Source organism: Phaenicophaeus curvirostris, chromosome 1 (assembly GCF_032191515.1).
Source record: "Phaenicophaeus curvirostris isolate KB17595 chromosome 1, BPBGC_Pcur_1.0, whole genome shotgun sequence".
NCBI classification, from domain to species: domain Eukaryota; kingdom Metazoa; phylum Chordata; class Aves; order Cuculiformes; family Cuculidae; genus Phaenicophaeus; species Phaenicophaeus curvirostris.
Genome location: NC_091392.1, coordinates 49,657,251 through 49,801,429, shown reverse-complemented (window position 1 = coordinate 49,801,429; position 144,179 = coordinate 49,657,251). Strand labels below are relative to the sequence as shown.

At 42.0% G+C, this 144,179-nt stretch overlaps 2 protein-coding genes across 4 annotated transcripts; both read left to right on the top strand.

Moving 5' to 3' along the window:
- Positions 1-33,197: 33,197 nt before the first annotated feature.
- Positions 33,198-64,141, top strand: NAP1L1 (nucleosome assembly protein 1 like 1). 2 transcript variants are annotated; one of them, XM_069857737.1, is made up of 15 exons: positions 33,198-33,324; positions 46,520-46,554; positions 47,432-47,520; positions 50,671-50,773; positions 53,401-53,542; positions 53,997-54,077; positions 54,331-54,456; positions 54,909-54,980; positions 55,596-55,735; positions 58,590-58,735; positions 58,821-58,840; positions 60,071-60,196; positions 61,162-61,194; positions 61,566-61,616; positions 63,409-64,141. In XM_069857737.1, the coding sequence occupies exons 2-15, from the start codon at positions 46,538-46,540 to the stop codon at positions 63,442-63,444; spliced, it is 1,182 nt and encodes a 393-aa protein (XP_069713838.1). In that variant the 5' UTR covers positions 33,198-33,324; positions 46,520-46,537; the 3' UTR covers positions 63,445-64,141. The 2 variants fall into 2 exon arrangements, with proteins under 2 accessions (XP_069713838.1, XP_069713830.1); XM_069857729.1 differs by having other exon boundaries at positions 33,200-33,324; positions 54,328-54,456.
- Positions 64,142-71,760: 7,619 nt separating this feature from the next.
- On the top strand, positions 71,761-143,851 carry PHLDA1 (pleckstrin homology like domain family A member 1). Of its 2 annotated transcripts, XR_011337510.1 has the most exons (3): positions 71,761-72,199; positions 73,067-74,437; positions 143,841-143,851. XR_011337510.1 is itself a non-coding variant. In XM_069857749.1 (2 exons), the coding sequence occupies exons 1-2, from the start codon at positions 71,766-71,768 to the stop codon at positions 73,068-73,070; spliced, it is 438 nt and encodes a 145-aa protein (XP_069713850.1). In that variant the 5' UTR covers positions 71,761-71,765; the 3' UTR covers positions 73,071-76,365. The 2 variants fall into 2 exon arrangements, 1 of the variants encoding a protein (XP_069713850.1); XM_069857749.1 differs by lacking the exon at positions 143,841-143,851 and having other exon boundaries at positions 73,067-76,365.
- Positions 143,852-144,179: the final 328 nt, after the last annotated feature.

The following is a 144,179-nucleotide window of genomic DNA, read 5'->3' as shown; positions in this document are numbered from 1 at the left end:
TTGCTCCTGTTTTGTTTTGTTTTTCTTTCTTCATGTCCCAATACCAGTATTTCTGGCACACAGCACCCCTCTGTGTGACTTGAAGTTACTGAAGATAATTTCTGCTTTCTGATTGGTTCCTCCCTTTTTGGGGTCGTGTTGTGGTTTGTGCGATGGTGTGCATGCATCTCAGTTATGGTCGCTGCCTTTGAGCTCTCTCTGTAGGTCTCTCCCTAGCACTATGGGCTCTATATCATCCTGCAGTGACAGCAGACAAGCTGTTTCTGACACTACAGCCAGGAGGATGCTTTTGGCTGGCAAATTCTGCTCAGAAAGCCGTGGGCTTATTCAGGGCTGCCCCCATGTCTGTGTGAGCATTTTGTCCCAGCCCCCATCACTACTGGTAAGACCTCCAGTACAGTTTCATGTTTCTTGGGTGCTTCAGCACTGATGTGGCTTTCATGAAGCGCCCCATCCTTCCTGCTAGGGTGGAGAGGGGAGTCAACAATTTATACAGGGAATGGTGTCCTTTTTAGAGTGTTCTTCCGTTTTCAGCTATTTCTGTGCACCTGCAACAGAGGTGAAGCTGCTGCAGCCTAATTTGCTAAAAATATTTCTGCCCTTCCAGACATCCCCTACCTGCAGGTGCTTGTCACAGAGATGCAAGAGTCCACATGTTGCATCTTGTTGGGAGGTGACTGGGTATTTAACAGCATTTCATTGTAAAAAATTATGAAATAATATCCAGAAGGGCACCAGAGGCAAAAATTGTTCATGCTGACTAGTGGCACTTACTTTGCCATCAGCCAGGTTCTCCTACATTTAAGAGATGTGGAACTAAAAATAAACACATTAACCTTCAAGTGCCTTGCAGCAATTGCCTGGGGAAAAAAGACAGAAGAAATGGGTAGAGTGTGAAACAATGATTAACACTGAACAGATGCTGAAAGAAAACCAGGGATGAAGAGGGAATAACAGAAAAAATCTTTTCCCAGGGGAATTCTGCTCTTTGCATGCCTAAACTCACTTACACCTCCTTGACAGGAGCTTGCAGAAGGACTGGTTTCTTTGCAGTCAAATGCAGAGAAAGAGCCCTTCTTTGCCTTTCAGATTCAGTAGTGTATACTTGCTTGCATTTTTGTTGCCATCCCAGGTGTCCCTGCCCTTAGCCTGACTACACACCTGGAACGTAAGGGAACAAGTGGCTCCTGTTGCATGGGGAAGGAGCAGTGGGACTGGGGAACCTGACTAATTCCTGAGGGCACAGAGGAAGCCTATGGGATGTCTGGAGACATAAGCCACAGTTCTGTGCTGAGCTTCCTGACAAAACCTGAAGAAATCAAACCTAGTTTGAAAGATGAGCACTTTTTACCATATAAAATATGGGAGAAATTTTTTTGGACCAGCTGTACTCCTCATGGAGCCAAGAAGGGCTATGAATCAAGCCACTGGAGTGATTCATTGCACCTGGGCTCTGACTCAGCCACCAGGCAGCTCCCTGTGCACCAGGTTTGGACCCTGCCCATCCTCATCCCAATAAGCCACTGGGGGTTCCTCCATCCTCCTCCATGCACACACACACACACAGACACATACGCAGACACACATGTGCTAATGGCATTACTGCTCAGCCCCCACTGTCTAACAGCAAGATGCTCTCCCTTTGGAAGCATGGTCCAAGCTGGAAAAGAAGCTGGGCACAACAGCTGCAGCCAACGACTGTGCAAACACGTAGAGATGTACCACCTTACCCTGATGCACAACACAGAGTAGGTGTGAGATGCAATTCTTAATCCCCCAATCCCTCTGTGCCACCTACAAACCAACAGTGCTAGTAATATCTAATGATCTCACCTCCAGATATTGAGACATAATCACAAAGGGCTCAAAAATGCCTACCTGGAAGATCCTACAGAGCTGTGTTGTTTTCTCCTGCACCCAGTACCCAAACTGCCTTGAAACACCAAGAGGAGGGACACTGTATATGAAGCCATACTACTTCATTCACCACAGCTGACGTCTGAAATGTGCTAATAAGAAACTGGCTTATCTAATTAAAAAATAACTCTTTGTAAAAGAATAATGATTAACTTTTTAAAAAAAAATAAAATGAAATTTTAATTACATCTGTGTAACTCAAGGCAATTTTAAAGTAGCTGGGGAGGTTTTGTTCACCGTTTTTTGAAATGTTCAGGATTCAGCATCTCACTCTTTTAAATGTATCTGGCTTCTAGTGGAAAATAATTAATGGCTACAACCATTTGATTAAAGGGTGCTCTGAAGGACTTACCTGCAGCCATTCCTGAAAGAAAAGCCTTGTAAGATCAAATTTCCTACAAATCCCACAGTGATTTCCAATCTTAACTGGTGTGCCTGTGATACAATAAAACAAATAGAAAAGCCTATAGTTACGCTTAGGATTTTAAAAGTGTAGCTAACTTTTCTAAATGGCTTCTCTCTTCAGAGAAGTGAGAAAGAAGCACCGCTAGGACCACTGCAGCTTTCCCAGAATTACATGAGCTTTGCTTTTCCACCAGCTGTGCCATCTGGGGGATATTTTTAAACCCTGTCAAGAAAATAAAGACCTTTTCTTTCTTGCAGCTTGATGTGTACTCCCAGAAAAACAAAGTCCATTTCAACTCTTGACATTTCTGCAGCTATATGCCCAGGTTACTCAAAGGCCATGTCTACATGGTATAGAGAGAGGGAAGAAAACAAACTGCCTTCCCAGGGCTCCATGGCTTTGCATTTCCTGTGCTCGGCAGCACCTAACAGTGCCTTCCCTCTTTGGTCTCTGAAATCAAATTCTTGAAGATTTTTGGCTCTGTTTTGACCTACTTTTGCTTGCTTTTCATTGCCTTTATTTCACTATGCATCTTTATTTACACTGACTTGAAACTGGAAGAGCAGCAAAGCATATACCCAGACCAGAATGCAGGAATCCGTGCATCTGTTTAAGAAAAGCTTTCTATTTCTTGTCATGTTGCTGGAAGTGATTATTTGCTAAGGATTAAAAGACTGCGTTCTCAAATGAGTGCAAACATTCATTTGTCGCGGCGTAATATCCCCTTCATTTAATACAGGTAAGGAAGACATTTTGTGGGGAGAAAACTGTCCAGTACTAGCAGTGTTTCTTGTCCTTTCTTTGAAGCAGGTGGTCTAGGCTGCTTTTAGACAGAGGATACTGCTCTGGAGGGAAATGAGTATTGTCAATCTTCTTTTTCTTGCTAATATTGGGTGGTTTATGTTCTGCCTTCTGATTTTTTCCATTTTATTTCAAAACAGATGTATGTAGGTAGATGCGGCATCCCAACAGGGCTTCCACTCTTTTCCACCCACTATTCACCTCAAATTTCAACCCATGAAAAAGCTGCATTTAGCAACATTTACTGGGTAGCACAGCAAGCAATAGCTGGCTGGAAATAACACTCAGGCAGGTGCTAGGGAAACAGAGCCTAAAATCAGTTCTCCTAAACAAATTCCTGGGCTCTCAGGACAGGGAGAAAGCAGATGTACTGCCTGCCAGTGGAAATGTTGCTGCAGGTGAGCTTGTGAACCCAGTCAAGGCACTGAAAACAACTATGACACAGTGTCAGAATAGAGTCTGTACACGACTGGTGAGGCTGCATCAGAGCAGTGTCATCAGCAGTACCAGCAGCAGTCAACATGGCAAACTGCATGAGGGCTCTGTTGTTTTCCACCCCACCCCACATTAATTATTTACATTTTTTCTGGGACTTCTACAGGTAATATTAAAAATATTTCTGCAGCGCATATTTGTTAAATTATGCATGGTGTTTACTTTCATTCTTCTGCAGTTCTGCCATCTTTCATGAATATGAAAAGAAGAAATCTAGAGAGCTGTATTTCTTTTGATGGCAAAATTTTCCAGAGTGATCAGCCTGGTTATACAGATCCATACTCATGTTACTGCTGCCATTTACTCCACTGGGTCTTCTTCAGCGAGTGGGGATTGCCCGCATGAGCATAAGACTGAAGCATCGCCTCCTCTGATGAGGAAGGACAGGAGGCCAGGTCCGCACAGCCCAGAGATTGCCATGTATGCCTGAACCGCCTCGAGACACCTCAAGGAACAGAATGGAGTCCAACAATATTAATATTGAAACCTCAAAATAATGGCAAGACTCAGATATAATAAATAATGGCTGTCTGCTAAGGACAGAGCTGGCATTTCAGCTGTGCTGAAGGAAGGGGCATGATCATGGTCAGAAATGAGAAATCGGTCATGCACACACTCTTCTATTTTCCAAGGCAAACTCCCTGTGGCTTTCTCTGGTACATCTCCAGACCCTGGTCCTCAATATACAAGCTTCACGTTCCCAAATGTGCTTGTTCTGGGGAATTTGGGAACATGAATCCCAATGCACAAACAGGTAACATCACCCCAGGAATGTATGCAGGCATCACACCTGCTTTGCAAATCAGGCATTTAATCACTTATAATATGAGAATGAAACAACAACTGAGTTTCCTGTAACTAGCGTAAACCCAAGACAATCAACATTAAAAAAAATCTTGGTTTTTCTCAGTTGTTGCCATACTGAAATGAAGAATGTGTGCGCTGGTTTGGGCTAAAGCAGAATACTTTTTCTCCGACTTTTCAGCCTGACATTATATCACCAAGGCAATGGGCCACTGGTGTGCAGAGGCCACTGCTCACGCCTCTTCCTATCGAAATTACGGCTACCCCAGAGCTGCTAGTGAAGGGGGTTCTGCTTGCTGGGAGATGTGGACAGGACAGGTGACCTAGCTTGGCCAGTGGAGTATTCCACGACATACACGCCATGCTCAGTATAAAAGCTTAGAGATCATAGGGTCAGGGCACCCCTCTCCTCTGTGATGGTCAACGTTCAGGGAGGATCTCACTCGTCTGTCTCCTGCTGAACCCATGCATGTGTACCTGAATCCAGCACCTACCTGATGATGAGTCTAGTGCAAGACCTTCCCTGTACCTGCCCCACAGCATCAGTGGTGATGTGCGGTTATCAGGGGAGTTTGAATTGGGTTTTGTATATTTGTCCATGTTTTCCTATTTTCGTATTACTATTATTATCTGCCTTTTATTAGTATTGCTTCATTAAAGCTGTTCTAGTGTTAGTTTCACACCTGCAAATCTCCGTCTCTTGTTTCCCTTTTCACTTTCCTGTGAGGGGAGACTGGGACTAAAACTGCCCAGTTTTAGCTGCTGACCTGACCAGGGGGTGAGCTAAACGGGGACATTGTGTCAGTCAAAATTAGATCCAAAATGTGCAACTAGGATTCTCACAGACACTCAGAGCCAGTTTACTTAATCTGCTCCAGGGCTAGAAATCCCTTAATTACCACATAATTTTTGAAAAATCCCAGATTTTCCAAAAACAAGTGCACACACTGGCACAATAATTAAAACTTTACTTCTTTTTTTTTTTTTTTCTGAAAGAAATTCAGCTCCCCACAGCTTCCAGTTAAAATACTTATTCTTAAGCAAGTAGGCATTTCAATTGGCATTTGCAGTTCAAAAATCCAAACGTAAATTCTACCTCCAAACCTGCTAAGGGATTCTGAACAAAAATATAACTAAGTAAATGATCCCTTCCCCAAAAGTAAATAGAATTTTTAAAATACTCGTGTGTATTGAATGTCAATAGTAATATGTGGAGAGGAATGTGTTTGCCTAGCAAAACTATCCTGTAGCCAGCTGGGCTGCGTTTCCACACCTGCACCTACTGACTGCCGGGTGGGACTCATGAGAGAAGATGTAGATGTCTAGCGATGGAGTGAAATAGGCACTTCCAGGACACGATACATCTTATCTCAGAGTAGCTGTCTAAAATAGATCAGAGAGATGGCAGCTTCTAAAATATCTACTCCTTTTCAACTCTACAACTAGTCTGGGTGGCAGGTTCTGATGCAGGGATCTGGCTGATGCAGGGGTTGTCCTTAGTGGCAGGTGGGACAGATCTCCGCTGAGTGGCTCTAATCCATTGCAGCAGCAGGTACCTGGGCCAGAAATTGGCCAAACTACATCCTGAAGGCAAGTTGGAGGTTTGCTCTGCTACTCCATTTTACGTTCATTCTCGATGTGTTGATAACCTGTAATATTTATGATATTAATAATTCCTAGTATCAAACTATTATGGTACCTTACGATAGCCACTGTCTCATATTTTCCTACCTCTGGAAATACCTCACCTGGGACCATTTGAAAGCATCACGCTGCCATGGTCACCCTGCATTTGACTTCTGTACCCAAGCATTCTTCCTCCTCTGTGGTTTCCAGCTGAGGAGCTCTGAGCTTAGGCTCTCGTTAGTTCCCTGGTACCTGGTCCTCCACTTTGCGCTGCTGAGTGTAATCTTATTCCTGCTACTTCAGTCCTCTGGGTCATCCACCCATCCATCTGCCCCTGGATCAACAAAACCTCACAAGTTTGTGTCAATAATAAATTTAATTGGCACCCTCACAGACTACTGTGCCAGGTTACTACTGAAGTCTTACACCAGAACAGATGTTTTCTTTAAATCAGACATAATAAAAAGGGTACCCAAGCTGCTGGATTCTTTTTGCCAAACCGTAGCTTAAGAGAATTCTACTCCCTAGTCAGTCACTGTCAAATTATGCCTCATCACACTAAAAAGATCATTTTATGAATTGTTCTTTTTAAAAAGCAAGTCCATACAAAAGAATTCAGGATTATGGAGGAGGATTACACTGGTTAATTTCCATATTTTTAATACATACTAATGCATCAAACAGGTATTTTCCTAAGGAAATTTTCCTGTATTGCAGTATGACAGAAAGATATTGTAGCCTAGATTACTAGTACTGTGCCAAACATCTCAGTATATTGAGATCATCGTTATTTACCATTCAGACTTCGTAGCAACACTGAATGCAAATATATTTACTACTATTCTTATAAATGGAGATTAAGGCTCTGCACATTCCAGCTGTGAACGTGCTGGGAGCAGAAACAGGGACTCCATCTGCTACTGTGTTTGTTCACTTGGCTGAAAAAATCGAATGCCAATTTAAAGGAATATTTTGTTAAAGAAAAGGGATTTTATTGCTTGAAAAAAAAAATCCAAGTTATTGGTCAGCTTCTTGTACTCTTCTAGTGCATTTAGAGCCACTGCTGGGCAGGATAATGACATCGATCTGTCTGTTTTCACTGCAATTTTTTCTTTGGCCAAGTGATTTAATTGCCAATGTCAGTTGTGTACTGTCGTGTTTCTGTCCAGGACGTCCCCTGCTATGCTGCACCCACCCTGTGGTGCCAGGCACTCGCTGTCAGCTGCTCTCAGCAGCAAAGGCAGCCCAGCAGAAACGCTGAGTGAGCAGGGGAGGTGGAAGTGCTGAGAGCATTGGGAACAAATACACATCCATCATCCTATTGGTCCAGCAGGGAGAGATAGGCTCGCAGTTTTCTAGTTTATGCTACTCTGCCCGTGGTGTTTAACTATCAGCAGCATCATGTTAAGGTATTTTTATAGAACTTTCTAGCCTGTCAGTGTTGTGTGCGTTTTAGTTCCTCTGTGGGGGTGACCGGAGGCTGTACTTTTAATGAGTTTCCCTGTGACCTCTGTCAGGAGCTGGTAGTTTCTTGCACTAGGGAAACCTTAGAGGAATCCAGAAGAGAAATTAGCTGCTAGCAAGAAAAAATTGGCATAAGAAAACGAGACTCAGCAAGGAAAGAGAACAAATATATGCTACTGGGGCCATTTCTTTTCTCCTTCCCAACAGCTCTGTGCCATGTTAACCCTTGCAGTCTCAGATGCATCACTTCTGATGCATAAGGGCATAAAGGAGCTCACAAGTAGATTCTTGTTTCTGTCTCTTCCAGTCTGAATATTTGCATGACAAAGCAAATGCTCAGTTCCGCAATTTGAGCTGTACCTGCGTACTTCCTAAAAGCAATTTAAGATCCAAATTTAAGAAACATCAAATGGGCTCTGCCAATCCCTAGGAGGCAATGATATTTGAGTGTGTAAAGGCAAGATAGTTGCTTCCTCATCAAACTGCAGGGATGGAATTAAAAGTTCTGGGTATTTGTCTTGACTAACAAAATCAAGAATTAAGCCTAATGTCTCCAGTCCCGACACTGGGGAAACTGATTAGTCTTGCAGCCACTGGGAAGGTAATGACGCACGAAGTTGTCACGCATTGGACTACTCGCTTTTCTCATTCTTTTCTGTGAATGTATGAGACTGATTAGGAGGAATGAAAATTATTGCTCACAGATTTGCCCTGTCCTTTGGAAAGCTGCACCTAGTTGCACCCTGTTCCCCTGTCACACCCACAGTTAGCAGTGTTGTGTGTGATTCAGAAGCTGCAAGTAAGGAACAATCTCCAGCCAACATACTTACACTGCTGCAAAGAAGATGCCTGGAAAGACTGACACAAATTCAGATATCAACAGCTCCCATAATCCTTTCTTGGCAGGAAGGATGGACAAATGACCTAAAAGGTGTTTTTGATCTGGAATATCTATGAACCTGAAAATGGTGCTGAATTGATTTCCTAAAATAGCACTTTCATCACCTGGCTATATTTCTTAAACTGATGCTTCAAACCCAGAGCATTTCTATGCTCACTCAACTTTGTTATTTGTCCCTATGAACTCCTTTGGAATTGCTAGCATTAAAAAAAAGCTCTGAAGGTGAATGATGACAGAGTTGGGGACCTGGGACACACTGATCGATCTCCATCTAATTTGAATAAAATATTATCTCAGATATATTCTGCATATTATTGTTCTGTAATACTGTTTCCACTGTGAGTATAACTACTGACTGATGGATGGCAAAGCAGATTACTGCAGGTTTTTGATAAACTTGAAGAAGGTATTTGTTTATCTAAATATAACTAGGGACTGTAATTTCACCACCCTTTGAGAAACAGCCTCCTGCACCCTTTTAACACTCTTTGCCTGTGCATGGAAATCTTCCTGTAACAGGCAGCAGGGAGGAACACCACGTCTCTTTCTATCCATATTTTCAGAGATGGGATACAGGGATCTTCCTTCCCTCCATGTTCTCTGGGGGCATATGACCATGTCCTTTTGGTACAGAGAAGAAATTAAGATTGTTTATTTTATTTCAGAGGGATGGAAACCCACAGAAGACAGTCTGGCTGATTTCCTTCAGTATTGGGCAGGAACACAGAGGTTTGGGGCATTACTGGGCACATCTACTGCAACCAGAGGAGCAAAGCACAGGTGTGATAGGCTAGTGCCAGGTTGGGCTGGCATCTCACCATGTGCAGTTCACATCTGGGAGTCTCCTGGGGAGGTGACTGTGCCAGTGAGTTGCCGGTGGCTTGCTCAGTGTTGTGCTGGGCATGGCTGTGAATTCCTAAGTCCTCATTGACCAGGATCAATAGGCGATCATGGCTTTCTGGGCCACGCTCTGTTGCATACCAGGGGCATGCTACTTGTCTTGCCTTGGTCCACTGGCAACGTGATATTTCCAACCTCCCAGAAATGCTACCTTGATAGTTTTTTGTGAGAACCAGCTATTAGAGCAATGCGAGCATTCGAACAAATCGCAAGACAAGATGATTTCTAGGCCTTGTTATGAAAAAGAAAAAGCCAGGAAAAGGGCAAAACCATGCTGCTGCTGGAGCAATGGGGCAACATGACAACTTCAGTGCAGTACCTTTCCAAAAATAAGACTAGAACTGGGGTGTTGGAGGACCAAGCTTTCCAGTCTTGGCCACCCATAATTGTCTCTTGACTCACAGTACTGCGCAAGCAGAAGCATGTGGTGTCCTCAGGTTTCATCTCCCAATCCATAGCCTTAAAGGCCAGACTCAGCTGCCTGTGGGATCTGTGATCAGCTGCAGATAGCAGGGCTCCATGCTGAGAGCAGCTTGGCAAGAAGGCTTGTGCTGTGACCACAGAAAGGGAAGCAGCCACATCACTAGAGTGAGGTTTGGGTAATTTTACTTGCTTAAGCACTTTTCAGCATTGATGATGGAATCACACACAGTTCATCTATGGAAAAAGGCATTTTATCTAACTATGCTTTTATGCAAACTAATCAATAAATTGTGTTAGAATCATAATGTTTCTAAATTCCTAAACGGGTAGCATCCCTGCAGTCTGATGTTAGTGGAGCCATTTAAGTGATTTGCAGCCTTGTACTCAGCCCAAAACACATCTGTCATCCTGTCTTTAATTTAGCCCTGCTTGGAGGATGAAACATTTTTTCAAAATTCATCACAGTTAGTGAAATGGAAGTAGCTACATTTCTATTCAGCCTCTTTTAATATTTTTCTTTGTGTTCTCCCCCCGCCCCCCTTCTGAGAACCTAACAACGACTAGGAAGATCTATTTCAAAAAGCATCTCTGGATTCTCCCATGCTTGTTTAGGACAGACCTGTGCTATTCTTTTCCCTTTACCCTCTTACAATCAGATGAGGAATGTGATTTCACTATGGTTTTCTAAAAATTTATGGTTTCACTTCAGCACTTCCAGCCTTACGCTGTAGATGCTTACATGTGAATGATTTCTACTGATCAGTTCTTTGGAACTGAGGGGGGAAAAAAAAGTCACTCTGCTTATTCAAGAAGGAAAACGACCATCTATTTGCAGTGGAGCATAGGATCCTTCTGATCTTACTTCTGGGAATGTTGCAAAATAGTAACAGGATAACCTTATCCATATGTCCACCGTTGTTACCAGCCTGGGTGGGGTTCTGCATATTCAGTAGGGCTTTGCAGCTAGAAGTGGGCACTGATTTTGCCAGATTAGGGGAGAAAAATATGCCTCCTCTCCTCCCATCTATCTGTCTTTACCTACTGTTTTCTAGGTAAGCTCTGCACGCAGTTGTGTGCTCAATTCTCTTTCCCTGTAAGACTTCCCTCCACCTGGTCTGACACTAACGCTGTGTCTCTGTCTCACTCCTCAAGCAGCTGCCTCCTGCAAGCTCCATCTCTGTATTTCTCTCAGGTGCAGCCTTAAAAAGTCTCAATGCCAATTCTTTTCAAGGTTGTCAAACCAGTCTGGAATACAACTAGAAACAGAACTTTATAGTGCTGTCCTCAAGGTCCTGCTTTTATTATTAGACTTAGGTTGCTGTTTGGCAACAATGCTTGAAGTTGAAATGTTAGCTCCACCTCAGCTTCGCTTTTACACAAACCAAGGGGAAATCTGCTGATCAAAACTACTGTGTACTTCAACTGGGCTAGGATTTCAGTTGGCTATCTCTTTGAAATACATCTTTCAGTACCGGATCCTTGCCTCACACACAGCTAGGAAGGTCAGACCTTGGGTAAGGTCACTGGCAGCTTCCAACCCACCTGTTCTATTGCGTTTCTTGTGGTTTGGGAATCATATTCTGATAGTGCACTGGAAAATAACCTTTGATCTTCAACCAGTATCCTGCAGCAACTCCTTGACCTAGAGTGTATCACTGGATTTTAGTGAGGATACTGTATGCAGGGCAATCCCACATCGAAGTATATAAATTCAAGTTTATATATTAAGGAATGCAGCATTTTTTGGAAGATGTCTCTAACAGGCTGCCACTGTAAATATACAGGAACACACTGCCAGCAGTGAAAGAAGACAGATGCCCATCCATGCCTGCCAGTACTTTTGTGGACTGCATGCAGCACACAGCCTCCCTCCACACCCGTGGGATTTCACTTCAGTTGTGCAGGGAGAGCTGCACTCTGTGTGCCAGGGTGAGCTGGCTGGATTTTGCTATGTTCCACTTAGCTCTGTACTGAGAAGGTTTGGAAAGATCTGGGTCAGGTTCAAAGGAAAAGCACTTTAGCAGGCAAAGCACTGTTTCGGGTGGGTTTTTTTTTTTTCAGAATGTGCTTGTGAAAATGAGGCATAATAGGCAGCCAGGAGAAGCTCTCACCCTGTTCTCAGCACAGCACACCAACCCTGCGAAGGAAAAAGCTCCTTCTTGTCCTGCAGCCCTGATAAACACAAGGTCTCTGATAAACACAAGGTCTCTGACCCACAGAATGCTACAAAAGAACTGAAGTGAGTGAGAGAAAGGGATGCAGAGTTCAAGTGGTTTTTTTTCCACGCTATCAATACTTTACGGGGTAGATCCAGGCATGTTACTGTCCATCTCTGAATTTTTTCCTGTTGGTAAAAATGAGGCTGGTGTTACAAAATTCCTCATCAGATCCTTTGAGTGGTCAGTAACGCTTCTGAACTGGCCAAGCATTGTGATTTTGAACCTTTTGTTGGCATGCCTGATTCCTGTGGCTCCTCTCTGCTTATGGCCTGTCCCCCTAGGTACTATTTCCTTTGTATGCAGGATAATCACAAGCTTATGCTACCCAGAGTCAGCAGCTTTCACAGATTATGCAGCTTCTGAGAGAATGTTGGCCTGCTTTATTTTGTCAATATGAAGCTAGAGGCTGTGTTTATCATCTGAGTTACTGCAACGTCCTCGGAGTTGTTCATAGGAAGACCTGTGTATCTCTCAGTTTTATACTCTTCCAGGCACAGATGCAAAGAGGGAAGTGCAAATTTCATGAAGAAAGGGCACAACACAAACTAAAACTTAGTTTGCTTGCTATAGAAGGTCTACACCTTAACCTTATAATAACACAACGAAAGAAATAATGAGCTTGGAGTGCTTTGTACTATGAAGCTGCATCAGAACAGGGTGCTTCAAAATATCCTGACTTCGCAGGTTAGGGCCAGCTCTTATTTTGCAGGTGAAGTCCAGCTCTTGGAAAGATAATCTGAGAAAGTGCTATGAGACTTGGCTGACTCATCTATGCATGGAATGAGTCAAAGAAAAAACACCTATTTATCCAGAAGGACAAATTATCCTCTCCCCACCTGCCTCCCCCCCTTCCCCCCCCAGGGGGAAATGCAGGGTAATTCTATTGGTAATACCAAAATTGTCTGCAGATTCACTGGTCTGAATGGGCTCAGCATCTTCCCATGTGTCAGTTGAGGGCCACAGCATTGAACAGATCAGTCAGCAGTGTAAGGAAGGTAAGAGTTCACTTGCCAGAAGATGATAATAGCAGGGAAAAGGAGGTAGTCAGAATTCGGGTCCATGGGAAACTGTTTCCACATGCAAATATTTCCATTAAAAGGCTTTTAGTTCCTAAATTGCATTTATTCCTGAGTAGCCCAGATTATCACCCTTTGCTTTTCATATTTTCTTGCTTGCCAGGTTATGTTAGTTCTCATAAAGATCTCACCTCTATAGCTTTCTGTGCCCACTATGCTGCTGCCCAAAATGGCAGTACTCTTGCCTGCTCCTCAAATGTCAAAATGTATTTTTTTCCTATGAGACAGAAGTAATTTCTGAAAAACATATATTTAAATACTTGGCTGAAATGAGCATTTCATCATATTGACCGAACCAGACTGCAATCTTCTATACCTACTTTTATCTTCATTTCTTGTGTATTGTATTTTTGTATGTAGCATCTCTAGACACAGCCCCAAAATATCAAAAGGAGACAGTAGTAATTAAAGACAGCTTTGTGACCATTACTTGCTCTTAATGTCAGTTAACATTTGATTTTAATGGAAATTCATTGGTAGAGGAGGAATCTTTTAGACTACCTTCTGAAGGATTGCTCTTTTATGTTCCAGCATTGTGCACAGCCAACTTTCAGAGTCCATCCAGCATTTAAAAGTTGGATTAAACAGTTAGGCAAGACAAACAGAATTCATATCACCCTATTTTTGGCCATCTGAAAAGCTATACCACTAACACCCTCCCTCTTCTCTCTCCCCACCCCCCCCACCCCCGCAGCCTATCTTCAGTGAAATATTTTGCAAATTGGACAAAATTTCACTTAAAAAACCTTCACAGAACATCCAAAAATAATTTGATGAGCTGCTGAACTATGATGTTTATAATCTTCTCTGTCTTAAATTTGTTTGCAGTGACTGCCATAGATTTATATCAGAAATTTGCTATCAGAACAAGTGCCTGAGACACGTCACGTGGGTTACACTGGCAACATCCTGCCAGCTGTGTAAATGTATTTCACATGATAAACTTCAGATGCATAACAGAATGAGATGTAGCTTTAACGCAGCAAGGATTATAGTAAGCTGCAATATAGATTCCATATACAGTAGGCTATGCAAAAAAAAATAAACAAACAAAAAGGACAGACTACTTCTAAACCAGAACTGGCTCTTTGTTTGCAGAAATGTTGGAACAGTGTCAAAATATTCCAGCCAGATACATGCAGGCTGATATTCCTGTGCCCCTCTGTGTGCTCCTCTCCAGGTTGCACATCAAGCGTTGCGTTTTTTTCATTCTCACCTAGAGATGCCCCAGGCTCAATTCCTGTACACGTGCAGAATAAGACACAATAGCACTGGGTTTTGATGGTTTTGTCCTTCTGAAAACCCAGCTGTTGGAGACAAAACAGAATCCCACCATTTTCATAGCTGCTCTGTGATGACATTAGGTGCCAGCCCTGCAGACTCTTGGGCATAGCAAAGGGGCTTAGTTAACTACTGCTGACCAAGCACACAGGAAGCAGTCTAGCCACCACAACATTGAACTTGTCACAGATTAATTTGTCCTGCTGAGAAGCATACATTATATATAATGCCAAGACATCGTGAAAATTAATGGCTCAGAATGCCTTCTTACTTTGGAAACCCACTGTCACGTTTCTGGCAACAAAATTCAGTCTCAGGATGGATATTCAGGCTGGATTATTACTTTCTTGCATTCCTCATTGGGACTGCTAGTCATTGATTTTGCAAAAGGAACTTTAATCTGAGATGCACTGCAGAAATGTCAGATTATGCAGCAACTCCCCTGCCAGAAGATATTCTTCTTCTCCACTATCTGTGGGAATAGTTTCAAGCCTCATAACTTGCTGTTGTTGACAATGTTGAGACAGACTGAGAAGATAATGTTCAAAAGCATGAGGTACCCTCTCACTCATGAACTTTCTCATCAAGTTGATGTACAGTAGTAGCGCAAAATGCAGCAGCCTGCAGATAAACAGAGTCTCTGATTTTCTAATGCTGTCAGTCTGGCACTTTTTCTGAGTTCTAAATTCTCCTGAAAATGTAAATGGGGGCGGTGAGGAAGAGAGCTAAACGCAAAGCTGGTATCTTTACTTCTCATCAAAACGCTAAAATTAAATCCTTTTTAGTAAGAACTTCCATTCAAGAGTAATTTCTACTATGACAGACAAGTATATTGTTGCTAACAGAATAATTTATCCTTTTTTTATCAGGAGAGAAAATAAGCTGGCAAAGAAATTCTAGGATAACATAAATCCATTTAATTAAAATATAGCATTCCATATAAGTTTGTGGATTTTTTTTCCTTGTGCTTGGGATGCTTCCAGATAAAGGCCTGGCAAGTTATAAATAAACAGATCAAGGTATTGCAAATATTGTTTTCCTCCTCAAGAGTGTATATAGAAATAGCACTCTAAAAGGGAACAGGGACAGAATGATCTCTGCTGCTGCAAGAACTGCCTGCTAAAAGCTGGAATTATGGGATTTTTATGCATCATCTCACATTGGTCATTGAATAAGTTAAATTAAACAAAAAGGCAAGATACAGTTTTCTTGCTTAAAATGATTAATAATTTATAGCAACAACATACAATGTGTGATCGTATACTAGCACAAGAAGAGGCACATGATGCCTGCACATGGTGAAAGGAGATGGCCCTTAGCAGGTTGCCTTCATTCTGCTGGTGCTTACACTGAGTCCAGAGCCTTGTCTAGATAAGGACTGCAGATCCAGGCTTGCATCTTCTTTGGAGTCCTTGGTTGATATGAAATGATGCACCTTCCTACTTGTCCCTGGCAGAGGAGAGAGGACTTTTCCCAATGTTCACAAGGGGTCAGACCTTTTCTAGGCCTACTGAGATGCCTCAGCCATTAAAATCTACATGAAGAAAAGGTGGAAGAAATGAAACTTCATTATTCCTGTTACAGAGAGAAGGAACAGAAGCTCAGAAGATGCAGAGCTCACAGAATTAAATCTCAACCTGTTGAGTCCCAGCCCTTTGCTGAAATATCTACCCAGTCTTTGTCTCTGGAAAAGCTCTGGAGGTTACTCTCGATTTTAGGACCTCACAACTAAACTCTGCCAAAACCTTTTGTGGAGCATCTGTGTATGTGAGCATGTGTATGTGAGCATGTGTGTGCCATTGAGCAGAGAGAAGAGATTATATATAGACAAGCACTGTTAGGCACTGAGCTCAGGGAGCTTGGTTTCCTATGTACTTCTTGTAACTGCAAGTGCGCACTGAGGGCTATCTCAAAAGCGGGCCACTGGGAAGCTCTCTCTTCTACCTGGAGCATTTTGTTACCTGATAAGAGAGGGAGCAGGCTCTTTCTGTGGTCTTGCCTATGTGCCCATGTGTCTGATTTACAGAGCTGGCAGGAACGGTGTTACTTTTCTGTTCTCCACTTCTCTCCTGATTTAGCTGAAATCCACCAGTGGCTTACAAGGATGAGTGGGAGGAATGGCACAGGCAAGAGACAGACTGGTAGGCAGGCAGACAGAAAGCGTGAGCTCACAATTAGGATTTCCTTCAGAGAAGATAAGACTGTCTGGATTATTTCCCTACCATTTGGATCCTGCAAATGAAGATTTTAAATAGTTCGTGAATATTGCATCTAAGGAAAGGCACAGCATATTTTCACATAGTCCATTTCCTCTTTCCTTAGCATCTCTCACCTAAAAATAGAAGTCCTAAATGGCACTAAGGAGGAAAAACCCTACCAAACAAGTTTGACTGCTAAAAATCCATCCTACCTGTACGCTCTCTCTGTTGAAAGTTCAGTACGATCTGAAATGCACATGAATCAAGGAAAAAAACATAGCTTCCTTCCTTCCTTTCTTCCTTCCTGCCTGCCTTCCTTCCTCCCTTCCTTCCTTCCTTCCACCCTTTCTTCCTCCCTTCCTTCCTTCCTCCCTTCCTTCCTCCCTCCCTCCCTTCCTCCCTCCCTCCCTCCCTCCCTTCCTTCCTTCCTCCCTTTCTTCCTCCCTTCCTTCCTTCCCATTAGAAACTATAAAGATGAAAGGGATTAAAGGCAAAAATGTTTAGTGCTTAGGTTTATTTGTTGCTTCTCCAAAGAATTATTACTAAACTAACTCATCTTGCTAAAGTTTTCTCTTATAAGGAAGGATTACTTGCACAAGCCACTTATAATGTGAATCCCAGCACGGGAAGTGATTTCCCATGTGGTTATACAGCTATAGATAAAGGAACACAAACAAAACCTGGAAGTTTCCCTGTACTTAATGTTCAGAAAACATAGATATGGCCAATCACAATACAGAGTTTGTTCAATTCTGTTGACTGAGAATAAAAGAGAACAGAAGAAACAGGAATGAACAGCAAAAGCAGTGTTCTGTGAGAGTTAAAAGAAAGGACCTGCTCAGTGTGATCATATCGTAACTTTACGAACTAACCATCCATCTTATTTCAGCTGCTCTGAATGCTTTTTTCTTACATAGTTGTGTTGCATATCCTTTTTCTTATGTTTCTTAAGCTCTCCTAAGCTGCCATGAGTTCAACAGTATTCTTAGAGGGATTCTGAGTACCTTATCCTTTCGATGAAAGGATGATCCTCTGAGCAGAAGTAGGTATCATGTTTCCTTCCTACCACCCTTGTTCCTTTCATCGGCTATTTAATTTAAATCTGAGTTATTTTAGCGATTAAGGAGCTTGGCTTTCTAAACTCTACTTAAATAATTAAATTAAAATCATGTTCTGAATAACATCTAAATTCAAAATGAGGGCAACTCCTCTTCTACTGCTCCCAAAAAGCAAGTTATTTTTTTGCCTTGAGCTAAATCCTTTCACTGTCTTCCTGATGTGTCTAAGAGGGGATTCACTCCAGAATGACCCTTATACTTCTCTGTGGCTTTGGACTGAGAGATTTTTTAGGCTACGAACACCCTTTCACAAAGAGTCATGTTGTACTGGGGAGCGGGGGTAGAGATTTGGCATGTGAGCATCCCCCACTGAGCATCTCTGCCACTAAGTTGAGAATGCAAATAAAACATTTTGACCCTGAGGATCCCTCCTGCATCAGGAAATACAAACACCTTGAGTGGCTCCCCTCTCCAAGAGTACTTTCTGCAGCAAAGCCTAGTGGCTAAAGGAACTTCATATACAATGGATTTCTATCCTAGCAACACTAGACCTAGTTTAATTTTTCTCATCAGCAGGTTAATGATGAGGGCCTCTGATCTGTAGCCAGTTGTAGTTTATAAGCAGCCTGAATTTAAGTTAATGGAGACAGGAGATGTATTTTAGCTTATCACAATGTTTTGACTAGCTGTAGTTCCACCTATGAATCACGGGATTCTCTTAGAGGGGCTATTATTGCATGGAGAGGTTTAGTCAGCAAGAGGAAACGGACCGTCCCCTTCCTCCTCTTTATTTGGAATCTGTGGAAACTATTCATTCTGATAGTTTTGGGGCAGCTGTAAAAACTAGGCAATTCTGTTTCTAGAAAAGTCTCACTTTTATTTGGTCAGGTCTAGTCCTACTTCATTCTGATACCTGCCTCCAAGTCACTGCACAAATATTTATTCTAAGTTTTCAATAGAAAACAGGAGACATCTTACCCAATGAATGGAATAGATAACTGTTGAACAGACTTCTGTCCCTTCTTTAGAGCTTAACCCAAGTTTTTATGGGTTATTTGTCCTAGCTCCTCACACTTCTGTTACTACTATTGTTGTTATTGAAGTGGTAGATGCCCCATCGCAGCAAACATTTAAGGTCAGGTTGGATGGTTTTGACTTCAGGGGGGTGGGCTAGATGACCTTTAAAGGTCCTTTCCAACCCAAATTATTCTATGACTCTAATGATAAATAAATTACAGCAGTAATAGTAATGGTAGAAATAGTAATAATAATTATAATTAATAGAAATTATGATGACATCTGACATCTTTCAGCCTAGAAAACTAGATTTCAAATTTCATTTTTTCTTTTCACTCATTTTCTATTCTGACTTTTCTTCTATTTTCTCCCCATTCATCAGTCTAATATTCCACTCACCTCCCTTTCCTAGCATTTTCTTGCCTCTCTCCACTTTAGTCTTGTAACTCACACTCTGGCCATTAAGTTTCTCTTCCTGATCTTTGCTACTCACACCAGAAAGAACAACTTTTTGGTTCCTCTGGAACCTACCAAGGACCACTGCTCATCTCACATGCAAAGGTGAGTGAAAACTCTGATGACAACAAAGCCTGAGTCAATATTTTCTTTGATCTATTGGTTTAGAGGGTACATTACCTTTTATCAGACCTTCCCAGATGGATGTATAAATTTCAATGTAACCATTAATTACATACTTATAATTCTTTGCTGCACAGAACCATTTCCCTATTAAAAGTGCAGAAAGAGCACTGACTTAGGCATGAGTATGGAAAAAGGAAAGGAAAGGCAAAAAATTCTTTAACTATGCTAAAATGCTCTAAAGTATTTCAATGCACATAGAATAACTATGTATTCTTCCTAGGTTTACCAGAGCTTGATGGCGCTTTGGGAAGAGGAAGTTTAACCAGGTGGGAAAGATATGTGGTAGGTTTAGGTTAAAGGATAGAACTGATGATCTTGAAAGTCTTTTCCAACCTGAACAATTCTGTGATTCTGTGGTTTTAAAGTATCTTAAAAAGAATAATTTGTTGCTTTCAGAATAAAATAGGCTTAATTCAATATTTAGTTGGGCTGATACTAGCTGAAAGTTCGTCTCTGAGGTTTCTTTCTCATCCGTCTGTGACTCCTACAAAATGTCTGAAGCACTCTTCAGACAAATATGACAAGCCTTATACCGCTTGCCTGTTATTTTGACAAGATTTGGGGTTGTTGTCTTTATCTGCTACTCTGTTTTATCTCCTATTGCAGAAAACCAAGAAATATCTTCCTTACCCCATGAATTTTTAAACACTCATGAAGATAGGATCTTTCTGTTTTCATTGTGTGAGATCAGTGTGGGCAAAATTGATCTTGAATCTTGGTCAGTCCTGAATGCTGTCTGTGGTAGGTGTGCCTCAGTTTCCTCTCTTTCGCTTTCTATGAATTACCAAGGAGAAAGAGGACTTGTTTATCTAATAACCTCAGGAAAAACTCTCCTCATGAATATTAGCTATAGGAAGGCCACATCAGTCAAAAAGACTTTCCCAACCGAAGTCAATTAAATACATATATTTCAAACAAAAGCAAAGATTTTTGAGAATTCACACATTCCAGTGAACAGCTGTTTCATTGGAAAATTCCTAGCCAGCTGTAGCATACAGAAAGGCAAGGTCATCATGACTCGGTGTTGTCATCTCCAGTTCCTTGGAGGATTAATATGGATCAGTAATAACTGCAGCAGCCAGAGCAATTAATAATTGAAAAGGTGGTAATGAGCACATTGATGAAGTCAGCAGTCAGAAATTTCTTGCCAGTAATATTTTTGTCTTTTTTTGATCCTTTTTGCATCATGTGTTGAGCAAAAATTGAGATTTGCTGCTTGAAGGGCCCGACCATCTTTTGATAAATGGAATTATATTTGATGATACTATGACTGCAAGTAGGTGCCTGGCCATTAAAATCCTGCCTAAGTTTCCTCAGTTTTCCTGCAAACTGTGGTCCTACTTTGAAGTTCCATGGTATTCATTACACTTAGGGACCTGGGAACAGCATTTGTACTCTCTGCATTACTTTACCCATGAACTATACAAGTCATCAAAGAGGAGTGATTACACATTCCCTGTACCTGACTTTCTTCCTCCTTCAGGGTTAGCAATCCTACTTGTTTAGGCCCTTCACAATGCTTGCAGAGCCTCTAGTAAGATCCACCTTGATCGCAGAAAAATCTTAACTCTCTAGGTCCATCTGCTATCTTCATTTTTGATGTAAAGTCAGCTTGACCTCTAATTCAGGAAGTCCTTGCTAGATGCTCAGTCTGATGCTCTTTATGGTCTTCCTCTGCTGAGGGCTGTGAGTTGGATGCTGTCTTAATGAAATGACTATGCTGCAGAGGGGACCTGCTGCCTCTCAGATTGAATCTGAAGGTAACAAAAAACCATGCACCAGAGCAGTCTGTTGTTGTTTAAGTGCAGGATAAGGCATGCTAGAGCAAAGGAAGAGCAAGAACAAGTAAGTACTCTTGTTTTCGCAGCTGTCTCATCCTTTCCCTTTAGAAAACTGTTCCAACACTACATTCTTCCTATCCAAAATACCTTTTAGGCTTTATGGGACATACCTTAAATTAGAGTTTGCCTTGTTGTTTATTTTTCAGTGCCGTAAATTTCATTTATGGCACCTGCAAAATACCACCTGTGTGTGAAAGGGATTATTCTGAATACAAAGCATAGATTAAATGCAAGGTCTAGAGCCCTGAAAGGTGTTCTAAAAGTATGTCATACTCATGAAGTTAATAAAGGGATACACAGCCTGCAAACCTAAAATTTTTCCCTGAAATTACAGTGGCCCTTAGCAGCAACCTGTTCACCTCAGGAACTTCTGAAGCGCATGAGGCTCCTGGGAAAATGAGGAGGAAGCAGAAAGAGAAGCAGGGTCAAGATGCAGTCCTCACGGCTGCAAGCAAAAGTTTCTGTTTCCAATAGGAAGAAACCAATTTGTCAAGATAAAAAATAGTACAGAACAATATACATCTCTTGGTAGACAGGAACATTGGAACAGAGTAGAAAGTGCTATCTCCTACCCATGAAGGCAAATGAATCCAAACAGCCAGTGTGGGAGAAAACTAGGAAGGACTCTAAGTGTGTGGTTGACGTTGTGCCATCACTTAGTGAGGTGCAGTGCATTCGTGCTCCAAGTGACCCATTTAATGGTTGTATCCTCCCAGCAAATATGACTAATTCAGATGAGGCAGATAAAATACACATGCTCCTACTAAAGAAGAAAATAACTTAAATTATACTGTTCCAGAGCTATAATCCCATTAAACAAAGGCTGCATACAGATGTGCCACTGACTGAGAAGCTGCACACTAACCGGATGAAAAATCAAAGCAAGGAGCAACTCTAGGTATCACTGAAAGTTGCTGAGCTGTCAGTTCAGGGTCTTTGCAGGAGTGTTTCTTCTAAGGACCAGAGCAAAGGGATGTAACTCCATCCTTAGCTGTTCCATTCGCTGCCTCCTGCTTACTCTGACCTCTGATAAAGCAAACAAAAAGCTCCCATTTAAAATTATTGGTCTCTTATACTTGTGCCACATGTGCATACCAATGTCAGTGAGAGCCCATTGCCTAAGTGAGAGAGTGCTAACCTAAGCTCCCAGGCTCCCAGAGGAGCCTTAATCCTGGAGGATTTTCAATCATCTTCAAATGGTTGTGAGGGACTTTCAATACATTCTTTTTCCCATAGATTCCCTGGAGTGTACAGACACCTATCCCAGCACTTCAGTCAGTCTCGACAGTATCCCTTCAAGACCAAAGCAACATGTGAACGTATTACAGTCTATGAGGCATTTTCATTATTTTCCTTGCTAAGTAATGCATGAAGATTAGGCTCACAATCACCTATCACTGCCTGTGCCTCAAATATTTTTCCCAGAACAGTCTGAAGGTCAAAAAAAACCCAAACAAAACCAGATAGTGAAAAGAGAGCTACTGAAGGTAAAGAATGTATTTATGCACGTAGACAATGCAAGCAGTTAATTAGCTGCAGCCAGACAATCAAAATTCAAGAGGCCACACATATTTTTATTTTCTGAGAAGCTGTTCTCTCATCTTAGTTATATCTAAAGTGATTTCTACTAGTGTTCCAAAGTTCAAGCAGAAAATATTTTTTATTTAATGATTTGTAAAATTTTACATCTTTCCCTACGGAACCTCCAAGTCCCTGCAGATACACTTAACTGTACCTGCCTCCTCAGCCACCACCTAGCAGATGTTTTCAGTTCATTGGTAGGAATATGAAAACAAATGTAGGTAACACTAATGATGTAGTCTGACCTCAAATAAGAATTATCAATCACAGTTATTGATTACAGGAGCTGAAGGCAAAAACTCTTTGGAGTCAGGTATGGTGACTGCACTGAGATTCAGTACAGCACCAGGGGAAACCACAGGGGACCAAGACTTGAGCTGGCTTCAGGCCACAAATGTCATGGAGCTCAAGATATACCAGAGGCTGAGTCTGGAGGGGCAACATGTCAGTATTGCCCATTTTGGCCCTGGACAAGGAGCCAGCAGGGCTGGGGTCAGACTGGTTATTTTGGAGCAGAAACGTGGTCAGAAGGAACAGAAGCATGGCTGAGTTCCTAAAGACTGAAAAGCATCCAGGTGACTGGCTACTGCTGTCTGCCTCTTGAGATGTGGGAGGGATAGCCGTACATTTAAATATGTTTGAAGTAAGCAGTAGCACACTCAATTTAATGAAGAAGGATTCCTCCACATCATTGAATGTCAAGATCATATATTTGCAAAGCAGTATTTCATCAGCTAGTATTCTATCATTTAAAAAAACCCTTGAGCTTTGAGCATGCTAGACATTCATAAATATTTGGAGCTCTGCTCACCTGTGAATTTATACACCATTTACAAACGACTTAATTATTGTATCATATATCACTCTGTAACAAGCAAGATATTTAAAATACCTCAGTGTTCTAATGCAGATATTAAAGTGTGAATATCTAATAGGAACAATATAAAATAAAGCTTTTACTGTTATGTATCACAATCAAATATAGTAGTTTATAGTAGTAAATGATTATATTAGTATTTTATAGTGCCTAATACATTTCACCACTTCCCTGAATTCCTCGTTATTTTATCCACTATTAATTATTCCTCTGGAGCTGAAAAAAAGCTATTCCAAAGTGATGTTTTTTTTTCATGAAGTTGTTTATGTAACAAATGCACATTTGGATTGCCAAGTCTGCTTTCTGACTTTTCCCTCTGCATAGTCTCACTGTTGGATCAGATTACCTCTTTACCTGTACCGCATTTCGTTTGGACAAATTCTCCATATTTAAATGCTGCTACCTAACCAGGTCTTTCTAGCTCACTGGAGATTTGCTCGCCCAAGGGGCACGTGCTTACTACAGGAGCTCTAGCCTACTCTCAAGACCTTTCAGGAATCTTGACTATCTTGTCCTTCAGGCATTTGCAATAATGCTGAAGGACTGTGGCTCCCTGGCACAGCAGATTCATGAGGAAAGGTGTCCTGAGGACAACGAACGACTACATCTGCCTCAAAACAGCAGAGCTGCACTAATGGCAAGGAGCAGCACAACTGATAAGACTTGCAGATCTGCCCATGCCTGGAGTTTTGCAGTCACCATCAAGTTCCAGCAAGTAATTCCAGAGTATCTGAGGAAGAAAAGACCCAGGCAGCCATACGGGCAGCCAGGAAAACTTGGGAGGAGATGTCACCCTTACAGCCCCAAAACCAAGACAAACAACCAGACCCTACGCATACTCTCTGACTTTTAGAGCTAGCTGCCACTATGGAAAACAGAAAGGAAAATGAGCATGAAACATACGACATAATTATACTGGGTGATTTAATTTCCAGATGTTCTGGGGCACCACCAGCTTTGAAAGATACAAGCTGCTCTGACTACTTCTCCTGCTTGGCTTCCTTTTCTTCACTTTAGGTGCTCAAAAAAAATATAGGTTGATGCACACACTTACATTTCAACTTATTGTCTAGGCCTTGTATTGCCTATAGACAGAAAGAGGTATTTCTAGGGCACAAGTCATCCCACTTCAAGCAGACAATTAAAACAGCCCAGGTGAATTACATTGTACAAGAGCTTATCTTTCTCTACTATTAAAGCAACCGAGGAAAGTTGGGATAGTGAAGCTATGAACACCTCAAGCTAGGTAGAAGTAATTCCACCTCTTCTTTTTAAAAGCTTTGGTTACTTCACATAGCAAATCATATAGCTTGCACCAAACTTCCTCTCCTTGCTCTTCTCCCACCTTTTGCGACTTTCCATTATTATTCTGCCAAGTTTCTGGTCTTCATCCTTTTTCAGCCAATGTATCAATACCACAGAGTTCTTTAGAATGGCAGGTCTATTTATTGCAGTGGAAGACAGAGAACAATGAAAAGTAAAAGCATCAAAATAAAGCAACAGCAAAAAAAGACAAGAAAAAAACTCCAAAGCAGTTTTAGCAGTACCCTCAGCTTTTAAATACTGTTATATTTCATAAGAAAACTGACTAAATTAGGCTACAGATATGGCCTGAAATGCATAGAAATTATAAGACTAAATGATACAGAAGCAGTCTGCTCTTCTGTAGAACACTAAAATGTTATATTTATAACCAGGACCCAGCATGGTTTTATGCAAAAAGAAGCCCTAATAAACAGCAAAGAACATAGCCAGCTTTTAGTTCGTAAAGTATGAAGGCTTTCTTTCCGCATGCAAAACTGTCATGCAAATCATGGAGAACAATTTTGATCTGCCTTCTACACGAACATCTTGGAATTAATTAGACAGACCACGTGAGTGCTGTGTATGTTAGACATGCTGTGCTCCTGTTCCAGAAGTTTTAAATTAATGGTATTACACTGCATTTTTTCATTATGAAAAATATAGCTGCAAATGTTTTCACAGCTTTTCAGTCTCACATCCCTGAACATCAAATGTCAACAAAACTTTTACGTAAATAACACAGAATCACACAATAGTTGAGGCTGGAAGGGACCTCTGGAGATCATGTAGTCCCAACTCTGCTCAAAGCAGGAACAGCTAAAGTTGGTTGCTGAGTGTCATGTCCAAATAGGATTTGAGTATCTCCAAGGACGGAGATTCCACAATACCTCTGGGTAACCTGTGCCAGTGTTTCATCAACCTCAGAGTGAAGAATTTTTTTCATATGTTTAAATGGAATTCCTTTATTTCAATTTGTTCCCATCCATCTCTTCCCAATAGTCGCTGATCCTCACAGGATCATAAAAACCAAATCCCTGTCACTAACACCAGACAAGCAACAAGATGGTGATCCAAATGATCCATCCACGCTTTGTCAAGCTACTCCCCCTCAACGACAGGATCAAGGACAAAATCATTTGGGCTTCCACACCCCCATCCAGAGTCATGCAGTCATGTCCTATACTCTGCAGGTCTCCCCTAGCAGCAGCATTGGTGTCCACTTGGAAGAGTAACAGGGGTCAACAGTCTGAGGGCTGGACAAGACACATCAGTCTCTCTGAAATATACCAAAACTGAGCCTCCAGCAAGCAGCAAACCTTTCTAGACAGCAGTTTAGGTCAGTAAATAAGAGCCTTCATGCCCAAGGATTGCAGCGAAACTGACATCCAGCATGATCTTCTGACAGAAATTTTGCTTTGTTTATTGCAGTAAACAGGATTTGAGCATCTCAGAATCTCATCAATACAAACTCTTCCAGATGCCCTCTGGGACAGAATGGGTGTCAGTTCCTGACACACTGTTCTAAGAAACTGTATCTGGGAACATGCAGGGGTAATGTGAGATAATGCATCTGTTGACCCAGACTTAAAGATCTTCAGCTGAATATCCTTCCCCTTCCTCTTTCCCCCTCCCAGCTCTAGCCTCAAGCCACAGGTATAGAGGAAGCAGTACAGGAGTAAAGAGAGAAAGTGATCATTAAAAAATAGTTTTAAATATGCACCTTTTGCTAAAAAAATACTTAATAAAGCTTGTTCATATCCCTATTTGGCATTCCTCAGACAACTTTGGCCATCCAGCTGATCAGTCTTTGAGAGCCAGCCACTTGAAAGTGCTCTGTTTTGAACTATAACTTTGAGACACTAAGTCATATAAAACTTTAATTTTTTTTTGCTGACTGAAGTTAGGTAGCTACAATTCTTTCCACCCACATTCTGCACTGCTATGTGATGCCAAGACACTTGCCTTAAGGCAAAAGTGCTGTCAATGTTGCTGAGAAAACCAAAGTTTTAGATAAACGTATTGAGAAAAGCAAGTACTCTGTATCCCTGTCTGCACTTACTGCAGGTTCACCGCCTTCTAAGAAATCAGGCTGCAACGAGGAAGGAACTAGCTCTCCTGTGCCAGGTCATACTCTGACTAGAGCTGTTGAAAACATTTTTTTTAAAGGGCAAGGTCAGATATTAAATTGATAATTGCCAATTCATTGAAAATAAAATTGCTCGTCTGAAAGGGTTAGTCTTGGCAGATGTTTCAACTCCAAAAGAGTATGGGACAAAAAGTTCCAGATTGTCAGAGTTCCACAATAAAATGCAAGACTTGAGCATTATCATGATTTTTAATTGCAAAATCAGAATTAACGAAGTAAAGACATAGTGAAGTTGTAAAAATGAAACCAAAGCAGTTGCAGATGATCTAAATGCAATGTTTGGATTTGCTCTATCTGTGATTTTCTGGGGGGAAAAGACGAGGGAGAAATTGCAGCCCATGAGAATGAGTCATTGTCTTCACTCTATTTGGGATGTTATGTTTTCACATGGCTCAGAACCATTTCCTGCCCAGTTCTGGGCCTGAATATATATCCCGTCCCTGCCAGGGTGCTACAGTGGGCATTTTTAGCCAGAGAGTTCTGGCAGTGGCTACAGTGCTACAGCGAAAAAACCCAAACCAAGTAAAACCAAACTCCAAATCATTGAACCTGTGAAGGTTCTATCCTGTGACATGACCAATAATACTAGAAACAAGGACTCCTCCGTACATGGTTTTACTGTCTTTTTAGATACATAAGGACCAACCACAGGCACTACAAGAGATACAGTTTCTTCTATTTAATGTGAGGTTTTTTTTCTTATGACTTAACTAATTTATATGCATTATAAAAAGATTTGTTCTAATGTAATAATTCAATATTTTATCAAATTCCACATACAGCTTCTTTAAAGTCTATTCTATAGCAATATTTCAGTTAGCACATTTGCTTTATTCCTGATAGAATCATTTCACAGTAAGCGCAATATTAAAATAAAAAACTTGCAGTGAGTTCCAGCCCCCAGTGATGACCCTAAAACCCACCAACTGCACTGTCCTTGAGACTTTAACTTCTGTACTACTTCTGAAGTACTTGTACATCCATTTCTTTATCAACTTCAATACACTTGCATGATTTACTTTTTCCCTCGATTATCACTCCACACTGTATCCCTGTTTTCTTCATTTCTCCCCTAAGCTGTTTTTGTTTTATTTTGTTTCGTTTTTTTTCCTCTTACTTCTGGCTTATACCTTCTGTATCTATAAAGTAAGACAAGAGTCACGATTTAGTCCCTGGAGAGTTAAAAATAATGTGAAATGAAAGATATTCAAGGTTTATTACGTCAAAAAGTATAATCACATTTCAGCATTTCACTTTTTCCAAACCATGTAATAGTTCTTTGTCTTTTATTACAGCAACTCAAAGGTTACATACACTATTTCATTAGTTTGCTGCTACCCCGGTCTGAAAATGTGTTCCCTGGGGGAAAATTTGCTCTCATTTCACAAAAGCAGAAGCAAGTACAAAAGAGTAATCTGTGAGAGGTGTTCATTCAGCTCTACATGGGCATTTGCATGATTTGCTATGTGACAGTTCAGCAGAACTTTCTATACTGTTTGTGGGACATTCTATATATCACTTGCTTCCTGAGATGATGTACTTTCCTCTGGAAAACAAGTAGTTCCTCAAGAAATAAACAATATGTGGAAGAACGAACAACAGCTTTGTGCTGTATCATTAATTGGCTAGACATATAATTTGGAATAGTCATTCAGTAAGAGTTGAAAGAATTGCTTTCTGCCGAAAGAAAGCAGTTTGGTCTTTTAAAAGGAATACTCTGGATTCACTGTTCTTATTGTGTCCTGGTAAACCACGTACTTCCATACAGGATTTCATTGCAGCTTGAGACTGCACCAAGAAAAAGGCATCTATTTGTGGCACTTGGGGAACCTTGGGCTTTTTATGCTGTAAACAGTTCGGTGAGGGTGTTCTCATTTTCAGTGACTGATGATAACTTCCATGGTGATTGTAACTGAGCCAGCTACCACAGACAGAAGCAGACAAGAAGCATTCATATCACCCCTCGCTGTAACTCGGCGCTCACATAAGGACCACTGCCAACAGATTTCAGGAAGGGGTAAGGCTTGGGCAATCAGTACTTTGGAAAACAGTCAGGGGTGAGCTGATCTGAAATCAGCTATGATCAGAAGAGAATGCATGGTCATATCTTTTCATACCTTGCAGGTCTGAAGTGCTGAGCAGGTCCCGAGTCCTGTAAAACTGAACCTTTGGTAGGTGCCAAGCATGCCTAGTACTATGAAGGGGTGTTTATATGTTCATGTAATCAGATCCAGGTTCGTACTAAAGGCCTTTTGCATTTTTCTGGTAGTACAAAGGGACTGGAAGCAGCTTAAATGTTCAATGAATCACCTGCCACAGAGGAGTTCTTGATCCAAAGTGAGCATACCAAGCTCCACGATCAACATATTTTCCTAAGCTAAAGCACTGTCTCTTTAGTTTAGCTGTAGCCTGAATGCAGCTCAAGCACACAGGATATGTGCTGTGCTTAGGAAGATTAAGCTGGGTTGTGAGTGTCAAACTCATTTGTTGCAACAGCCTGTTATAGAAATACTGGCTTAGCATTCCGCAACAGCTTCAGTGCTTAACCTTCTCCAGTGCCTTCCATGTACGCACCCAGGTCTGTGGTCCACCCCTAAGCGTCCTCATAGCCTCTGCCTGGAGATATCTCCCACCTGAGCCTCCCTCCACAGCCAAAGTGCAGGTCAGTGATGCAAGCTGTGGGGAGGAGGGGGAGGCCTCAAAAGTGAGCATAGCTGATAAGGCCTATGCACTCATGGGAGAGGTCAGATTCCCTGATATTTAATAGCTCCATGAGGAAGACACTCAACTAGCATGTGAGGGATGCAGTGAGCAGTGATTTGGAGCAGCAATGTGGAGCAGCGATTTGACCTCAAGTCACTGTCCCCAGCTTCTGTGCCATAGGGCAGTTCTCCTAGTGTCTCCTACCAAGGCTCTTCCAAACCATGGGAAACACATAGGAAGATGAAAATTCAGAGCAAAGAAAAATAATCAGGCCATTACAGCTTAAATACAGGTTTAATTTCAGGTCAAGTCTAACTTTCAAGTTTCTTGTTGTCATGACTGCACAAATGCTGGGATAAGTTGAACAGTTTTGAGAGTAAAACTATCAAAACTATAAAGTTTTCATTTGCATACAAGTCAGGTACTGCAAGAAATAGGCTTGCTCTTTCCTCTTACCATACACACGTGATAGCAGCTGCCATGTAGAAGCAGGAGTGATACCTGTATGTCCTCTACCTTGTCATTTCCAACATTGTTGTTGACAGAAACTGCTTCTTAGTGGAAAATGTTTCTAGAACAGTTGTTCTTCAAAACCTGCTAAAGATTCCTTGTACAAGGACTCAGTTTTTGTTTTGTCTCATAACAAAGGGTCGACCTACCTCACTAATGCAAAAACCCTTAAAAGACATCAGTGAAATTTGGATGAAAAGACATTTCCCTTCTGTCCAGATTTCCAGCTTAGACTTGTCCCCACTCTTCGGCCCCTGCTGTTGAACAGCTTACTTGCTACTCCACACTGCTGGCTTCTGTGCATCTCATTTCATCTGCACATTGCCCCTCTATAGGGGTCACTGGGTCTCACCTCAGGGTTTGGCACGTCACAAGGTGCCAGGCTGCAGGACAAGGCTAGCTGCTGCCTTGTGACTCACTTGTTTACAGAGGATTGCCACTTTAGCTGATTGAATAAAGGGAATGTCTGCAATAGCATGTAATTGGTGTTGCAATAAATACCAATCGATTGCTCATTTTTATCAACTGTCTTCCTTATTCCTCTGCTCTCTTCATAGTCCCAAGCACCAGCCATCTCAGACAAATAAGAAAAAAAAATAGCATCTCTTACAATTTTAAAATCTGAGGGCTGCAAGGGGGCTAAGGTACTTTCGTTTTAGGATCATGTAACATCGCCATCTCTGTTTCTCCCTAATTCTTATCGCTTGGACTATGTTGTGCAGCCTTTGCCTGGATCTTTCTTTTGTCTCCTTTCATTTTCACAGTTTCTAGTAATTTTAAATTGCATGTTATAAACCAGCCCGTATCCTGAAATTTAATGTGCTGGACAACAGGGCATCCTGAAGTTTCCTACATAAACCTCAGTCTTGTAGATAAGATTTCTTTACCACAAGGACATCTACTATTGGAGACTGAGATTTTACTGTCGTATACTGGAAAAATAAAAAAATATATGGCATGGTATTGTACAATGGAGAGTAGGATTTTGCTCGTTCTTAAGACAGAATGTGTTGCAGATACTAGGCAAATATGCCATTTTTGCTTTTGCTTTACGCTGTCATTTCCAGTATTTAAATAGCTGCATTTAGACTGCAGGCTACTTCGGATAAGTAAATGCAAGAATTTAGTAAAATGTAGAGAATATACTTTAAATATCTGGTTAGTGATATTACTACAGTAAACAGCTCTTACACCATCACACTGCGTGTCTGTCCATCCCACCTGCATCTAACAGTATTTGAAATCATTCCAGTCAAGAGAAGCAAAAACTCTCAAAGAAATTTAGTGCAGATCACAGATGTCTTCTCTAAGTATGTTCCATGCTATTTTTCAAGATCATGTGCCCCAGGAAGGAATTAGTTTTAGGAATGGCTTCACTTGGAGCTTGCAGTCAGTCATGAGAGACATTTATACGAAACCAGGCTGCTTTGGCCTCTGGCAGGCCAGTATGTCAAGTTAAAATGGGAAGGTTGAAGCTGTTGCTGCCTCTGGCTGTCCAACCCAGCCAAGGCAGGAACCATCGAAACTCTGATGAAACAGCACTTAAACCACCATGGTTTTCAGCCTGGTTTTTCAAGGTAAGGCGGTGCCGACTGTGTTTTTGTGGCATTTGTAGACTGTATGAACAGAGTTTACTTGTTTGAGTAACTTCTATTTTTCATACAATCATAGGGTAATTGGTTGGAAAAGACCTTTGAGATCATTAAGTCCAACTGTACCTGTCGACTACAGTTTAGTAGTGGACATATCCCTGAGCACCTCATGTACCATCCCTGGGCAGCCTGTTCCAGTGCCTGATAACTCTTTAGGAACCCTTTTGCTCAGGTGCCTTCAGAAGTCTCCCCAGTTCAAGCTTAAAGCAGCACGGAAGTGGCCGGGGCCACGCGACACCCTGACTCCCTGGCTTGCCCGCAGGGTGGATGAGGTGCTTTCTGTGTTGCCCTGGGGAGCACTGACTTGGGGAGGGGGTGGAGGGGAGGATGATTTAGGATGAGAGGACCTGAAATTGTGCCGGGGAGGTTCAGATTAGACATCTGAGGGAGGCGATTCTGTCCCTCTGCTCTGCTCTTGTGAGACCCTGCCTGGAGTATTGCGTCCAGTTCTGGAATCCTCAACGTAAGAAGGATATGGAGCTGTTGGAACAGGTCCAGAGGAAGGCTACAAGGATGACCAGAGGGATGGAGCTCCTCTGCTATCAGGACAGGCTGGGAGAGTTGGGGTTGTTCAGCCTGGAGAAGAAAAGGCTCTGAGGAGACCTTAGAGAAGCTTTCAGTACTGAAGGGGCTACAGGAAAGCTGGGGAGGGACTTTTTAGAAGGGCTTGGACTGATAGGACAAGGGGGAATGGATTTAAATTGCAGAGGGGAAGATTTAGACTAGACATTAGGAAGAATTTCTTCACAATGAGGGTGGTGAGGCACTCACAGGTTGCCCAGAGAAGCTGCAGCTGCCCCATCCCTGGAGATGTTCCAGGCCAGGTTGGATGGGGCTTTGAGCAGCCTGATCTGGTGGGAGGTATCCCCACCCGTGGCAGGGGGTTGGAACTGGACGATCCTTAAGGTCCCTTCCAACCTAAACCATTCTATGAGTCTATGACACTAGGAAAAATGTCTTCACTGCAAGGGTTCTCGGGCACTGGCGCAGGCTGCCCAGGGCAGTGTCTGAGTCGCCATCCCCGGAGGCATTTAAAACACGGGTGGATGAAGCGCTGGGGGATACGGTTTAACAGCGGACGGGTACGGTGGGGCTCGGCGGTCTCGAAGGTCTTTTCCAGCCCTGCGACTCGATGGATCTATCGCTGTACCAGCTCACAGAGAGGACACGGGTGGCGGGGGCGGCACTGTCCCCTGTCCCTGTCCCCGTCCCCGGGCTCGGGGCCGCCCTGCCCAACGGCAGAGGGAAGAGAGAGAGAGAGACAGAGCGCGCGAGCGCGCGCGCGCGTTGCCAGGCGACGCGAGGCGCGCGGCGGCGGGGCGGGAATTGGAGGGGGGGGGGCGGTTACGTGGTGACGTTAATTCTATATGAGCGCGAGCGGCGGGAGCGCGGGTCCTTTTTTTACCGCCAGCCGCGCGGCGCCTCCTCCGCCTCCTCCTTCTCCTCCTCCTGGCTCCTGAGTCACCGCCGGCCCCGCGCAGGTACCGGGCGGGGCTGGGTGTGCGGGGCCGGGGAAAGACGGGGAGCAGCGTTGGGGGGGGGGGGGTGGGTAGGGCGGGGGAGAGGGGCGAGGTGGGGTGGGGGGGGGCGCTTGGCCTTCCTCCCCCCGCGCCGCGCCTGGAGGCCGCGGGGCCGGCCCGGCCTAGCGCGGCCCCGCGGGTTGTTGCGGCCGCCGCTCGCCAGGGTCCCTCGGCGGGAGGCGCTGCCCGCCCCGCCGCTCGGGGGCTGCGTGCGCGGCAACACGTGGGGACGGGGGGAGGGCGGCGAGGCCCGAACGGCGCCCGGGGAGGCGCGTGTGAGGCGGCGGGAGGGGGCTGGGCGCGGGGCGGGGGACACGCACATGGCCCCGCCGGAGCTCCCGCGCCTTGTGCTCGGGGACCCGGGGAGTCGGCCAGGGAACGGCGGATTCCTGCCTTGGGAAAGAGTGTTTTCGGGTTTTTGGAGTTCGACGTGTCGGTTTTCTGGGTGCTTGCTAGCTGGTGTCGTCTCCGAGGAGGCCCTTACTTTCTGCCTGGTTGTAGAGGTGTCCCGTGTAAAGGATAGGCGGTGTCGGACAGAGGAGATAGATGGCTGTCACCGAGGAAGTAAGAAACCACTTGAAAGATCTAATAGCTACAGCTGGAAGCATTAGCTTGTGCTTAGCGTTCATATATATCTATCCGCATGCAAAATGTGCTCCGTCTACTCCATTTTGGATGCTTAGGGGACTTGCGTTGCCCATGCTTGGGCATCTTTCAGTATTTGTCACAAAACCTCCCCATTTGCTTGCAGAAGAAAACACAAATGTGTTTTCAGATGACTGCAGTATAGTACTGATACGACAGCATCTTCCACAGTTTGTCTAAGCACATTGCAGTTCTCTGCACATTCATTTGTGTTGGAAGCCCTGTGGAGGTAGATACATATAATGGCCTTAACTCCTTTGAGAGAGGTAAGAGAAATGAGTACTGGGTGTGCAAGGTATGACAAATACTCATACCCTCTACTGGGATTTTAACACGTGGATGTTAAATTAATCAGACAGGAGGCAGTACCTGATTATTTTAATTTCTGTCATGAAAAAATCTTGAGAGAAGAGCTAAGGCATAAAGCAGTGTACAGCTGTGGGTGCATTCTGACACCAGTGTTGGGGGCTAACTAGCTAGTGGTTAGGTAGTGGCTTGTTTTAACTGAACTGCTGTGCCCCTTTTACAATGGTGAATGCCTTAAAGAATGAGAATGGCACTGTACTTGAAGTGAAATACAATTTGGAATCTGCATACATTGAAATCTGAGTGACTTGGATGCCTCTGTACTAGACCAGGGTTTCAGGTACCTGAAATGTTGATGTAAGTGCTTAGAATAGGCCACTGATACTGGAACTACTGTTTGTGTGGCCCATGTATATATTTGCAATCTTCCTTCCCATCACTTTTTCTGTATTGTATGACAGGACTTGTGTATCATGCACACTGGTTTCTGAGGACAGAGGATTGTAGAATGAGGGTCTTGTGTACAAATGGTAGATAGGGTGTTTTTCAGAACCCCTGGTCCTTTTCTGGCATTCACCCAACTAGGAAGGGAGTGTTGGGACTGCTGGAAGTGCATAGGAGGAGAGCTGCACCTTTGCAGCCAGGCCAGTGTTACAGGAAGTGACAAAAGCGCTGGATCCGCTGTAGTGGGGTGTGGGTACAGTGCACTAATGCTCTTGCTATCCTTGTGCTTCAGCCGACCCCTACCTCACAAACTGGTTCTGAGAGCAGGCAGGGGACTTGTTATGGTTATCTACCTAGTGAGCACTGTGGAAATAGTTTCTTAGCTTCTTGTGTAACTGGCAGTGAACATGTGTGCACAAATGAAACTGAAAGCAAAGCATTGTGGGTATGTATGTTACAGGTTTTGTTAACAGAATTTTCACAATCCTGAGTGAGACTCATCTGAGGCAGTGTTTTTTTGCAGAATTCCACCTCTTCAAGGAAGCTTTGGCTTACTGTACTGTTAGTCACATTGGTATAAATATGTTTATTCACTTAGTTCTTAAAAGTTGAAATAGTTGTAACATGAGAATTTAAGTCGTTGTGGCAGAGATTCATTCCTTCAAGGAATAAAATAGCTTGAGGATTTGAATTTCAGTAGTGAAAAATCTCAGGGGTGATAAGACAAGCATCTTTGGTTTTTCAATTCTCAAATCCTTTGGTGGTAGCCACTTTGTTCCAGTAGAGCAGTGAGTGTAAAGAACACATCTATGGTATCTACACTTTTTTTTGTTAAAATGGTTGTAATCTCATTCATTTCAGATTCTTGTAACACAGCAGCAAATGTTGCTGCATCTCAGACTAAAGATCTGATTCTTCTTTCTTTGAGAGGCTTCAGGAATTGAACAGATGCAGAAAATGGAGATGCAGGTGTTCTTTAAATGCCTGTTCATTTTTCTGCATTTATATACACATTCAGTGGAACACCAGGCTCTGTGTTTTTCCATGAAGTGATAGTGATAGTTACACGGAAGACAGTACTTTGTAGACAGAAACAAGACTTTGTAATGCTGGTTGTATTTTACTAGAGCTGAGGAGTCTTCCGAGTTGGTTTCTGGTCTGGATGACTGCATTTCATCTAACTTCTAGTTAGGAAAGCAGCTAGTAAACAACAGAGTAGAACTGTATTGTACAAGTGCTGTGTAATCTGAGGAATGGTTGTGATGGTGGATTTAATGCTTATAGGTCTGTTTTCATTTGCAAATTAGTTTGAGTTCAGAAGTGATTATAATTAATTCCATCTAGCTGATCCTCGCTCAGTTCAGAGGTTAGTGCAGTTCCTCATCACCTAACTTTGTTCATTTGGAGAGTAGGTCTAGTGTCATTATGTATTTGTCTAGAAGACCAGACAATGCCTAGAAGGTGTCACAAAAGCTGTTTGGGGATTCATTTGATGACCTTATGAAAAATTAAACTGTTTAGAAACAATGCATGAGACTTTTGAGGACTTCCTATACTCAACAAGGATAATGCGAAGGGAAAAATGTTAATTAAGAAGATGGCCTCATGTATTTACTGATAACTTTGACCTTAAGTTTTCAGGAAGACTGCATGTCTTGCAGGTGAAAACTCCAGCTACATTCCAAAAAAGTAAAGATTTCACTAATTTAGTTTTGATACTTCATATTTCATAGTAAAATATAAATAATTGAAGATTTGAAGTAATTTATAGTCTCCTCAAAGATTAATCTTTTAATTTATTTACATGGTGCCAAAACATTACCTGCATGTCAGCTATGGTCAAAGGTTAGACTGGAGATCTTTCCTAGATGGCAACCTGTTTAGGTTTTAGTACTGGAGAATATAGGATGCATTTTGGGGGCTGAATGTGTGCTTAAAGGTACATCTGCACAGAAATGATTTACAGTGGTGATGTCCCAGTCTGAATTTTGTGGTACTGAGTAGGCAGTTGCACATTAGCTGTTTGACCTGGTAGAATTTAGAACAAAATACTACTAGTTTATCATTAGTAGCTTTTTGTGATGAAAAGGTGAAAGCAACTTTTTAGATATGAAAATTTCAGTTTCTGGATGTACCTGTAGCCGTGAAGGATTCAGTTGCTGATTTGTCATTTATTCTATAAGAAAACACCACCACCACTCAAACTAGAACCAAACCCTCACCCAGAATTTGAGAGATACTTGAATTATTATTAAGTGTTGGAAGCTTTTGTTATGAGATTTGATTAAGCACAGGTGCCTGAAAATGGAGTGGAGCAAACCCCCAGGCTTTGAAGACCCTGGTTAGAATCAGAAATGCTTGTCATAATTTCTGACCATCTGCAGTAACATTACTTCGATACACTACTTTATCTAGGTATTTTTGTGTCACTTCTCATTGTTCACTCTCCAAATACTATTAATCTTGGATTTAAACTGCTGTTCTTCAGGTGTTTGTGTTGCTAGGCCCTGAACTGATCTATTTCCTCTTTCAGGATGTTCAGTAGTGAATACTGTACTTTTACTAAGGATACTTAACTGAAGTGTAGAGTGATCATAATTTGCATTGTGTATTAGTCATCATGGATTCATTTTGGGCTTTGACTACTTTGGCATGTTGAAGAATAGAAGTCTTCAGTGGGCTGCAGGCAATTATGACTCTGTCTTTACGCAGCAATTTTTTAACCTTCTGAATTAGTTTGAATTGCTTCATTTAATGTAAGTTACACTAGATTTTAGTACTACTTATTTTGCCTCACTTGAATCACCCTTTTAAGCGGTTCTTAATTCTGTGTTACTCCAGTTGTGGAGATTACTCCTCTTGACTTCGAATAGTTAAATATGAGCTGGTATAAGAGCTTTATTCTGTTCCTTGAGTGTGCAAGGCAGCATCATCAGAAACCTGCTTGCTGTTTTTGAACTGGTGATGTCTTTATGACATGTTCTCTTGATTCTTCTATTACCTTCACTGTTAAGGACATATCAGGTGGTACTGCTGGTACTGGAAGTGTGATTGAGTGAAGTCCACAAGAAAACGCTTGTGAAGATCACTTTGTAAATAAGGCTCAAGTTCCTTGGCTCTCTACATATATTCACTTATGCTTTTTAAACTCTGCTCTTGTATTCCTTTGCAGGTGACTTACTGAAACCATAACTATGTGTTCTGTTGGGCCTTACTACCAATTGTAACATTTCCTCTCTAATAGCCACCAAAAATGTGTCAGATGGTTGGTGTGTTCTTTTTTTCAGTGAATGCTAGCTCTTGGTAGAAAAAACTAGACATTTTAAGGTCTTCGGTAATGACTTTGTTTCCATGGGGGAAACTGCTAACAAGGAGGTTGCTAAATGTATTTTAGGAATTTCAGGGACTTATTGGAGTAAATGAATTTACAATCTTGCATTCAGCAGATGCTCAAGCAGAAACTCACCCTTTTAAAACCTGTGCACATATTTTTCAATGTGTTTTTTACTCTCTTTTCAGATAAGGATGTTTAGCTGTTTTTAAGCAAAATTTGATTTAAAGTTTGACTGCTGCAATGTGTTCATCTTGCAGATACTGGCATAACTGGCAGTAGGGTTGTATTTGATTATGTGGCAATTTCAGTGAACTGGCACTCTCATTTGGATGATGTTATGGCATGCACGAGTCTAAACTGCACTCTGCTACCTTAAGTATTTTATTAAAATGCTCTTTCATGTTACTTTGATGCTTTTTAACAAACTGGCTACTTGTACGAAAATGAACTGTGTAGAGAAATACTCTGTCGGGAAGTATTAACTATATCTTTTTTAGAGATGAAAACTCTGATTCTGGGACATCAGAATGAGTGTTGTTTTCCTATTATCAGTGATGAGAAGGAGAAATGCAATAAGCTGTTATGGCTAATTTGTTTTTTTAAAAAAATCTTTGTTTAACTTTTTTAGGCTTGGATTTAAACTCCTGGATTACTTCTCTAATAATGAAGGATTGTCCTAAATAGAATTAGGTATGTTTTCTACTACAGAATCTTGGCACCCAGAACAAAGACTATATTGTGTGTTAATTACCTTATTTTTAGAACATGATCAGGGAGCTTGATTCAGTAGCAGAGACAAACATGCAGGTATAATTCAGTCCTGATTTTAAATTGTAATGTAAATTGTAGTCAGTTTCCATCTCCTTATGGAGATTGTGTTTTTTTTTTTTTTCTGCAAGAGTGAACAGGCACTACGTAAAATTCAATAAAAATTCTGCAAAAGTAGGAGTTCAGTACTTGTTGACTGAATTATCATTTCCTGATTTAAAAATGAAAGGGAAAGCTCTAAAAGGTGTTTCCACATGAATGAAAGCAAGCCCTGCAGCTGCTATTAGCTAAATTCATTATATGATCACTGTTTTCTTTTTTTCCCATCGTTTAATTGACATTCTCATACAAGTTCCAGAGTGCTTTAAAGCTGAAATGTGGAAAACATGTGTTCATGCCATGACATGTATTGTGCAGAGGCTTGCAAGCACTAGTGAAAAGTTTGCATTGACAAATGGCTGAAGTTGTTGCCTTTACCCCAGAAGCTATTAGGAAAAGTGAAAATTGTCACTTGGAAGGGAGAGAACAGTTTCATTTGTCTTGTGTTACTCAGTTTAATATTATCATGATTTAGTGTTTTGATTCTCTACAATCAAATTCTGAATTTTAACGCGTTATCCCAAGGTAAGATGCTGTAACATACTGTTTCACAGTTACTTTAAACTTGCCTAACCCTATTCATGAGTTAGTTTTGCTTGCCTGTGGTTGCTCTTTTGCTTGACCTTGCTGTTAGACAACTTCAAGTCTAACCTGAAGTACAAATGAAATGCCTGCTACTTATTTTGTTTAACTTTGCAGCTGTTCAGAATTGTTGATGAAAGGAAGGGGGTTATGCGTAGCTAAGGAGGAACCATGTTAAGGTTTTTACAGCAGCATTTGCTGATTATATTGGCTTTAGCTGACTGAAGGTCATTCAGCAGAGAAGCTTGGTGCTCCCTTCATGAAGAGGGCTTGTCTCCCTTGCGGTGGTGATCTGAGTGCTTCACATCTTGGCCAATTTAGCACTTGTACATAACTAAGTGTTCTGAGTATCTTTTGTGAAACACCATTACTCATCTGAATTTCTTGTCCTCTGCTTGGCCTAGAGGACCTTACTCAAGCTTCTGTGAAAGAGTCCCGTGTATCACCATGCCAGTTTGTATTTCTGCTGTGACTGTGCATGTCTTTTGAACGCAGTGGATGAGTTGGTGCTTGCACAATAAATTGCAACAAAACTAAAGGGTTTGAGTTACTGCAAGGATCCATGGGCAACTTCTTGTTACTGTATTGAGAAACCCAGGTTCCTTGCTTCTATTGACCACTAGCTCCTTAGTCTCTTTATTAGACCTTGGTAGCCTATTTTGCTACTGTCTTGTTTATTAGCTCATAGTCCTTTTTTCTGTGCTTGTATTTAGGCAGACAATCTTAATTATTTATTCTAGATTTGAAAATTTAAATTAATTTTGTCAATTTTTGCTCTCCTACATTAACAGTCTGAAATCTTGCTTCAGCAGAAGAACTTGGAGGTACTAATAAAAAGAAATTGTCTGGAGTGTTCAATGGCTGATAGTCTTTCATCAAATAGATGTGGTATCTTGATGTTCTAGCGTAGGGACTACCCTACCCACTTAAATGAGATTGGTTTTTGCTTTTTTTACCTTCAGCTTTCCCAACAAGGCATATTTTTACCATAATATGAATGATATAATCTGTTTGTAGCATGTTGCTTATCTACTAAAGGTGCAGTTCCCCCTTGCTTCGTGGCCAATTTCCAGGCTGATGATAATAGGTGTTTCATGAATTTGGTCACAGAAGTATAAAGGAACCAGTTGGTCTTCTGCTTGATTCCCTTTTGAAATGGCATTTTAAAAATCTGATACATTATTCAGTTGCTTCTTTTTGAAGAGGAGCTAAATGCTCTCCCAGGCACTACTGAGCTGTGTGATCCTTTCTTATGTAACTATTTTAGTACCTGGAGGTTGGTACTGTAGCTTCTACTAGCAGTTGTGAAGTGATTGATGTGGTTTTTTAGGTCTTGGTACCAAAAAAATTTCAAGTGTGTAACTCTGTGCTAGGTACTGTGCACTTTTTAAGCAGTTCACCCTGTTCTGACATTGAATGAAACTGCACTATGCACAACATCTGAGCTCTTTAAGGTTACAAACCTCTTCTAGTGGTTTAGGCGAACTATGTCAAACAATTATTTTGAACATCTAAGGTCAAAGAGTTGCTTTTAATGGATCCCTACACCACTATTTTAATTTTTGTTTTCTGTTTTGCTGTTGATTATGTATAGAAAAATGTCACAAGTTGCCCTGCTGGAATGCCGGCCAAAGAATACCAGTTTGAAGCAACTTTAAGTGCATATATTGCTGTCGAGTTTCCCAGTCTGTAGAGAATGTGGAACATGGCTAGTATGATGTCATTTATCTGGCACCTCTACTTTGTGCATGCATTGCAAATAGCTTACAGGATTTAATCCGGATTTTTTTTTTCTTTTATACAACTATCTATTCTCTAGCTGGACCTATGTTTTCTTCACTAACATCTGACTTAGTCCACTTAGTTTATTACCTTATGTTGCAGCACAGAAGGTTCATTTGTTTTAGGTATTTTCTGTCAATGTATCGCTTTCAATTTCCCAGGGCTTGCAAGAGGCAGAAGGAGGCTTATGCTGTCTTATGGACAGGCTGACTTATTTCCAGTGCTCTAAATTATTGACTACTGAGGAAATCAGTTTTTGGTAAAAAGGGTAGATTTCTTTTAAATATTTGAGTAAACAAGGCTTGGCTGTAGCTTGGGCCTAGTATCCTCAAAAAGCCCTTTTGTCCCTTGAACTACTTGAGAAATTTATTCTACTTGCTATTGCAAATGATTTGTGTGAGTAGTTCCTCTAGAGAAGGGGAAAGGATATTTCCTGAAAGGGAGGGAATGGGTACTATGCGTGGTATGGTATCCACAGAGATGAACAGTAGCGATCTGTTGGTGGCCTGCCAGCCTTAGGGCTTCTGCAAGAAAGCTAGTGTTTTGCTGGAGGAAATGTCTTGCATCCTCCGCGGACTCCTGATTCACCTCTCCCTGACCTGTCTTCCTGAGGCTGAGCGGATGTCACGGTAATCTAATACTGGTGTGCTTACTTGGGACACTTAAAGCTGACCTTCAGAAAGGAAAGGCTTCTCACCAGTGTGTGTGCCCTAGCTGTAACGTGGGTGGTGGTGTTGTGCAAACTTTTGACTGTTTTCTGTGTGGATAAAGGCAGACTTGGAAAGAAGAAAAACTGGGAAAGGCTGAATATTTACAGTTTGTGTTTCTGTCTTGAGCAAGTTACTTAGTGAAGAAACAACTCCTGAAAACTGAATGCTTACTGACGAAGTTAAGGATGAACACGTGGCAATATTATTCATTTCTACATGTATCAGACTACATTTCTGAAAAACATGGCAGATTAAAGAGGTAAAGTGTTTTTTAAACATCATGGAAACAGTGAATTTTCATACTGCTTTGCTAAGATTTAAGTTTTTAAGGGGGTTCTATCTTTTGTTAATTACGCAGGATTCACTCAAAACTGTGACTAAGCTTGTGCTGGATTAACAGTCTCCTAACCTTTTTCTTTTGAAGAACCAGTTCCTTATGATGGCAGGCAGCCTTGTGATTTGAGCTTAAGCTACCTGTACGAGAGGGGTTTTAAACTTTAGCTTTTAGAAAATGTGCTCAGTAGCTTGCTTCTGTGCTTTTGCTTCCTTTTTGTATCATGAACTTCTTATGCATTTCTTTAAAGCCCTGCAAAGATAAGATAACTATTTCTTTTCCTCTGTGTATTTTTACAGTGAGCAATAAAACATTTTAAGTAAAGCCTCTGGACACCTCTTTATTTGACCATAATGCAGTGCCACTGGCTGTAGCTGTTTAAGTAATGGGGAAATAAAATATTTTACAATTAAGGAGGTTATTTGCCTGCTGGCTTTTAAAGAAAGGAGGAGGCCACTCTTTATTGGTAATCAAAAGTGTTTTCTTGCTGTTTGTAGGACTAGATTCCAAGTAGTACCTCAGCCGAAAGCAGTTACCTAGACATGGAGCTGTAGTTGGGTTTCTTGTAAACCTACACTGATGACTGGTGAACTGGTGTCTCCCAAGGAGCACTTCAAGGAGCAGTACCAGTGAGTGCTTCTTGCTGCTCATGTGCCAAGGTGCAGCTACTGTTCACAATCCTAAATGCGTCTGTGAAACAAACTGGGATAGATGGTTATCTTTCTTGTGGAAAGCAGTGATGCAAATAATGTATCCAAAGGTTTAGTTTTGGGGGAGATACTGAAAAATAATGAAGTGATACATTTTAGTATTAACCGATTGCTGTACATGTTGTATCTGAAACTCTGTATACTAGGCTGGGACCTTGTATTAAGTGTTGTACAAAAATACTGGAGGCTCTTTGCTCTTAAGGAATGCTTTTCTCAGAGCTTTTCTACCTCTACAGTTTTTTACCAATCAAACTGTTTGCAGCGAAGCTCGTGATTAAGTTACAATAAACTAAACATGGTGCATCTGTAGTTGCATATATCCCTTCTAGTGTGTTGCCGAGAGTAGTCTAAATGTCTGCCAACGTGGTTCTCTTGGCACAGTGCCTTGTAGCTTCCTCATAGAAGAACTGTTGTCTACAGCTGGCAGATGACAGTGTCATGACAAACAGTAGTATCTCCTCAGTGTGCAGGACTCTTCCAACTGCAGATCTCCTGATACTGAGTTGTGTAAAAAGTGGAGGGAAGATTAAAAGATGAGACATGAAAGACTGATGCAAGGAGAATAGGAAAAATGGGATGTGGCAGATAGGAAGACACTGGAGGGAGGCTTTGAAGTTGACAGCTGCTTGATACAGCCTATTTTAATTTCCAAAAAGAACTTTGAAGAATGTTATTCAAAGTCTTTGGGAAAACTGGGACACAGTTGAAAAACATACAGAGCCTGCATGGATTGTTTAAAAACCAGGAGGCAGAGATGGGCAACTGCCCCTTGCAGTGATGAGAGGGAGGGAAGCCGATGCTGGCTTTCCACCAGTGTTCTGTAGTGAGATGAATGCCTTCAGCATGGTCATAAGAAAGCTTGGAAGGAGGGGTGAACGGTGAAAGGATGAAGATTGCTGATGACATGTAGTTGTTTAGAATGGTGAAAACAAGGAGCCTGCTGAGGAATTAAAGTACACAGAGACTGCTGGTGAAACCTCCTCTGCCATGCTGTTGCCCAGTGTAGAAAAGCGTGACTTAGTTTTATGATTGCTGAGCTCAATGGTGCAACTCAGAGACAGGATTTTAGCACTCTGGTGTTTGAGTGATAACATCAGCTTACCTGCACAGTTTCAGGGATGTTGACTAGTTTATGAAATAAAAATGTATTGTAACATTGTCAAATAACTGCACTTCCTGAGCTAACGTGGCTTTTTTTTTTCTGAATGTGTTTGGAAGCTAGGAGAGTTTCTGAGGGAGTTCTTGCCATGTTATTGCTTTCTTTTCCTAGGCATCTGCGTAATAGCTAGTGTTGGAAATGGAATACGTAGTTAGAGTTTTTGGACGTGACTTGGTCATAGCCCATCTTATATTCCCATTTAGAAAAAAAAACGTTTCAATGAACTGTAGAAGTCGACCTCTTTCAGCAAACCTGTATCTAAGATGTTTTGGCTGCTGTTTGATCTAGCCCACTGGCTTGGTGAAACCACAGGGTTTGTGTTGTCACTGGTCACACCTTTTCTGCCTCTAGTTTTATGGAAAGTGAAGCTGTGTTTGGGGAGAATGGAGAAGAGAAAATGTTGGTCTTTGTAAGAGTTAATAATGGTCTGTGAATGTGATCACTGTCTCAAGCGTGCATAAAAATGCTTGAAAAGCAGGAGAGCTGTGCATCTTGCATTCTTTTGCCCAGTGATATTTCCAGTCCGCTTTAAAAGGTCCTGCATGACGAACAAGTTAAGAGGAAACGTGTAAGCAAACTGTATATTTGGCATGGATAAAATCTTACAAATCAGAAGTAATGCTGCTTGTTATGTATGGAGACATCTAAATGTGAGTTGTAATTGTGGTATGTTTTAATTTTTTTATAGGTCTTCAGTCCATGCTATCTTTGATAATGTTACGTAGGTAGCTTGCATCCACGTATAAACCTGAAGTCTCAAGACTGGCAAACGTAATCTGAATTTCAAGGAACTTAAAATGAGTAAAAAATGTTACTGGAACTCCTTGATTTCATACTGAATTGTTGGATGTGTTTGGTTTACAGTAGTGCTGACATTCTACTTGTTAGTGAATACTGTGTTATTTTTGTGAAATAGATTGGCAAGTAGTTGGTTCTCTGTTTTTTCAGTAAACTAGGGAACTGAACCTTTTTGGTTATGTGCAGTGTCCTAAATACTTGTTTTGCACTGTAGTGGTGTGGTCCTAAGTAAAGACATCAGATGCTTCCTTCCCATGTAATTGTTGTGAAGGAGCTGTAATACCAGAAAACTATATTTTGATTATATATGCGTGGAATGTAGGTGTTACATTCTGAAGTCTAGATTTTACCATATCCTTCATATTGACTTCTAATGTCATGATCTTACTGAACTCTTGTGCTGTTGTACTCTTGTGTTAGACACTTTGGACAGATCAAATGCAACTTTCAGTTTTTCTAGAACACACACCTCCGCTGTAGACAAAAATTCTCATTGTGATGCATTTTAAGGAATTTAACTTCCTAAAGGAAACTTGATTTTGTTTAGCTTACTGAACAGCAGCTGAAATAGGGACTTGAAAGCAGTCTCCCATGCTTCCTGGGCCAATAGTGTTCTTGGTACTTGGTGTCTCTTGAACCACTGGACCTAAGATAGGAATAGTGGGACAGTGTTTTCTTATGCGTAGTATTGTCTCTGCCTTCAAGCTCCCTGAAGCATTGTTTTGGAGACTGGACTCTTAAGTATTGTTTTCCCGGTGGAAAACATTTTTCATCTTGCCGTACATTTGAGAACATGAGTGCTTCATGGTATGCGAGATTTGCAGTAGTGTCAACGTATAAGGCTTCTATTATTGCCTGGAATGTATTTATGATCATTCAGGACATTGAAGTTGGCCATATTTAAATGGCTTGGCCTGTGGCATTTTTTTAATGTTGCAATTTTCTGAGTATTCTGAGGAACTACTTGGATTTGCTTTGTAAAGCTGGAATTAAAAATCGATCGACAAAAACGTATCTTTAGTATTAATAGAAACTGATTTAGCTATAAGTATCCTTTGTCTGCTGTTACATGCTGGAGGTGAGTAAACAGTTATCAAAAAGGATTCTAGCACCCTTTTTGCTTCAGTTTTTCTCAGCTTATATTTCAGTTTTCTACTAAGACAGGATAGTCAATTTGTAGTATTAGTACAGCACTATGATACAAAGTGCAACATGATGTTTTGCTGCTACTTAAATGTATGTGAGTAGATCTGTTGGTTCTAAACCAGAACAGAGTTTTTCAGTATTTCTGTAAGCTTTGGAGTGAGAGCTCAAAAAATGCATGGGGGGAGATGACACTCTTTAGATTGTATTAAATATTTATCCTATTTGTTAAAGCTGGCATGGTTTGTGTTTCTTTCCTTTTAAGTATTATGGCACTTGCTGGTACACCTTGTAAGGAAGTCTAATGCTGCTGCTGTTACACATTTGTGTTTTTTCCTCTAGGGTTTGATATCCACGATAATGGCAGACATAGACAAGTAAGTAAAATCTATAGGTTTATGAGGCTCTGACCACATTGTATGCTGTACTTTAGATGACATAGAGTCTAGGTAGTGATCTTGGCACTGTGGCAAGGTGTGAGGCTTATAGAACCTGGGAGAAAATCTTGGGTTGCTTATGCCAGATGGGTTTGGGATCTTAATTGTAAGAAAATCTAAAACTGTGGCAATTCACTGGTCAACTTACTGTGTTAGCATTCGGGATGAGAAAAACAACAGTGCTGCTGTTTACTGTTGTTTCACTGTATATAGTTATTTCTGTACTTCAAGTGCTCATGTTTTGTGGCGTTTGAAGTATAGTTTAGGTGAACCTACCCTCAGTTTTCGAGGCCTGCACAGCTTAACAAAGAGGATATGTAGAGCAGAAGGAGTCTTTGTATTGATATCATAGAATGACCCAGTTGGGAAAGACCCCCAGGATCATTGAGTCCAACCATTCCTATCTGCCGCTAAACTATGTCCCTGAGCACCTTGTGTACCCATCTTTTAAATACCTCCAGGGATGGTGACTCAACCACCTCCCTGGGCAGCCTCTGCCAGTGCCTGATGACCCTTTCTGTGAAAGGAGACATAGGGGTAGGAGCTTAAGGAATTACTTTGTAAAAAAGGAATCTTCAAAATTCTGGAAAGCTGCTAGTTTAACAAACTGTTCTGAGATTGTCAGATGTGTGAAACTTGAACGTATGAAGACAAATCTGGCTTTGTTTGGCTATTAAGACTTGTAGTTTGTCACAGATCAGAACTGATGTCACAGTTTGTTCCTACCCTTATAATCTCTAATTTGAGCTCTTTAAGCTCATTATAGTATTTTATAAAATACTAACTTCTTGATCCTGTTATTGAATATTCCTAATAGCAAAGAACAATCTGAGCTTGACCAACAGGATATGGAAGATGTTGAAGAAGTAGAGGAAGAAGAAACTGGTGAAGATGCCAACAGCAAAGGTAACGTGCTTTTTTACCCTCAACAAAAAAATATGAGCATGTATTGGAATATTGGTTTTGTCTGTGCTGCACAGTTTTACTTATGCGTTGTAGTTAAAGTTTGGAGGCACAGATAGAATCTGAAGAGCACATAGCTAAAACAGAAATGCTAATTATCTCTGCTAGAAAATATTTTGGATTTTTGGTACTGCCATGTTGTATGATTGCTTGAACAGAATAACAATACTGAAGAAAAGTAGGTTAATTTTGCTCGAGGTGATGTTAGAGGCTTTGCTGTATCTATTGAAATAAGTGCTTTCAAAATGGATTGCAAAATTCTGGGGAACGCACTGGTCAGCTGAAGAATGGCTTACAATAATTAAATTGTAACTATTCAGGTTACAAATATTCAGGTCCCAATTATTCAGGTCCCAAATAAGCCTATCCATGAATAATATGTATTTTTAGTGATTAATCCCAGGTATTGTGGATGAGAATCTGAGGGGAAATTATAATATAAGAATTTTGGAGAGAAATTGGATTTTATAAATCAAAGATGTTTCACAGTGTTAAGCAGTTCTTTGGCATCTATAATTCTTGCTTGCCTAGTTTTATAGTATTTTTTTAATGCACAATTTTTCCTTAGGTTTTACTGGTTTCCTTTTCTCAATCTATACAATTCCATTTTTAAATGTCAAAGCTCCCTTAGTGGACACTAAAGCATTCCTGATTTTAGGAAAAAAGCTCTTTGAAGAAATAGCATCCTTGGATCCATGAACTTGCAAAAATTGCAGTTATGCGGTTGGATTTCAGTTTGAGGTCATGTGGCTGTTGGCATACCATGTGTATGATACGATCTTGAAAAAGAATATTAAAGATTTGATATTAAAGAATAACTGGCAACATACTCAAAGGACACAATTGGGTAGGTTTTCTAGTATAGGAAAGACGAGTGAATAGGAAGACAAGAGAAAACTATATTGTCAAGAGGAGTAGTGCCGACAAATGTGAGGTGGTACTGGTAAAGCTTTTACTGCTAAAATATAAACCCATTGCAATACTGTGAAAAGCAAAACTGCTTTTTTGGATGTTGCTTGAAACATAACTTTTCGGCATGTATTTTAGTGCTAGGATGTAGCAGTAGAAGAGAGTGTTCACATGTGGTTACTGTAGTGAAGGGCATAGAAATGGAAAATGGTGTGCCATTGCTTTGTGTATCAGGAAGGATTCAAAAGCTTCACTCTGATTTGAAGGTGTTATATTAGGTCTATGTAAAATTATTCTCTTATATGGAATGTAAAGTAGTAGTGTGCCTATCTGAAGATGTTGAGGACAGGGAAGAAGGCAAAATGGCATGATAAAAACTGTTGATAAATTCTTACTAAAAATATGAAATTCTGAAATTAATTTCTGCAGGTTGAGGCACAGATTTTGATCACAGAATCACAGAATAACCAGGTTGGAAGAGACCCACCGGATCATCGAGTCCAACCGTTCCCATCAAACACTAAACCATATCCCTCAGCACCTCATCCACCCGTGCCTTAAACACCTCCAGGGAAGGTGAATCAACCACCTCCCTGGGCAGCCTGTTCCAGTGCCCAATGACCCTTTCTGTAAAGAACTTTTTCCTAACGTCTAGCCTAAACCTCCCCTGGCGGAGCTTGAGGCCGTTCCCTCTTGTCCTGTCCCCTGTCACTTGGAAGAAGAGGCCAGCACCCTCCTCTCTACAACGTCCTTTCAGGTAGTTGTAGAGAGCAATGAGGTCACCCCTCAGCCTCCTCTTCTCCAGGCTAAACAACCCCAGCTCTCTCAGCCGCTCCTCATAAGGCCTGTTCTTCAGCCCCTTCACCAGCTTTGTTGCTCTTCTCTGGACTCTCTCCAGAGCCTCAACATCCTTCTTGTGGTGAGGGGCCCAGAACTGAACACAGGATTTGAGGAGCGGTCTCACCAGTGCCGAGTACAGAGGGAGAATAACCTCCCTGGACCTGCTGGTCACACCGTTTCTGATACAAGACAAGATGCCATTGGCCTTCTTGGCCACCTGGGCACACTGCTGGCTCATATTCAGTTGGCTGTCAACCAACACGTCCAGGTCCCTCTCCTCCAGGCAGCTTTCTAGACAGACTTCTCCCAGTCTGTAGCACTGCATAGGGTTGTTGTGCCCCAAGTGCAGGACCCGGCATTTGGTCTTGTTAAACCTCATGCCATTGGACTCTGCCCAGCGGTCCAGCCTGTTCAGATCAGTTTGCAGAGCCTCCCGACCCTCCAGCAGATCGACACTTCCACCCAGCTTAGTGTCGTCCGCAAACTTGCTAAGGGTGCACTCGATGCCTTCATCCAGATCATTGATGAAGACATTGAACAGGGCTGGACCCAGCACTGAGCCCTGGGGAACCCCACTTGTCACTGGCCTCCAGCTGGATTTCACACCATTTACCACCACTCTCTGGGCCCAGAAGTAAAAAGGTTGATGTTCATATGAATAATGAGAATGACTAGGCTAGGAATTTCAGTGTTTAAGTGTACTTCTACCTTGTAGTTTGGAACAGGTTTTCCATTTGGACAAAGTGCTTTCTGAAGATGTAGATGATGGACTTCAAGGACCTAGTACTGATATTCTTGTAGTCAATAATGTGTCGGACTACTCTAATGAGTAATCTATTCTCCTGCAGGAAGAATTAGGTAAACATAGGTTTATGTAAAATGGAACGAAAATCCCAATACCAGTTTTTATTCCTTTCTTAAAGTAAAAGCACAAATTCTTCTGCTTTGCCTTTCCTTCATGAATTCAAAATAAAAGTAGTCAAAGCAAAAACTAAAAATGCTTTTAGAGGCATGATGTAAAAACTTCTATTTTAATGAAAATGGTTGGACTCGATGATCTGGTGGGTCTCTTCCAACCTGGTTATTCTGTGATTCTGTGAAAAATACTCAGTTTGAGTAGTGGCCATTTAAATCCAGGGATTCTTCCTGTTTTCCAAATAGGATGGATTTCATTCATGATTCCAAAATGGAGAGGTGTTTGAAATACTGCTTTGCCTATGTTTCTTTCTAGAAGTGTATGTATAGTAAATGTACTACTGTTTTGTAGTATTTAAGCAACTTTTATTTCAAGATAAGTCCAAAAGATGCACTTCACACTTAACGTAGTTCTCTTTTTTAATTTAGCTCGGCAGTTGACTGTGCAAATGATGCAAAATCCACAGATTCTTGCAGCCCTGCAGGAAAGGCTTGATGGTCTGGTAGGAACATCTACAGGATATATAGAAAGGTACAGTATTTGTTCAGTATGAGCAGAGTTGTAGATACGGTTCTTTTGGTTTCTGAACAATATTGTTTGTAGCATTAATAGTCATAAAGCACTGTGCTTGGGTAGCAGGAAAACTAATAAAGTATGTAGTGCATCTCAAAATTGAAGAGTTTATTTGGGCTTTTATGAAGAAAAAACACTAAAATGTTTAAAGTGTCTGACCTCCCCTGCTGTGATAGGATCCTACATTGCTATGGACGTGACCTGGGGCACCTAATGGGTAACAGGCATTGCTGCTGCTGGTTTTCATACCACCTTTCTGTTATAGAGGGTAGCATGGAAGAAAAGCCCATTTAACTAACAGCCTTCCCTAATAAACATTGGCCCAAGAAAGATCATGGAGTCAAAGGGTACCCAAGTTCTTTCTCTTCTGGATACTGTGCATTGCAGGCTTTCTAGAACCCAACATTTTTTCTTCTTTTTTCCAACAGACGTCAATTAACCTCTACTAATCTTTCAGGTCGTAAGAAGTGGACAGAAGTGGTAATATTGATTTATGTGACATTCTTCTAGTCAGCTACTCCCCAAGATACTGTACCGTTTCTTCATTACTTCTAAGTACAGTAGTGCATTCTCTGTCACAAAAGCATTGCAACTTTGCTACTGTACCAAATGCTTGCCTAACTTGTAATATGAAAATAGCTGTGTAACTTGAACCTGCAGATTCTTGGCATATGCATGCTGACTTAACCATCCTTTACAGGTGCCTCTTATATGTCTTCCCAAGTATTATTTTGAGCTTATTCATCTACAGTCTAGACACTGAGGTGGTGCAGAAGTCAGCAGGAGTGTGGATTCTGTTGTGTGCTGTTAAGGAACTAGGTGCATAAGCTGGTAGGAAACTAAAACAGGTTCCAAGTCTGTTCAGGCTTGCCATTGTTTTACTTCTGCAGTCCAGTTCCGATTTCTTATCTGCTTCTCCATTTTGGATTCACTTTGTAAAAGCCATCTTTTTCATGAAACTACATTACTTATTTTAGAAGTACAGATTTTATAAATGAAGTGGATGTACAGACTGTACATTTGAACTAGTTGCCATGGGTTGTAATGAAATGCAGCTTTGATACATGCAAAAGGTTCTAGATTCTCTAATAGATGTTGTTTAATTCTTTACTCTGACATAGTGGAATCAGACATGCTGCCTGTATGGCCCTATCTCTTAGAAATGTCATGCTTTACAGGCAGTTGCTAGGACCAGTACTCTTATTGCGTGTATACTCATGAGGCATTAAGTGAACAGTTGTATCTCCGTGGTTGTGCTAATTTTCTTTCTTAACACTTTTTTCTGGAACTAAGTGAACTTGCAACTTGAGTTGCTATTAGTTGATGTTATACTTGAAGATAAAATTACAGCAAATGGTTAACTTGACTAGCTTCTGGAAAAATATCAGAGTAAAAGGATGTTATCAACCATTTATGAGTGTATGTGACTAAATTTAAGCTGTTCTGGTAGTTTGTGTAGCAGATGTGCTTTGGTCCAAATTGGAAGGTTAAGTGGAATCTTTTTTTAATGATGATGTGCATATTATCATAGTAACCAGAAACAGAATATTCATGTTGAGCATAAAGTCGTTGGGGAAAAGGGTTCTGCATGTTAAAGTAAATAAGGATGTTGGAACATGTGCTCGTTCTACCTAATAGAGGTAAGATAACCTTAGTAATTAACGTAGACATTCAGTGTTTAACTAAGCTGAAATATTGTTGGTTATTTTGCCTAACCTGAAGCTATTCCTAACAATTAAAAGCTGTTGTTTATTACTGTGTTCTAAATAACATGACGCAATTGCTTAAATAAAATAAATATGGCAAGTTAACATAGTAATCTTCTGCAGCCATATGCTGGGTTTTGGCACACCTTTCAGACAGTTGAGGCTGTCGGCACTCTACTTCTGAATCTTGCTGTTAGCCTTGACATAGGTAACTCTCTGTCCTAACAGTAGGTCTGTGTTAGCATATTTTTCTATAGCGAAACTCGTATTAGAGTTGTAGCCAAGAAGTATTTATAATGAGGATTGAATAAGTTGCTTTCCTTTTACACATGTATAATACAGTGGCTCATTTAGCAAAATGGTTCTGGCTCGCTTTGGGCATGACAGTTAATATTAGAAGTCAGTATTACAAGCTGCTTTCCTCAGTGAAACAAAAATGTAAATGTTTAAGATTAACTTCCTAAGTGAAGAATAACTCAATTGTCTTGAACTTTCTTTTATAAAACCAAGCCAGTTAGCGATAAGACCTTTGTTAATTATGCTTAGTCATATGAATTTATTATGCTGCTTGGTGGTAACATAAATCTTGGTTTTAGTATGAAGCTTTATTGCACCAGTTTGTCTCATGATTGACCCAGGTGTTTGGAATGCTCTGGTTCTAGTTGAGGTTAAGCCTCAGTTTAAGAGCCTGTACTAACAGTTTCAATCTGTATGATACAGTGGGTCATAGTTTGACTTGTACAGTTTTCTAGAGCTTAAAATAGAGTTTAAAGTCAGTTTTGATGCAGGTTGGTTAACTTGCAAGGGGACTGGTTAAGGAGGGGTCGTTGTGTGCTTAGAATGCAGTATTAGTAACTGTTATGTCACTGGATTTTTCAGCTTGCCTAAAGTTGTTAAAAGACGTGTGAATGCTCTCAAGAACCTTCAAGTTCAGTGTGCACAGATAGAAGCAAAGTTTTACGAGGAAGTTCATGAGCTGGAAAGAAAGTATGCTGCTCTCTATCAGCCTTTATTTGACAAGGTATTTTAATGCTAATCTGATTTGTATTTAAAAGCTTTAGTTAAAAGCACAAAAGGAATATAAGCTGAAATCTTACGCATGTTCTGAATTACTTCAGTCCTGTATGTGCCCATTCAGTTCATTTTACTATGCATGTGAATATCAGCTAAGATTAAGGCGAGGTGCGGCTCAGTCTGTTCCATGGTTACCAAAATCACTTCAATATACCAGGACTCATCTTGTTAGTTGAGCAGGTAGATGTCAGATGGTATGGTAACCTTTCTGGAACTTTGGCAGTTAGTGCGTTGAAAAGCTTGTAACTGCTGAGAAATCTTCTAGGGCCAAAAGAAAAAGTTTGGCTACATAGTTAATGTATTATTGATCATCTAACTTTAGGGTTAGGAATTTATTGGTTAGGGCATTGCTGACTGCAATGACTAGGAAATGTGAAAACATTCTTGGTTTAATCTTCCAGCGAAGTGAAATCATCAATGCCATTTATGAGCCTACAGAGGAAGAATGTGAATGGAAAGCAGATGTCGAAGAAGAAATTTCAGTGAGTATCCTAATCGGTTCTTGTCAACGTCTGAATCCTTAGCATGAGACAAAATTCAACACAGTAAATAGGTTTTTTTAAAACAATTGAGTGCATTGTTACTTGCTTTTAATAATGATAATAATACTTGATGATTGCTTAAAGTGTGCACATGAAATTCAATTTGTACTAGTATCAACATAAAACTGTTAACAGACCTTGTGGGCGCTCTTACAGAATGAAGGAAAAGTAACATTTTTATTCTATGAAGGAGGAAATGAAAGAGAAAGCCAAGCTTGAAGAGGAAAAAAAAGATGAAGAAAAAGAAGACCCTAAAGGAATTCCTGAGTTTTGGCTTACAGTATTCAAGAATGTGGACTTGCTCAGTGATATGGTTCAGGTAGGTAGTGGTCCAGGCTTATTTGAAGTTGTGTTAGTATTTAATCCAAGTGCCTTAAAGAAGTAGAAGCAGTACATTACTTGATGTGTCTGTTGGGGAGCAAAAATGGAAGAGGTACTTGGATGTCTTCTGTTACTTCATTCAACTGAGAGCACAGAGCACTCTGAAATACCATCATACTGTTATTTATTGAAGTGACTTTACCTTACTAATACACTTTCTGTGCTTATGAGTGTGAGAGATGTATTAGGTACTGTTAAAAACTGTACTTGCTGTTTGTGTGGATTTAAGTCACGTACTGCAAAGGAAACTGTGCAGCTGTTGTTGCCATCTGCTGGTCAAGTTCATGGAAATATTTCAGTACTGGAACAAGCAAAACTCATTCAAAATATGGCTTTTTATGTCTGCACAGTTTAATGTTATGAAAACTGAATGAATTTTTTTCTTTACAGGAACATGATGAACCTATTCTGAAACACTTAAAAGATATAAAAGTGAAATTTTCAGAAGTTGGACAGCCTATGGTTAGTTTAAGATTATTTTTGTGTTATCTTAAGACTGTTATTTGTGTTAGTAACATGGTCTGTGATGGCAAATTGTCTTAGGGCAATCATGAGAAATATGCAGCTGCTTCTTGTCTTCTGAAAAGTAGTACAAGAACCCATACTAGTCTTGCAGTATTGTATGAATTAATTTAACCTTCAAATTCTGATGGGTTAATAACTTTGATCTTAATATCTGACTGCTTCACCTTTAAATTTTGATACCTTCAGGTACTTTTTGTATAACTTACAATAGGGTATAATTTCCTTGTCAGAAGCTGGGTAGTTTGCTAAGTTTTAATCTTTATCTTTGTTAGCAACAAGAGAGCTGTGCACTGGGAGATCTTGTGCTGTTACTGCAAGCAGTATATTAAGTAATAAGCACAAGATCAACTTGGTAAATGAAAATATTTGAGGATTTGTTGTACAACTTGGGCAAGAAATTTCAGAATAAGTTATATCTGTGCACCATTTCTGTATTTGTAGAGGTGGATATGTTCCATTTTATGTATTTTTTATTTTGGATTTTAGGTACATTGAAGTTAAAGGTATATGTTGCTAAATTGCTAAAGTTGTTGCTCTAAAATTCTTTTTAAGAGTTTCACACTAGAATTTCATTTTGAACCAAATGACTACTTCACAAATGAAGTGTTGACAAAGACATACAGAATGAGGTCAGAGCCAGATGATTCTGATCCCTTCTCCTTCGATGGACCAGAAATTATGGGTTGTACAGGGTAAGTGCTAATAAATAACTTTTGTGCAATGTAACAGTTTCTTCCTTAGCGTTATCCAACTGTGGACTTAAGCATCTTGAAGGTGCAAGGAAAGATAATGCTACCTAATACCTTGTAAACAGCTGGATCAGAGTAGAGTTTTTAATGTTTTTCACTAACTTCAATAGAATATTTGGGCTGGAAGAGACCTTTAGAAGTCATTCAGTTCAACTCCCCTGCAATGAGCAGGGGCATCCTCAACTCGATCAGTTTGCTCAGAGCACCATCCAGCCTGACCTGGAATGTTTGTAGGGATTAGGACATCAATCCATCTCTCTGGGCAATCTGTTCCAGTGTTTCGCCACCTTCATTGCAGAAAATATCTTCCTTATATCTGGTCTGAATCTAACTTTTTTTTAGTTTAAAACCAATACCCCTTGTCCTATTGCTGCAGTCCCAATTAAAAATCTGTCCCTTCTTTCTCATAGGTCCCCATTAAGTACTGAAAGGTCACAATAAAGTCTACCCAGAGCTGTCTCTTCAGGTTAAAAAAACCCAGCTCCCTCAGCTACTCTTCACAGGAGAGGTGTGCCATCCCTCTAATTTTAGTCCTCTGGATCCACTCCAACAGGTCCATGTGTTTCCTGTGCTGAGGACTCCAGAGCTGGATGCAGTACTGCGGGTGGGGTCTCACCAGAGCAAAATAGAGGGGCAGAATCACCTCCCTTGACCTGCTGGCCATGCTTCTTTTGATGCAGTACAGGATACAGTTGGCTTTTGGGCTATGAGCACACATCATCGGCTAATGTCCAGCTTTTCATCTACCAGTACCCCTGCATCTTTCTCTTCAGAGCTGCTCTCAATTGCTTAGTCCCTCAGCCTGTATTGATATTAAGGATTACCCCATCCTAGATAAAAGACCTTGCACTTAACCTTGTTGAACCTCGTGAGGTTCACATGTGCCCACTTCTCAAGCTTGTCCAGGTCCCTCTGGATATCATCCTGTCCCACAGGTGTGTCAGCCACACTGCTCAGCTTGGCGTTGTCTGCAAACTTACTGAGGGTTGACTCAATCAGACTGTCATTGATAAAGATACTAAACAGTAGTGGTCCCCATATAGACCCCTGAGGGACAGCACTTGTCACTGATCTCCATCCCATTGAGCCATACCCTGCTAGTCTCTGGTTGTGACCATCCTTATCCACTGAATAGTCCACCCATCAAATCAGGTTGCCAGAGACCTGAGGCAAAAATGTTAAATACCTTAGCCTTCTCATCTGTTACGAATCACATTCATTTGGGATCGTACTTCCCTTACCATTCCTGTTCTGATTGAAATACCTATAGAAGCACTGCTTATTAGTCTTCGGGTCCCATGCTAAGTTCAGCTCCTTCTGTGCTTTGGCATTCCTGACCCCATCCCTGTACAACTGGGTAGTGTCCCTATAGTCTTTCCAGGGTACCTGTCCCTGCTTCCACTGCCTGTACAGTTCCTTCTTGCTGTTTGACCAGCGGGTTTTTAATCAGCAATATTGGTCTTTTGCCTTCCTTTCCTGATTTCTTACAAGTGGGAATGGAGAACTCTTGTGCTCTGTGGAAAGCTTCCTGAAGGTACATAGAGTACATATATTAAATATTTGCATATATATAAAAAAAAAATCAGTATTTATCTGGAAATACTGTTCTGCGATCACTAAAAGTGAATTGAGAAGGTGGACAGTGTTAACTTCTGTACACTTCGACAGCTTTTTTCAAAATCTGTTTGATCACTTCTAATCCTGTTGTATTTCTGACATGCAGCATTTTGAAAAGTCCGTTAGTTTTACTTCGTGTTGCAGTTGTCCAGTTTGGTTTTTAACTGTTGAATGATTGCCTCTTTTAGTTGGTCTGCTTGAGAAATTGAGAACATTCATCTCCTGTTTTAACTCCAGGTTCCTCATGATTTTAAAGACCTGTCACACTCCATTCTCTGTGATGACTTGTGTTCTAAATTAGCTGTTACTCCTCAGACTAAATCTCTTTATTCTATATACCTTCTTTTTCTTTTGGCCAAAAGGACAAGAGAAACCTGAGTTACATGTTATTAGCCTTACAGGTACCTCAGGGTTCTGGGCATTGTGACCTGTTCAGTTGATTTCATGTTAGTGTCTAATGTTCTGACTGCTTTTCTTAGTGATAACTTATTTAGAGCCTATTACTGTGTAGTTTTACCCATACATTACTGTGCAGTTACTGATTCTGACTTTTTATATACCACTTCATTTCTTAGGTGGTTAACGTAATATGTTTCTGCAAATGTCCTGTTAAGATTTAGTCTTAAGTACCTGAGTAGCTTCAAAGTTCTTTGTCTTCTCCAGTCTGGACTATGAAAAGCATAAGTCTTATTAGAGGTCACCATAAGATGATTCTCTGCTCCTGTAAAAATGATTTATTCTTAGTCTGTTTTGTGCCTTAACTAAGACAGCCTCTTATCCCTAAACAACTCGTCTCCTTCTTTTGAGTCTTAAAGAAATCTAACCTAAAATTCTGCACATATGGATGGTCTTTTTGATGTGACTTCTTCATTTACATGTCCCCAGAATTCTGTGTCAGACAAGCCTGTGGGCATGATTTAAGACAATGGAGTTAAAAAAACCAACCCAACAAATGCAAAACACAAACATAAACAACTAAAAACCAACCAAAAACTTCAATCCTAAGATGAACCTATTACTTTTGGTCTCCAAAATATAAACTAGTGAAAAGTTAGCACTGAGTAAATACTACCATAAAGTTTTGTTTGCTGTATCCTTTGCAGTTGTGATAGTCTCAGTAGGTATCTGTAACAAGGAGAATGTTATTAAGCTGCAGCTAGTTTTTCTTGTTTCTTTCCAGTTGCCAAATAGACTGGAAAAAAGGAAAGAATGTTACTTTGAAAACCATTAAGAAGAAGCAGAAACATAAGGGACGTGGAACAGTTAGAACAGTGACAAAAACTGTTTCCAATGACTCTTTCTTCAACTTCTTTAGTCCTCCTGAAGGTAAACTGAACATTAGTTGATCTGTGTTAACTTTAAATGTCGTGTGTACTCCACTCACTTGTTTCTTCTTTTTTTTCCCCTACAGTTCCTGAAAATGGAGATATGGTGAGTTGGCTTATTTAGTATAAACAGGTCAGGGGGGGAAACACCAGTAGAAGACTTCATACCTTTCTATAAAGTGTGTTTGAAATTGTTTGGGAATTTGTTAAACAGCTTCAGCTTTAACTGTTTCTGTATTTAACTGAGAATACTTCTGATGAATACTATGTATCAGAGTTTTCTTTATTAGAAGTATTTGTTGAGTGGGATGGTAGAATTCAGATTAGTAACCTTTAACACTTTACCCTTCCTGAAAGCTACCTTGTGAATTGTTAACAGATGTACAAATGCAGCGATCTTTGTTAATAGCCTGTGGTGTTTGTCTCTCCCTATGGGTATTGTTTGGATCATCTTCTCTAATGGCTGCATGTATCTGGTTTACGTTTTATTATGTTAAAAAAATCCCCAGCTATATAACTGTTGGAGAAAGGAATAAAATAAGAACAGAAAATTGCAAGAGCCCACTCTTCTGTGTGCTCACAAGTAGAAAACTCTTTGGCAAAAAGCCATGTTTTTATAAGGAGGAAAACTACCCAAAACATTTCAGTGCCGAATAAATCATGCAGCTTGAATCAGAAATCTGATTAAAGCCTCCAGACGCATGCTGTTTGAACTCCAGTTGGGATGGACACCAAAAGCTGTATGTTCACGATGTTAAAAAAAGTCAAGCTTTTTGAATTGAAGATAACTTCTCAGGTGAGAGACAGCAGAACACTTGATGTGTAAACAAAAGGAGTGAAAACGGAAGATTGGGGAGCATTTTTAGGTGTTCTGATGCTTCACAATGGCTTGCTTAATGGGAATCGTGCAGACTATGCACAGTAGGAATCAGAAATAGCTTGCAAAATTTTTAATTAAGTCGGCTCACCTGGTTATTGTTTAATTCTTCATGGTATTGTGTGTATGAACCGAAAGCCTGTGGGAGTTATTAAACAATTTTTCTACTTAAAACAAAGACAAGTTGCGGGTGAGGGAAGAATAAACTTCAGAATTTGGTGTAACTAAGCTAACTGAAGGAAGCAACCTCCCCCATGCATAATGCAAGTAAGCTGTAAAATGCAGGTAAGTGTAAAATTTGACTCTGCAATTTCAATTCTATAAACAAAGTCCTGGACCAAAAAAGTCAATATAATGGTATTTGTATAAATGTGACCATATCAAAATCTGTAAATTGTGGTTTTCTGTCAAAAGTAGTTATCAGCTTGTGCCTTAGGAAATAATGTTGTTTTTACACAGGATGATGATGCTGAGGCAATCCTTACTGCAGACTTTGAAATAGGTCATTTCTTGCGTGAGCGTATAGTCCCTCGATCAGTATTGTACTTCACAGGAGAAGCTATTGAAGATGACGATGATGATGATGTAAGTTTAATGTTCTTTATAAACACTATAAACTTTGAAATAATGCTGCTTAAAGATTTTGGGTAATTTCTGACATTTATCATGTTATCTGTAGAATGGGATATGTCAGTGTTACGTTTCAGTAAAGAGCGGCATGAAAGTAATAAGAGTTTTGTGGCAAAAGTAGTGGTAGAAGCTGAATGTTTAGAGGATGTCTGAGTCGAATTTTGTGTATAAAGTGTTCCTAGGGTGCCACACTCAATACTTCAGTAGAACCGTAATGAGCTGCCAGAAAACAAATTAATCTGTTTATCTAGCTGGTGAGCCTGCTCTTTGTTCTTATAGTCATACTAGGGTACTAAGTTCCTTGAAATTCAAGCCTGATCCTTTCAGGAGGTCACTCTTAGAAAATGTTAGATAAGCACATTCAAAGCGTGCCGAGATGTTCAAAGCAAGCTCTGCAAAAGCTTGAATAAAGTGCTTTAAATAAGTTAAACTTGAAAAACAGAACACTAGGCCTCAGAACTGTTGATGGGTAAAATATTTTCTCTCCTTTGCCTCTGCACAAACAAGGACAGGTCAACCAGTTGATTGGGGTAAGATAAGTCCTGCATTAAAATAAATCTCTAGTGTAAAATGGTATCTCTAAACCCAAAGCCTTGGCTGGGGAAGGTGGGATAGGGATGTGACTGTACAGGTTTCCTTGGGCTTTGAGACACCCTGCTGGCCAGAAGTGTTATCACAGTCTAATAACGTCTTCCACGGCTGCACACAAGGAACTAAAGATAAGGTTTTCCTGCCGGAAAGTAGCTTAGAGATTTAACATTGTTTATGTTGATGCAGAAAGCATTTTTAAGTGTCATATGTAGGAAGCTCTCTTAGAGCACAATACAATGGGGTCTCTGGAATCTACTTGAATTATCTTGCTCTACTTGAGCCATAAATGGCTGCATTTATGGCTATCAACCATTTGTTTTCTTTCCTAGTATGATGAAGAAGGTGAAGAGGCAGATGATGAGGTAAGTTGACAGGTGGCTTTGAATTAAATGGTTTCCCTTTTGTAGTTTATCTGGAATAAGTTATCTTGGGTTTTTTTAATGCTCTGGACACCAAGTTTGAGTATTATGTATGAAAGTAACATAGAATGCGTAGTTTCATACAGAAACCAAACAAAACTGAAATAAGACAAACCTGAAATATCTTATAAATTAAGCTGCAGTTGATGTCAAAAGCCGTGTTTTGTGGAGCACAAATTAATATAATATGTATATCTTAAAGTGGTAACTAATTATTTGAGAAGAGTGTAATTTAATCTTAATTTTCTTGAAAATTGGCTCAGGAAGCTTTATGTATATAAGCCAGAGAAATAAAACCAGATGTCTTCTTTCAGGAGGGTGAAGAAGAAGCAGATGAAGAAAATGATCCTGATTTTGACCCAAAAGTAAGGAATTAAAAAGTTTTAAGTTTCTGTATGCATATATACACTTAAAATTTTATGTAGATTTAATCTTGATTTTTAGTTTAATCTTAAACTTAAGATTTTAAGTTTAAATACTTAATACAGTAACTCCTATGGCTGAGGCTGTTTCAGGACTAACATTGATAAAGGAACTTTTTTATAATTCTTTCTACAAGAATCATTTTGTTCAAGTAACTTTTGGCTTTGAGCACTGAAATTAGTCAAGCTTGGGTTTCTGTAAACCTGTCTTGCCGCAAGTTTCTGCTAATGATGAAATTGTTCTATTATGGTTTTATGGGCATGCACTTGACTAATCCAGGTTTGGTTTCTGGAAACTTGTCACCAACTGACTCTGGCACAGATTTTCCCAGCACAGTACAAAACTGTGGCTTTTTCAGCGTGGATGACAAGCAAACCTTTTATTGCTTGACATAGCAGATGTCAGGGTTTAGAAGTGTATCTACAGCAAAGCACTAAAATGTGAACAGCCAAGAGTGATTGATAGCTTTCTTATTCCATGGGAAGGCCAAAAAACTAGTCAGGCTCACTTTTCTGGTAAAGTGATTGTGAGCCACTCAGTTCGTAGCTTTTTCCTGGTTGAGGGAAGAGAACGTTTGATCACCTGAAATCATCTGATGGTGGTAGGTGAAAGCTGCAGTCATGAAAATGAAGTCTCTGTGAACTAAAAATTTCTGCTGCAAGATACGCTTGCCATGTCAAATGAAGAGGCAGTATATTTTTCTGTAGGAATGGTTTGAGCTACAATCAAAGTACTGTTGAAAGAATTACATAATCTTAACATTTTATCTAGAAAGATGTAGGGTATAGAACTATTAATCAAAATGTACAACCTGTTGGTGATCTTCTATCTGCTATAGTGTACTCAAATTGCTTCCCAGTCAAGGAAGTTTTGGGATAGAAACGAAACAGCTGCAAGATGGGCTTCTTTTCACCATTTTATATCATTGGGTTTTTAGCCTAGAAAAGCAAAGGACAAGACTGTGTGCTCTGTTTCAGAGAGAACAGCCAAAGTACTAGAGGCAGTAGTGGTACTATAACATATTGACTAAAGAATACATGGTTGTAAGCTGATCACAGGCTGAAAGCCAGCTAAATTTGTTGAAGTACAATGGTTCTAGCACAGCTATCCAGACTAAGGTAGTGGAGTAAAACTTGCTACTGATCTGTGCCCCTAAAAAGTATTTTCCTTAAAATACCCTATTACTGTGAGACTTCTGGTTGTCTGTTTCAATATAAGAGAAAAAAATAATCCATGTTAGAATATTCTAACAACTGGAACTTGTGGCAAAAGATGTTTCCAGCGTGTCAAGAACGTACCATGATTTGGTGTTAAATCACATTGGTCTACACTGGCTTCCGGTGTAAGGCCATCCCCTTGTTACTGACCACAGGAAGTTTTTGCCTCAAACTGTGTAGAAGGCCTGGATACTGCTTCTGAGCCACATTCTTTATTAGTGTGCGTAACTCTCCTCCTTTTTTGGTTTTAGTGTCTTTCAGAGAATGCCACCACACTTAGTTCTGAACCAATTTTTGTTCTGGATCATACCTATGCACTAACAAAGACAAAATAAATGCATTGTGGATGTTGCCACATCCAAAGACAGCAGAATTACTAATACTAGGCAAGTACTTTAAGGGAAAAGATGAAGGAAGTACTTGAATACTGGAACTTGAGAAAGTATGCTTAGCAATATTAATAGTTCTTCTAAAACACTGATCCACATAAACTGATTTTTCCTTTTTTTCTCAACAGAAGGATCAAAATCCAGCAGAATGCAAGCAGCAGTGAAGCAGTGTGTATGTGGCCTTGAGGATTACCTGCACTGTAATAGCCTAAACACAACTATTAGTTACTTACAGCCTTATGTTTTGTATCTTGGTAGAATTAAGTAACCAGTTTGTTAAAAAAAAAAAAAAAGAATTCAAACACATAAGAACCAGTTTAAAATGTAGGTTTGATCTACCTAGCATTTTAACAGTATAATTTTCTGCCAATATGTAGAATGCAGTAAATTCCCTAAAGCATGAATGTTAATTCATTGCTACATAGTTTGGTTCTTGTGAAGTCTTTATTATGTAGCTATTAGACTGCAGCTGTGAAGATTATCAGAACTGTTAACTTGAGACCAATATTTGTTTAGAGAAAACTCTCTCCTGAAGAACCAACCAAAGTATTTTTCAGCCCAGTAGTCTGAACGGGTTTAAGTCTGCTTGCACTAGCTGTGCCTTCATTACCTTGTTATAGAAATGGCAGTTGACTTGTACTAACTAGGAGATGATGATGCGTTTTGGGTTTGACTACTTGAGAAGACTAGTATAACTTGTTTAATTTCCAACAAGACCACATTAAAAGTTCATAACTGTCAGCTTGTTAATGCTATCGGTTTTGTATTTTATGTGACATAGTGATCTACAAAAGAAACCTAGTCATCATATTAAGGTTATTGTTTACCTCTGGGGTGTGAATAAAACTAGTATTTTCAGAAGCTAGTCTTGTTTTATTACAATGTGTGTATCTGCATGTGCAAACTGGTAAGGTATATCTTTCATGCTGCAGTTCACTTCTCACTAGAAACAAAAGTTGAGAGTTACCGAAAAGTAATGTAGCATTTTTAAAAAAGAAAACACAGTAGTTGGAAAGTCTGATCCATTCTTTTCCGTTTGCAGCAATACTTGTGAATCTAAGCTAGGTGTTCCAGTGATTGGTCAACACTGCCATCTTCAGAAGACAAGTTTTTAGAAGTGGGGCTAGATCTGATGAAGGACTTCAGTATTGCTGTGCCTGACTAAGGCATTGGTTATTAGTATGAAATCTTGAGGCACGAAAGGTGCCTCGGATTTCCAGTCTGTGTAGACAGAGCTAGGTTGTCCTAAACAAAATCTGCTCTGCAGCCTAAGGGAGCACTAGAACACTTAGCTGTATTGTAGTTTATACTCATCTACAGCATGTAGATGTATCCAGCATCTACGGAGGACAAAACAAATCTCAAGGAATCCCTCTCCTCACCCAATGTTCCCTTTATTCCTACACTTAAGTTTGTGTGTTCTGATTTGTACTTTTTCTATATTGGATGCTCATTGTCAGTTGAAACGTATGGATTAGAAGGTCTTTCTCATACTAACCTTGCCTCTAGCCTAGTAGTGGAGGTGAGATATGGAATTGAATACACTTACCTTGAAGAGAATGCAAACTGATGTCTTCCATTTGAGTTTTCTCACTCAGTAACACGCTGCTGTACTCTGCGTAGTCTTGTCCTTGATATAACTATAGACGTTCTGATGTTGTAAACAAGTACCTAGGTAACTCTGAGGGACGGGAAAGCCCTTATAGGTTTGGAAAGAAATGTTCAGCCTAGCCATGGATTTGTTTCTGCAGTAGCTACACTTTTTTCCTTTTTTATCTTGCCACTGATAGACTAATGTAGCCATAAAGGGTTAAAGGTTTGAAAAGAGCAGAGCAAGCAAGAGGCAACAGCCCCATCCTCATGTGGCTGTTGCAAGAGTTCCTCTAGCATATTCCTTACTTGGGGGCTGAGTAATACAGAATAAGGTGTTCCAAGTGCTCCTCAGCCCCTTGAGAGCAAGAAAGTCCAGTATGCTCTGACTAAACTTTTTTGTTGCTTTTTTTTTTTTTATTCCTAGAAGACTTAAATACTACACAGCCTTGTCAGGCTTCATCTTTCTCCTCTGCAGATACTCATGAATGTGGGAGAAGTAGCTCTTGTTGTCTATATCTGTATATAAAACAGTGCTGTCAAAGCTGTGCTCTTAGGTTTTTGGGGTTTTTTTAGGTAGCCCATAGATAATAGAAAAATACAGTAATGAAAGGCTAACATCACATTCTCTGGTAGTTGTGTGTTAAAGTAGATGTGGTTGTGTTGTGTTCTTGTGATGACATAAATCCTAAAGAATATGCTTATCCTTGGAGGCACTTGACCCTGCCAGGTGTTCAGGTATCACTTGGTCTCTTCTCTGAATGTCTCCCAGGATTAAGTTTAAACTTGAAATTCAGGGCATGCGGAGACCAAACTGATGGTATGTTATGAGCTTGAGCAGTTATTAGTACAGGGCTTTGGGATTCATACTTTCAGACATGAAAAGTATCTGAAGTCCTTGTTTAGATCTAGCCCATTTTTACTAACAGCATCTGGCAAGTGTATCTTAAAAAGAGAAAGCACTGTTAAAAGTTGTGCGATTACTTTCAGAAGCCACTGTTCATAAGAAATGTAACTTGTTTCAGTTGCTTTCTCGTTAATATCTTTATATCATACAATGGGATACAATATTTGAAAAGAGTTTGTAGATACCAGCTTATATGCAGCCTGCAAGATGGAAAACCATGAATCCATCTCTGTCAACAGATTTTGGCAAGCTTCTCTCTGGATTGACTTGCTGGTTGTAAATGAGCAGTTCTTGTGCTCTCCAGACTGCAGCAAAAGGAAGGATATAATCATACAAATTGAGGTGCCAGTTCTTATGGCATCAGTTAAATAAAAACTGTTTTGGTGCTTAACGTAGTTTTGTGATCAACAACGCTCTTGTTTAGCATTCTGAAAGGCAGTATGTAGCAGGAATATTAAACTTGAAACATTGATTGGAGTATTGTGACTCATTTTTTCACTTCTCGTTAATTTATACCAGCTGTAGAGGAAACCTCATTTAGTATTTGAGGAAGATAAGTTACCTTGTTAATATGTTCAGGCTAGGAAGGTGTGTCACTGAATTAGGATTTCTTGGTCACATGTTGCAGTACTGCACCAAAACATAAGACCTGTATAAATTCTATCTTGTGTCCTGTTTTGGTTGCTGTATTGAAGGAAGAAGTATCTTAGGGGGAAAGGGTGGGTGGGTTGGTGAGGAAAGAGGTAGGAGAATTAACAGACTGTGTGAGGCAGAAGGTTGCTCAGAGCTTATACTTAATGGAGAGAGATGCTTCTTGGTAATTATACACTTAAAGCTAAGTGTAGATTAGATTGCATTAGCACTGAAGAGTTTTCCTGTCTGGTAAAACTTTGTCAATGTAAAGAAAACCCAACAGAACAGTATCCTAAAAGTAGTAAGCCAGATTTAAGTTTAGCATTCCCAAGTTGTATTTTCTGGAGAAGGACCATGTCAGGTGCAGTTAGAAATGTTACTTTGGCTTATTCAAACAGTAGGCATAGCCACACTTCTTATCAATGTCTTCTAGAGCTAACTAGCTTCATAAGCTCATATGCCTAGTTGGATTCTTGAAACTGATGTTTCCTAAGCTATGTAGCAGATATTTTTACTTTGACCTGGTTTTATTCATTAAATGAAAAAAACAAAACAAAAAGCAACCAAAAACCCAAACCAAACATAAAATAGAAAGCTGCAGGAATTGAATGTGTTCATCTTTGTTTTCAAGCTGGTACTTAAAACTTGCCCTGTGTTTTAAGGTGCATTGTTGTAGACCAGATTCAGAAATTAATAGGGAACTTAACTTAATCATCCATTTGTATATGTCTGCCAGATGTGTCCAGTTTCCAAAGGTGTCAGTGCAGCAGTTGTTTCTTGGGTTCCTTGTGTTGGGGAGAAGGATTGTGCTCACATACTCAGTGGCTTAAAGAAATAAAATGCTAAACTCAGTACAAATGTAGCTTCCTCCAAGAAATCGTTGCTACCAGACTGAGTTTCTTTTCTTAACTGTGTAGTTTGGTGTGAGATGAACTGCTTCCCAGCAGGTTTTCAAGAGGGTGTTGAAATAATGATTTTTAATTGCTCATGCCTAACTAAAGTGAACATATATCCATCTACTGGAAACAGTAAGTCTTACTTCTGCACACTGTCAAGAGGGGTTGGAAGTTTGCCCACATGGCATATTGGATGACATTTGTCTTGTCACTCTTTAAATCCTCCTGTTAGACCTGTGAGAGCTAGCATCTTCCATGCTAGCTCAGAGCTAGTATCTTCCATGTGGCCTGTCTCAGCTTTTGCAGGAAAAAAGTGAAGCAGACAAGTCAGCATGCCAAGCAAAAGATAAGCTATTCCATATTTGAGTCTACTTGGTGTATACCAGAAACTGGGTACACAAGGAGTGTGGGGCTGTGGCAGAATTTGGCTGCTGTGAGCTGTGCTTCTGTGTGCTCAGGTGTTGTATCTGCCCAAACTTCATGGTTACCCTGCAGGTGATGAGAAGCAGTCTGCATATTCTGAACTCATACCATGTTTTATTTGGCATTAGTGATAACTCTTAAGAAACATCAGGTCATTTAAACCTTTCAGCCTGGCTTTGCTCTAGAACATGTGCTTAAGTGCTAAGTGCTTTTTTAATAACTTCAAGAACTCCAGAAAAGCCAGGCTGGAGCAGCGACAATAGTCTGTGCATTGTATACAGTTTCTTCACTGGATTCTGCCATGGGTTAGCAGGAATGCTAAAGTCTGGGTCAATGCGGCTGACAGTTACAATAAATCTTTCATCTATTTATGTCCGGTTTACTGTGGGATATATACAGGTATCCGCAAGATGGAATTCCTAAAGGGAAAAGCTTGCCCCCTAGATCACAGGTCCAGTGCTTCAGTGTTCAGTCAGCAGCAAGTTCAGTGAAATTATTGGGGAATGGTAAAGGTAAAGAAAATACTTTTAATAAGTAACCACTTACTAATTGTTTTAATCGCATATTGCAGCATGTCTATTTGTCATGTGTTTCTCAACCTTTGACTACTTTTTCTCTCATTTTCATTCTTTCTGGTGATGACTGGCTCATATTTCCTTTAGGTTTCCCTCTTAACCCTTTTCCAGTTTTAGCCATTGCTCAGTAGTGGAAGAAATGTTTTAAGGGTTGTCATTCAGGATCGGTTTAGCATCTATTTCAAATTAGTAGTTGGTGTCAAGCTGCTGTCTGCAGGTTTGCTACCCAGGAGAACACTGCTAAAATTATGGGCTTCTTAGTCTTTCACTGTGACTTCCCAAAACAATATTTAACTTGCTTCAGGCTTTAAAAAGAATGCTTTAATTACTCTTACCATAACTACTCTTTAATTAAGGTTACACACACAAAATTGCAACTAATGTCTAAAGGAGCTTATGATGTAGGAGATCAGTGTATTTGACAACCAAGCATTTCTGCTACCAGTATCAACTTTGAACATGGGAAAAGGAAACATTCTGTAAGGAATAAAAGGCATCTTGGATATTTAGGCTTTGAAGGATCCGGTTCAGTGCTTTTTCGGGTTGTAGTATTTCAGGTTTGACGGTAGGAGGCATCTGCACATCAGATATTTCAGGAGGAATGGATGCAAAACCTTCATAGTGAAACTTTGATGAAGATGGCAGTGGTGGACACACGACACTTCATATGAAGTGATTTAAATTCATATTTAAAGAAAAGTCAAGTAGAATCTCAGCGGGATATGTAGTGTACTTTACTGTGTTGAGTGTGTTTTTTCAAAACACTAATGTAAGTAATGCCTCAAGTAGTTCAGTTTTCACTTCCATCTAGGAAAATTAAGTTGGTTATCCTTTACTGTCAAGTTCTGCACAATTAAATTGACAGTTACTTTTACCAATGAACTGTTAGTTTTTAATCTCACCCTAGTCTCCTAGGTTTTGACTGACCTGGTGGTTTTGGTCAAGAAGTTTATTTTAAATAGCTATTAATACTTGTTGTCTTACAGAGTATAAGTTTAAATGGATGTTTGGGGTGTTTACTTCTGATCATGTGCTTAGGTGAATTTCTCTGGGAATAAACAGTTGCTGTGAAGTCTGTACATTAGCAGAGTGTTTGTAGTGCTTAAAGCAGAGTTAAAAATCTGACATTCAACACTTTCGAGAAGTTTGTGTTATGGAAGGCCAAAGTAGGATGGATTTAGTCTTTCTCCTGTATATTTGATGAAAGCTTTTGGCCTTCCACACTAGTTTTGCTTTTCCCTTTTGATTAATTACAAATTACTATAGCACTGAGAAAAAGCAAAAAAGCTCATAATGAGCGACATAGCTACAGAATGCGTTTTATGTTCAGAAGTGTTACAGTGCAGTGTTCTAGGGGAAAGAAGTTGTTGAATGCTTGTTACAGAATAATATGTGGGAGTCCTGAGTTTTAAGCAAGTTTCTGTAGTACTGGTTAGTGCATTGACTTGGAAGCAAATGGCAATGACTTAGAGTAATGGAGCAGGAAACAAAACTGTACAGGTGAATTATTAAAAATTACTCTCCTGTGAGTTTTAGTTCAATGTCCTGTACCTTACATAAACTTCATATTTTAATTAAGTTGTTTGGTGTAGATGAGTATATTTTAACCCTTGTATTCTAGTTTTAAATGTTGAAAATTAATTTTCTGCTAGTGTAACACAGTCGGGAGTGGAGAAGTAAATAGAAAACACATCAGGTGAAAAGGCAGAAGGTTCTCTTACTGCCCTCCAGCTGTGCACAAGGCACCTTGTATGTGCATCAGCAGCTGAAGATGCTAATATTTGCACTGGGGAACTTAGGTTCAAGTGGCAGAGAACTGCAGATAGAGACAATCGTGAGTGGTGTTCAGATCTTTTGAAAATTAGCACGTGCCTCTTAAAATAGGCATAAAATGTGAGAATGAACTCTATCTTAGCTGTATGGAGAAGGGGCTATTCTTTAGACAAATGGATGTTTAAGCTATTAATCTCCTGTTTTCTGTTCAGTTTGTGGCTAGCAAGTTGCCTTTATTACTGATTTGAGCGCATGCCAGTCTAAGTAATTTTAATTGCTGTGATTACCTTAATTGTTTACCTCTCAACAATTTATCAAAATTAACTTTAAAGTTCAAGAGGAAAAGATTATGAGGAAATTTTTTTTAAAAAAAAATGTTGAGATAAACTCCATTAAACCATCATTAATGTTGATTTTGTTTCTCATGTGCTCCCACTGACCAATGCATTCAACATGACCTGCATCATAGCCGCCAAGATTACTGAGGATTGTGTTTTAATGTATTATTAAATACATATTTAAGAAAGCAGTGCTCTCAAACAGAGTACAAAACCTCCAGAATTCAGCTGACATTGGCTTTGCCAGCCGAATTCATTTATGTGGGCTTTTGATTTACATCTGACACATCAAAGGACTTTGAGAATAAATAGTTTAATGTTAATCTTAGGTCACTTTCTTTTTCTGCTCAAATAAATTAATTCACAAGCTAACCTCGGGGCATAATCCAAGCAACAAGCAAACGTGTGGCAACAAGGAGAAAAATGGTCTTAGCAGTTGGCCAGTTTTTGGTTTTTATTTTTGCCTCTTTTTAAAAATTTCCAGTTAATCATCTTGTAGCATTTCCTTTGGGAAAGGATATGCGGTTCCTTGCTTTCTTTAGGCAGCCGCAGAGTAAGGATGTATTTTATCCATAGGGTACAAGCTGGTTCTCCCCAGCGCAGCTGAGAGCGAGGATAAAGCCGCTGTACGGGGTTGTGTCCGGCCGTTTCCTTCTCTGGAGCGAGTCCAGAGAAGAGCAACGAAGCTGATGAAGGGGCTGGAGAACAGGCCTTATGAGGAACGGCTGAGAGAGCTGGGGTTGTTTAGCCTGGAGAAGAGGAGGCTGAGGGGAGACCTCATTGCTCTCTACAACTACCTGAAAGGAGGTTGTGGAGAGGAGGGTGCTGGCCTCTTCTCCCAAGTGACAGGGGACAGGACAAGAGGGAATGGCCTCAAGCTCCGCCAGGGGAGGTTTAGGCTAGACGTTAGGAAAAAAATTCTTCACAGAAAGGGTCATTGGTCCCTGTCCGAGGCTGCCCAGGGAGGTGGTTGAGTCACCTTCCCTGGAGGTGTTTAAGGCACGGGTGGACGAGGTGCTGAGGGGCATGGTTTAGTGTTTGATAGGAACGGTTGGACTCGATGATCCGGTGGGTCTCTTCCAACCCGGTTATTCTGTGATTCTATGATTCGTTCGGCGAACGACGGCTGTTTCAGTATCGGGGTGTCGCTGACAAGCGGCGCTGGTTTCCTATTGGACTCGAATCAAAACCACGCAGAAGGGGGGACCCTTCGGCGTTTCCCCCGCGGGGGACGCGGCCGGGAGCCCCGGGGCGGGCGGCGCTGGGCTGTGCGGGCAGCGCGGGGCGGGGCGGGGGGCGAGGCGCGTTCAAAAGGCGAGGGGAGGGAAAAGCCCCGGCAGCTCGGCGAGGATGCCGGAGAGCGGCTGCAAGGCGGTGAAGGAGGGCGTGCTGGAGAAGAGGAGCGACGGGCTCCTGCAGCTCTGGAAGAAGAAGCGCTGCATCCTCACCGAGGAGGGGCTGCTCCTCGTCCCCCCGAAGGAGCCGCCGCCCGCCGAGCCGGCCGCCAAGATTAAGGAGCTTCACTTCTCCAACATGAAGACGGTGGACTGCGTGGAGCGGAAGGGCAAGTACGTGTACTTCACGGTGGTGATGGCCGAGGGGAAGGAGATCGACTTTCGGTGCGCGCAGGAGCAGGGCTGGAACGCGGCGATCACGCTGCAGATGGTGCAGTACAAGAACCGCCAGGCCATCCTGGCCGTGCGCTCCACGCGGCAGAAGCAGCAGCACCTGGCGCAGCCCCACGGCCCGCGGCTCCGCAGCCCCCCCGGCTCCGCAGAGCGCAGGTACCGGCGGGGGGAGGGGGGGCACCGGGAGGGGGGCGGGGGGCTCCGCATGGGGACCTGAACGGGATGGACCGACGGGCTGAGACCAGCGGCACGAGGTTCAACAAGGCCAAGTGCCGGGTCCTGCACTTGGGGCACAACAACCCTGTGCAGTGCTACAGACTAGGAGCAGTCTGTCTAGAAAGCTGCCTGGAGGAGAGGGACCTGGGCGTGTTGGTTGACAGCGACTGAACATGAGCCAGCAGTGTGCCCAGGTGGCCAAGAAGGCCAATGGCATCTTGGCTTGTATCAGAAACGGTGTGACCAGCAGGTCGAGGGAGGTTATTCTCCCTCTGTACTCAGCACTGGTGAGACCGCTCCTCGAATCCTGTGTTCAGTTCTGGGCCCCTCACCACAAGAAGGATGTTGAGGCTCTGGAGCGAGTCCAGAGAAGAGCAACGAGGCTGGTGAAGGGGCTGGAGAACAGGTCTTAGGAGGAGCGGCCGAGAGAGCTGGGGTTGTTTAGCCTGGAGAAGAGGAGGCTGAGGGGAGACCTCATTGCTCTCTACAACTACCTGAAAGGAGGTTGTAGAGAGGGGGGTGCTGGCCTCTTCTCCCAAGTGACAGGGGACAGGACAAGAGGGAATGGCCTCAAGTTGCACGTGGGGAGGTACAGACTGGATATCAGAAAGAAATTTTTGACAGAAGGGGTCATTGGGCACTGGCAGAGGCTGCCCCGGGAGGTGGTTGAGTCCCCATCCCTGGAAGTATTCAAAGGATGGGTAGACGAAGTGCTCCGGGACATGATTTAGGGGCAAATAGGAATGGTTGGACTCAATGATCCTGTGGGTCTTTTCCAACCTAGTAATTCTATGATTCTCCTGACAGGTGAAGATAACGCAGCGGGACCTGCATCGGTCACAGACTGGGCGAGCGCCGGGGATGTGGGTTGGACTGGAGAGAAGCAGCTCAACCACCCGAACCCCAGCCATGCTGCTGCTGCTTCACCACCCTCGGTGCCGAGAAGCATTTCAAATCTATTTATGAACCTTGGAAAGGCTCCTTTGGTGTGATGGGACTTGTAGGAGACGTGATGTACTGTAACTTTATCTTAATGTATTTTATTTTATTTATTAGGGTTGTTTGTTTTTTGTTTTGTTTTGTTTTAAAGGCTTGTTTGCAAGACACTTCTGAATGTAGGCCGTGTCCAAAAAGCGAAGGAAAACTTGATGTGTATGTTAGCTCTGTAGAGGAGCTCAAAAAATTTGGCCGTGTATGATTTGACAAGAGCTTTTTGCTGAAATACACTAACATGGAAAATGTGGTGTGGGATTTGGAATTTGGCTGAAAAGCATACTGCATATGAAAACTCCTCTCTCTAATGACATTAATAATGTTAATCTGGGTTCTAAATGATTTTCTTTTAAAATATTATTAGTGGTGGAAGATGATAAAGCTTATTTGTGCTTGGTTATTCAAAAAAAGTAACCTTGATTGTCATTCTGAGATTAAAACACATCTGTTTAATGCATGAGCAGAGGGGGGTGGTCTGACCAACTTTTGTGATAGAGGGACCGCAGCTGGATTCCAATTACACATTTGATGTGCTTGTTCCCTCTAGGCTGGAGGGCAGGAGATGAGGAGCGCTTATGAATATTCCTTAGTGTCCAATTTCAGGGTTATCCCTGCACAGTCAGTTCGTAAGCGGTCTGGGCTCTCATATTTGACTTTTCACTGGCAGTTTTTAAATGTCTTGCGTTAAAGTAGCCTCTAGTTTAAAATCCATCTTACCTTTGTCTTAGTGTGCAAACAGATAATTTTGGTCGCAGTTTTCATAAGCTGAAAGTTGCTCTCTAGCTGAGATAAACTAGGTTAATTGTGGTGTTTAGCACTGTCAGATGTTGCGAAAGGTGTATGATCTTGCCTCTAAAAATGTTGACAAAGCCATGAAGTTGGAAAACAAAGGGCTAATTGCACAGCTGGTTTGTCTGCCTCTTGAAAGTCAGTGGGAGTTTGGCTGTCGATGCTGGTGAGAGTGGGTTGTAGCTGTTCGGAGGAGGGAGCCAGGCGCTGGCTAGTGGGTTTTCTAGGACAGGGCCCTTCAGGTGATGGGTGTTTTCTTGTTGTGTGCTGCTACAGCCCAGTTCTCTGCTTTAAATTGAGTGGGGAGGTTGTAAGATGGGTGACGGAGAAATGTGGCTGTTATCTCTGGTTCAAGGTGAAAAGATGCAGCTGTGGAGCTATTTGTTTTAACTAGCTGTGGTGAGGGGAAGGCTTTTGGTCCCTTTAAAAGTTATGTGAATGTAAACAAAATCTTCTAAAGCCACGTATCCAGGACTTTGTTTGTGTAACTGAGGCATAGCTTGACTGTAAAAGCCCTACATTCTTGGCTCAAGCTGTTCCTGTGAGTGTTAAGAGCAAAAGATTGAAGTGGCACTCAAAGGAAGATCTCAGAACTGGCTATACATGATGGTACCTTTTTCTACACCCTAAATTTAAGCTTAGGTCTGTTGAGATCTCTTTTAGCCATCATCTTTTGTTTCTTGCCATAAGGTATTGGGGTCATGTAGCTTAGACATGCAAAGCACATCATGATGCAGAATTACAGCCCGCCTCGGCACTCCTCTGTGGTTACTACTTTGTGCGGCTTTTTGATCTGGCCCTTGACAAGGTTGCATGACGAGCATGGGGTGGTAGATTACAACTGTTCTAACTAAGTTATTACTTTGAGGCTAATTGAAATCGAAGGTGCCCTGCATCTTCTAGGATTAGATTCGCTGTCTTGGCAATCATAATAGCCAATTTCCACATCTCTGTACATCTGACATTATCATTCTGCTAATGCTTGGGTGTTAGAGCTGCAAGGGGGTTCTATAATGAGCTAGTCAGACTCACAAAATAGACTGTAATTTCTAATTTGGCTTCTCTCTTTGGAGTCATTAATTACAGTTTACTGAATAACTAATCCACCTTTTCAGATATGCAGATGTATCACTGATATCTTACCTACTAAAATACGTTTTAGCCTACTGAAGGATAGATATAATTGATGAAAATTAATTCCTGTCTGATCACAGACACATGTACTTCTGTAGGAGAGGAAGATACTTCTGTCCTCAGTAGATGCAAGCCTGTGATTGCCACAAAAGTCTATGGATCTGTCTGAAGCTGAAATTTTACTGCACTTCTGGAAGTATACGTACCTCAAAAAACAAGAGACAATTTTAGTGTTATAACTGATATTAAGATCTGAGAAGTCAGCTTTCATTTTGAATTTGCTGCATTTTTTCACCCTTTCAAGGTCGATGTCCCGCTCTAACCTTAACGTTTCTTGTTTTAAACTGGTCCAAAGGATGTTCTCAAAACTATTTGATTGAGTGCACCATCAAACTGTTTGATGTAGTTCACCAACAAACTTTTGCCTGTTGTCATTGCCTGCAGTGTTACCTTTTTAAACGTTTGTGTCAGCCAATCTCTTAGTGTGAGATATGGTCACATCACAAAATCCACATTGGGCTGTTCCCTGGTCTGCAGCATGAGTTGGTGGGATGGGTGTAAAGATGAAATCTCCCCTTTGTGCCTCCCAACTGTCTCTTGGAAAATGAATGGGAACAAATTGGCTGGGGTCCCCTAGGGACAGTCAGACCGTGAGGTTCATGCCACGAGATTATAAATAAGGCCAAATTGTCTGACTTGGACAATCTGATGACTTTCTCACGCTCTAAATTCCATGGGGTTTTTTTGAGTGATAGTAATTTTTAGACCAAGAAATTGTCTGATGTTATAAATGAGGTAGCTCTGGGCTTTTTTTGGCTTGCTTCTCTACTACTGCAGTGTCTTCATTGGAGCTGCTTGGTTAAATACTCTGTCGCTACTTTGTAGGCAATGGCTATGAAATTAGATCCAGCAGTTTGTAAAAATGTCAAAATTACATGTCTTAATTAAAAAGAAAAAGTGATGAAGGGGCAGATTTGACAAGAAAATTCAAGCTGTGATGTCCAAGAAAACTTAAACTGGGGGAAAAGGAAGATGGAGTGGATGTTGTCTCTGTGACATCCTGAAGTAATTCCTCTTTTTTAAGGTTCATGATATGCAAATGCCAGCTTCTGAATTATAGCTGCAGTGATGTACCAAATGTTTTCTAGCATATCCTATTGTGATCAGAAATATCAGTGTCGTCAGAAAAAGTTGTGTGTAAATATGACTCATAAATGATTTCTGAGAGATGTGATTTATTTTTCATATTTTTCAAGATGCATTCCATTTCAAATAAAGAGGTATCTATTGAAAGAGTTCTCGATATGTTGCAGGATTGGTTGTTTGGCAGGCTAACTCTTATGGTTAAAGCCTGATCTAAGCTTTTCCAGTGTCTTAAAGTCAGTCTTAAGGCCAAAGAGGAGTGCTCAGAGTCCTCGGGTTTGCTTCTTGCTGTGTGTGATGTATGAGCACCTACACAGTCCCACTAGGTTTAGTAATACTCTGCTTGGTGTCACAGTCCAGACAGTACCACAGATCTTTAGGACATAGACTTCAGACTCGGACTCACTCATTATCTGTGAATGCCTCACTCTGTGTGACATTAGGAATCTAAAATGAAGCATCACATGTGCCTTCTTGCTCTTTTTAATATTGAATTTCAAGTAATTCAAAGGTAGTCCAAAAGGAAAAATGTACAATGACTTCTGCTGCTTTGAGGTGGCCACAGAACAGCAGTTATTCAGATGCCTTGAACTCCCTGGAGGTGTATTCATATTGCAATAGGTCCTCATTTTTAAGCATCTTGCACAGAGGCATTTGAACTTAATATTTGACACACAAATGGTGGCTTAAAGATGGCTTTTGAGATGTCACTTTGGTGCTCAGCAGCTTTGAAAAGCCAATTAAGCATCTGTAGGTTTATTGTCTATTCCAAGGGCCCACCATTGCTTACAGCTTTTAGAGATGCCCCTAATGAGCTTTTAATAAACAATAAATATCTCCATAAGGGCATAAATATAGTAGAACAAGAATTTATTAATCTGTTGCTGTTTCTGCCTCTGCATCAATGGTGATCTCTTTATACATGTGCATCAAAAATATGTTTCTCTGCTTTAAGTTTTGACTAAGAGGATGTAAAATCAGGGTGCTTGCCTATTCATGGTACATATGAAATTGTCCTAGAGACTCAGCCATTATTTTCCTGATAGGGAATACTGTCTTAATAGGGTTTTCTCAAAAGTTGTCTCTGATTCAAAGTCAGATAGGAAGAATGCTGAAAATCAGGGATCAATGTGAGATATGGAGATAAAATCTGGGCCAAATCCATTGAAAACAACAGGAATTTTTCCAGACTTAAGACAGACTTTGACCTTTTGCAAAGATGGTGGCTGCCTCTCCTTTTCTATTTAGAAAACACAGGAATGAAACCCCAGAAGCAAGACCTTTGCCTGTAATCTGTGCCAGGAATGATGGTGTGTGATTAGGATAACGCTGACATTCTGGGTTTCCATCTTTTCCAGTGAAATGAGGGGGGGGAGGAATAAGAAGATGGAATGATGCCTATGTTTTCAGAGCAAAATAAAATATGAAGGAAGACTAATCTAAATATCTTCTTTCCCCTCTGAAACAAAATCTAGACTAGAATGGTCTCTTGCCGTTTCATTGAATTTGTAGCGCAGCTGAAGAGGAACAATTTTCTTTGTAACTAAACCCAAATCAGAACTAAGCAAAAGCTTTTACTTCTTTGACTGTCTGTTTCTAAGGAGTATCTAAGTCATTCCTGGGAAGTGCCTAAATCACATTCCTCACCTACCATATATAATTTTTTTTTAAATTAACTGTTGTGAAGACTGTCAACTTAAGTCTTTTCAGCTTTTTCAGCTTAATTAGAGTTTACAAAGCTGTAAGCAGTATTATGGGTGTTTGTGATGATTTTCCTTCTGTCTTTCCTCTGGGAGATTTTTTATGTGTGAGGTAAGTAGATCAAAAGACAATGACCATGGTCCTGCAAAGAGCTGAATACCCTCAAGGTGCCCTGGCACCCAAAGAATCTGGGAGCTGCTTGGGACCTCATGATGGGGCTCAGCTACTCCTGGGCTGCTGGCCTAGTGCTACACACTGAATTGACAAGGAAAGAAAGCGGCATCAGCTCCTGGATGAGGCACTGGGGAATGAGGTTTTGTTTATAGCTGGCACCCACATGAAGCTCATGCTCTGCGTCAGCAGCCTGGTTTGATTGCAGCACCTACAAGTTTTGGTTAGGAGACTTTGGAGGCAAAGCCAGATGTGAAGCTTCTCTGCTTAAGTGCTTGGGACTTTTTTGTTTTGTTTAGATTTTTAGAAGAACATGAAGACACATTTTGCCCTAGTACAGACTCATGACAGGCACTAAATTGGCCAGTTTTACAGCCCTTCCAAATCACTCTGCTAGATGCCTCTAGCAATGCCAGCTGCTGCTTGCAGGGGAAGTGGTTGTGTGGATGGTGGTTTGATTTACATTTTGTGTGAAAGGGTGCTATGACAATAGTGGATTTTGCAGAAGCAAAATTTTTATTGACTGTACTTAATAATCTTTGTCTTGCAATAGTTTGTAACCAACCGTAGTAGATTAATCAAACTGTAGATATGTACAGAATGACTAACCATTACAATGAAGTGTACAGTGCTCTGTGGTCAGCAGAATATTTTAAACGAGGCAATTTACCCCAGGTTTTGTAAGGCTTCCAGCAAGATGAGGAAATCACTGCTTTTGTTTTTAAGATCTTGTCAGTGTTTTGTAAATATTTCTGATAATTATGACTGTACATATGGTCTTGATTATAACTTCCAGAAAGCTCAAGAGTTGGGTCATATACTGTCTAAGAGAGGATTATTTCATTAGCTGTTATTTTTGTTGGGTTTTGTTGCGCAGCCTTCAGAGTCTTCTGCACCGACTGCCATTTACAAAGATAAAAGTATGGTGTGTAGCAACAGCAGTGAACCTGCGACTCGGAGAACAAATCCAGCCAGTTCTTGGTTTGGGTGCCAGAGCCAGGGTTCTTTGAGGGAACAGCTCTCCTGCATGTTCCTGTGTGCTTTGGACCTGGGCCTAGGGCTGATAACTCCCTGTACCAGTGATAGCACCTCTCTGCAAGGCTCTCAGCCCACTTATATATCATATCTCTGTTTTGAAGAAGAGGAAACTCGGGACGGGAGAGCTTGTGCCGCCTGCCCAAGGTCGCGCCTTGGGAGATGAAGAGCAGCACCTACCCCTAGGCAAGGTCCTTGTTTCTGTGTGACAGAAGCTGCCTCTGGCAGCAGAGGCTAATTCATTTTCTGTGCTTGGTAGGGACATTCCTTAGAGCCAACTGCAAATGCGGTGTCTGAGCTGGTGCCACAGGTCTCTGCATGGAGATCCAAATGAGTGATTGCCCTGTCAGGTAAGTTCCGGCATTAAAAAAATCATAATACAGCTACTTGTCCAATACAGATAAGAACAAGACAAAACACTTACGTTTCACGTGGGATTTAGCAGAGTCTTTGGATGATTTCCAATTATTAAATCAGCTTCTGGTTGTTCCCGGCTCTAGGCGTTGTGCAAACAGTGTAGTAGAAGCGAAGGGATCTGCGATCTGGAGCGATTAAGCTTCTCTATTTACTGCGGATTACAAGGACAAAGAGAGGTTAACAGCCCCATAATAACTTGAAAGGACTGTATAGATATGAATCCGGGGTTAATGCAGCTTTTCCAGCCTGCTGACTGCCTCAACGCAAACACATACACACACAAAAGAAAAACAACGAGGAGGGAGGACAATTTTCATCCTTCTACTGTTCTGCTATAGCTTGACCCTTTCATTTAGAAATAAGGAATTTTGAGAGAAATGTTTTTAGTCAGAAATGCTGATCCCAATCACCTGGTTTTCTACCAGAAAAGAAAAAAAAGAAAAAGAAAGATTGATGCACAAAGCTGTAGTAACTCATAGACAACCAAATGATGATAACCCACTGCTGGGGGGTGATGAAACTGTGTGAACCTATCTTTGTGGGTTTTCGCAATAGCCCCTTAAATGGTCTGTGGAGCTGAAAGCTCCTCTGTGCCCTTTCCTGTGCCAGCAGTTACTGCAATAGGCAGATGACCTTGCTAGGGGCTTCTTTTGTACATAGATGAACATGAGAAAAAATACTTTGTTCTTTCAAAAGGCAGCCTTGAAGTGGAAAAGCTATTTCATTATTCACTTTCTGGGGGGCTGTCACTACTCTTAGCCAGTCATGAAGTGGTGCCTTCAGCCAAGTTAGACGTGTACTGGCTGCTTTCTTCATTTTTATCACTGATTATTAGTATTTCCTGTTCCACTAAGCCACGCTTCCCTGGTACTCGTTCCTAGTGCTTGGCTCCTAAACAAAGTCACAGCTCCTGTCACAAGGCAGCAGGCTGCATGCTTATCCTTTATAAAAGTGATGACTGAGGGCTCAGCGGTAAGGAAGTAATGCTGACAGCTCTGCTCCTGGACGCGCGATTGTCAACATTCCTCACCAGGGCACCCAGCCGGCCTGGGAAAAGGTTGCTCTTTCAGGGTGAGTGTCTCTGGAATAGACTGACTGTCCCTTCAGAGCTAAGGAAGATGGAGAGAGGTGGTCAGCCTTTCTCTTTCTGAAGAGAGGTGGAGTCAGACCTGCAAAGCTACAGAGCCCAAAGCAATTGCTATGATTCTGCAGGCACAAGATGAGTGGTCATGTGTGAAGAGATGGGAGTATCTGGTGGCTGAGAGGGTACTAAGACATTATAAAACGATGATAATTTTCAACAGTAAGCCATTCCCTCCCATTCTCATTGTTACATTACAGAAAGGAGAGTAGCTTGCATGAAAGGAAGGATGACGTCTCACTGGATGGACGTGTCTGGGATGAAACGGCACTGCTGCAGCTAATCTGTGGGCCCACTCCTGTATAGAAGAATTAGCCCAGAGCCAACTGAGAGCAGCAGCTGCAAAGGAGCACTGAGCTGCTGCCCCAGGGAAGCTGCTGCAATCACTCCCAAACAATTTGGAAGTTGTTCCTTTCTGTTTTCCTGAGGGTTTAAGCAGCTCACAGTTGTGGCTCGCAGACTGGAGTTGTGAAACTGCAGCCATGGAGGGGATCAGCTCCCTGCTGCCTCCTTCATGGTCCTTAGTCATCTGGGATGGAGGCCAAGAAAGTGCTTGGCTGAGCAGGAGGTGTCCCCCGCGGTATAACTCGGGGCAGGCAGCAGGCAGGGCTTGGTGCTCAACTCTGTCCTGCTGGTGCTGGGTTTTGTCTGATGGGAGAAGGTTTCTCAGGTGACTCCTGCTCTGAAGATCTCAGTGCCTGTGAAAGAAGAATGGGCTTTGTCATAAATGGGCTTGAAAGTGCTTGCTAGTCCTCTAGGTATGTTCCATTCCAATGCCTTGCTGGCAGCTTCACCAGAGCTGCCGTTCTCACCAAAGTTATATGGGTGCTATCATGGAGAATGAGCAGCTGAATGAAGGCTTCTCCAGAAAGCTTAACAGGGGTCTTCGAAGTACCTTCTACCCTGCAGTTCTGCTGACCCATCGTGAAGTGAGGCTGAGACAAAGGTGCTCTGAGCTGGACATGTGAGATGCAACCAAAGCATTTATCTTGAGAGCAGAGACTCCCTTGCCCAGTGCCCTGCTAGTCATCGGGGATGCAGGAGTGTATCACCTTTGCTTGACACCTTTATTTGTACAGTTGGGGTCCTTCTTGCTTCCTAGGTTTCCCTAATTCTGATGGTTTCAGCTGCAAAGCCACCTACCAAAAGGTATTTTCCTTTCTGAAAGGTAATTCTAAAAAAATTAGTCATTCTCGTCTTAGCTGAAAATCTGCTGAAACTAGGTAAGTCAGGGTAAATGCTTAAACAGGTAGTCTTAATGGAGTATTTAATTGTTCTGGGCAATGGCAGGGCTCTAACACTATACAAACCTTACATAAAAAGAAAGATTGTATGTATCTGCAAAGCTGGCATGGCTATGAAGATCATTTTGCTGCCTTGATTTCCTAATGTTTTAATTTAACTGAATCTGGGAGGATTTAATGGTTAATTTTAAAAGTGTTCACTTAAGTATATCTTTTTTTTTTTCAAAGCATTCGCTCAAAATGAAGTCAAAACCTTACACCCAGCTGAATTTGGCAGAAGCAATTTAGTTTTGCTGAGCTCTAGTTATGCTTAGTCTTTCTCCAGCTCTCTTTTCCCTTCCTCCTGTCTGAGTTTAGCTTGCAGCATTTAGTCAAAGAGCTTTGCAAACCACGATGCCAGCAGCTGTTCTGCCTTTCATTTTGCATCCCTCCCTGATGAGACCAGTGCCTTGCGCAGACGCAGGTATGCCCTCCACCCAGGCTGTATGCAGCCCTCATTTTTTAGGATTACACTTGTAAAATTAAACTCCGGCATAGCTGGGACTTGCTTTTAATTCAGCTGTCACGTTCTGCCCCAAACTGGACCAGTGGTACTTGGTAGGGAAAGCCCTACAATGTCAGTCCTGCACCAATGTCCTTCAGAAAGGTCTTTTTAAAAAAGAATTTTTACTACCACGCCTTTATTGCAGTCACTGAAAAGCATTTGTAGACATTAAGAAGATGAAATTGTGCTTTCCCTCTCACAGCTCCTAACATTGCTTCCCATGTTTAAGTGATTGATTAAAGTGAAATCTGCTTTGCCTTTGCTGCTATCATTGCTGACTTTGCTGCAGACAAGAGTGAGTTAAGGTGCCCTGAAAGAAAGAAAGAACGGATCTAAAAGCACAGTTTATTTCTGTCATGCTCCTAATGGGTCTTCCAAGCTTCAGCCTTGTGCTCCTTTCTCTTGCCTTGACTTTATGCTGCTCCTGTAAAATCCAGCAGTTCCCTGGCCTGCAGGCTGAGAGAGTTAGGCTCAGGGCAGCAAGGTCTGTGTGTACCACCTAGAAGAGAAGAAAGCTTTTATAACTGAAAAATTTCCCAGTTCATGGAGAAATGCCTGTTAGAGGGGCAGGACCTCGTTTAGCATAATACTTACAGAAGTGCCCGGCTCCTGAAAGTGTGGCTTTCTCTGGAGCTGGTGGGATTAGCCCAGATTTAGGGGTCTTCATGAGTCACCCCCCTGTTCCTGTGCAGGAAGGCAGTGGGATACAGTGGTTTTCAGCTCCCAGGTGTTGACTACATGGCACTAGAAAGTTGTATCTGCAATTTACTATCCTTTGTCTGTTTAACAGTGTTGCAATAGGTGCTAAAGTGTCAGTGCGCTCAGAACTGCAATCAGCTATTTCATTTGCTGCCTACTGCCAGCCCATAAAAGTCCTTAGCTTTCATGAAACCCCATCCCTAATCTTCCTTCACATCCTTTTTAAAGGCTTTTTGAAGAGGAATGATTAGTTTTTGTATGCTTCCTCTCCCTCCTCCAAGAAACCATGCTCTTAAGTTTGTCACATCTTAAAAGAGATCTCCAGTCCCCAGGTTTGAGCACCGCCTACCCAGGGTGTTCTAATCTTTCATGTCCTCAGATATGGGCACATCTGAAGAGAAGTATCAGGAAGGCTTTTCTACAGAGGATGGATTTTGCTGCTGGTGGTCATTATGAACACCCCATACCTTAACATATGTCCTCTGCGCTGAGTGTTACTCATCAGCACATGGAGAGCTTTGGTCTTTCAGTGGAAGCAATGGACTAGTGAAACAGCTTAAGAAGCACAGTGACCTCAAAAGCAGTGGCCTCACATAAAGGTCTTGAGGCTTTCGGACATCAAGGCCTCTCCCTGCACCTCCCCAGCCTCGTAATCAGATACCAGGCTGACGTTCTGGAGCACAAGTCTTATGAGGAGCAGCTGAGGGAGCTGGGACTGTTTAGTCTGGAGAAGAGGAGGCTGATGGGAGACCTATTGCTCTCTAGATTCTAGCAAGAAGGGTGTTGGTTTCTTTTCCCAAGTAATTAGTGACAGGATGAGAGGAAATAGCCTTAAATTGTGTCAGAGGAGGTTTAGATTGGATGTTAGGAAAAAATTCTTTACTGAACGAGTGGTTGAAGCTTTGGAACAGGCTGCCCAGGGAAGCAGTGGAGTCACCATCCCTGGAGTTTTTAATAAAATGTGTAGATATGGCACTTCTGGACATGGTTTAGTAGGCATGGTAGTGCTGAGCTGACAGCTGGACTTGATCTTAGAGGTCTTCTTCAACCTTAATGATTCTGTGATTCTTCTCAAGTGAGTCTTTCAAACAGATTTCAAAACATGCTGCCAGAGGCTTTAAAGAAGACCGCATCTGGCTTTCCTCAGCTGAGTGCCACCCAATCTCATAGAGACCACTTTTTACCTGGACCCAACTTGTTGCTGTTTTTTTCTGGTGCAGCCACCTTTGCTGCACCAAAAGCACTGATTAAACTTTTCCAAATATTTAGAAGGAACAACTATAGTAAACCATGGAGGTATTTAGGAAAATAAAGTGCTGGGCATGAAATTATAGCAACGCTGAAGTCTGTGACAAAATTTCATTGACTTGAGTGAAGAACTTGTACCTTTAGAAAGTCTGGGGCAAAAATAGGAAGTCTGGGGACCTATTCAATTGCTAATTTTAAAAAACAACTCAGATGTATTTGTCACAAATTGTTTTAGTTGCTTGGTTAATGGGAGAAGGAAAGCAGGCACCAAAGGGAAAAGTATCAGATAGTTAGGCATTCATCCTCTAAAACACTGATCTCTGAAAAATCTGGTCTTGTAGGTCCCAGAATAAGGTGCAGATCCCATTTTGGAAGCTTTGGTGCTTGTTTAGATGTTGAAGAAAGAGCTTGTTTGGCACACGGTCCTCAGTTGTGTGAAGGGATGTCTGACCTGAGCTGGAGTCTGTTGCAGCCATTTCAACACAGCCCCACTTCCCTGATTGTCTTTGTGAATTCAACATTTGTCAGTAGTAACAAAATAGATATTGGTCATAAATTATTAAATTCTGCCATCTTTCTCATTCCTTTTACTTCTTTTTAGAAGTAATAGCCATTGGGCTCTTCTCAACAACATCGTAGAAATTAGCGTTAACAGTTTTGAGTTATTTCTGATGCTACTGATAATAAAAGTTTGAGAAAAACAAATGTGGCAGCATCAGATAGCATCCTAGGAGACAGCACATACTAAAAGGAATGGGCAGCCTGCAACAACAGACCCAGGCTGCTCCTGAAACCTCTGCAAATCCTGATGTGCCAACACCTGCTCAGAATTTGCCCTGAGGGTGGGAATTGGCTCCCCATCTTCCTAACTGTGGTGTAGCTTCCTCCCTGCTTGAGCCTGTTTGCTTTTGCTTTGCAAAGCTGCTGCATACCTGTGCAGCAGTGTGCATGCAGGAGCGAAGCCCAGGGCTCCCTTCATCAGGGGAAGGCACCCATGGCTGCCCTGAGAGCTGTGCTCAAAGGGGTCCGTTTGTCCTGCCTGGGCTTCCCAGGCTGCTGCTACCCCAGCTGCAGCCTTGCTGGCCTCCCTCACCTGGCAGGCGTTGATGGGTCTAGGGCACCCCTCTGCATCTCAGATGCTGCAGTTGGGAATATGCTTCTCGAGGGCAGCGAAGGGGAAGGTAAACCTTCGTCATGCTGGCAGAGCTGTGTGCTGTATGGCACCAAAAGCTTGAAATGCTGAAATGCTTCTCTTGGTTGCTGGTTCCCCAGAGCTGCTCTTGAAGGCTGGCTCATCTTGGTAGCTCTGCTTGCTTGCCTGCCAACAGCTGCCTAATAAGTCTTTTCTCTGCACAGTATAAATAATTACTGAGCTGTCTTCTCTTCTGTTGCTCACCCTGCCTCTGAGCCAGCTCCTGCTATCAGGGTCATGTTTATGTTGTCTATCCCCAAGACTTCCCGCAAGCCTTGACAAGCTGTCCTTCGCAGCCTGCAAGGAGAGGTGTGAGGGGCAGATGCTTCCTAGGGAGCGGGGCCATGGAGGAGATAGCAGCATTCCCCCACACAGCTGCCCCAGGGATGCTCTTCCAGGCAGCTGCTCGCACCTAGGCAGCCTGCAAGCCATGCACCCCACGCTTAGGGTGGTTTCACAGCTGCCTCCTTCTTTGAAAACATGTTGTTAATGCTGGGAAAAATGGGTGAGAGTCCAAATTCATCACAGGATGCTGAGAGCAGGAGCATGCCCTTCATCTGCCTTCACATAAGGTGAGGTTTCCTCATGATGCTATATGCCCTGACTTCACCGCGTGTCCCGATCCCCACAGCAGTAGCCGCAAGGCTGGTTGGCCAGGGAGCCGTCTGCCTGAGGGTGTGCTGGGACGATGCTGGGGTGCGAGGGCTGCTGCCCCAAACCCTGGTGCAGCAGTGCCCCTGGCAGCCTGCCATGCTGGGGGCCAGCTCGCACTGCAGACTAGCCAAAGCTACGTGCCAGAGCTGAGTTTAAGCCTAATGTTTCGGTTTGAAGAGCGTTCCTCTGAAGTCTGATGCTTTAGTTGCAAGCACACTTTGACTGTTATACCTTCCATCTGCAGTCATCGCGTCCAAAGCTGGAGGGTCCATTATATCTGGTACATGAAGAGTGGCTTGTACCTAGACACCTAGCTGTTAGAGGCAGCTCTCACTAGAGGAAAGATTTCTATTTCTGTCTTCTTCTGTGGCAGCTCCTCATAGAAGTATGGACTCAAAACTAAGGAGCAAGTCTTGTTTGTGAGGTCCTGTTGACATTCCTGCCAATTTAATTAGCCCTTTTTGTTATAGGCGTATGATGCACGCTGCATGCCCTGGAAATACTGCTCTACTGGGCAGGCGTCAAGCCCAGCAGGGCGTGATAAAGAAATGGAATGCCTGGTTCATTTTGGTTGTCTTTGTATTCAAATTGAGATAAGTTCTTGGCTATTTAAACTGGGAAGTTTCTATGAGAAGTTTGCCTGGAAGAGGTAACGACCTCCTAGATCTTAAGGGTGGTTCACAACAGAGACGCAAAGAGGAATCTGGCCTTTCCCTCTCATGTTTGCCTCCCATCTGCTGCACCCATCCCTGGAGACAGGAGTGTGGGCTGAGAGCACTTTAGGTCATAGCCCCTCATCACCTTGTGTCTGTGCAGCATGTCAACAGCAGGCTGGTCACCTGGAACCGGTCATCCTATATCTTGAGGATGTTGCAAATAATAACAAAGCAATATTATTCTTTAATGACTGCTAATCTGCCACAGTGAATCCCACAGACTTAGTGTGGCATGAAGGATATTGGTTTTATTAACCCTAAACGTGTCTGTTTTTCTATGAGACGTAGACTTCATAGTATCTGCAAAGAGGAAACAAAGGGATTTCATCCAGCTCTGACCCTCTCTTCCCATCCTCCTCTGTTCTGACTCACCTTCTCCTTGCCTAATTGTTCTCTTTTGCCCCAAATCTGTTCTTCTGTAAATGTGCCTGGCTCACAGCAAACATCTCCACTGTTAGCACAGACAGGGAAGCAGTTGCATGATGTTGTTGTCAGTGGATGGTTGATCTAGTTGTAATTCCCGTGGCTCCCTCTCTGTGAGTGCTTATACACAGACCTCATTTTGCAGGGGTGGCAAGGGTAAAGGTCGGTATTTATGAATCATTTCCTCCTGGCTGTGGCAATAAGGTTGGTTTGCAGAGTGAGTCATGGAAGAGCAGCCCAGAGTGGCGACGATCTCCAAGCGAAAGACCTTCAGGTTCTAAGTGATCCCCAGACTCTGCCGCCAACTTACCATCATAACGGCTTTCTGGGCGTGAAGATCTTTGTTTACTTAAAACTGTGGGTTCTGTAGGTATTGTATGTTGTGTATGCAAGAACCCGTACTTCTCCTGGGAGTACTGCAAGGACTGCCTGGATGGTAAATTAAGTATCACACAGCAAAAAGATGAAGGGACGTCTAGCATGCTTTCCTCTGTTAGGAAGATGGGCTTGTGTTTGAAACATCTGTTTGTTATGGGAGGGGAAAGGTTTTCCTAGGTGGATTAACCTGACAAAACAGAGTAATTGGGGCTGGACTCATTACCCCTTGGAATGGAATTTCCATGCAAGTGTGGAAGTGATGCTGCCATGGGATTTGTCTATGTATTAATATCAAGGAGCCAATATGGTACTGCTGCGTTATGAGCTGCACAGGCATGGGGTAAGCCCATACCCACAGTGCAGAACATAAAAACTAAAAGGACTAAGATACTGGGAGTGGTTGTATGTGACACACCACCACACTTTTGAAACAGCATCAACAAATTACCACCCAAAGAATGCATCCTCTCACTCAAGGGATATAGTTTTAGTGCAGGCTTTCAGGAAGAATATTTAATGCCCTGTATTAAAATGTTTTCCAGAAAAACTGCCCAGCTGCAAGCTCTAAAATGTTCAAAACTTCCTCCAGAGCAGAGCTATTTACTTTCAGTGCCCTGTTTCCCCTGTGCTCAATATTGCTGCCATTATGACTATTAGGAGCTGCAGTGGTGAGTCAGGTTCTTTGTTTGCTATTACCATCTGAGGTTTCCATTGTGCCCCTTCATCTTGGCGTGTGTGTGGTTGGTAGCTCTGGGACAGGTTGGAGGGAGCTGAGGCTGGGCTTTCTCCGGCACTAAACAGGGTCTGGCCACATTTGGTGGAGTGGAGCCTGACTGTCCCCAGTACAGCCTGTGCTGTGGATGCCTGGTCCCTCTTTGCTGTCAGACATCTCTGAAAGAAGCACACTACTCCATCCCCACCCTGGCATGGGAGTGCTCCCACCGAAGCTGGAGACGTGTGTCTCCTTGCTTATCCAGATGGAGGGCAGGGGTCTGAGGGGTTAAAAGTAGAAGGGTAGGGTGTCGGCTGACAGTGGATCCTGGGTGAGCCATTTCCAAATAATATTCCCAGCTGTTTCCCTGACAGGGCATCCATCTGCACATTGTCCTGGAGCTGCACAGGGCTTTCTGCTCAGCTTTTTGCACCGTTACCATGGGGCCACAGCCCTACAGCAGTAATTGTTAGCGTAAGACAGGAAATCTAATTAAAAGAGATGAACTACAAGGGGGTAACATATGGTGCATTCATTTTCAGCAGGCAGAAAAGGCAGGCACGGGGAGGGCTTGCTCCCAATGCTCGCTCCAAGGTGTAAGAAGGCTGGGAGGCTCAGACCTTCTGCCAAGTTTGCTTCCACTTGTGCTGTATTTGCTGCAGTGAGCATGGGGGAACCAGCAGCCCTCTCTCCACAGCAGCGGTAGTGACAGGCCAAACTGTGCTCTGCTGCCTGCAAAAGGCACCCCTGGCTGCTCTTGCACCATGTAGGAATACATTCCCTGTAGGAATAACTTATTTTTGGCCAAAGCATCTCCACTTGCAATGACCAGCTGGAGGCCAATGACAAGTGGGGTTCCCCAGGGCTCAGTGCTGGGTCCAGCCCTGTTCAATGTCTTCATCAATGACCTGGATGAAGGCATTGAGTGCACCCTTAGCAAGTTTGCGGACGACACTAAGATGGGTGGAAGTGTTGATCTGCTGGAGGTTCAGGAGGCTCTGCAAAGGGATCTAAACAGGCTGGACCGCTGGGCAGAGTCCAACGGCATGAGGTTTAACAAGGCCAAATGCCGGGTCCTGCACTTGGGGCACAACAACCCTGTGCAGTGCTACAGACTGGGAGAAGTCTGTCTAGAAAGCTGCCTGGAGGAGAGGGACCTGGGGGTGTTGGTTGACAGCGACTGAACATGAGCTAGCAGTGTGCCCAGGTGGCCAAGAAGGCCAATGGCATCTTGGCTTGTATCAGAAATGGTGTGACCAGCAGGTCCAGGGAGGTTATCCTCCCTCTGTACTCGGCACTGGTGAGACCGCTCCTCGAATCCTGTGTTCAGTTCTGGGCCCCTCACCACAAGAAGGATGTTGAGGCTCTGGAATGAGTCCAGAGAAGAGCAACAAAGCTGGTGAAGGGGCTGGAGAACAGGCCTTATGAGGAGCGGCTGAGAGAGCTGGGGTTGTTTAGCCTGGAGAAGAGGAGGCTGAGGGGAGACCTCATTGCTCTCTACAACTACCTGAAAGGAGGTTGTGGAGAGGAGGGTGCTGACCTCTTCTCCCAAGTGACAGGGGACAGGACAAGAGGGAATGGCCTCAAGCTCCATCAGGGAGATTTAGGCTGGACATTAGGAAAAAATTCTTCACAGAAAGGGTCATTGGGCACTGGAACAGGCTGCCCAGGGAGGTGGTTGATTCACCTTCCCTGGAGGTGTTTAAGGGGCACGGGTGTACGAGGTGCTGAGGGATATGGTTTAGTGTTTAATAGGAATGGTTGGACTCAATGATCCGGTGGGTCTCTTCCAACCTGGTTATTCTATGATTCTATGACCCTCAGGGCTGCCAGCTAGGGGGAAGACGTCCACATGGTGGATCTGCACTGCTACTGATGGGATGCTCCTGGCTGAGCCTGCCTGGAGATCTCACCTGCCTTGGTAGCTGGTGATGCTGGGGGCTGCCCAGGAAAACATTGTGCTTGTGTGTTAAGGCCGTGCCACTGCAGGTAGGCTTTCCTGGGCATCTTCTGTGGCATCTCCTGGTGCTTGCCAGCCCAGCATAGCCGCAGGGGAAGCTTGGCTGCTGCAGGCTCCAGCTGCCTGATGTGCAGTCAGTGGGGCGATCCTGCCTGTGGTTGTGACAAGAGAGGCTGATCACACAGCAAAGAGAGGAGGCTTTAGTTGAAGAACACAAAGCACAAAATATACTACTCACCTGTGTCCTCCTGCAAGTGCAGCTGGGGGTGCAAGAGTACCTCCCTTAGCTGAGGGGGTCTTGCTGCTACCTTGCTGACCGTGACTGGCACTTCCTTGTCTTTAAAATAACTGGCAGCACAAAGTCTCAGAATTTCACACATCTGAAGGCCAGATCATTTCCTCTGAAAGCAATCCATAGCCACCCTCAATCACCGCAAAAAGACAAAAGTTATCTTAATAATGTAATGTCCTCTGTTGGATGCTTTTAGTGCTGTTGCCTTCATTGCGATTAGCAAAGAGGCACCCCAAATTGCAATGGCAATTGTCACATATACGGGAAGGTATTGTTCATCCTCTGGGCTTTAGAGCTTTGTGGCACAGTATTAAGGAATATAATCCCTCCATTCATTTTAAGACTTTAAGACTTTCTCACATATCTTCAGTATACTCAAAACAACTAACTGTAGTTCACAGGAAAAGCTTGAATGTGAAACACATGTTTCAGCAGAGTTTTAAATCCTCACAGTCAACATCTGCCTGGAGACATTTCTTTTTATTTCCCTCAGGAGCTTATTGATACTGTTGTTCAGGTGCACAGTAACCCTTGGAGGTTTTGCTTCCTTTGTGCCTACTGAAAAGGCAGTGGGTTTATCTTACTGAGCCAGTCAGCAATAACTGAGAAAGGGATATAAGATAATTTTGCAGTTGCGCAGTGATCTTCCAGGTTGGACTCTTCCCAGTTTCTTAACAATACTCCAATTTTCTACTGGGTACCCACAAGTCAGTAACATGAAGTGACCACAGTCAAAAATCCTTCCATTGTTTCAATGTTTTTCCTTAGTCACAGCTTTTTGGCATGTTTTTCTTTACATGCCTTGATAGTAAATTTTCTGATTTGGATACAACATTCAAGACTTTGTACTTAAAATATGTTAACAGCATTAAGGACACATATGGGTATAGCCATGGTCAGCACTGGCTAACCTTCTCTATACGATCACTCTTTGGACCAACCATCTTGTGTGTAAGCCAATGATTATTAATATCAACTTTCCTTTTTGGCTTGTCTTCTTTCTTCGCTTGAGACATCTTGTCATAAATATCTTCGGAGAAGGCAAGGTGAAACCCTCCACCTGTCTTCGAAACTGCACGGCTCTTGGGGGAGTGTGAATTAAGAAAATTCAAGCACTTAACGCTGGCTGTAAGGGGAGGCAGGAAATGATGATCCCAGACTGGAAATCCTCCTGAGGTTATGAGCCTTTGAATCTGGCTTTGTTTTATCAGTAAAGACCAGGATGCCGCTCTCAGAATCTGGATGCCATTTTCTATATTGTGTTTTCCCTCAACAAAATGGCTCTTTTCTTGCTGTCCCCACTTTCTGCCTCCCGACACGTTGTCAGAATAAAGCATGCAGATAAGTGTTCAAGCATTTCCTGAGCTCGTAACCCTGCCTCCTGAGGGACCATTAATTTGATCCAGTCGAAAGCTTGAGTACCCAGTGTCAACGTGTCTCTTCTATACACACTGTATGCAATTTTGAATGCTTCTTTACTGCATTGAATAAAACACTTGACGTGTTCCTCTCTCTGCATCTGCGCGGCAGCAGGGACATTTTTGCTATATTATGTATCATATGTCTAAATATAATAACATTCTACGTTATATATAGACTGTCTAGATATGTGTATACTGTATATACACAGCATATATTTTATAACTCTTAGTTGCTGTTTTCAGCTTTTGTGGGATGTGAGGAGCTCTCATCAGTTATGAGGCTTGTTGGACTGAAGCAATGGTTTTAAAACTGTGGGCTGTGAGTAACTGGGGTATCTTCAAAAAGGGACTACAAGAAAAACTAAAAGCCAGTAGGCTTAGGAATCTCTACCCAGGGCTCTGCAAGTCATGAACTGGAAAAATCTTACAGACTGAAAGGGTTAAAAGGGTGACTCACCTTATTCTCTGCCCTTGTTTCCTTTATATTTAAATGTCCCTAGATTATTCAATGAAGTAGCAGCAGGACAACTGATATGCATATATGTTAAAAGAAGATTCTTCTCAATTATCCTCATTCTCCTAAACCTCATCTTAGTGTTGTCACTTCTTTATGTATATTCTGCCTGACCATTTTCATGTGTCCACTTCTGTGGAAACTATTTAGGTTTCCTGTAAAAGAAAAATAAAGACTCAGCTCTTAAGTTGAAGTTGCGTCAAGTCTAATTTCCAGCCACCAAATATTTTCTTCTTCTTTTAATTTGATTTATTTTTTTATCCCAGTTCAGTATATTGTTTCATTGCATGGAGAAAATGTTAGCACAGTGGGTTGGTAGAACACCTGTTGTGTAAGTCTTGGTGATTTTTATAATGTGAACTCCTGCTGGCAGAGACAGCTGTGTCTCGCATTTAAACACAGAGTATAAAGTATCCAAGGAGGAAGAAGAGAAAAAAAAAAGGCTTAGCATAAGAAAACAATACATCAGTGGCCAGAATCTGTTGTCAAGATTTATAAGCTACATGAGTAATAGTTGAAAGGGATATTAAAAGAAAACTATTCTGTTCCTAGAAGACAAAATGTGTTTTCTCATAGGGATTCCCAGAGGACTTAGCATTTCTTACAGAGGACGGAGTAGACAGCTGGTCCACATAAAAATATACATGCTAATTAACCTATCCCTTGCATTACACTCCAGCAATATTTAAAAACTAGGAACATTGTTGAGGAATACTGGCAAAATCTTGGGAGCTTCCTTGCACAGTGCCAAATTCTCCACAATCTTGTTGGTTCAGCAAGATCCTTGGCACAAGGAGGGAAAAGCAAGGACTGTTGCCTTTGTCAGCAGAACTTTGCAAAACTTGGGGTATTTTTTTTTCCATTGCAGTTTAGCTTCTTCCTCCTTCTCTCCCCCACAAATGCCAGTCAATGCATGCTGGCTAGAGCAGAGCCACCAAGTTGGATGTCTGCTGGCCTTCCAGTCAGCCCCATTTTGCATGAGTTATCCCCATGATGAGGGTGCTCATAGTGGCAGGACCTCATCCCCAGCAATGATGACTTGAGGATGCTGGTGTTGGGCACATGTTGATCCTCTCTGGCAGAAGTGGGACATAAATGTTCTCTTCACCCACATGTTGGTTCACACTTTTCAAAGCCATGGGGCTGCCACCTTTCCTGGACGCTGGGTTTGAGATAAGGACAAGACTGCTCAGTCCTGCTAAGGAGAAGGTATCTTTGGCACCGTTCACAGCAGTATGGTGTGAACCTCATGGGGCATCTGAAACTGAGGAATCAAATTTAAGTTGAAAGAGTTAACCCAGCACAGTAAGCTGCTGTTGGAAGCAAACACATTATAGTAAAACCAACTCTCTGAGCCCACGGTTGAAATTTTGTCTGCACACAAAGGGGATTTGGGCCTTTAGGGTACAGCCTTACTAGCAAATTAGGATAACACAGTAGGAAGGGTGATGTATGAGAGAGATCAAGGTTTGCAACCAGAGCAGAGTGGACTTTCCCCTTCAGTGTTTAGTTATTTGTGCTATTGCTTAGATCGTGTCAAGTTGACTCAAACATAGTTGTACAGTGTTTTCCAAAAGCTCATCCTAAATATTTTAATTCACTTATTTCTCTCATCCGCTTCCCTTTCCTCTTCCATTTCACTGTTACAGATGTCAGTTCAACAAATAAAGTATGTGGGCAGAACAACGAAACTATTCTCTTGTAAAAAAAGAAGAGATTATTTCATTCTCCTGCTATTAACTTTAAAAGAAAAGGCCTTTTGTACCTTTTATACAAGCATGTGCAATAGTATGATTGTGTACCTCATCTCCTTAACTTCAGAGGAAATGATTCATGAAGGAGAGTATCTTGTTAGGAAGACCGTCGGTGTACTCTGAAATTCCTTATACCTAGTAATTTCTTTCAAGTAAGAAAAAGTAACCCCTGAGCATAATGTGACACATGTAAACTGGACTGAGCTACTTCCCTCCTCCTTCACTCTAATCCAAAATCCTGTCTGGGCTGTGAAAGCATCCAAAGAGTTCTCCATCTATTTAGATGCATAATCTGATTTTCCTTATTTTCCACATTATATTTTTTTATTACGAGAGTTGAGGAATGGGAGAGAAGGCTAGAACTGAGTGATGAAAAATTGTATTTTTTGGGGGGAGAAAAATGATCTGATTTTGAGGTTTTGCCTGACGTGTACTACCTATCCAGAGAGATGACTAGTGTAAATAACTTGATGTAAACTATTATTTCTTTGTGTCAAAAGCATTTCTGTTGTTACTGTAAACGTTGACTCTAAGAACATGTATACCACGGCACCGAAAAATGTGTGTCATGTCTTTCTAATCAGATGATGCCATGATGTTTTTCATGCTTTGAATTATTTTCATTCCATTCTTGGCATAGAATATGGGCACCTACGGGTATTTCACCATCATTCTGCCTTCCATGAAGACATGTTTCACATAAGGAACAGCTGGATTTAGTGCCGGGCAGCTTATCAGGACAAGGGCAACAAAATCCTGTTGGATATGGCTTTCACCCTTCCAGTTGTGCTTCCTTATGCCTCTTGTCTTGGACTTCTTTCCCTGCAGCATTTCATACCATGTGCTTGGCCATCCTGGCAGTGTGAAAGACATGTCTCCAGAGCAAGAGAGTTTTAATTTAGCACAGAAACATCCTTCTTGAGCCAGTGCTGGTGTCAGCAGCAGCTGTGCTGTGCAATACAGTCCTGTGAAGTGGAAACACAGGTCTGGTGCCAGGGTGGGTCTGAAGAGCCACCAGCACCGCTCTGGCCCTGTGGCTGGACTGGCAGCACCCAAGGAGGGTGTTTGCATGCCAAAGTCCTTTTGCCCAGGGCACCTCATTCAGGGAGAGCCATGAAAACAAGGCAAACAAATTTTGTTGTTTTTTTCAAGGGAGTAAATTTAGTTTATACCAGCTAACAACACAGAACTCTGTAACACACATGGTGACTTCAGCTGGCATTTGGACCCTACTAAGGGCTGTGTGGCTCCTGGGCATGAATCCCATTGTGCATTGATAAGGTTGGACATTACTCATCAGAATGTCATGGACCCGATGCAACAAAAGTGTTGTGGTCTATTTTGAAAACGTTATCTCACGTTCATTTCCTTGTATATCAGGCATTAGCCTCAACAGTAACCCACTAAAATAGTGCATTACTTGTTTCTAGGAAAGCTCTTTTGTGACTTGCTATCTTTCAGCCAAATTTTACTTGTAAATGTCCACTTTTAAGTGGCTACAAAATAGGAATTGAATTAAACCAGTTGGTAGCCAAACTTTAAATGCAGAATTGCTCGCTGATGTCCCATGGGAAGAGCTTAGTCTGACCCACTGGTATGTCTGTGCACTCCTTTCTGCAGACTTCATGGGAGGTGTAATGTTTCTGCCCAGGTTTTATTCAGAAGATGATTTAACTGGCCATAGTTGTGTCTTCTCTTATTTCAGATCTTGGTGCCATTTAAGTCATGACTAGAATTCATAGGAGCAAAATACTTATTTTTTTAATTAAAAACTCATCCGCATGACTGATTATAGCTTTGCAAATAATATCATAAGATGAATTAGGGGAAGGAACAGAACCTACTTTATGCAAGACCAGATTTTGAGATCCTTCTGGTGACTAATAATGAAGTCTTTGAAGAGTCCTCTTACTTTCATTTATTTATTTATGTGGATCTGCTTCCAGGGCAAGACTCAATGCAGCATGATTTGGGCATTTATGATTTAATATCTTCTGCTGACAAGGAAGCTTTACTGTTCCAACCCTCCAAGTGCTCTGAATATTTCATAGATTATCTCTGTCCTAATCTCTCCATCTTCCCTAAAAATGTATCTAGAATTTGACTGCTAGATTGCAAAGTTGATTCTGTCATTTTTCTAAGCTTTCTTCTGAGTTCTTGAAGAGGTCACTGATTATGTATGATGCATCTTCTGGAGATGATCAGTTTTCTATCATTTTAGACCATTATTTGAGCATGTAATTACATCTCTATTGCAGCCTGCTGATCAGTTACTGTTTAGTTTACAGTTATGATCATATCTGAATTTATTCCAGTCTTTTTGCAGTCAGGAAAACACTATCAACCAACTAAATCTCTCTGTCCACTGGGGAATACTGCATGGTTTCTATTGTGTTGAGTAATTGTGAGCCTTATTTAAAAGTGAATCTATTATGCCCATGAATACCATAGTATTTGACCTGATCTGTGAGAGAACCTCTTCTTGCTCATTCTTCCTGTATATGTGTGTCCACGTGTGTGTGTGCATCCCATGGTGAGTGGGAAGGGGGCTCCTAACTCAGCACCATCCCAAGGGCCAGTGACTGTGCTTTCTGCACAGAGGGAATGGGGTGGCAGCACCTCCAAATGCTCCAACTTTTAATTTTGCTTTTTTTTTTTTAATTATTGTGCATACATTTACCTGCTTACATGCGTATGTGAGTTTCTGAGCCACTTTTTCACTTCTCGGATAACACTGGAAGCCCTGAGACAGCTGGAGGCATAAAGTGATAAAGGAAGGGTGGAAGGAACAAGCCCATTTGTATTATGCAGTCAGCCTAGAAAGTCTCAAGGCATATCAAGCATTTTGTTATATCAGCTATTTTGATATATTTAGGGCACTGCCATTGTTATGTTCATCCATATAGACATTTAAAATTGCTTTGCTTCAAAAATGTGCTAGTGAAAGCCATGTTCAAAGGAGAAAACCCCAAAACCTTCAACGAATGCCTGTAGAGAAAACTGAAGCTGTCTTGTAGCAGAGGTGCAAACGTGGCGCCTCTGGCCCCTTTTGTCCTACATGTATTTGTGATGGCACTATGTGACAAAACCCTTCCTAGAAGGCTCCAGCTTTACTATCACAACGGCACAGGGGAGTCACAAGTGCCCGGAATCAGACTGCTGGCCAAAGAGGAAAAAGCAGGGGCAGATCTGAGTAGGCTGATAGGATGTGGACAAGGCAAACAACAGATATTCAGAAGGAAGAGTGTGAATGCAAAGAGTTGGATCAGAAGACATAGTGAGCTTAGACCCCTGCATACAAACTCAATAAGTTACAGGGGCTTACTAATACTTAGATGAACATATTCTGCTGGATGTTTTACCTGTATCTTATCTCACACCCTGTGAAGATGAATTTTCTCAGCTTTTCAAATTCAAATACTTTGAGAATGATATAAAATACAAAAAAAATTGCAATAAAATGCATTGTCATGAAAAATATTGTTGACCAAACCAAACAGGAAACTTAACTCTATATTAGCATCTGAACTGGCTGAAAAGCTGTAGTCTTAAAAGCTGACCTCAGAAATCATGTGTGCATGTTTGAGGATGAGTGCTAATTTAGTCCTTGGAAGCAGAGATTTTGCAGGAGAAACTCTCAGCTGTTCCCTGGACTGCTCAGTGTGTTTGAGAATCTGCCTCATCTGCTGCCTTTAATTCCCTGTTCACTTCCTTGTAGGAAGGGGACAAAGCTAAGGAACAACCTATTTGAAGACCTGGCTAAGGTGGGCCTTCTGTTTATGTTAATCTGTGGAAATACTATGAATTCAGGTTGAAGTGTAATAAATTAAATCAATAGTATTTGTCTTTACTGTTCAGATTTCATTTTCAGTCTTTTCTGACTTTCTGTCATATTAACTTCCATGGTGAGCTGGAGGTAGAAGGCAGTTACCTGTATAAAAAAAGTTGAAGAAAGCATTTTTTTTCACTGATGTTTATAAAAAATACATTTATTGTTTTAACTCCATCTCACCTTAAATAATACCATTCTGGCCATATTTTACCCAGGCTGAGGAGTCAGCATCTCAAGGCTGGATTTGGTTCAAAATAGGCATATAAATGAAACTAATTCTTTTGGTTTTCCCAGCTGAAGAAAATTGGTCATTTTTAGTGTTCCTTAATGTCTTTTCACCCTTGTTCTCTCAGATACACCCTGCTGCATTTCCTCTTCTGCTCTGGTTTCACATCCATGCCTATAGCAGAAGAACTTGGCAGGCTACAGAGTATTAAAAAAATATGGGCAGACTTGGTGCTTTCTTAACCCAAAGAGACATATTCATCCTTGACTGAATCCTATTAGCTTAATGCGTTATGCACATTAACTTTTGCTGTGCTGTCCTGGGTACTTGACACAGTCCATGACATTAAATCCTATTTCTAGAGCTGTAAAGGTAAATCAGTGTTTCTGGTGGTCACGTTCCAGTGATATTTATACAGATGGACGCTAAAGTCTGATTTGTATATCTGCTATTATAACCCTTTAAGTCTTCCGGTGCAGTAACTTGCAGAGCATGAAAAGGAGGTTTACTGGGAATTTAAGAAAACAAGACAAATTTAGAATGGGCTTATGAAGGAATTAATGTAGTTAATTTTGTTCTTTCAAGGAATGTATTTCTAGCTGTGTCTATATATTTTTCTCTTACGATATACAGTATCAAAGCTATGCACTAATTACATTTGCCATCACTTGGTGGTACCCATTTCAATCATATCATGGAGATGATATCTAACTGTCAGCTTGCAGCCCACTTTTACTTACAAGGAGCAACCTGTATTTCAGAATTTTTACCAATGTAAGAAAGGTCAGGCTTATATGAATTGATAAACCACACCATCGCTTGATTTTGGTGACAGGGCAAACCTGAGATGTAAAGCAGCAGCTGCCATGTGCTCTGAGGTGGAAATACAATCTTGTTTCTTTGCCCCTTTTCCTGAGTCTGGGAACTCTTCCCTGTTGTTTCCCAACGCCAGTGACCACAGCCATTTATTTTCTCGCTAGTGCTTCTCTTCTGTTGGATTCTTCTATCCCTGCCATTCCTCTCCATTTTCAAAGAGAAATAATATTTTTTCAAAAGTTTTAAGCTTCTAGCATTGCTGGGGGTAATTACCAAGGAGGTCTTTGATTAAGAAAGAGAAGAAAGAGTAAGATGCAGTGGATGAAAACTCGAGGCAACACAAATCAGAGCAGAAATATGGCATACTTATAACTTTTACAGTCTAGAGACAAGAGCCAGGTATGAGACAGTGGGGCACCCCAGGGTGCTGCAGGCTGCTCTGCTCACAGGTCCCCATTGGTGGCCATGAGGCACATGCTATGCCCAGGGATGCACTGCAGAAGGACTTCTCAGGTCAGCAGGGATCACAGGACCTCCCTTTCCCTCAAGTTCTGTCTTCCGATGAGCTATCTGTATAAAGCTGAAGTGTGTTCACTGCGTTGCCCTGAGGACCAGCTGCGGGTTGCTGAGCCCTGCTCTGATACCGCAACAGGAACCTGCAGTATTTCTCTGATCTTGGTGCTTTCCTTGGCAAAAGTGATAGAGCCTGCAGTGGAATGCTCACATTCCCAAAAATCCATGTTCTTGTGCCAGGTGCCAGGGGGCTCAGAACTGCAGCTCTGTACAGGGAATTAATCCTCAAAATGCAGCACAAATTGCAGCCCCTATTGTAAATTCATTGGAATTTTTAAGTTCTTAATTTGGGGACTTGATACTATTATTCCTCACCTCAGCTCAAAACGTACTATTATGGGGAAGTGTTTGAGAAAAATCCTTTCTGTTTTTTACTAAATAAGCAATATCAAAGAAGAGAAAGCCTGTATCAGGTTGCACAAGCAGGCTGTGTAGCAAACAGATAGGCTTGCATGACAACACTGTATTTCTCTCTCTCACACACACACAGACACACACACACACACACTCTCATTGACAGAGTCATTCCTAACCTATTACAGAATGTGTTTGTGTGTCAGTTCTTGTATTTTTAGCATTTATTTTTGTGGTACTGATTTTATGTCCCACTGTGCAGAGGAGACATTACAAAAGCAGCAGCCTTTTGAGAGCACAGAGGTAATTCCCTGTCTTCCTTCTCATATGAGAGTCTGTTTTGAAAATAATAACAGACAGATATTTTTTACCTCTCAAATCTGCCATTTGGGTTTTACTGCAAATAGGTAACTTACAGGGAACAAAGCTATGACTCTATACACTCCTCCAGACTGCAATTATTTCTTCATAATTAAAAAATCACTCCCTTGCTGTTTTTCTCCTTCAGAATAATTATTTAATGTAAATGAGTCCTTGCACAGACACTGCCTCTCTTTCTGAGGCTTTTCATCTCTGCCAGGGCTGATTAAAAAGACTGTCTATGACTGAGAGCTCAGCTCATGCTTGGGAATAAAACTGAAATCTAATGTTGCAATTGCAGTGGCATAAAGGGCTTCTTTGTGCTCCTCCGCACATGTTTGAATGCTGAAACCTGGCTGCCCTGGAGGCTCACCCCCTTGCGGGTCAGGAGGCCAGGATGTGCCCCTCTCCTGTGGGGACACGCTGTTGCTGCTGGGCTCAAGCCCTACACTGCATCACCAAGGGGAAAACCTGATCCAGCCTGGTGTATCTCCCTGGGCTAGCCAACACATCTCTTATCCAGTTTTCCTACTTGAACAACAAGCTGGAGGAGCTGTTACCTGCTTAATTGTCAGGTTTGGTTTATTTGTTTTCTTTGTCTTGGTAGCACATTGGTGTTTCAAGGGAAACTGAGAGCTACCTTCAGGCAACATTCAGTAGACACAGCTTACAAATTAAGGATATTTGATTCCCAGGCTGGGTAGCTGCAGAGCATCCTCACAGCCTCACTTGTGTTGGATAATAGTGGGTACAAGCACAGTTCCACAAAAACCCATCCATATCCTCTCACCATGTTCCCTCCTGCATGTTACCCCCAGTCCTGCAGCACCTCAGGGTTGCCCATCTTGTAGGCAGGGAGCTTTCTGATTCCCACTCTCCTTCCATGAGGCCATTAAGTTTCCTGCAGATAGCACCATTATAGCCAGAAGCTTGTGAGAGCTGCTTCCCTGGTCTGTCTCCATCTCCAGTTTGAAACTCTCTGTGTGGAACTGTGCCCATGCAGACTCAGATCCCCATGACTATTGGCAAGGAAGAGACATAAGGAAGGGTGAATGAATGAGGATTTCTCTGAACTAAGATCTCTCAAATTTGGAGAATAACCCTCCATGCCATTGTAATTCAGGCAGCTCATCATAAGGCAGTCAGATGCTGAATAAGTGTATCAATAAAGAGCTTTGTCCTGCTCTCACAAGGAGAGAGTCCTGGTGATGTCAGTAGGAGAAGGGTGGATCCTAGTGATGCTGTGAAACCACAGTGATAGAAATGCAGAGGCAGAGAGAAGTAAAGGGACCTTACTCTCAATGCAAGGAGTCAAGCCTAGGTTCGTATTTTGGGATTTTTTTTTTAAGTTGGATTGCAGTGTTAACAGGTGACTTGTCTCATTCACTGGACGTCCTCATCACCTACCAAGTTCCCTGTGGACAGTGTGAATGTTTGGCTGTGTAGGCACATGTAACAGCAGACATCAAACTTAAGTGGGAATGTAGCCCTGTTTAGAAGGAGGACAAAAGAATGCTATTTCCACTTCTTTATGCTCATACAACAGTTGTTACGCAGTGACTTCCAAGATGAGAAATTACAGGAAAAAAAATTATGAATATAAGAGCTTTTTCAATTTTTTTTTTTTTCCAGATTTCTTTGTCACAAAACCTTCTGACTAGGAAACTGAGAGGTTTTGACTGTCCTGTGCTGAAGGATAGTCTCAGAGGGAGGCTGTAATCAGAGATCTCTTTTGTGAACAAATGGATGCATTGGGGGAATCTGAATTGTCCTTATGCCAGACCACTTTTACCACGGAGATGAAATTTCTGAAATTATTGAATTTATTATGGGGCATATGTGTAACTCAGTAAGCATTCAAACAAAAATTAACTATTCAGGGATCATTTGTAACCCAGTTAATCTTTGGACTCAGGATGAACTCTAATTCAAGTAAATGAAGGTGAAACTTCTATAATTACTTCAAACTGGGCCACAGATACTAAATAACCAGTTGATATGATAGTTGATATTCCAAGACCTTTGAGGACTACGGAGTTTGGAAGGGGCCTTAGCAAAATTTAACCTTGTGTTGAAAGCACAAACAGTAACGCTCACTCCTCATAATTTTGCCAGGAACATGTCAAATAACTGGGGTTTAGGCAAACAAACAAACAAACAAGAACCACCTCTATATCACTGTAGGATCATCAGCTGAGAGAAGAAATCTTCAAAGCCCTCGCTAAAACGCTGTTTGATCTTAGAGGTGCCTAAAATTTCAGGGTCCTCAGTGAAGTGTCCACATGAATGTGTGCCAGCAGTGACATATCCCCAGCCAGCTGGACCCAAGCTGGCTCTGACCCATGATCTGTCCAGCCATACTAGTACAATCATGTGTTGGAGTCATTGAGTTTTCTCATGCCCTTGTGTAGCAACAGCTGATGTTATTCTCTGAATGAGATGGGGCAAAGAGCTGCACATCATTGAGCCATGGTCTTGCTGGGGAGTTTAGCCTACATTGTCCTTAGCTGGCTTTTCCTATGTTCATTCTAGGTACTTCACATATGTATCTGTTTGGGATTCTGCTTGCTGATCAGGCTCGTGATGTTGCCTGGTTGAATGGACATTTTCAAATTCTGGAATATATTGGTCTATCTGCAAAATGTATTGCTCCCATTTAAATGATGTATGTTTCTCTTTATCTCCAGTCTGCTCAGCTGTGTTCTGCTTCATCAGTGAGTATGTGTGACGTGCATTTGACTTCTGACTGGCAAGGTGTAGTCTGCAAACATGGGTTGTGATGTACTTGAGATCTGCTTTTTATAAATATTCTTTAAATAAATTTCTTTAAGAGTTTTGTAAAACATGGATGTCTAGTGAACATCCGTGTCAGAGAGCAAACACACCAATTTTTTGGGAAAGAGAAGACAAAGAAGACACAACAGCAAAAATTATTTCAGCTGCTAGCCTGAGTGAAACATTTTGTGTTTTAAAACATTTTGTATTTTAATTATCTGCTTGGCTTTTAATCTTTTTTCAGGAAATGACTGGAATTGTAGGCACACCAGCAGATGGGGATTAACTAATTCTATATGCAGAAGACAGTGTCACCTTCTTGCAACATAGGCTGTCATGCTGTGAACAGTCAGGGTCCAATTTCTCAAGCTGGTAGACAAGTCAATGTGCACATATGCTATTGAGTGAGTTTCCAAAGCACCTTTGTAGACTCACTGTCTAAAATCCTCTTGGACTTGGTGGGAAGAAAATCATACATTCTTAAAGGCACTGGCATACCTGTGACTGTCTTCTTTATGGTCTATACATAGTGGTTTTCACTTTACGTAGTCAAGATGTTTTCTTGTTTGGTTTCTGCTTTGCCTCTTCACCTTCCCAGCCCAATCTGCCCAGTGTTCTTGCTTCATAGGAAGGGATAGGAGGGAATTTTTCCCTGGGGTCTCTCTATGAGTATCCTGGCTCTAAGGCCAAAAGATAGAGGTTACCACATCTTTTGATGCTTTATGAAGGAGCATTTTTTATTAGCTGTTTGATTGTATGTTTAATTTCATTAGATTTTTTTTATTAAAAAGCAAAATATGTTGTAGAAGCTCTGTGTTAGAAAGATTGCTGAAAAATTGCTAACTTTATTATCTTCCCCTTTGTCTTTCTAACATCCTTTAGATGACACTGGGTTCAACAAGACTACTAGCGTGCTCTCTGTTTACAGAGAAAATGGAGTCACGGCCCTCCATGCTCCATGGGACAAAATGTTCATCCTCAGAAGGGGGTTGTCACTGTGTCTCACTGGCTTATGGGGTGCTACATCTGAGAAAATAGCAGGAGCCGCCTCTTACCTTTTAACATCTTCTTGAGTAGCTGCATGGTATTGCCTTAGGATCCCTTTTTGAGGTGCAAAACTCTTCTCCTAGGCTATGTGTGAACATTTGCTCTTAACCTTAGTCTGTGGATTCCCCCTGTAGTTGGGCATTTCCTTGCTAGGCATGAGAATACAACATGAACGTCTTTGAGAGTCTGAAAGGAGTATTACTAAAAATGAAACTTCATGGAAAATCCCACAGGGCTTTAAATCCTTAATTACCTAGCTATAATTATTCATCAGGTACAAGAGCAGCTTTATGTATCTTCTTCAAGTTCAGTGACACACATACATAATATAATGCAGCTTCTTAAGTCGACTTATTTCATGCTGATTCTTTTTCTAAGGAGGAAGGCACTTGGCAAACAGGATAGCTGGTGTATCTATAAATATATAAGGAGTGCTTTGGCAGTTCTCCTCATCCATCATCTTTCCTTGATGCCTGGAAATAAGATATTTGCATATTTTTTTAAAAAAACCTGACTTATATTAATTAGAGCCATGAAAAAAATTGTAGACACTCTCTACTGTGATTTCTTATAGTGCTGCTTTTGTCTTTCTATTGCAGTAACCTTTTCTGTTCAGTTGACTATTTCTGTAAAAATAGGTCTGAAGCAAAATTGAGCAAATGAAAGCTGTTGGAAATGAGCCATTAGATTAATTAGTTAGCCATTCCCTAGCAGTGTTTTTAATCTAACAAACACTAGTTGGTCAGTGGCAGAACAGACTGTGGTGTAACTTAATACGTGTAATTATACTCTCCATAGATTGTGTTTCTTCAAACAGACTCCTATTAAAAAATGAAGGCATGCCATAATTGATCAGATTTTAATCCTTCTACACTGTGCACTCATAAATTGTTAGTATACATTTATTACAACATCTGAGAAAGCTTCACAAAATCAGTTTTAGTATTAATTGGCTCACTACAAAGAAATCCTCAGAGGGTGATGAATAACATTAATGCAGTCATCAGTTCTGATCGATTCCTTCTTGGCTGACAAAAATGAACTTTAGTGCTAGCAGCCCCAGGCAAAGTCAGGACATTGTAAGTGTTCCCGAAACAGTTAATTTGAGCTGAGTATTGAGTGATCGATGTTTAGCAGAGGTACAGATGTGATCTCATTTTCTGGTGTAGCAAGAGAGTGAAAAGGAACCTTTTATGGATGTTATTACAACTCCTCTTCCATTTCTCTCGCAAAACCTGAGCTGTGTAAATACTTTCTTATGAAAGCATTTGCCTTTGCTGCTTTCTAGTTCTTCATTACTACCCAGTGCAACCCCTGTGCAGAGATGAGACCTTGCAGTTCTGCAACCTTTCTGAACCCTGTGCTGGCAGCTCAAATAACAAGGAAGCTATGGAAGTGTCTCTGCTCAGTCTTTCTATACTAAAGGCTCCCTTCAGATAAGTGTAAGGGAATTATATAGGCAAGCAAGTTATCTTTAATAAGCCTGGATGGCAGGGAAGGAGAAGCAAGCTAATCTTTTTTCTGGGGCAAGGTTATCATTTAGAATGGCGGATGCCATTTACTCATGAAGAGAATGTAGAACAGATCAACTGTTAATAAACACTGTTGTGTAGGAAGCAGCTTTTGGCAGGGCAGATCTAGCCAAAGTTATGTTTGTATGCCCCCTCCCCCCCTCCCCAGATAGCTTCAGGTGCAAAAAGCCAGTATGCTTTTTTTCTGCAGGTACCATATGTTGAACAGGTAACCGTCCAGACCCCGGGCTTTGGATATGGCTCCACAATGCCTAATTCATACTTCCCTCTGCTTTCTCACCTTTGATTTCATAGCCCTACAGACAACACTCCGCAAACTACACTACCTGTCAAGAGAGGAATCATCTCCTCATTCAGGTCTTTACCACATAGTTCATGATGCCTTCCCAGTCTTGATGAGGATTTAGCAGGGGAAGCAGGTGAGGCAGGTAAAAAATTATAGCCACTCCTGTTATCAAGCTCGGTACTAACTAGCATCCCTGTCTTTGCTGCTGAGTGGTAGTTACCTGGCTGTGCATCCCAAGAACAGAAGCATCTGCTTCTGTTCCAAGTAACAGGTTCTGCTGCCCAGGACACCATTGTAACAGTTCATGTCCATATTAAAGAAATGTTGTGCTTAAAAATCTACCAAAATAAGTGGATTTTTTTTTCTTAAAAAAGATACATTGTAGATCAAAGCTTAATTAATTTGAGAAATGTTGTGGCTTGCATACGTAGGCACATTTAGATGATCACATTACTGCCTTCTGGCCATGTAATCTGTGAATGAGGTTTTCTGCAGCACACTACCCTTTCTTGATTATACAGCTTTTTCAGAAAAGTCCTATTTTATTTTTTTTTTTATGTAAATACAGCCAGAGGAATATAGCTTTTGATTTATACACAAATCAATACTCCTTTCTGATTGAACTCTGCACTGTGCTGCTGTAATTACATTCATGGATTTTGTGTAGGTGTGAGACAGGAAGCAATTATCAGCCGCAGCCATGAAAGAATATAAAAGAAATCTCACTTTTCTTTGGAACCATAACATTAATGACATTCTCTATCTAACGTCAGCACCTTTCACATGACTTCTGCTAACTGCACTGTTGTTTAGCTGAGGAAAAAGTAATAGCAGGTAGCTGTGATTAAATAACATCTGCATGGATGTGCTGCAGTGTTTGGAACTTTGCCTTACTGAAAAAGCCTGTGTTTATAATTTGTATCAAAGCAGGTGATGGTTTTTAGTTCAAGTACTTTCTTTTCCATTCAGCTGGAAGTTAATCATGGTTTAATTCATTCCTTAGTGATTCTCAGCAATGACAGGTGTCACAGGAGCATTCACGGAAAGTGTCATCAAGGCACGTTCACTGGGAAAAGGCATGGTAAAATAAATGCATTAATAGTCTGCTAAAGGATTGTCTGAATCATTTTAATCCCTAGCACTCAGTTACCAGTGGGCTCTGGAGGAGTGACATTGTACAACAGGCATTGTTACTGTAAAAAAGCTGTCACCTAAATGCTAGTACGATATGTCTAACATTGAAATCCATCAGAGTCACCAGGAAGCAATTGTGTATGCCATCTGAAGTCTTAACTTTGTCCCTGGGGTGTATCCACAAACAAATGCTATCCCTACTTCTGCTGAGTCGCAGCTATTGCTATTATCTATTTGCTAACAAGGAGTAGCAAAACCAGCTTGAGGACTAGGAAAGATGGTGGTGAATGCTGAAAGGATGAAGAGTCCCTAGGGGAGTTTTGAGGGAGCATCATGCCCTTTCAGCTCCTGCTTGAAAAACTGTGTTAGGCAGGTGGATAGCATCAGCCCTAATGATACAGAGGGTTTGTACATGCTTCAGGGACTCTTCTGTAGTGGCAAAGCCAGAGTCTTGATGCTGCTGTAACAAGGGCTCATCTTTTACTAGTGAAGAGAGTTCTGGCGGGCTAGTCACAGCCCCAAACCTGTGCCAAGCCAGTGAATAAAATACCTTAGGCACCAGTGAGAGATCCAGTTGGGTTTGGGGGCTCTCAGAGTTCACTGAACTGATCTGCCCTTCTCTTGTTTCGTAAGGTACTTTTACAGTGAAATTTTATCACAGACTTTTTATCACATCACACTTCTTATATCATAAGCTGAAGAGCTTCTATTTATGGTTGCCTGCTATTTCCACCTCTTAGAGGACCGCTTCCAACTAGCTTTAAAGCTGACATGCCTGAAGTGGGATTTTTTTCTTAATGACAGTAATTAACCTTTGAATCGACAAATTCACCCTTGCGTATTCCTTTCTGCCTATGCATTCTTGTGTTCTTGTGTGTGCCTAGAAGTGCCTATACGTAGAAAATGGGGACCTGTTAATCCATGAATTTGATGATTTATTGTGTAAGGTTAGATATAGGCTTGCCCTAAGGAAGCATTAATTTTTTTCCCACTTCAGCTGAGGTTTTTGCATTATAATTCCAATTCCACATTTAGGTGTCAAAGCAGATAGTTGAAACCTTGACTGTAATTTTTGTTATAACAATAACTATAATATTCACTGATTTCACTAAAACAACATTGTTGAGAAGCCAGTAGTTTATTTAGAACTTAAAAGAAGTCTCAGAAGCTTAACTTCTGTCCCTTTCATGATATAATATCTAGGAAGGGAGGGCTGATCTCTAGCAGGCACCTGATGTCTTCTGCAGAGTTCCTCTATAGCTCTCTGCACCAAAGGGACAGACCTAACTTACCCTAAAGTCGGTGGGTGGCAGCCTGAGCCTCAGAAGTCACCAGTCCTGCAGCCACCCAGCACTGGAGTGACAGATCATACGAGCATATTCGGCTCAAATGTGTGCATATACGTGTGCTGACATTGCTGTTAGATTTTACAAAACATATGATAGTGGAGCATATGACGAGGATATGGCTTGATATTGGTGAAGGGTGCTATGGCTGATACCTGAGCTAACGTAAAGCTCCTTAAAACAAAGTTAATAAGCTGAATTGTTTTGAGGACAGACAAATCAAAATGGTGGGTTTGTACTGACTTGGGGCTTGGCATCCCACAACCAGACCAGGAAATCTCTCAGTGCATCGTGAAGCCAAGAGCAGAATGACTGTGTTCTGCAGCTTTCCTAAGTCCCAGAAGAGCTGAACTGCCCTTGGGGACATTGGGCCAGGGTGAGCAATCAGGAGGTACCCCTGACCGCTGAATCCAAGCCAGCCAGGCTTCCACTGTAATAAAACACCTTGAGTCTGCGTGGCTTTCACTTGTTTAGAGTTCAGCAGAGGCCATGGCTGGGAACCGCTGTGAGCAGATGCTAAGGGATGCTTCAAACCCCCGTGGATTCCAAAATAACCAGCATTATTTTTTATGATAGAGTAGGCAGCAATATTTAAAAAAATAAATAAATGCACAAGAAGATAGGATGCCTTTCTGTGAGAGCTAATTCCCCCTCGGCCCCTCCTTCAGCTAGACGGGCTGTTTGCCTTGTTGTATTTTGGATTTACGCTGCTAGTGGGAATGTACATTCCTCATGATTTCAAACAGCTGGATTCTGTGTTTGAGAGCTTGGGCTCCCAAAGTTCAGTCCAGATTTATGCGAAGTTTACACAAACATGAACACAAATAAATAAATAAATACAAAGGCTTTAAAACACACCCCACAATTTCACAGCCCTTCTCTCTGGAGGGACTTGCAATGCTTTCAGGTTACTCAGTACCCCCAGATTAACTACTGAAAGTCTAGAAAGGCTTGAATGCTGCAGTGTTTGATTTCTGGGAAGGATCCCAACAGCTGGAGTCTTCTCTGTGGGATACCCATGCCTTGCTTTGGAAAGAGCCCCTGGCATTAGAATCCAAAGGGGGCCGGGCAGGAGTGTGTGGGTGTGAGATGCACATGCACCAAAAGAGAAGGATATGTCAGCTCGTGAGTCCACAGCTTAATAACCAGGAGTTTGCTGGTGGGGTTTCTCTTTCTATCTTTTGGGAAGGTGGGGGAGGAGAAGGACATATTTATCCCCCTCACCCTTAGTTCTTGCCTTTCGTCATTCATTGCAATCTCAAGCTTCCTGTATTTGGGTAAATAATGTTATCATCTGTTTCCAGAAATGGTTTGGGACAAATTCTTCTTGGAAATCCTTCCCACGCAGTTATATTTTGGTGTCCTTTATTTCCCAGGCAGTCAGCGAGACCTCATAGTTAGGCTATATCAGTTTCCCCTCCCCACCCATCAGCTGTCTACTGCATTGAGATAGGACCACCTAACGTGATGTTTTTTAACTGTGGAATAATCATCAGTAGTGTTTTCCATGTCACAGTTAGGAAGACATGGGTTTTAACTGACAAAGCAGGCTTTGAAAATTGGAAACAATGGCTAAAATAAGGATTTCTGAAATAACAGCAGCAAAAGCAGAGCTTTATTAGCATTAAATTCCTCAGAATCTGTTAGTAAGTTGTCTATCTGAGATACATGGACAGTGACTCACATGACAAGTGCCTGGTGGTTTTGCATGCCACCATGTGAGAAACCATAACTCACTCAAGCTGTTTTGCTGTGAGGAGAGGCTGCTGTCTCCAAAGGGCAAGTGTCCTCCCATCCATCTAAACAGAAGGGTCTTGCAGAGGGCTGTCTTGACCTCTGGATAGTCTGGCTGACCAGAGGAAGAGCCAAAACCCCAGCCTAAAGGGTGTAAGTGTAATAAGGAGGATTGCCATGAGCCAAGCAGATGATTCACCTGTGGACACTGCCCTTGGGAGTGAGGCCAACTGCCTCCCTTGGGCAAACCACGGCATGAGGGTTGGAATCACCTCACCCACTCTTGCAACATGAAATAGAGACACCGTCTCTGGCCAGGGCAAATGTGAAATTGGCTCATGGCAGAGGACAAAGAGCAGCTTCTCCTGATGGTTGTTAGAATGACCCATTCATACCTCTCCCATCTCCAGCTTCTGGACTCTGGCCCGCTCTCCCAGGCATCGTTTTCACCTCTTCATACCAGCTCTTCTCCACACAGCTGATGGTAACAGTGCCTAGGAGGCTGTTTGTGCTGTTCCAGAAGTAGTAATTTTTCCTTGAGGAGTTGTTAAATGAGTCACTGGAGGGAAAGCAAGCACGCTGCCACGTGTCTGAGACAGATGTGTCAGGTTCCATCCAACTGGGGACTGTGAGCAGGTATCTTGCAAGGAAAAATGCAAGTCTTACTGCTCCAATGTTTTCTGGTTTGTTCAAAGCAGAAGAGCTCTCTAATGCAAGTGTGAGGTGCTTAAATATTTCAGCTACTTTTTGTGGGTGAGGTCCAAGAACAAGTAAAGAATTATAAATATTTTTCCTTATTTTTCTCTGCTAGGTGTTGCCTTAATATACTCACGAGAAGGAAATCTGCTAAAGACCTTGGCTTTGTAGTGATGAGTAATAGACATGGGCCATGGATGAGCCAAGCTGCCTGATTAAGAGCACAGGGCAGGGCCATGAGATTTCGTGCTTCACACTCATCCTACTTTGGGGGACACAAAGAGTTGTGTGTGGAGTGCTGGTCTTGGCTGTTTTGGCTGCAGGTGTTCATGGAATCTCCTATCTACAATGAACTCTATAGTACATCCATAATGACCATAACTATCATAATTAACAAGATTACAGGTGATCTTAGGCTCTGTGCCTGCACAAATTGCAAAGATACAGGGGATAGCTAAAATATTTAGACTGTATGAACACAGCACACCTGGGAAGGTGTGTGTGTGGTGTAGCACAGCAGAGAAATGGAGAAAAGCCTTCAACAGAAGAATGATGTTACTGGGAGAAAATTTAGATCCATTTTTTATAAAAAATAAACTAAAAGGGCAGCGGAGAAATTGGTGAGCTGATCCTGTGAGTGTGGCTTAGGAAGGACCCTCAGGCTTGTTTTACCATGGGGAAGAACAGCCTTTCTGCTGTACACAAGTTTGTTTCTTAGCCAGCAAGAGAGAGAAGAGAAGGAAGAAAGCTCAGAGAAGGGACATTTCTGCCCACTCAAATTTCTGCTTTTGATGAGGTTGATACCTTAGCTGGCCATGTTTCAGGTTGCCAACAGAAGGATTCCACTAGCCTCATGTGGATGGCAGGCTCAGGTTCTGCAGCTACACACTCCCAAGTTGCTTCAGCCACAAGATGAGCAAGGTGTGTGAGAATAAATATGAACAAAAGTAACTGGGTATTATTTTCTTTCTTTCCTGTCTGTTTTCAACTTTGATTGGATGGCAGTGCTCAGAGAAAACAACTCAGCCTCTGTGAGGGATAGTAAGCTTTAGAATAAAACCAGCTGATATTTTAAGACAGATGACTAAAATAGACATCTGCAGGGCTTGAAGACTACAGCTGCTTAATGCAGCTTTGAGAGTTGAATCAGCAGATTCAGGTACAGATGCTGTCCTAATGTATTTCAGCTCTCCTTGTTATTTTGGTGCACACATGGTGGTGTACATTGAGACGGTGTATTTGGGCTCACGTAAATTACATGGCTGATCACAGGATACCTGCTGCTTCTCTCAGATATAGAATGTGGGGTCAGGAGCATGCTGTCATGTGCCTGGGGTTTGTCATGTTTTATTTCATATGTTAGAGGAGATACATACATGCAGTGCATCTCAGTGTACCCACTCTCTGACCCCTACAACCTCTGTAAACAAGACAACTATCTTGCCAGGGTGGAAGACTTTGAATACTACTAAACTATATTTTTCAAGACAGGAGGAATGTAATATTTGAAACCAGATGGAAAATGTTAAAAGTCATAAGCATATGAAGGGGTGTTATTAGCCAAGAGGGCTCCTTTCATGTTGAGAGACTTCTTTACTGTGAAAGAAGAGCAGACTCCTCAGCAGTGCTTGGGACTATCTTCAGCATCCACAAATGCATCCACAGAGTGTCAGATCCCCCGGATTATCTCATGTCTTTTGGCAGAAGCGAGGATATTTATCTCTTTCCTTCAGAGAGAGGCAGTGGTTTTGTATTGGGTGTTCCATGGAACTGATTGTACTAGGGACATGGTGATACACTGCACAGAAGCACTGTGCCTCCAGCCCTTTGAAATGAGCTCTTAGTTCTGACCTGGATGGTTGTAGTGGCAGGTGAAAGGGGACTTAATACTCTGTAATGTGAATTCCTAACTCTCTGCTTTGCATCCTTATCAAAGTCAGCAAGAAGATTGCTTTCCCTGTCTGTCATCTGGGAGGAAGTCTCTCCATTGAAAGCCTCATGCTTTGACCTGTATTTTGAGAAGGTAAATTATGTTCCCATAAAGAACTGTCTTGATAAGCTGGCTCAAAGAAGCCATGTGTGTGCTTTGTAAACCAAGCTGATTAGCTTTCCTTTTAAAGTAGAGCTAGGTCCCTGGGGTTGGTTCTGTCTAAAATTGGTGGTTATTCAATACACTGGAAAGTGATTGTCCCATAATTAAAGTAATTTCATGGTGTATGGTTACTTACCTCTGTCTGGACACTCGAGGGTGGAACTGCCTGCCTGTGGGCAGGATGAATAATTGGAGCTGCCTCTCTGTGATTGAGAGGGCAAATCTGTCTGCTGTCTAAGGCAGTCCAAATTCGTGTTGTCCCACCACAATATTTCTGCACTGGGCAAACATTCCTAACCAGATTCTCACAGGTAAAGCTGTTTCTGCATCATTCCCTACCTTTTCTGCTTCACCTAGGTCTAGATATTGGCTAAATAGCAATGTACTTCTTTAATAAGGAAAGAAAGGTGTTGTGAGCTGATGTTAATGAGAGCGTGACGGCTCCAGGATTGTTCACCAAGCAGCTAGATGTGGCTGCAATTCCTTTGGACAAAGCTGAGTAGTTTTTTAGCCATCCACCCTGGATGTCATTCACAGTGTGGACACAGCTGCAAGGATTGGGAATCCTTTCTGGGAGAAGGGAGAAACAACCATGCAACCAGGAAACCCCTGGGCTAGGCATCTGAAGGTAAAACCCAGTGTGCCTGTTGTTAAACAGTGCTTTTTGTTTCCTTGAGGGCACCACAGTTCCTTGCTTCTAATTTAGGTTGTGTTGTGGCCTCTCTTTAATCTTCAGGCCAGCTGAAAATTTGTGGGAATTAGGAGCATCCTTTTGAAAAAGTCTGGACTTCGTAGCTGGATTCTCTGGTGTCAACAACTGTATTTGCTCTGATTTGGAGGCCTCTGCCTCGCTAGGTGACTGGTCTTGTAGTCTGCTGACTCCCTTGAATGCTTTGGTATGGGGCAGTGGCCCCTTGCAGGTAGAGGAAAGAACAGAGGGCACAAGCATGTGCTGGGAGGAGCCGTGGCAGTCAGGCCTGGGCTCAGCAGAGGCACTTGACCGGGCACAAGGTGTCCTCTCCTTGAGAGATGTTTCCCTATTGACATTCTCCATCCATAACTTGGATTGCTGTGCCACGTGCTAGAGGCTACCTCATACTATCTATCTGTTGCCTTTTGAAGGTTAGAATTTCATATCGTCTTGGGCATTTGTCTTTTCACTACCTTATTTTTGAAATATTTCTGTTTTCTGTTTAGAAACGGGTTTTCTATTAGAGCTTCAACTACAAGGGCTTCATGGCAATCAGGAGAAGTCGCTGATGACTGGAAGAAGGGTACAATTGTGCCCATTTTTAAAAAGGGTAGAAAAGACAACCCTGGGAAGTACTGACCCGTCAGCCTCACCTCCATGCCTGGGAAGATTGTGGAACAGACCCTCCTAGAAGATATGCTAAAGCACATGGAGGACACGAAGGTGATTAATGGCAGCCAGCATGGCTTCATCAGGGGAAAATCCTGTATGACCAGCCTAGTGGCTTTCTATGATGGGGTAACCACAGCAGTGGACATGGGAAAACCAATGGATGTGACCTATCTGGATTTTGTAAAGCCTTTGACATAGTCCCCCACAACATCCTACTCTATAAATTGGAGAGATATGGATTTAATGGGTGGATGATTTGGTGGATAAAAAACTATTTGGATGGTCATATTCAAAGAGTAGTCGTCAATGGCTCAAAGTCCAGATGGAGATCCGTGACAAGTGGTGTTCCTCAGGGGTCCGTACTGGGACCGGTGCTGTATAATATCTTCATCAACGATATCGACAGCGAGGCTGAGTGCACCCTCAGCAAGTTTACACATGACACCAAGCTGAGTGGTGCAGTTGCCACACTGGAAGGATGGGATGTGATTGAGAGCTGCTCTTCAGAGAAGGACTTGGGGGTGCTGGTCGATGAGAAGCTCAACATGAGACAGCAATGTGCACTCGCAGCCCAGAAGGCCAACCGTGTCCTGGGCTGCATCAAAAGAAGCGTGGCCAGCAGGTCAAGGGAGATGATTCTGCCCCTCTATTCCTCTCTTGTGAGACCTCACCTGGAGTACTGTGTCCAGTTCTGGAATCCTCAATGTAAGAGGGATATGAAGCTGTTGGAATGGTCCAGAGAAGGGCTACAAAGATGATCAGAGGGCTGGAGGACCTCCCATATAAGGACAGGCTGAGAGGGTTGGGGTTGTTCAGCCTGGAGAAGAGACGGCTCTGAGGAGATCTTATAGTGACCTTCCAGTACCTGAAAGCAGCCTACAAGAAAGCTGGGGAGGGACTATTCATAAAGGCTTGTGGTGACAGGATGAGGGGGAACAGGTATAAACTGGAGAGGGGCAGATTTAGGCTTGATATAAGGAAGAATTTCTTCACCATGAGAGTGGTGAGACACTGGAACGGGTTGCCAAAGGAAACTATGAATGCCCCATTCCTGGAGGTGTTCAAAGTCAGGTTATATGGGGCCTTGGGCAGCCTGGTCTAGTGTGATGTCCCTGCCTATGGCAGGGTGGTTGGAACTAGATGATCTTTAAGATCCCTTCCAACCCAAACTGGGTATGATTCTATGACTGTATGATTCTATGATTCTATTTCTATAAACAATTTGGAACAAAAGGGAATGGCATCCAGTGTTGCAGTTTTATAGGAACACAGATTTCTAAATATTTACTAAATTAGTAAACTAGCCAAAAAGAAAAAAATCCCCAAGAGAGGCAGACTGGCAGTGATACTAGCTTATGCTAAATGTTTTGCTGGAGCAAATGCACTCATATGTCCTTGGGGATAATTAGTTTCTGCAACAGGATCTGACAAATGCAATGCTGACTTCAGAGGCACCCCAGTTTGTATCACTTACTGCCAAAACCACCAATTTAGGAAAAGAGCTAGTTCATGCTCCTGCAGATATATCTGGTAGGGCTTTGTTGCAAAGTTGCTGTAGAGACCTCTACAACTGCTAACTGAAGTTAGTTCCTGCCTCTAAAAAGCGTTGCTCAATTCACCCTGCTTTTCAGAGGGTAGGCTGGTAGATACTTGGTGTTGTTGAGCCAAGAAAGCAAAGGAAGCCACAGGGTAGCGTAGGAAGTCTCCCAGCCCTGGCTGATAGTGTCCTGCAGTAACCATCAGATCAGGGTCTCCTTTCTTTGACATCCTTATATTTTCCTAATTTATTACCTTATACAGGTGAGATTTTGCATAGAATTGAAAAGGGACTGACCTTATGATAATGGAAATCAAGGTAACAAAAGAAAAACTCAGAAGAACTGAAAAAAAATGAAATAAAGATAAATCAAGCCTGAAGCAAATGTCAATTTTATAGCAGCCCAAAGGGAGACATAGTTACACAGTTTGACCAAGGTGGGGCACTTAGCGGTGTGGATGGAAGCTCTAGTGAAAAGCTAATGCCACCCACACATGGTCTACCCACTCCCTCTTTTCCCTGTGATTCCCCAAAAGGAAATTCCAGCCTGCCCTCACCCTAGGATTGCACAGTGGAATTTGAAGCTGGGGACCACGGCTCATGGTGGGAATTAACTGCTCCTGGATGTTTTTTGGTTTCTGTTGTACTGTTGCTTTATGTCGGGGAGAAGGGAGCTCACTCTTTCTTTCTGATTGATTCAGAAGAGTCTTGATCTTGGGGCTTGTTGCGTCAGGATGAAAAAATTCACTGGGAACTTTTGGACCCTGAAGTGAACTCTGTATCTGCCCACTCCTGGTAGTGGGTGATGACACCAATTTCCTAATAACTGCATTACAAGGCATTGTGATGTACTCAGAAATGTCTGACTATGATACACCACTTACAGAGCATCCAACACTAGCAGTAAGTCTGCCCCATTGCCTCTATTTAGCTGCAGCTAACACTATGAAAACCAAAATCCAGTAGCAAAATTCTCCTTTGCAGGCTCCTGAGTGTTGTAGGAGCGACAGTCATGTTTCCTGAAACTCTTTGGCGATCTGAGGGGAAACTGGTACCTGTTAGGATCTTGCAATAGATTGAACAGTGAAATTTTGCAGAGTGACTCTACCATGGATTCTTGGGTCCGTGTTGTACCCTAGTTCCTTCCCCTCTCTGGTGCTAGGCTGCCTGGAGGTTGCGAAGCTTGGTTCCTTGACTTCACGGGTAAGGGCTGATGGCTTTGTAGATTGCTTGGACAGTGATCTTGGTGAAGCATTGTTTTAAAAGCAAAGCTAGATGAAGTGACGTGTTCACAGCATAGCTGTTAGCAATATGACCTGATCAAGGTCTGCAATGACCATCTGGACAGGGAGGAGATATTCAATTTTCTCTCTCACCACCTTATTCTGCCTTATCAGTTGTCTGTGGTTTTGACCACGGTTACATTTGGAAAATATAGCAAAATATGGCTATGAGGTTGAGGTTCATCTGGATTATTTTATTCCTTTGAGAAACTACCCTTAAAAAGGCAGAAATTGTTATGGAGAAAGCCTTCTCAGCCCATGCTAGGTTAGTCAGTCCTCACTCACCCCCAACCCATCCCAAACCCATAGAGACAACCCCTGTATCTCCTTCCAACACTCATTTTGCTCCTGAACAGTCTTTCTTATGTCAGTGAAGTTAATCCTGAAATTATGCTCCTAAACACTTCTGGTATTTCCCTCTTGGCTTTTTTACTTCTTTCTTTTCCAGGACTTCAGTTTAATCCATGGCCTAAAATGAACTGTACCCAGAGTATTATCTCACTTCCTAATCAAGAGTAACCGACCCTGCAACATCCTGACAGGAAGACTTTCCTGCTGGGGACAGCCTCTGCTTTTACATGGGCTGCATTGGAGCTCTTTTCTTCCAGAGAAAATGCGAGGCTGCCAGCAGAACCGAGTTTTAAAACAGAGCTGCCAAAGGATAGGCTGCTGTGGAGAGGAAAATGAAATATTGCTTGCCTCTGCCTTTGCACAGCTGCTGTTTTCTAGGATGTGTTGACTTAGGAAAGTCTTTCTTTGTGTAGTCCTCTTTCAGATATTGCTTAAGAGCAAATTTGGGCTGTTAGTTCAAATTTAGTAACAATCAGGATTGGTGGAAAAACTCATACTAGGATGCAACAAAGAAATTCAATTACATGCATACAGTTGATTTCTATGCTAATAAGACTTACAGTAGTGCTAAAGAAATTGCATTCTTGACTACAGTGGCAGCTGGGTTTTGTCACTGAATACTGTGTTGGCAGCATACTAATGACTCATTTCTGACTGCCGACAGCTTCTCGAGTGACTTTTTACAGTGATTGAAAGCCTGGTGCCAAGCCCGCGGGAGTCGCTGCACCAGGTCTGGGATCTTTTTGAGGATAGTGGGAATTATGTTGGAGAGTACAACAGGGCCAGGCTTTGGGCTAACAAGCACTGCAATCAATTTCAGTGAGGCTGGGATTGGATGGATATCCCGAATTTGTTTTCTCATCTGAGAAACCGAAGATACAAATAGGCTGCATTTGTATTTGTAGCTGGGTTGAAAATGGTGCTTGTGGTTTTTTTGTGAAGGCAGGAAAGGGAAAATTAAGGGAGGTTATTGCATTTAAGTTACAAATAAAAACAGATGCAATTTTCATAAAACCTCTCTTTATTCCAAGAAGACAAGAAAATGGTGACATGGGCAGCCTAGAGTCCTCCTCATCCAGGATTTGCCATTTTGTCCAGTGCACAAGGGGCGTGCAGGCATGGTGTGGTGGAGGTAAGATGATAATAATAGTAATATTACCTCACTTATGCTCAGAAAGAGTCAGTATACATAACAGGGATCAAGGGGATGGCGAATCAACAACTTCTAGTTGGCCTGGTTTTCCCTCCTGACCCCTTCTTGGGGCAGAAGCCCGGCGATGTCTTTGTCCTCTCAGTATTAACCGTTCATAGTTTCACCTTCCTGTCCTTTAAAGGACAAAATGGAGCCCTGATACACATAGATACAACTCCCTGAAAGCCAGCTTACACCTCAAATGGGCACAAACATGAGACCGGAGCAAGATGTTCCAGTCATATATGAGTGTGCTTTTTATTCAAAAGGTAACTAATATACCCACCTTACTCAAGCTGCCTTGGTAGCACAAGGCAGCAATAACAACGAAATGAGGCCAGCACCACCAGCCATTCTGAAAATACCATGTAGTTTGAAGGAAAGATGTCTTTCTAAATTCCTTTTCTTAGTATGTTCCTCTTCTTGGTATATTCCTCTTGAGGGGAAGAAAAATCCAGATGCAAATGCCTGGCAGTGGGCAGCTTGAGTTCTCTTGTACTTTTGGAAGAGATACACAGCTTGGATTTTGTACCTGAAGACTTAAGAGTTTGACAATTATGGTTTGGTATGTACCAGAATGTGGATATTCTCTTTCTCAAGGGCTCTAGAAAAAAAATCAAAGCATGTTTATTTCCCATGGCGGTACATACTGAGAAGTAATGTGCCTGGATCTAGATAGGGTTTTTTTTCATTGAAGGCTTACTGCTAGTTATTACATCTGAGTCTCACTTGATATAAATACAGCAGCTTTATGTCTCCTAGAGCTGAACTGATGCAAACTAGTGGGTACCCTGGCCCACCGGCATCTTTTATTGAGGTAGACACTGTCTCTCTTTAGTATGACATGTGTTGCATTAATTAGTCAGCTCTATGCGAGCTGTATCTCACCTTTGTGTTGCATGGCTAAGGTAAACCATGCATTGATGCAGAAGATACATACGTGGCAGCATCCAGTCTTTGCAAGGTGCCTATGAAATAAATTGCCTCTCTGGAAGGTTCTCACCCTGTGGTGCATCCCCCTGCCTCTTCAGCCTCCTAATGTATTCCCCTGCACGCCAGTGAAGACAGACGCCTGGCTCCCGGAAGGTGCAGGTGGGGCTGTGAGTGTGCCCTGGTCTCCAATGAGATCTGAGAATATCTTCACTCCATGCAGAAGTGAAGGTCTCCAGTGCAGAATGATTTCAGAGGGACCAGTCGGTGCAGATCAAAGCTTTGCTGGGGAGTGCCGCCTGCCACCTGCTTCCGCCGCGGCTGCGGCATCAGCTGCCCAGGAGACAGTGTCGGCACTCATGTTCAAGGCTAACACAGGCTTTTGTTTCCGAAAGCAAATAATCTTATCTCAGGGAAACTCTTTTTCACACAGTTATTTGAACCAAACAGGAAGTTTGTGGTTTTTTTACTTTGGTATTAAAATGAACACTTTGGCTGTTTCCCCAGATGCTTAATGCAATGGTGAAATCTACAAGCTTAATACTTCTTTTAAAAAAAAATATTTTCCACTAGATCCATGCTATTCCCTTGCATTTACATACTTCTAATTATGTATACTTATACTGCTTTGTCTCTAAATATACACATATAATTATGTTAGTGCATAGATGTAAATATACATTTCTACTTATTCATACTAATAGATAGACCTGCAGTATTTACTCCCTTGCATTAAAGCTAATCACACAGGAAATCCATAGGTGCAGAATATCTCTGCAGGATTTGTAACTCACACTGACAAAGGAAAGAAAAGAGGAGGAAGAAGATAAAAGGGAAAAAAGAAAACCAACAGAAATTTCTGCTTGAAATTTGTTGCCTTCAACAAAAGGTGCCAGAGCTGTGATGGTGACTCGGAGGAGTCACCTGCAGACGATAAGGCTTTGGCTCAGAGTGGATAGCCAAGATAAGACAGACAGGAGCAGACTGGAAATGTCCAGAGACAAGATGAGTGCAGCACCATGGCAAGAATTGGCTCCTCTGAAGCTACAGGGACCATCACGGTTCCTCCTCAGGGGGCTGCGGAAGCAGGAAATAAATCTTACATGCTGGAGAGGGGGAATTTCTGAGGAACTTTTTTTCTGCTTCTCACACCTGCAGGAAGGTGGCTTTGGACCTTCTCCTGCTTGGGCTGTAGGCTAAAAGGTACTGTTGAACCCACAGAAGACAGGACTAGGTATGATAGAGGTGTCAATGGATTACATAGCTTGAAAAGTGCATCATAAAGCTTTATTAAGTAAAAATAAACACAGAAAATAACAGCAGTAGCTTCATGTGTTTTTAAATTCCTAGGAAATTTCAAGTGGATCCTTCTGTGGTTTTACTTCATTAGATTTAAAGATAATTTTCCATTAACCTGGATCAAAATTGTTGCAGGGTAACTATAGGCTCAGAAAATCAGTTCTGCTGGTCCATGTTTGTGGTATTCTTGTACTTCAGAAGGCTACAAAAATGCCACCTTTTCTAGTGTTTCTCTGCAGAAAGCTTTGAGAGTGATCACAATCCATCAGCAATTACTCTTCCTTCTCCAAAACATCTGGAGATCAGTCATGTCCTCTAAGTACATGTATTCCACAGAAAGAGCAGTAAAATCGTGGTTTCTCAATCCAAACATTAGTATTTTAAGGAAGGATTGGTAATGTATTTGCTCAATGCTTCTGTCATGGACCTCTGTTGCAAACTGTTGATGGCTGTGCCAGATACCCATCAGATGTAAAATTTTTCATGTTGAGTGTCTGCCTGAAGCTGATTTTTCATTTTTATATTGCTACCAAATAGTTCCACTGTTTTCAAGAATGGAGACAGAGATGAGTGTATTATTTTGCCTGTATTAAAATATCCTGGCAGAATTGTATTCTTCTGCAGATAAGGTACACAGAGACTCACCACCAGCCTCAACAATGTACTCAGGGAGTCATACCAGTGTCTGGAACTTCAGGATCCTTTTATTTTTGGTGAACACCGGAGGAACCCAGATATGTGCCAGCACAAAGCATCTCGTTGCAGCTCTGCATACAAGCAAGAGGATGTCAAACGTGCTGCTGCCAGCTCTCCTGTCAGCTCAAGTGGCTGCGGTCCCTTCATTTGATCTCTTGGCTTTCCCCTGGAAGGTGTTCCTGGCACCAAACACAGCACAATTTGTGGCCTGGGGGCTGCATTCCTGTTTGCCAGTTTTGCAAAGTGTGGGTAGTCTTGCTGCAGTCACCTGGGACACTCTTCTAGAGCCTTTAATTACATGGTCACGCAGTGTTTTCTCCTCACAGGACTCCTGTGTCTTTCAGGGCTCAGGATGGCTGGTGCTTTTTTAATGAGCAGATGTTCAATATTTGGTTTTCTCCTCCTTTCGCAGCGTGTGGTTCTAGGAACATTATTCAAGCCCTGCCATGAATACGGAATTATTCATTTCTTTGTAAGCTTTTCTTTTTGCAGTGCTCCCTGCTTAATACCTCCATGCTTCATAAATATAATTTTGCAAGACTCAGGTGAAGAGGGAAGAGGAGAAATGAAGAGTAAGGCAAAAAACCCATTCCACTAATGTGAGGGGACTTGATGTCCGATGTGTGCCTTGTAAAATAAATATACAAATAAATTTAAACTGTTGGCTGTTTATTTAACTGTAAGTCTGTGGGGGAAGCATGCATCAGGATACATGTGCTGGCAGCAGGACTGCATGCAACCATGGTGTTGATGGATGAGCAGGGCTGTGCAGCACCTACCTTCCTCTTGTATGGGGCTCCTGCTCTGTGAGGTGATGATGGGTGGCTTCCATCCCCCTTTACCTGCTCTCTTCCTTCTCATATATTTGTCATGTGTTAGCTAATTCCAGATTTTCACAAGGGTGAGAAGGGAAGAAGTGACAACCATAATACATTCAGTAGTTTATGGCTGTTCTTGCAGTGCATGCTAATCAAGTCAATGGTATTTGAAGTTGTGTGCTGGGAACACTTGAATTAGGCTATTCAAAACAGGCTGTTTAACCTAATCTACTTATTGTCATCAGGCTTTAAAATTAACAAGTTCTAGCAGTTCACAAAACTGAATTGGAAGTGTTTTAATTTTGTTTTGGCTGAGGTCCAAAAACTGTTTGGAGGGTGGAGCTGCAGAGGGCAATACTAACTGACTCCAGATGACTGCTGTGCAAATTAAGCTCCTGAAGGTAGATCAGGTGACCAGCAGAAGCTGGTCATCACTTAATATGATTATGAATTATCTGGTTTTCAGAGTTTCTCCAAACAAAGCAAACACACGTAGATTCAAGCAATTTTTCAGCATGAGGCTGCAGGCACTCATAGGTCTTTATTCATTCACTCACTTGGTCTTCACAGATAAGATTTACCTTCAGGCGTTTCAGGTCCCTGAAACCAGGGGGAAAGTCTAGAGCAAGAAATACTTACCCTTGGTGGAGGAGGAATGGTTAGGGAACATTTAAACCAGCTGGACACAGAGAAACCTGCGGGACCTGGCAGATGCAATCATAAGAGCTGAGAAAGCTGCAAATATCATGGTGAGGCTGCTTTCAATCACCTTTGATGGCTCATGGCAACTAGAGGAGGTTTCTGAGGACTTTAAGAAAGGCAAGAAGGAAGATACAGGGTACTACATGCCATTCAGCCTTGCTTTGATCTCTGGGAAGGGAATAGAACAAATTCTGGGAATCATTTCCGAATGCATGGAGGACAAGAAGGTAACTGGGACTGGTGAGCATGGATTTACAAAGAGAAGATAATGACTACACATTGCAGCCTTCTACAGTGAGCTGACTGGCTCAGTGGATGAGCAGAGAGCAGTCTGTTGTTTGCCTTGACTTTAGCAGGGCTTTCAGCACTGTCACCCATAATATCCTCATAGACGAATTGATGACGTACAGGCTACATAAAAGGACAGTGATGAGGGCATCGGACTAGATGGTGTCCAGAGGTTTCAGGGTTTCAGTCTCAACTATTCCATAGTTCTGAAAGAAATACAGGCTCTTGTTGCCTGACTTAATAGAATCACAGAATCATAGTATAGAATAGTTTGGGTTGGAAGGGACCTTAAAGATCATTCAGTTCCAACCCTGCTGCGATGGGCAGGGACGCCTCCCCCTAGATCAGGCTGCCCAAGACCGCATCCAACCTGGCCTTGAACGCCTCCAGGGATGGGGCATCCACAGCTTCCCTGGGCAACCTGTTCCAGTGTCTCACTACTCTCATGGTGAAGAAATTCTTCCTAATGTCTAGTCTAAATCTGTCCTTCACCAGTTCATACCTGTTCACCCTTGTCCTATCACCACATGCCTTTATGAATAAAATAGAAGTAATTATATTTGATTTTCAATAGACATGTTTAAAAATTTAAAATACTGTTCTGAGTGCAGCCAAGGTAGTTAGACAAGTTGCCTCAGGTGCCATTAAATTTCACTTTGAGAAGAGACTTTTGCCTTTGATAGAAACGATGATAAAACCTTAAGTGAAGGATGAGGGTAGAAAACATCATCAGTCATTGACAGAACAGCCTTCTACTGCATCCAAACCTAGCAGCTGCCTTTCAGGCTGCAGCACCCTGGGCTGTTATCCCTTCTGCAATACAAGACTGGTGTCTACATGAGAGCATCCTCCACCCAGCTCCCATGGGGACAGGTACTGCACAAAGCTGCTCGTAGCTGTGTGCTTCCTGATGAAAACTGGCTGCACACAGGCCAGGAACTGGGTTGACCCTGACCTCTCTCCATGTGCCAGGCAGCACTATAGGTGAGTTCAACTGAGGTCGAGGTCTTTGCCTAGCTTGGGAGAGGCTGCAGAGCTTCCTGCTGCTGGCAGGGGAAGAAAGCAGCCAGCGCGCATCCATCTACAACATGGGCTGCAGCAGCTGGGAAGCTGTTCACTTGAGGGATCGTGCCCTGGGACTGGATTTTACTCACCATCTATAAAGCATAAACAAGCAAGGTGAGATTAGAAAATAGCTGAAGAGGAATGGAAAATTCAGTTGGAGTTCAGAGGTAAAAGTCTGGGCTCATATCTGCACCTCGGCGGCGGGCTGTTGGCTTTTCTCTCCAGCTGTGTTAGAAAGAGAGATGTGTGTGGGAGCTTCACAGGATGATGGTTACTATGGCTACCCCTACACCGTCCATACAGGCATCCATCTGCTTGGCTCACAGGGCTGGACAAGATACACTGCTGCTTTTGAAAGCTGAGGGTAATCTATCCTCCCAGGCTGGACAGGGATGATATCCTCCTCTGAGACCAATTTTGCACAGCATTTTTTAAGCTATGAAAACTGTTCTAACCGCAGTCATGTTGACAAAGAGTGTGTTGTTGCCTTTCAATAGTTGTCTTATTGTTACTGAAGAAGGGGTACAATGATAATGGAGAGGTACCAGTAGGTCCCCAGCACACTGAAATGCCCACTGTCTTCAGTGGGAATTTAACCCTTCAGATTTACTTGGGAGATTGTGTACTCCTGCCAGCGTGCTGTGGTTCTGGTTTGATACATTCACAGAGTATGGGGAGTTGGAGTTGGAAATGCCGAGGCAGCTGTCTGTAATTGTTTGTTCATGGGCCTTTTTGATGGCCACATACAGAAACAGTGGGATAGGGAGACAGGTATTGTGGAATAGACCGGATTTCTATCTGCTGCAAAGCACTTGCTGCCCTGCGTAGTTTTGCTGGCAAGTGGGACCCGTGTGAAACAGTACCACATATTATGAATGACAGTATCAAGCACTGATCTTGCAGTAAATGTTTTAGAAAAGCTGAGCTAAGAAAACTTTTTGGAAATATGTTTGCTTAAATTGAAAAAATATATGATCTCTTTGCTGGAAGGATAGTCAGAGAGAGTTTACACATTCATCCATTCCAGTGATCCTCTGTGTGAAGGTGTTCTGGGACGAAAATAATTCTACCAAATGTTAATTTTCTTTCTTCTGAGCAGTTTCTTAGTCCTCACCATTCAATATTACTGTGATTGTCCCATTAATTATTTTATATGGCTATTCCTCTTTGCAAAATTCCTGCAAAAGCGGAAGTGTTGATGGACACACAGTAGACTCCCACGGACTTATATGGGGGTTATATTGTGCTGTGCAGGTAAATATGAGAAGTATGAATATGTATACAGCACAAGTTTATCATATGCATATTGTGCACATCCTTTTGAATGATGTACCTTGAATGCAGAGTGCAGTTGTGTTTACCTCTTGGAATATCGCTGATGTGAAACACAGCAGTGTCTTCCTCCTCTTGTTGCTGTACATTGGGATGGTTGGGGGCTCCAGGAAGCTGGAAACAGACGAACTGATTTCTCTTAGTAGCTGCATCATATGGAAGAAGCAATCATATCACAAGTCAGTAATTTGTCTTATCATTCTCCTTTCTGCCAGTCTTATCTAAACCCTCTGTCTTCCAGGAAACTGGAGTCTGTTTCACTAGCAGGACAGGCTGTCCAGCCCTAAATGATAAAAGTATAGACTATGGGGCTTGCAAGGCATTTTAGCTAGAAAGGCTTTATTACCAAGGCAAGTAGGATGTAATGTGCTGACGACAACCAACAATCCACATCTTGGGCACAGAGCTGTGCATATGCTTATTTTTTTGCCACAAAATTTATCAGAGGTCTGGAACACCTCTCTCTTGGAGAACAGCCTGGAGAGTTGGGGTTGTTCAGCCTGGAGAAGAGATGGCTCTGGGGAGACCTTTATGTCAACATTCAGTACTTAAAGGGGGCTTGTAAGAGAGGTGGGAACAGACTTTTTAGCATGGTTTGTTGCAACAGGTTGGAGTTTTAAATTGTAGGAAGGTAGATTCAGATCAGATATAAGGAAGACATTTTCTACAATGAGTGTGGTGAAACACTGGAACAAGCTGCCCAGAGATGTGAGATGCCCCATCCCTGGAGACATGCAAGGTCAGGTTGGGTTGTGCTTCGAGCAACATGGCCTAGTGGAAGATGTCCCTGCTTATTGCAAGGAGATTGGTCTAAACGACCTTTAAATATCCCTTCCAACCTAAACCTTTCTATGGTTCTATGTATATTGAAGTATAAAGATTCATTTCCGCTTGTCAGCACAAATTCATTAAAAACCCCAATTTCTATGCCTGATCTTGGTGTAGCAGTTGCTGGGCTGCAGGCAGCATTGCTTTTCTAGGGGAGAGTGGATTTGAGCTTCTAATTTTGCAGTCTTGGTCTGATTGTTTGGGGGTGGTGAATGGCAAGGTGAAGAGTGCACCCTTCCTACACCCTCTTCTTCATATTCTGACTTGCCTGTTGATTTTTTTCTGTATACATAAAATGGTTAGAATACATTAACGTTATTTTCAGATGCGTGATTTTTGACTTGGAAAATTGTTGGTTTCAGCTTCTCTGCCAGATGGCTGAGGAAAGAGCAGTCTGTGCTTTGTGCTAAATGTTTGTGTGAGAAGCTGAGGAAGCAGAAACTAATTAGCATAAAAAGCCATTGTGGTCTTCCAAAATCTGGGAATGGGAAGTCAGTGAAACAGAATGAACAATCACCTGTCTAAAATAAAATTAACTGCAGCTGTAAATCAGAACAGCTCAGCAAATGGTACCTAGCTGAGTCCACGAGCTTCAGAAGTGATTAGCCACCATAGACGACAGAAATGAAGCATCATTCTGGCTCTGACGTTAGGCATCTTGACTCTATCATCTCTATGAGAAAGATTATAGCATGTCTTCAGGAACTCCATCATCTGCTGCATGAATCCAAATTCTGTCCCAGAAACAGATGGGGAAAATGAACAGAAAAGGCACCCTGGACTGCAGCTCAATGTCCAATTGAATCCTAATCTACTCAGGATATAAGTGCATGCTTTAGACCTGAAAATGCGATGCCTTTGCCCAAAGTTTGTTCCACTCTTTATGACTTCCCACAAAATTAATTTGTGATAACCACATTTACTGGAGGGAATTGAAGAGGCTACACCCCATACTCTCTCTATACTGCATGCAATACGGGCTTGTGTGTAGAGGGTTGGGTTGTGTAAGTGGCTGCTGGAAGAGAATGTTGCACTTTGGCCTTTCTGGAACTCGACTCCCAAAGAAGGACCTTCATCACTATTCTGCCTCCTGAAGGCAGATGGAGGCTGTGGGAGCTGAGCTTTTGGAGAGATCCAGCCTGGAGAGAGGCACTAGGCAAGGGATGCCTCCAAGAGGAGTGTGATGTTGAGGGATAGATGTACAGGTGTAGCCCCTTTGTGCTAAGTGGTAAGATGTAGAAGCTGCTGTCTCTCTACAGCCATCAGAAGAACATACCATGCCTCTGTCCAGACTTACAGCTACATCCAAGTCTGCAACAATGTTTGGCTTCTTAAAGGTGTGCAAAATTTGTGTGCAGTCTCTACCAGGCATCCTCCTATGGTTTTAGCTTGGAAGATACAGAATCTGTTCCTCTCTACCTGTTGCAGATTGGCTGTGAACAAACCAGTACTGCTTCTTCTCTTTCCTCCTCCCCCTCCAAGTGTGATGGCTCTTGCCAGCTTTCCCCTGAACACTCACACTCACATACACACCAGAGCCCAAAGCTTCGCCACAAACATTTCTATGGAGTTGCTGTTCTAGGGACATCCTGTGAGGAATATATTTCTGTTGACCTTTAACATATCTCACAAGCTTTCCTGGGTTTTGCAAAACTATGAAGGGAATGTGCTATGCACAGGGCAATTTGAAACAATGCAGTTGTCTCCTTTTTAAAGGCAGGAAATGAAAATGCAATATTAACTCCGCTGCAATTGCTAGTGAAGGTAGGGATCATGTAACAGCATTAGCTGGAGTTTAACCACAGTTAATGAAAACATCTCCATGCAGTAGAAAAAAATGCCATTAGACACAAGTAAATAACATTGGGAGCGTCAGACTAGCTGAAATGCAAATCCGTTGGAGCAGTCATTGAATGGATGCAGAGTGAAATAAGGGAGAGTTAACCTGGAGAGGGGAATGCACATTCCTCTGCATGGGAGCAGGCTGCCCAATACAGTACAGAAAAGCCACACAGGCATTTGGCTTCCCCTTTGGATCATGGCTGGAACAAGGTCTAGTGAGAAAAGGTCCCCAACCTGAGGAACATTTAGAAAAACCAGGAGAAACATGGTTGATGAGACGATTACCACCACTTTGCCTTTAGGTTGGGCCCCCAGGGCACAGGTTAAATAACTTGCCAAAAGTAGCAAATAAACCTGGAGGAAAGTCCAGCAAGAGAAATCCACAGCCCAGCTCAGCACTGCAGCTCTTCCCGTTCTACCCATGCCTCTGTCAGATCATGGTGCTCTAGTCATGGTTGCTGCCTGTACTCTCAGCCCTGGAAGGTCAGAGAGTAGTTCTGATGTTGCAAAGGGAGTAGGTAAAGTGAACCAAGTGAACCAAATTTGTTTATTTTATGTATTTAGTGTTCATTTAACTGGGAAATCACTCTTGAAATTAACAGTATCCACTAAGAGCGAGTTGTTGAGGAAATGGGCACTAAACTTAGCTGTAATGGTCAATAAAATAAGAAAGCATCTTCCCCATGACATTGTGATGTGTTGTACTATGGGCATCTATAGCCACCAACCAGACAAATTCCATTGTTCCTCTTTTTCTTAGGCCAGAATCTTTACTGGAGTAAGCTGATGTAATGTATACAGGACTGAGGTGCTTCTTCAGAGCTACAGATGGCAGGAGAACTGGAAAAGAAAAAGGGCTGCAGTTCCAGTAGAGGAGGAACAATTCAGCTGTATCTTTAGAGGTATAATTTATTGGAGCATTGTCCTTCTCTGTAGGAGTCCTCTTTACCACCCTCCAGCCTTTGACATGTCAGCTGAAGGTTTGGGTCAAGCCTTGGCTCTGGTGGCCTTTCTGAATGAGTGCTGGAAGCTTCTGCAACTCGGATCAGATGTGTTGGTGCTTACATAAAAATCAGACCTAACTCTGTGTGCCAGAAAAAAATACATAAATATTTGTAATAATATTGTGCTCTCTATTCTAGTCTTATTTGGGGGGAGGAAAGAAAGAAAATTAGTATCACTTCTAAGTATACCTTGGCTTTTTAAATTTTCTATGAAATCCAAAATCAATAAAGAAAAGCCTTTGGGAACAAAAAATTACATTATTTGCATAATTTCTTAGGCAGCCTTGGCTGCCAAAAAGCTGCTCTCTGTAGGAGTCCAAGATAGTGCATTTTATCAAGCATGTATTCTTCTGAGATTGAATTTATCACTTAACTCCCCAGTATTCCCTTTCTGACATGTGATTTATGGCCTTGTACTTCACTCTGAAATTTGGTGTGGTGTTTCTTCTCCTCCTGTGCAAGTTTTAGTCTCTTCTTCTATAAACATCATTCTCTGATTCATAAAAATAAACTTTGAAATAGATTTTGGGCCCTGTTTTTAGGCATTTCAAGGTCAGATGATCAATCCCCTTGGAAGCAGATGAGATTACACATGAGCAGAGACATCTGTTCATGTGTGAGCAGCCACACCTGGCATCTTCAGGCTGCTTCATGCCTGGGCTTCACACAAGACAGCTAGGAATGAGACTGGCTATGTCTTCCCACTTTGCACATTCTGTTGCTTAAAGCAGTGTACTGGGACTCGTGAAGCCAAGGTGTTCTGCGCTCTTTGAAGCACAGGTCATCATCCTGTGGACAGTCTGCCCCACACAAGGTTTCAGTATAATTTTGAGGTGTGTTACCCTGCGTATCCTGGATCAGATCTCTTTTACTTCAAGTAATTCACTTCGTTGTGGGTTTGATGCTACCTTACTCCTTTCAGAGTCCCAGCTGAATCCCCTTGCATTACTGTAGTGAGGGATGTTTCTTGGGGCTTTCACTGCAAAGCACATATTGCCAGAAATGCCACCTCCCCCCACAGCCTCTGGCAGCCTGCCTGGCTTGTCTGTCTTCTGCAGATCTCACTTAAAGGTATTTCAGTCTTGCCACACATTGTTGAAGAATACCTTAGAGATCAGGGCTTTGAGGATGCCTGCTGTGCAGTGGGTTGCCCTGAAATTAAGAAGTGCAGCACTCAAAGTGACAGCACTTGAAAATCCCCTGTGAGTCGTATTGCCTTTGAAAAACATTACTATTCATGGGTACAGTACTGTCTTCTTTTTCAGCATCCTACTGGAAGTGACATCTTGTCTCCAAAGCCCTGTGCCATACCTGACCTTCTGGACAATCTGCAAGTTGGGGAAACTTTGAATCAGCCTCCTCAAGCAATGAGCTTACACTCCGGAGTACAATGAACATGGTGTGCTGTTTGCTTGAATAGCTGCTGAAGTTATTAATAGTCTTAAAAAACATCCTGGAAATTCTTTTCAGTCCATTCTTAATGCTTGTTGACCTCAAACTGGCAACCACATGAAAAAATGTTGGGAGGGGAAGCAGGGATTAATACAAGAAAATAGAAACCACATGGTGAAGGGAGGGAAGATCAACAAGGCAGTATTACTGAGACAGACAGCTCCTCCTCAGTTGTCATCCTACCTCTTCTCCTCCTTAGAATTTCTTATCAAGAATTACTCTTTTCTAACTATTGTTCTTTCCTATTCATGTAAAAAGGAGGGGCCATCCTGCTGGCTTGTCTTTCTCCAAGAAATAACCCAGAAGAGATTATATTTTTGCCTATTATTATTACCACTATTTATTAGGAGGAAGGCCTGTCTGATCCTTTGTGATGTGCTTAGAGGTCTCACCCCCTTCATTTTTCCTTGTCAGTAGGTTTCAGAAGGATTTCAGGGCATGATGGTATCTTGAAGAACTGTACTTGAATAGAGAGGCACATTGCATTTAATCCTGTCAAAAGACTTTGAAATAGTATTTTGCGTTATGAAAGCTGCATATTTGTACCATAATTGAATACTAAAAATAATAGCTTAACTAATAAAGATGGGATTTCAAAACACAGTTTTCTTTCACAGCTCAGCCTATAATACTTAAATGGCTCCCTGCCAAATCTTTGAAAGCCAAAGATTACTACTTGTCAGCTACTAGAAATTGTGTGTTAAATGTCTAATCTCCTGCGTTATGTTCTGTGTGTACTACAGAACTGACAGAGCTGCAGAAATACTGATGCAGAGATATTGCTTTGGAGACTTTGCATGTATGGTATAACTGCTGGGAATTATTTGCCCCTGGATATAAAGCAGCTGGAAATGGCTATTTTTCATGCATTTAAAATATGGTTTTCTGCCTGGGCATTAGAGAGGCAGGTGTAGCCCTTATCTAGTGCAAAGATGAACAGCTGAACTGCTATAATGGCACTGAGGTATTGCTCATACAGGGAAACTATAAGGTTCCCTGTCCTCTGTGTGATCTTCACTTCCTTTCAATACTACTGTGTTTTATTAGTGAATGGATCAAGATAGTGTTAACAATTTCCTTATACTACTTTGTAGATGCATCTTTAAATAAATGATGGAGCTCTGATATTGACCTCAGCTTCTCACAATGGTTTCCTCGCTTCTTTTTAGGTTTATGAGTCTGCTGATACAACGGGCTTGTAATAGCTGCCTTGATACTGCACTTTGTTCCTCACATATTTCAATAATTAGGCATTTGACAGCATTGCTTAACAGAAGTATGACTCTTATAGTCTGAGGAACCTCCTTTATCCCATTTTATCTTCATTTTACCCCTCCAAAGAAGCACAATAAACACATCCTGCCACCTTTTCCACCTAGTCTTCAGCCTTTGACAGTAATGCATGTGTCATCTCTCTGCCTGCTTTTGTTACTCTTGGGTAGCAGCATGCAGTAGGTGTGCTTTTATATATTCTTGACTTACCAGGAAGCTTTATCATAATGACATCATTTGTTTTTGTCGTGTGACCAAAAGAGGAACCTTCCTGGGTGTCAACTGATCAGTTTTGGCAGACTAGTCTTTCTGGAAAAATATTGTTCTGAGCACACTGACTTAAAATAAGGCAATTAAATTGAACAGGCGAGGAAAGAGATATGTTTTTAGGTTTGTTTCATGATTTTTTTCCTCCAATCCAACTTACTTTTTGCACTATCTTAAGAATGGGAAAATAAAACATCTTTTTATTTCCCAGTGACTTCACAGTTTAACAGAATGTATGGTCTTTATAAGGAATTCTTGATCTCTTCCATGGTTTTCTAATATATCAAACAGAAACAAGTAAGGAATAAAATAAAGAAAGCAGTTTAGACTTCAGGTAATGCCAAGACCACAAAGGTTAAATCATGGGTTGAATATGAAAACAATAGTAAGGTCTTGCTCATCTAGCTCCTTTACCTGAATCTAGACTCAAGAAACTTGTAATGCATAAGCTCTGTGGTCTGTCTGGTTCCCCAGCTGAAACCAGAACGTTAGGGAAACAGGGAACTATCTGGAAGTATACAGATATTGGGACATAGGCATCAGCACTTGCTTCACTTCTGAATTTTGCATATTTCCGGGAGTTGCACAAGCAGCAAGGATCTGGGATGTGGACCTAATCAAGGCAGAGGCAGAGGAACATACAAGTCGTTTTCTGAGGGTTGGTTTTATTTTCATAGAAACTCACAGTACTGCCATTGATCACCAGAGCTTGTGCTAGCAACCTCAGCCAGATGATTAGAGGATGCATTTTTCTCTTTTTTCCAACTTTGTTGGATAAACCAAAACCACCTCTACTCAGGATCAATTTTCTTTGCTGTGAGAATTAATTGCTATTTTCTGCTGGCTGTTAAGAAATCACCCCAAAAGCTGTCATCAGAGAACTGGAGGTGGAAAGGGAATGCCTGAGTTTATGTGGGCTTTGCATTGCTTGTGGATGGTTTGGTCTGATTTCCCTTGAGTGATGGTGGTAGATGTTGCATTTAGGATCAGTAGGCATTTCAATGCAAAAGCAGTTAAAGGCAGTGGGTCTCTAGCCCTTAGCTCTGGTTTGTTTTGGACCTAGAAACTCCTGTTTCTAAGTAGGTACTAGCTTACAATGCTGAGCTTTATCTTTTTTCCTTAGAAAAATAAAAATATTTGACAATGACTTATGATACTTACCAGTTTCTTCTAGGTTAGACTCTCCACTGAAGAACAATAAATGATTATAGTTCATTGCAGCAGTTTTACAAGCACACGTACTGTCTAGGCCTGGAGGTGAGATGCTCTGGATTCTCTGGTTAGGAATTTCAAAACTGATGTTCACAGAAGTCCTTGACCTGTTGGCTAATTGGGAACTAGATGTTTCAGTGCCATAACTAGCCTGGAAATAAATTACTGAAGAGAGAAGTGCTGAAGGACATATCCATATAAATTTTTATGTCATAAAAAGTTGGAAGGATACATAACATCCCATCAATTTAATGAAATGTTTACAAAACCTCTGAATGTCTAAACAATTAACAGTTGCTTCATTTATTTAGAATGCTTGTATCTACTTCTGCAGATAAACTGTTACCCTTATTCCATTGCTTTTCTTGCTACACATGTACTATGTAGCTGTCAACTCATTTTTATTGAAATTCAGCTCCTGAGAGACAGATCTAGATCATGTTTGCGGTGCAGAAATCCAGCAGGGAGAAATTTGCTGGCTTCAGTAAAGCAACAGATATCAGAAACCTCTTCCAGGAGACCCCTTTGCATGTAAATGCAGCTTGCGCAAAACAAGGTATAGGTAAATGACTAAAGAAAGGGCTGGCCTAGCAGTGACTCACATTTCACCTTCTAGGAATTCTGAAGACAGAAAATCCTTTAACCAAATGGACCCCTTCAATCAGGTTTTGTTACAAAAGTGAGTCATTTGCATATTTGAAGTAAGATCCAACAGGACTCCTAAGGATGGCATTGATCACAGATGTGACCACTATTATTTGATTTGTGGGTTTTATTTCACATCTTGAAGCCTACTGTTCTTCTGGCAAGGAGATGCTACCTAGAGCTACTACCTTCAGCCTGCATGGCAGGCATGTGAGACTTGGCTCTGTGGCATCAAATGCACCACACAGGCAACTAGTATGCGCTTATCCAGCTGCACATCTTTAGAAAATGCTTTCATTAATTGCACTGATCACAAGGGACAGTATGAGGCATCATGATGGGATTTGTTGCCTATGATGTTCTGCCAAATCATGATGGAGTTGGAAAAGTCAAGGGTTATTTTAAGTCTGCTCTGAGAAAATTCAGCCTCTGTTTTTGCTTTTTTCTCCTTTTCTCACTTTTCTTCCCAATTTTTGAAGGACAAATTACGTTCACATGTACATCCCTATGACTGAATTGCCATTGAGGACACTGAAACTTAAGTGAGATGGGCTACTGTCGTGGTTTAGCCCTTGCCAGCAAGAAAGAACCATATGGCTGCTCTCTCACTCCTCCCAGCTCCTGCAGAAGGATGGGGAGGAGAATCAGAAACAAAGAAGGCTAAACTCATGGGCTGGGATAAAATCAGTTTATCCAGACAGGAAAAGAGAAGAAGAAACAATAACAATAAAAGGATATACAAAGCAAATGATACACAGCACAAACCACTCATCAACTGGAAAACTGATGCCTTGTGTGCTCTTGATACAGAATCTTGAGTAGTGTGCCTGTGCTGCAAACTGTGTCACTAACTGCACCCCAACTGCATACACCTCTCCCTCAGGCAACTACCACTCTTACCTACTGAGCATGATGTCATGGTATCAAACACCCCTTTGGCTGTGTCACCTTCCAGCTTTTATGAAAATGGACTCTATCCCAACCAAGACAGCTGTTGAATCAGGGAATTCTCTAAAAGTACCTGCCCATATGAGAAATGTAAGGGATGTCTGAAATTAGCATAAATATTTGAGACATCAGACCCAATTCAATTGTGACTGCCGTGTGTCAGATGACCTCAACCTTTGAGTGGGGGCCCAATTTGACTGTGTGTCTTTTTGTGGCCTCATTAGAAGCTGGAGTGCCAAAGATTGTGGGCAGATTTACAGGTGGAAAGTATATTTGAAATTAAATTTTCTTGCTTCTCTTGCTAAGATCAAATATTCTTGAAGTGCACAGTTTAAAATTATTTTGACTGAATTGGGTTAGAAGCCCTTGCACTGGTAAGACTGAGGGACTGGTGACCTTGGGCAAGAGATCAGCAGTGACCACCTGGGCCAGACTAGGAAAGGTGACCTCTTCCACCAGCACAGCTGGACCTGGGAAACGACATCTGTCCAGTAACAGAACTAGTATTTCTGCTGCACACTAATGAGCTAGAAGTAATTAGGATGCTGTCATTAAAGACCCCTTAATATGAGAGGGGAGCTGGGGTATTTGTGAACAGATGAGGTCAGTGTGACTTTGACCTGAAATATCTTGCTTTTTACCATATGGTGCACCAAGACCTGCAGGTCGTGTCCAGGGTACACTGAAATTTCCCATAGCTGCTTTTACTCTGCCTCAGTTACTTGAATCGCATATTTGCAGAGCATTTAAGGCTGATTTCATACAGTGACTGCTCACAGCTTATGCATAATGCTAACTTGATTTTTCTTCTGGAATTTTTTAATTGTGCAATCAAAGTACTCCTCTGCCTGTAAATTCCATATGAAGGCTTGTGGGGAGAATTGATATTCACTCTGCAAATGCTAGTGTTCAATTTAAACAGGTGTCAGGCAAACTCATCTAAAGAAATTATAAAGCTTAATGGTGTCTTCACTCATCATTTGTCATTCATATCATTCCCACACCATGAAAAGGCATTGCTGACTCTTAACTGTCCTTAGGAACATTCTCCATTTGAAATTGCTTCAGAGATGATTGAATATTATTTAACCAGAAGTTTAAGAGCAATAAATGGCACATTTTAGAGACTGCTGGAAAGACTGATGGGAAAAGATCTTGTTCTCATGCAGACCTTAAATAAGAACCAATAAATTGTCTTGACTGATCTCAGCAATGCCAAATAGATTATGCTCTATCAGTTGGAATAAGACTTGCTCTTATGTGTAACTGGTCTTTGAAAGCATGGACAAGTCAGGAAAAGAAGTCTAATGTCCATGGAAGAGGCTATTGAGGCTATGTACTTCCACTGAATATGCACACAGAGAACTGTAAAGTCAGGAATTATGCAGATAAAGCTCTGAAGTGAAGTAAACAGTGACAGAGAGGGTCTTAGATTAATTAACACCTTTAAAACCTAATAATTTCTGACCACACCAATAAAGATATACCAAATAAAAAGCTTGAATTAAAAAATACACAAAGGCAGACAAGTTCTTACCAGTAAAAGTAATGGTCCAAAGAAATGAGTTAAACAGGCAGCATAATAGGCCTTTATTATCATTAATGAAGAATGCAGAAGAAATTACCAAGTAATTGGTAGATAGTAAACAAGGGCCTCCAAACAGAGAACAGCTTATAAAATAACACACTTCTATTATTTCTCATCTGAAACACTGAAAAATGATGAATTGCATGATTCAAGCCCACGAGATCTTACAGAGGTAAGAAATGTAACTGGTTTCTGGTATCTGAGGTCTTATGTATAGTCTGTGTTTTTGTAGCCAAAAGGCTTGAAGCTTACTTTAGAGAAGAAAAGAAAGAAGGAAAGTTAAAAAAAATGAGAAAATAAAGTTTCTCCTGTAATCCCTGGTCTCTGGAGCTGAGGCTTCAGGAAAGTCATCAGAAGGTGCAACTCTTCTGTTTAAAACCTACAAGCACTAGCAAGGTATCTGATGCTTGAGCCAGCTGAAGGGAGCAGTTATGATGACAAGCCAGCTTACACCAAGGACATATAAGATATCCAAACAGATAGGCAGCGCAGGAATCACCATAAATATTACTAGCTCTGGAGAAGGCAAAAGTCTATGCCCTCGCCTCCTCTATCTATGGATATATGCACACATATATCTGCACATATACAGATATATAAATAGCGTATATAGATATGCACACAGATATCTGTATGTGCTTTGGATGATATAGCCTGAAGATCAGCATAGTCACACTGTGAGGCAGCAAGGGCAAGACCTTCAATGAAAGGGGAACAAGCAATTGAGAATACAGCTCACAGGACAGAAAGGGAACCACCATTTTTTTTGAAGTACAGAGCTGAAAGATCTATTTTATATTTGTAATGACAACTATGTTATTAACCCCCATCTTCACAAATTTTGAATGTTCTTCGATGCTTTGAGTGCAATTTTTGCTTGCTGTAAAGCTGTGGTTAAAAAGAAATCAGTTTAAGTGAAATATTCTGCCTCATTTGAAAGCTAAACACAGTTGTGTGTCTGCTTCTTTGGCTGCCCTCTGGAACAGCACAGGTCTTCCCTTCATTAACTATATCAACATCAGTCACCACAGTTGTCTCCGCAGCCAAGCAGCACCCTTCATCTCATCTCCCTAGACATCCATACTACCACAGCTTACTATTGTACATGAAGCCATCCAGAGCAACCCCCCTGTACTTTGGCACTTCTCAGGTGGAGAACAGTAGAGAAGAAACATAAGAGTAATCTATTTTGTGCTGCAGGAGACACAGACTTTTCAAGTCACCTGTTTTTTTCTTCCAGGAAGAGCCAGCACTGGTGTTAGTCACAGCAGGTATGTCCCTGGGCCCTTTGACAACAGCCATTTGCAAGCCGTGACTGATATGCCTGGTCTCTGTTAAAAGACCTGAACATGAACCCCCAGTCTCTGATTGTGCAAAGCAGCAGTGCAGATTTGTGACTTGCTATGGTCACTAAACTGTGGCAATGCAGCTCCCCATGGCAGCAAAGTGCGGCTTCCTACACCCCGAAGGTAGCACCAAGTGATGGGGCAAGAAGCAAAGGTGCAGTTGGTGTTTTTGACTTACACAGGAGGCAACACTAGCTGTCCATAAAGATCCCAGCACAGTCTCCTCCAGGGAATGGACACAGGAGAGGTTGTATTTGACTTTTCTTGCATGACTCAACGTGCCCCACCTTCGTCTGAGCTCTGGAGCAGGTTTCTGTGGCTGGATGCACCTCCTTGGCTCAGTGCACATCTTCACAGGATGCATATTGTTTCACTGCACTGCCAGTTATCGCAGGTAACTGTAGAAGTTTTATTGCTATCAACACTCTATCACCTGGCAAGGTGCCTCCTTCCCCTGTCTTCTTTCTCATTGGCCAAGCAGATCCAAGTCAATAGGCAGAATATAATTTTTTTCTTTCTCTCTCCAGAAACTTTGCACTCAGATGGCTGTTTCCCTCAGCAGCCTCTCCTCTCCCAAATCTGAGGGCATATGTATGTGTATCTATTCTAACCTCCCCACAGCAAATTCAGTGGGGGCCCACAGATATGATACAGGTAATTACCCCATTTAGTTCAGAGTGTATGTGGAGGGGGCTTGGCATTTGAGCTGGCACAGGTGTAATGGTGCTGAACATCAGCATAGCATATTTTTCCTATTCCCCTACTCTCACACACTTAAATCACCTGCAAGGTTCATAATGCGGCCAAATTTGAAAGCGTTTCAAAGCGTTAGCTCCAAAAACCCAAGACTATTGCCTTCCCCCCTCTATCGCCAGTGACATTTCAAGTCCCTGTGGTACAGCAGGGAGATGCTGCAGCTGTTCAAACAAACCATTTCTGGAAACACTAACACAAGCAGGCAAGAGGAGAGCATGCCGATCCCAATGCTGCTCTTTGGAAATGGTCAAACCATTTGGCTGCAATTTTCTACTGAATTTCAGCTGGAGCTAGTACCACCCCCTTCTTTTCCAGAATAAAAGATTTCTGCCCTTACTGTTACAGACTGGTAAGTACTTTTTTTTTTTTTTTTAAATTTTAAGTCTGTACAATAAGATATAGAAGTGTGCTACCAGCCCTACTTAAAGTGATGAATTACAAGATCCTGCCTCAACTCGTTTACTCATTGTATAGTGTGCACAATTCCTGCCCTGCAGAATTTACATCCTCAGCTGTGTTCTGTACTTGTCACAGTGAAGTGCACAGGACTTCTTAGCATGTGATATCAAAAAATGAAGTTCTACAGCAATCCCAAAATGTAAGAAATAAGAAATTATTCAGGAATGCCACCATAAAAAAAATCTCTGCAATGAACCCTTGTAAATTTTAAGACAAGACCCTGAAAACCCTAAGTTATGTTGACTGTAACAATTTTTGAAAGTTCGCTGTAGCAAAAAATACAGACTTAGTTAAGGAAATGCTACAGCACTGGTGGCACTGGGTTGTACTGGTTTTGCTGTGCTTGTGCCACTTGTACAAAGTGACTGTGAGATGTTATTTTCCCGATAGGGATAAAAATTAACATCCTTTTAAAGGTGAAATGTTTGCCTTGAGACACATTGCTAGAAAGCTTGGCCTGTAATATATATGGCCAGTTCAGACAGTATTAAGAGACATCAGTAGCTCTGTATAGCTCCAGACTTGCTCAGAGGCTTTGGGAAGTGAATTTAAAATTATTTCTCCCTCACTTGCAAAGTGGTCCAAAACCACTGTCTGAAAAATACCCACAGCTTACTGGTTCAGGGATAAGACTTGTATCTCTTTAGAAAGTTTTGAATCATCCAATATGTTTTAAATGGTGTACAGGTAAGGAAGTAGGCAGGTTTTATATTGTTAGAAGGTTACTTCCCACTTCTTGAGGTTATTTGTTGCTTCTGCATCCAGTTTTCCCCACAGGACAAGAGTCATTGTGACTCTGATGACAAGTTGTCACATGCAGGAAGATCAGCAGAGCCCTCTGGGTTAGCAAGCAAGTTTAATCACTAAAGCAGACAAAATTCAGAATGAAAACATGCTGCTGGGAGTAAAAAAAAGATTTGGTTTATGAGGAATACTAGAGACAAAGGAAAGAATGCCTTAATATTTTTTGCTGTATTGCTTGTAGTCTTTGATAGCTATTTTGATTTTTCCAGATGAGTTGAGCTATGAAGATCAGCTTTCTGTGTTGTCTGTGTAGAAGAGGTACTTAAGACAAGGCAACTCTTAGTTTTCTAAGTCATTCAATATCTCTAGATGCTTACTTAATAATTGCTTCAGATGACCCAAGGATAAAGGTACCACCAGCACTGTTACAGCAGCTATAATGGTACATTACTGTCACCTTAATGACTTTATGTACTGCCACTTTTAATGAAAAATGTGCCACTTCAGTGAGGCCAAAGACAGCAGAAAATAGGGTTTGGGAAATAACAGCACGACTGCAGAAATGTCATCTCCTTGGTGGCTGAATGAATTAATTTAATAAAGATATAAAAATCATCATAAATTTTCGACAGTTTTATGTAAATGCAATAAACGAAAGGCAGAAGGAGAAGAAGTGAAACTCGTTTTGCATTTATGATGCACAGCAAAATTATAATGTAGATGAGGACAAAATGACCTATAACTGTTAAAATGCATGCTTTACAGTAGCCCTGCTGGGTGGGCATGTGCAGTACTGCAGCATTACAGGCAGCTTGGGTCAGTGCTGGGCTGGGCACTGAAAGAGAAGTGCACAACTCATCTTCCTCCAAAGTAAGTGTTGGAATTCGGGGTTTCAGTCAGAAAAAACTTGAGAAAGTGACGCATATTTCTGAGCCTAACTCTTGGAAGCTTAACATCAGTAAGAATGTGTTTGCCTCTACTGAAAATTTTTCTTTCCTAAAGAGTTGAAATTCATCCTGCGCTGAAAGCCAGCACAGGGGCTTTTTGGACTGTAGAATTCTTCAGGGTGAAAATTGCAGTCTTCTTGGTTTTGTCTGTGCAGCTGAAATGTCATCTTCAGGTGTCTTTTCATCCCATGAGAGTGGAAGGACAGAAAGTTGTGAAGAGTCCAGATCAGCACAGCTGGAAAGATGGGTGGGTGCTGCCACCCTTGTTGGCCGTCTGTGCCTTCCTGCCTTCTCACCTGCCTTGCCCACAAACCTGGTTTCATACACGACCTGCTGCATCCAGACCACATTCAGTTAAATATGCAGGTTGCTGCAAGCTGAAATACGCTTGTACATTGCACAAGCAAGGAATAAAAATCTTCTATTTGTGATATGACAGTGGTAAAGCAGATCATTTGTGTTGTTCTTGAATGTATGTTACTATAAGCCAAGTAGCAAATATAAATACCAACATCATCTCGCTTGAAAACAAGTTTCCTCATCCTGTTGACCCTTGAGCACAGGTTTATTGTGACATATGTATGACTTACATGCCTGTGTCTCCTTCAGTTCAGAGCCTGACAGCTGCCTTTCAAGACAATGTTATCAGAGTTCAGTTTACAGCACGTTTTATTTCTGTCTATAGGAGACACCTATGGGCAGAGAAGCTCCTGGTGCAGATCCTGCCCTACCTGTGCTACTCATTTCCATGGCAAACTGGGACCTTTGCCTCACTACCCTGCAGGAGGAGCTGAGCCAGAGGCTCCTCTGGGTAGCTCACTGCAGGGCCATGGTCCATGATGTGTGAGCACTGGTGGCTGACAGTGCTGCTGCCCCAGCTGACCACCCTGTGGCTGGTGTATGGACAGCTGGACCTGAGCTGCCAGCAACCTACTGACAGTATTGCTGACTGCAAAGTGCCCCCTTCTAAGCTGCAGCATTCAGGCAGCTGCTGGGCAAGCAGCTCAGGTGCCCCTGCTGGGGCTGCCACAGGCAGCTGGCACTGGCAGCCTGGCATCTGTAGCTGCCCATGGGCTCCGGCCCCTGCAAACCTCCTCTGTGAATTAAAGCTGACCAGACAGCACAAGGCAGGTTTGGGCTCTTCCATTTGTTTTAGTTCCTTGCCTTCCTACTACAAACCTTTTCTGTTCTTTTCACTATTGCAAGTCATTTACGAGCAATAATTTCTGAGTGTAAATCAGAGCAAAATCAGGTCCTGGCAACATGGGTGAAAGCAAGCTGTAGAAAGATAGCAGAAACTGATTTGATGCTGTAACATCAGCAAGCCTGCCTGATTTCCAGGCAAAGAGCTGGAGACTACATTAGACTGACTCATCACTATGTTTGCGACTCTGGGGAGGTTTGCAGCTGGTTGGGTAAGTATGCTGAGCAGAGAAAAAAACGTTGAGCTAAGAAGAAAAGAAATCGACGCCAAAGACATACTGGATTTGATACCTCATTCCCATGCTGCAGTTTAGACAAAGGGCTGTTACAGAGTTGTGTTTTCTTAATGTCTAGAGCCCATTTCAGATCATGTTCAATTAGATTTACAGATTGCTGCAAGCTCCATTATGCTTTATAATGAGTTTCCTCATCCTGTTGACCTTTGAACACAGGTTTGTATTGACATATATGTGAGATTTCTCCAAAAATCACTCATGGCCCGACAACTAGAGTACCCTTTTGGGAAAGAGGCTGCACACCTATCAGTTAGAGTGACCCTAGCTCCCAAGTCTCTCTGACTGTGACATTGCCACAAACACACTTGTGATCCCATTTGGAAATGCACATTCCATAAGGAGGCCAAGCTACGGGTTGGACCTCAGGTGCCTTGAGGTGCCCAGAGAGTGTTGGGCATTCAGACAGTTCACCATTTTCACCAACTCTAGCCTCAGGGAGATCTTTGCAGGGGATTTTTTAGGCACAGAAGCATTCATGGAATGAGTGGGGAGTCCAGTGTTGGGTCAAGAAGACATTCCAGCAAACTTTAGTTTTCTACTATTTAACATTCCTCTTACTTTTGCATTGTACTATTTAATGTAGAGTGAAGAACTTCCTCTGTACCGCACAGTTAGTAGGATTTGGGCACATGTCTGGTTTAAGTCCTGTGCCTTCAGTCTCACAGCGCCCAATACACTGTTGTAAGACCACATGGCCCACGTGAGGGAAACAGGCTGAAGCTCACGCAGAAGAGTAACATTGCATTATGTTCAGTAAGAGGCTGAAATAGAATGACTCACTTTGGTGTGGATGAGCACAGCTTAGTGCACATGCCCCTAACCCAGCAGAGCAACAAAGCTGGTGAGGAGGCTGGAGAACAGGCCTTATGAGGAGTGGCTGAGAGAGCTGGGGTTGTTTAGCCTGGAGAAGAGGAGGCTGAGGGGAGACCTCATTGCTCTCTACAACTACCTGAAAGGACGTTGTAGAGAGGAGGGTGCTGGTCTCTTCTCCCAAGTGACAGGGGACAGGACAAGAGGGAATGGCCTCAAGCTCCACCAGGGGAGGTTTAGGCTGGACATTAGGAAAAAATTTTCACAGAAAGGGTCATTGGGCACTGGCAGAGGCTGCCCAGGGAGGTGGTTGATTCACCTTCCCTGGAGGTGTTTAAGGCACGGGTGGACGAGGTGCTAAGGGACA

Coding starts and splice junctions, on each gene's coding strand:
- NAP1L1 (XM_069857729.1), top strand. Junction 47,521..50,670: donor TGAAGATGCCAACAGCAAAG/GTAACGTGCTTT, acceptor TTTTTAATTTAG/CTCGGCAGTTGACTGTGCAA. Junction 61,195..61,565: donor GTGAAGAGGCAGATGATGAG/GTAAGTTGACAG, acceptor GTCTTCTTTCAG/GAGGGTGAAGAAGAAGCAGA.
- PHLDA1 (XM_069857749.1), top strand. CDS start 71,766: ATGCCGGAGAGCGGCTGCAAGGCGGTGAAGGAGGGCGTGCTGGAGAAG.